Source organism: Molothrus aeneus, chromosome 2 (assembly GCF_037042795.1).
Source record: "Molothrus aeneus isolate 106 chromosome 2, BPBGC_Maene_1.0, whole genome shotgun sequence".
Taxonomy (NCBI): Eukaryota; Metazoa; Chordata; class Aves; order Passeriformes; family Icteridae; genus Molothrus; species Molothrus aeneus.
Window position 1 is genome coordinate 50,498,593 of NC_089647.1, and position 144,179 is coordinate 50,642,771.

The window sequence follows — 144,179 nt, forward strand, 5'->3', positions numbered from 1 at the left end:
TACTTTAATTCATGCCCCTTGAGCTATTACAGACATGCCACTGCATCCCTAAGAAACACACACAGATCATAAATAAGGTTAGATGTTATTTTAAGTAATAAACACTAAGATACAGAAATTTCATTGCAGCCTTCTGTCTTCGTCTGTCTCTTTGTTTTGACTATTTTTAGTTTGCAGTCAGCATTATGCCTGTGAACTCAAGGAACACTTGGACAATAGGTACATAAATAATTATGGAAAGGTCTCCAGAGCCTTAAACATTAGCAGAGAACTCAAGTTAAATACTGGCTGGTACTATTCTGTGGCTTGGAAATACAAACTGTACTTATACACATTGCTATAATTTTATTTCCCATGACCTGGACATTGGTGGTGGTGGAAGGATCTGCACAAAAACTTCGAGAATTGCAAGTTGATTCATTGCTGAACACAATTCTGCAGAACAAACTGGTGCCATCTTCTGTGTTTATCTGCTTATACTTCTCAGCAGTGAACTTTGAGCTGTCACAGAAAACATATTGCACATCCAAAGACATGCCTGAGAGTAAAAAGAAAGGGTTTTACTGTTTTTCCAATTGATATTTAAAATGTGAGTTCAAAAAAATAGCTTGTAAGGATAAAAGCTAAGTGTGTATCAAGGGATATTGCATGGCCAGTGCTTTGGGTTGTGATAAAAAATAGTAACAGTAAAGAAAACTCATGTCAACCACTGAACATTTTCTAGTAACTTGTTTTAATTTTTTTTTTGCATGTGTTTTTCAAAGAGGACTTTAAAATTGTTGCCTTTTGAAAAAAATCTCGTTAGTGAAGTGGTGCAGAAAAGTAAGGTTTTTATGCGAGATATAAATTTTTTTTTTAAATTGAAATCTATATTTATAAAAGTGCTGCCTACGCAGACATCAATGTTGTTAAGAATGTTGCAGAATTACCATGTAGATTTTCTCTATTTGTTTTTACTTTCTTTTCACAGTCTGTGAGAATACTTTGAGTCTTTGGAGAGCTGGGTCAGGACAGTGAGTTATATAGAAGACTTTCACCTCCTGCAGGTCACCCCTGCAAATGCAAGCCTAGGAAGAAATAGTAAATTTAAGACTCCACTGGAATACAAATAAATGTATCCCTGCAACTCTAGAAAGAGAAGCATGAGGACAAGTTAGGCAGAGCACTGGTCTGAATGACAGCTTTGGTGATCAGGGAGGTTCTTTGTTTATGTCTGAGGCACTTAGTTCTCTACACAGTCTCTGCAATTAAGCAGGCCTGTATCAAGTGTGAATCAATCAGCTCTTCTCCTACTAGGAATGACTGAAACATTCTACTCAAACCTCCCATTTCACGTCATACCACTTAGTAAAACCAAGTGGGGTCCCTGGAACACATCAAGAGCCAGAGTAAAATCTTTCTTGATGGAGCAGAGTAATTCAAGGTCTCATTTTGAGAATGCAACCTCAGGTCTTGTATAGGCTTAAAAAAGGAGGAATTTTAATTTACTTTTCCTGCCCTTGGACAGGGTACTAGCCTCCAGGTGACAAGTCAGTCTACAAACTTGTGATAAGTTCACAGCCACCAAAGGGGGCAGCTCTCCTTTTGCTGCTGCACCCTCTGCCTGCTAGACCATGCAGGGAGTCATTTTAGATGACTGAAATGGTAGAAAACTATCTCAGAAGAAATGAAAAAAAAAAGCAGACATGTAGAAGATGGCATCCTGCCATTCTAGTGAGCTGAACTAGCTTCAGGGAGACTCTAAGCAGCCCCAGAATCGGTGTAGAGAGGGAGCAGGAATACTCCTCTTTATGCCTCTGTGCCATTAAACCAGTACATCTGCTTCTGAAATGGAACCCAGGAGAATCTTTCCCTGATTCTGGGATTGCTGTGCAACAATTGAGGTGTGCTGGGCCTGAAGGAACACACAGGAGAGCAGAGCAAAAATCTAAACGCAACTGTGAGTCTAAAACACACTTTTTTAGAGCATGTGCGTGGTGAGTCCTGGTCTCCTGGTACTGCCTGTGTGTCTTGTGATTTCCTAATCTGCAAATAACTGCCTAGGAGATGAGTATGATACCCAGAAGACTTCTGACTGCTACATGAGTGACAGAAGGACAAGCCAACCATCTTTCTCAGCTAAAGTAAATCTTCCATTTCACTCTGGCTTTCAACCTCAGCCCCAGATCATGCGCCTTTTCTATTTCTCCCCATTCTCCTTTCATCCCAGTTGGCTCCTTCTTTTATTCCAGTTCAGCTCTTATCCCCACTGCAAGGGAATGCATCAGGCTGCACCTACAGAAGCAACCATTATAGGTCCCTTCCAACTCAGAATATTCTCTGATTCTGCGAATCCACACTGTAGCAGGTGTCCTGAGGAGCTGGTATTTTATTCTAGTAATGGCAATGAGGAGTCTTGATTGATTCTGCAGAGGTGACAGACATGTATCTGGACAAGGTAAGAGAACAAAGCCTGTGAAGTCAAACTGAATATATTTTTTGAGAATTTATTCCAGCACTTTATAGAAAACTGAGGTAACCCTTAGAGAAGCAAAACTCAAGTCATATTACAGAAAGAATAAGAAAAATCACCAGTGAATTCATATGTGAAAATACAACCATACACCGCTCATTTTTTAAAGCTCTTCAAATTTGTACAATTTTCAGGAAGACAGATTGGCTTAGTCTGTTGGCAATTCACAGCTACTTTGAAAGCACATTACAGTACTGCTACTGTGACATTAGTATGAAAGAGTCAAGACCCTCCCTCTGTCTCTGATCTCATTTGAAGCATGACAACATCAGACGGGCATTACTAATGCACAGGTCCCCAGTGTACACTGGGTCTCACTGTTGCATGCTCTGAGCTTTCCATACCCTTTTCACTACAGATCTGTAGATGTCAAGGACTCCTAGCCTTGAGCATGCACTACTAAGTATGTATGAGCAAAACACATTTATAAAAGACATTCTAAAATTAAATGTGCTTTCTCTTAGACCTTCTACAGTCTGGAAAAGATCTGCAGTTGGATTTCAGGAAAACTATTTCAGTTTCAGACAAAAACATTTGGAATGTCAAGGGACTACTGGAAGTCCTGAGAACAACTTTATGAACATTAGTCTTATAACTCAGTAAAATCCATTAATGTTTCCCATAACATTGATCTACACATGCACCAGTGTGAACCATGAATGATAATTTCAAGTTGCATTCTGTCCTAGCATTTCCAGATGTAACAGAAACAAATGGCTGTGGTCATTCACAACAGAACATTGCACAATGTCAAACAGAGTGCCTCTTTTTATAAGGAGATTCCAGATGGATGATGAGACAAAAGCAGATATATTTATTTGAATGAATTTATAAGAAATGTTAAAGCTACTATTTAATAAAATAAAAAACTGATTACCACATAAGAAAATCTTTTTGGAAATGCTTTCTTTTTTCAAAATGTAGAAATTCTCTGCTGACAATCTTATAAAACACTTACATGCTGCAAAAATGAAACATACAGAGGAACAATGAAGAATTACCTCAGCTTTCACCACCACTTCACTTGATTGAAACTGTTCTTATGTTCCATTAAGCATAATAATATATTTGGAAAATGTAAATAACCTAATTACATTTTTTTGCTTCAAGCTTCCAGGCACCAGTCATATATCGCAGTCGTATAAAAAGAAGATCTCTGCCCATCTGCAGCCAGCTCCAAAAGGGAACTAACTTAGAACCTGTGATTAATGAAGAAGAAAATCAGAATGACATTGTTAGGAAAAAATGAGCACCGGCAAGACTCACATTTAAGCAGTCACAAACCTCTGCATTCTCAGCATATTCAGCTCCACAACCTAGATCTTAACATTAATAAAAAATATACATTTTGAAAGCAAGTGCTTTATAGTATTACGTTATGCCATAGGTGAGACACTCTAGTTTGAAGGCAGCGCAGTAATTCCATGTATGTGACAAGACGTGCACTGCTCTCCATGACAAGGCTTTGTTCAAGTAAATAGGAAGCTGAACACCAATAGCTAAGCAAATTATTTAGCAGCTTTGGAGAAGAAGACCACCAGATCGTCTTACAACAATAATATGAAGTTATCTATCTTGAGGCAAGGCAAGGAACCCACACTACAAAACCAAGCCTTCTACCATCTCTGTTAATATTTGTGTTGGGTGCAATGTACACATGGAACTGCACTGAAAGGAAACATTTCTAGTAAATTTGGCTCAGGACATTCTCTACTTGCACCTTTCATCATTACTAAAGTTCATGGTAATTTCTGTTGTCCAAGGGTTGTGTTGAGGAGATTAAAAAAAAGATAAAAAACATGAAAAGGGCAACAAAATAAAGGAACCGCATTTGATGGGGGGAAGTGAGCCGAAGCAAGCAGTACCACTTAAACTGGTTCTGCACTGAAGAAATATGCATGGAGCTATACTTCCCAGTAACTTAGTGGCAGAGACCTCCCTACAGGTCTGAAACAATATCACATCTTAAGAAGAGATGGCGCTCTAGAGGAAGCCTTAGTAGCTGAGAATTTTGGAAGGCAAGACACAGTGAAATGGAATTGAATCAGTAAGTGGTAATGGTCAGACTACCTGCATAGTATTTTAAAACTGCACTGATTTATTAACACATTGCAGCAAGAAGACATGCCAAAACAGTGTTTTGTCCTAGCATTGTAATTCCTTACTTTTGTCTCCAGTGGGACTGCAGAGTTTCTCTGCCATGTTACCCCTTCACATACACTTTCTGTACCAAGCCATAGCAACAGGCTGGCAAGGACATGAAATTCAGTATGGAAAGAAGGCTGTGTGCTATCAAAGCCAGGTAAATAGGGCAATAACCTTGGATCTGTTATTCTGGATTGACATGTCAGGAATCTTTTAAGAACATGAACTATCTCCCCACCTTCTATCTCAGTCCAGTTGACAGCAACTTCTGCTATAGGTATTTTCAAGCGCTGGGCTATATAAAGAAGTTCCACGTCAAACGCCCTGAAGAAGAACAGAAAATACCAAATATAATCACACATACTCCCAGATGAAAGACAGTGGAAATGTTAATTAAATGACTGTTCAGTTATGCAGTTGATACCAATGCTCTATGGGTCAGATACACATGGATGGGAAATTAATTTTCTTGACTAAACATCTCACAACACAGCCAAAATACAGACAACAATAACGATACTGCACTGTGTCCTGTATTTGAAGGTATAGATCACTCTGTGTTCAGGCTGCTTCTTGCTTTTCCTTCTGTCACAATCACAATTTAAATGTTTTTGAACACCATGAAGACCAAGCAGTCAAATGTACAGTGTCACTCCACATCTCTAGTAGTTTCATGAAAGAGGACATCTACCTGCTGTGGCTTTATGCTGATCTGATGGGTGCTCCTTTTACTTTCTCAGTTAAAGAACTCAAGGCAGCAGCATAGAAGTGAGAAATTATTTATGTTACCATGCACAACCGAATCCAAACAACAGTTTAGTGACCACTTAATGCACAACACAAAAACCCTCTTGAGAGAGATGTGGGTTTTTTTGGCTCAATTTTTTGCAGGTTGTACGGCAAAATGAATAGGGGCAGTGATCGTGCTGTGTCAGGTGCTCCTTCCTATTCACTTTGTCCAGAATGCACCTTAATCCTCTCAGTTCTCTGCACAGAGAATTGTCTGTGTTTCATTCCTGTAAATGCATTCTCAAGTAGGCCTTCTGGCTCTGAAACACCAGACTCTTGATATGCAACAAGTAGTATGGCAGCTTTTAATACTTATTTAGAAATCAGCATATGAAACTGCCAGCAGCTACTACCGACAGGGTTGAACACAAATCACAATTAAGAAGATTCTGATAATTTGCCTTAAATTCTCATTGCTGAATCAAAGACAGTTTTCTTTTGAAGTGAAAGAAAATAATTTGCCACTGGAGGAAATGTATGCAATAAAAAACCCCCAAAATTATTCATTCATGCTTAAAGAGTTGCTTGAATTCATGTCTTTGGTAATTCCATTTAACACTAGAGAAAAGATGGAAAGGGACAAAGTGATCAAGAGCAGGCAGAAGACATACTTTAGCAGGTTGCTTGCCAAGTTCAGATGTTATTTCCTTCTACTTCAAGCCACCTTCTCCTTTTAAGAGGTGCATTTCTGTAAAACTATTAATAAATGCAACGACAGCAGCAGTCCACTCTGAAATGTGCATGTAGGTCTGACACACACAGGTAGGTTCCCCCTGAAGTGCAGACCACAGCAGGCTGCCTTGCTGGTGGAATGACAGGCACACACGCACAGACCTGGACTCATGCTCTCCGTGTACATGACAGGAGAGCCACTGAATCTACACGGGACAGCATTAAAACAAGCAAAGGCAGCACAGACAGATGTTATCTACAGAGGCTACAGCTGTTGTGTACAGGGAATTTAGAGCTGCTTTGCAAATCTGATTTTGATTAGGACACAGGTCTTCTCACTGTCACCAAAAAAGTTAGAATAAATTATTTTTTTACCTCAGTGAACTAAATCTGCTCCAAGCAGCCCTGTCATTTCACTGCTGTCTTTACATGAGGGTTGAATATTATTTTATTAATCACTCCATGGTCTCTTCTACTGAAGAGGTAGTATTTAATTTTTTGCTGACATTTTACATTTGTAAGCCAAAAACCCAATGTATTCACCTTTGAATGTTTATGAATCATGTGCAGTAAGACTAAATCTAATTTTGTAATACTTACTTAAATGACTAAAAATCTTAAGAGACGCAGAATAATTGTCTGATGAATTAGACTGCATGAGCTGCTCTAAAAGTATTACATAAACTATTAGCCTAGTGAACTAATAGTTATTTGCAGTAATTCCTGTGGACAACTGATTACTGGAATGTCAGCACATACATCACAGAACAACAACATTAAATAGTTCTGTGAACTACAGGGCTCAAAGTAAGAGATTAAAAGCACAGGAATTAATCAGGTTGAACACTAATATTGTTACATGTGGTTGCCATTTGGGTAACAGTGAACATATCCTGAAATTAAAAAAAACCACAACCTATTCAAAGCTGAAAGGAGAATTACTTCAGTAGAATACCACTGGGTTATCATTTTTCATCCCTCTTCCCCACCACCTTTCAGTATGCCAGGATGGTTAGTCAGGGAATACAGACTGCAGTGCGCTCAATACACTGACAGCAGTACAGGCACACTGCTGACCACCAGATCCAGATGGTACAGGAGAACCATATAGAACTTGGTGTGTTAAATAGAGCCTACCCTAGAGGAGATCAAAGCCACACCCGTGGATGAGCTGTAAGTGCAATTCATGTGCCATTTGTGAGCAGTTAATCTGTGAGAGAACCGCTCCCAGAAACAGCAAGATATTATTCACACCATGTACTTCATTCTGCTGCCTTTTGGGAGGGGGACACACAGCTCAGAACACCCAAACTTTGCTCCAGCCTGAAAGAATTTAGATTCCAATCTAAGTATCCAGAGTTAGATAGCCAAAAATCTATGGTAGGAATGATTTCCCCATCTATTTCTAATAGTAGCTCCATGACATGCTAATTACCACAAACATATATTGTAAGGTAAAGAAAAAATTCTCCATGTGGTTGTGTTTTGGTTAAGTTACAATTTAAGACAATGCTGGCTAAAATTCATCTGAAAACCAAGTTGGTAGGTGTTTAATTGAATTCAATCTTTTTAAACTGAATCCTTAAGATGCTTGAGATAATAAAATATCTATCCTTAAAAATTATTCTGTATTTTAAAATTGCACTAGGACTCTTTTTTCTTCTGGTCCAGTATTATGTGTTTATTATAATAATACAATAATTATTATAATACTGGTCCAGTATTATGTGTTTCAAAAAACAAAATCAGGCCTTCAGCTATAATGTTCTAACTGGAATTTACGAGTTTTGTACATCCAAGATATGTTTTTCCAAGAAACTCTTAAAGGCAAAGAAAACAGCCAATGGTCAAAGAGGTCTAACCATGAAACAAGATGCCAAGTGGGCTAGACTGCCAGAACTGCCCTAGCTGAACTTGGGCTTTTGAAAGTCCATGTCAGCCAAGAGCAGGACTTTTTAAAAGACAAAACAGACAGAGTTAAAACAGCAAAACTGTTTTTGCACTGACTAGACACTGATAAAAAATTCTACTTGCCATGCACAAAACCAGGAAAAAACCAATTCATTCCACTGCTTGTGGTGGTCTACAATGGCACAAAATTGGGGAAAATATCCCTGCAGCAATATAAATGCTTATTTTTCTGTAACTTTGATACAGCAACTCATATTTAGAGATTAGTGACAAACTGGAGAACCATTTTTTTACCAGTTTATTTCCCAGTTTTAAATGTGACACAGCATGCCTTGTTCAATGCACAAGGCAATTTTTATAGATAAAAGTAATAGCAACAATTGGATCTCTTCATTGATCTGCTGACTTGTACAATGCCATCATAAATTGCCACTTCACAAAAATATGTCCATCAAACCAGGACTAGAACTACATTTTGAATTTCCCCTCCTTTTATCATAAAGGTAGGACTGTAATTGCTATGTCTAGTTCTCCTAAGGATAGACATTTTCTGGCTGGAAGAAAATTTATCTTTTTTTGTTGTTGTCAGAAGAAATCAATGATCAAATTTAGGATAGGAAAACTCAGCCAGCGAGACCATTTAATTTTCCAGTATTTCTCCTGTGCATCAAAATTTAACATGAACAGTTACATTTTTTAGGTCAAGACCGTAGATGCAGAACTAGATCTTCTTTATAGCCTGAAGTGACTAATTCCAACTGTCTCTGTTATGTTTTTATATCTCTTTTAATTTTCTTTTAAGTTTTAAATTAAAAAATCTGCTCCATCCATTTCTGAAAAACAGATTAGCTGTGTAATCAAATTCAGAATCTAAAACACAAAGCATATGCTCTCTGTTCAAAAGGTTGCTTTCATTTCAAACTAATGTCAAAACTTTGCTATTTAGAAAGTAAATTTCAAGAATGTTTCGTTTATATTCATATATACACAGCCAAAGGACAGTTAAACAAAAAAGACAATGAGAACACTCACAAAAAAAAGCCAGTTTAGGATGTAACTATCGAATATATAAACAGTTTGTAGTATCTATTAATTTTCAAATGCCTTCTAAAATTTAGAGTTAGATTAAAAAATATTCTAGGAAATATCTTGGTCTCTCTTTAAGAAGTGTTACATGATCCTTATTGCCATAATAATAAAACTGTATTTTTCCTTGTATGCTTCAGTTTCAAGATTTCTTAAATGTAAGAATCTATAAATCATATTCAGTGCAGCAAGAAGAAAAATTCTGGTCTGTTTTCTAGTGTTTTTAATATTAAAGAGGTGATATTCACCTCAATGTCCACTGGAATGGAAAAAGCATGGTGAAAGCATTAAGAAGTAAGGGTCTAAGCAGGTGGGAATTATTAGATAGCTGATTTTATAGTACTTAATTGTATTAACTTAATGACTGAACATGTTATGCATCAATTTTAGTCTAAGCATTTTTTATAAGCATTTCACCTATCACTGTAGTAGCCCCACAAATCCAAGCCTGACTAAGCTTGAGCAGACAGGACAGACAACTTGGTTTGTGCAGAAGCCTGGTGTTCATTCCCTTCAGCAGCTCACTGCACATTCCAGTGCAGCAGCTGGGGAGCCCTTGGCAGGCTCAAGGACCAGGGTGCTTAACTCAGATGGCTTTTATTCTATTAAATCCAGCATCCTCCTCCATTATTCACTGAATATCTGAGCACTGACCACACAGAACTGAACACCCCTTCAAGTACCTAACAGACCTGCACCCCACTTGTGGGATTTTAAGATTCAATGAGAATCAAATGTCCATTTCCTTGGATGTCAAGTAGCCCCAGTGCAGTGACGTAGAAGCGGAAATAAATCCAGATTTCAGAGCCTGTTACGCAGTACCAAGAGAGTGGCGCCTCTGCTACCCCTTGCTGATGGTTTCAGTATGAACAAGTTGCTTTGTGACCCAGCTGGGGCCACATTGTTCCAAGTCAGCAGAAGTACAATTCCAACTACTATTTCTTACTCTTCTGTCTCCATACTCATGATATGTACAGAACATCTATAGCACAATGTCTAACCGGTTTGTATTTTCCTTTTTACACATGTTATGCAATGGAAAGATACCAGATTTGCTTAAAAAGAAGTTTCCAGCATTGAGCTATTTCAGATTCTTACACAATTACATACAAAGAAATCTAATGCTATGGGATGAATGTTTGATGTCCCTATATAATTTCCATTGCAATTATTCCAACTGTTTGTACAATATTGACATTTCACTTAGGACTATAAGTTCCCTGAATATATGCACTCTCCCCACATACTTATACCTCTTCATCTCCCAGTTTATTTCCCGATCTTTTTAATATTAACTGGGAAAGGGACAATACTTGATTTGTGCACTGACATGCTATCTTCCAGTTACAGATGCTAAATGACTAGCTGTGGAGCAGAAAAGTAACTTTTGAGACCTTACTGTAGGGTTTTTTCTTCAGCAGTGGCAATAATCTGAGTTTCTCTCCTCTAAGAGGGTTTAATTTTCCACACACCTTGCCAAAGCTTTTGGTCTTGAAATCTCTACTGTTCTGTCAGATTTGGTTAAAATGAGCCAATAAATATAAAAAAGAAGGCAGGTAAACACAGAGACTGTTGGTTGAGAGATGAGCATGAAACCAGAAAATACATTGCCAGTCTGCACAGAAGTAAACCAAATTTTAAAAGATCCAAAAAATCTATAGCTGTTTTAGGCAATTTCTGACTTATAATTATCTGAAGAGCTTCTTTCTTGGAAGAACTTGAGTTGTTCTTTTCTTGACACACAAAACAAGCATTCTTCATCACTAACTAGCACATTTCAGATAAATAATAAAACATACAAGGGATTAGTTTATGGATTACTGTAGATAAAAGAGCAAGAATAGAAGGCTCATCTTCTAGTGGCACACACAAGGCTCAATGAACTAAGACATGAAGATCTGCCTGTATGCTCCACACCAACAACATAATTACTATAAAATGTTAGCAATACTCCTTTCTCATTGCTTCTATTCCTGGATAACAGAGTACAGCACAATTATTTTACTCTTTCATTCTTTTGGTGCTAGATAATTGAAGTGGCAGAAGAAAGCTTATTTTTATCTAGAAAACACTTCATATAACCAATAAATCCAATTACAAAAAAATCCTTCATTTTAAAAAAGAATAAAATTTAAGATTGAATTTTTACAGCTGAAACTGATTATCCTCATATACGTCTTTCAGTTTTCTTCTTGACGTGCTTAATTTATAAAATGAAGTTAAATAAGACAATTTTGAGATGTGCACTTCTGGGCCTCGCATATGAGTTTAACCATTTATTACTAGTACTTAGAAAAATCCTGTATGTGAAATTTACAGAGCTTTATAGATCAAGACTGGGTTTGGAGGTAGCAGCACAAATCCTACTTCTGGCTCATCCATAGTCTCCTTTAGTGCAATAAGCAACCCACTCAGGTGGGAAAGTGATTTTCTGACTGTTGACTGCTCAGTCCAATGCAACATTAGCTCTCTGTTCCACACGAGATTCGTGTGCCCAAACACCACCTTTGCAACTGCAAAAGTCTGGAGGGGCAGTATAGCTGTCAGAGCTCAGCCTGAAACTATACACATTGGAATTGACCAGGACTGTAGGATTGCACATAATCCTGTTTGTGTTCAGGAACATTGTTCAGCAGTTCTGTTCCCTGTCAAGCAAACAGAAGCCCATGAGAGATTTTCTTGAATGAAGAAAATAGTTTGAAGAAGTTTGATTACACCTAATTAAACTATCCTTTTTAGCAAGAATTGTGGCATAGAAAATCTACAGAAATTATGGTATTTGTGTGAAAACAGTGCTTCAGTCCCATAATAGCTGTCATGGCTGTATAACTCACATAGGGGAACTGTTGTAGCTAAATTGTAACTAAAGAAGCTCTAAAGTAATTTAAAAAACACACATAATTTTCAGTTTTCTGAAATTAAAGATATCTGTCAATGTTCTTCACATAAAATACTTTAGCAAGAAAGTAAGTAAAGAATAAGCATTTGCTTTCACTTTACAGTCCTCAGCAATTACAAACACCTTATCAGATATTGATTTTACATAAAATACTTTGGTTAAGCATTACTGAATTGTAATGTATAAAAATAACACTGATAGGAGATTTGAATATGATTAATAACTCTTAGCTTTCCTAATCATAATAACAGCTGCTCTCTATTTCTTACTCTGCTTGCATGGCTTATATCTGTAAAAGGAGAGAGGACTCTCAGAAATTGGGAGTGAATTACAGCACCATGAAAAACTGTTTGTTTGAAATTTCTTCTGGAGAAAGAAGAGTTATTGGGATTTTCAGTTGTTTGAGGCCTTTTTCCTCTTTTTTCCCCCTCTCCTCTTTCCTAAACAATTACCTTTTCCTATGACAAGGCAAAACCAAAGTATCCTAGCTAGGGTTACATACATCTTTTGAGAAAAGAGAATGAAATTAAGTAAAGAATAAAATTAAATACCCAACTACTTTGCTACAATGTATCTTAATAAGAACATAGAATTTCTAGCAATTACCAGGATACTTTAACATAACAAGAAATCAAAGCTGCCATGCAGGCAATACTATAACTGGCTAAACTGAGCAGCTGAGATGCATACACAGACATCACATGCTTCATCGTAGCTGCAACACTAAAATTACTTTTTCAAACCAAATAAAAAAACACCACCAACAAAAAAGGAACAATTTACCAGCGTTCTATGTGAAGATTTGAGAAAGTCTGCAAGGCAGCTTGTCTGGTAAGAAGTTTAAATCCGCACTGTGTGTCCCGGATCTCTTTGACACAGAGAAACCACACCAGGAAATGGAACCCATACATGAGGAGAGTTCGAAAGTACGAGCGCTGTGGACAAAAGGCAAGAAGTTAGGTGGTTTTATTTGAGTGATGAGTGAAATGCTTGAAGAGAGCTGTCTTACAGGACAGTAACCCTGTTTCGTGATAGCTTTCAAAGTTTGTAAACTGGTTGTATTTTGCACTGGAATGAAAACAGAACTTACCAATTGTTACAGTACAAACAAAATACTGGCTGAAAGGGGAATATTTTGATCTAGGGAAAGACTTGTCAGTCATGTGTATAGTCTAGGATAGGAGAAATCCAAGATCCCTTTTCCCCTCTCCCCAGTTCAGAGCAGGTTTTCACTCTGGATTATGCCTTATTAAGTAAAGCAGAACCTGCACCTGAATTTCAAATAATTAGTGGAACAGCCGTAGTATCTTCTGCATGATTCTTTGGAAGTATATAATGGACTAAGTGAAAATCAGGTCTAAAGTAAAGGCTGCTGTGCAAGATATTTTATTTTATATTTCCAGCAATGTTACAGTCATCTCTTTTGTTCTTTTGCTTTCACAGATATATTTTATATTCCTGATAAATGTACCCAGCCTATTTATTGGTTACACTTGTGTTCCTGACATAATAATCATACAGATAAGTTTGGCCATGAACTCCAGAGGCTGGAGTCTGGATTTGCAGAGGTCCCTCTTAGTCTTTTATTCAAGACAGTTCCTAAACAACTAGAACTGTGATCTAACAATTGCTTCTGAGCTCACTGCTGTTCTCAAGCTAAATTTAAGTGATTGTGTCTATGACTGCAAGCCATATACCATGTAAAATCGTTAGGAGCCAATGATTCAAGTGTTAAGTATCTCTGGGTGATAAGAGATGCCTTTAAAGCCAACAATTTAGAATCTCACTTGAAAAATAGAGATGATGCTTGGCTTATTATGTAATAGCCTTTGGTTTAAGAAAAACCAAATTCATAGCTTGTGTCTTTTGAAAAGTGTTCCTGCCCCAGGTTAATGGTGGATCTGGTGTGGCTTCTTTGGCTCTTTTGGCTCTGTGACCAAGAACACCAGGCTCCCACCAGGGCCAGAAGGGAAATGCTAGGAGGCTGCATGACTGTCAGACAGTGAAACTGTGCACTTAATTAACAAAGAGGAGGTCTTGGGTTATACTTACCACTCCTAAGACTATTTATGCAAGTCATAGTATAGATTCATTAAAGGACACTAAAAATTCTGGAGGCAGACCAGAATTCTTGATGTATTGAGACTGAACAAAGGGTGAAATTCTGGTTTTAATAAACTCAACACAGCTGCTTATCACAGGTTCATTCTACTGTTTTAGATGCCAGTAAGTCCATAGAGAAATCCCAACATCTAAAAGATTGCTCTGCAACTTTTTTATACCTATTGCACTATACAATAGGTATATAAGACTATAGTCTTGTCCCACTATAGTAAAGGTAGTCTTTCTATTCCAGTCTAGGGACAACTGGGTGATGAAATGAAATGGACTACACATTTCAAGGAAATCAGTACAACCTAACCAATTTGTTATTCCTTTATTACAAATTCAGAAATATGGGGAGAAGCAGGAAGCAAAGGATGGACATGTCCTAACAATTATACTTTTGTATTAAAAGATGGAAGTCTTGTTCCAATTCCTCTCCCTAATGTAGCAAGACCTTCAAGAAAAATGAATACACTGAGAAAAGTCTGTCCACATCCAGTACTTGACCATGCAATGAAACACTTTTTCTGAGCTCCACTTTATCAGCTACATAATCTCCCAATAGTAGTTCCTAGTTTCTGAAAATGATGAAGGTTATTTTCTTGTTGAGTTCTTTTTTTGGTTTTGGTTTCTTTTTCTTTTTGAGGATGAGGATGCTTTGAGGATGCACTGAGGATGTAAATATACACACAGCAATATTTGCAAGAACTCAGGAAGAGTGAACCACTCCAATACTATCTGATAAACCAGAAGAAAAAAGTACAGATCTACAAGAGGCTGAACATTACCAGTGTAACTTCTTTTGAACTTCTGTAACTATTTTAGTAGTTGTGTGTATATTTTAGAATAATTTCAAGTACTAAACATCAGTATAAACAAAGCTTACTCTTGAGAACATTCACCATGAAGAGCATGTCCAATGATGCTAAAAAATGAGCCCAGCAATGTGTCTGTTGCAATACAAGTTCCATGCCTGTGCTTTGTCAATTACTGTCTGCCAAGACATCAGAAAATCAGATACAAGATAAAGCCATGTGCCTCTGCATCACTGTTTATTACACAAGAGTTACACATAGAACAGTACTGTCTGTGTGTTCAAAACTCAAAAATTTTACTATGAGTAATACAGAAGACTTAAAACCACTTTCCCATGAATAGAGGTACTCTTCAAACAGCTGGCTGCTAATTATCCCTAACTCATTTTAAACAGGTTTCAAGATCTGCAGTCCAAGTTCTTGCACTGCAAGGAAATCAATAATAATGAACTCATCAGCTGCCTTCCCTTTGAGCCCTAGTACTGGTTACTGGCTACCAATTCTGTCAGGGTTTAGAAGCTCTGCTTGTGAAATATTCTCAACTATAAGAAACAAATCCATAAATTGGAACACTAACTGAAATAACTTCAAAGTGCTTAAAATCTAGAACACATCCTTTGTATATGATGAAGGACATCCTGCATGTATGACAAGCTTTTCCTTATTTTTAGCTTCCATTCTTTAAAAAAATACTGATTATCTACTTGCAAAACCTGTAGAGCAGAAACAAATAATGGAAATACTTGGTTATTAGTACACAGCAGGAAATGGAAACAAACCTTTGCTATTGAGTCCTTCTCCAGATGAGCTCTAGAACCACAGGAAATAGCCATCCCTTCCTGTACAGGAATATAAATTAAAGAGTTGTTTCTTAAATGAATATTATTTGAATTGGTGGAATCTTGTGTTGAGAACCATAAAATTAAAAAAAAAAAACAAACAACTTCAAAACAGTATACTTATCAGCTTCCTGTAGGTGCATTTCTTCTACTGCTAGGTTTTGAACCTTAATCAGTCTTCTACAATTAAGAGACAATCTAAAGTTTATTACAATTTGCATAAGGTGCATGCAAATTGCCTCAATTTATTCAGGTCTTATTTAGCTTTAAATTGTTTACTTTATGCACATGGCAAATGTTAGCAGCACAGATAAGTATGCAGCATTCCTAGGAACTAAGTGTTACAATGTACATTTTCCTTAAATATTGCATGATGGAAGCAATAACAGAATGAAGCACTTGTTGCACTGATGTATCTTCAAACAAATAAAATGCCAGGATATCAACAAAAATATAATCTCAAATTAAATCAACATGATCAAAACAAAAGGTTTAACACTATTCTCACACTACTTCTCACATAAAATCTCTCAAATCTACTCTATTTGAGGCCAGTGCTGGAGAACCAGCAGCTGCTGCAGCCCTGGTAGGGAAGAGCATCAGGGTCACACGCTGCCCGCTGGGTCCTGCACTTGTGGCCCTTGCACTCACAGGCTGTGACCCCTTGCACAGGTACATCCCCACAGCTCTGTCTGTAAGGCTGCACATCTCTTCTGGCACGCTGGGAAACCAACTACAAGTACCTCACCCATCTGCATTTAAGCAGAAAATAAACCTCAGTTCTTTCAAGTCAAGCTCCCAAAAGAGAATGACTGTGCAGGGAGCTGTTCTTGTTCCACAGGTTCTTGAACTTTTGTTTACAATAAAAGTTCTTCCAAATACTGTCATTAAACTAAGGACCCTGAGAAAAGAAAACCTATATAAAAGAGGGTGGAATTAAGATGCACCCTTAAAGGTATACAGGATGACATCAGATAAAATGAAAAAACAAAACAGTTCACAAAGAAGACTAAGTAGGCATCACATGGTATTTATACAGAACAGAACAACTTCAAACAATTTGCAGGAAGGATAAACAGCACACAGAACATTCTGTACTGCCTTGGAGTAGGCACAATGGATGCAAAGGACGTAAGAACTCAGCGAAAGCTCCTTCTGACAGCCAATTCTTGAGGCTTCTGACCTTATACTTTGGTCTTCAGACTTACACCTAGATCTTCAACTGGATCTCAAAATATTGAAGAGAACTACAAAAGTCTATCTTGTGTATTAAAGTATGCATGTATTGCAGTAAAAGCATGAGAATTTATACTCACAGGCCATGGCCGGAGATTCTTTAGACCTTCTTCTACTTTTTCAATATCTGCAAATTTTGTAGCTCCATCTGCATCAGCCATAAGAATTGTTTTCCCCCGAGAACTAAAGACACCCTGCAATGAAAATAGTCAATACAAATATCAACACCTTTGTGACCAATTATTTGTCATAAGCTAGGTGCAAGACACTCCAAACACCTATGTAGTAACAAGACAGTGCTATCTCACAGATTCCACACAGTAGGTAAATCTTAATCTTCTGCTACTAACAGTAATATATCTATTTATATAGTAATAACATCTAGAGACTTCATACTCTGAGTGTCCACAGTGACAGACAATGCATGAACATGGAAGGCTAACAATCCTTCTCAGGAAAACCTAAATCTAAAGGGCAACAAGTTGCTACAGTCAGCTCTAGAGGGGAGCACCAAGAAGCAGTGATTAGCAGTTGCCACTGCAGTGGATGGCCTTTCTTGGTCACGTGCCCGGTGGAAAGGAGGATGCAGTGCGAGTTTTTCCTAACACCTTTTCGTGAAAATTCAAGAGCTTTTTCTCAAAACTAATTTAAGACTAAGTCTCAAGTCACAGTATCACTGCAAAACACTTGTGATGCACAGGTTTCACAGCTTAATTTGCTATATGATTGGTCAGAAATATTTCATAATTTTTGAAGGGGTCCAGACAGGAAAACAAGTAGCAGCGTGTGTGACAGAAGTACTGTTGCAACCAAGCATGTGTGCATCTGGAAAAGCCTGTCAAGGAAGTAGCTGAACACACATCCACTCTACATTATGAATTATAAAAGGATATCACACAGAAAATTGTTCTCCTTCTCTTGGAATAACTTCAAATTTGTATCTCTTACAAAAGTTCTATATGTTCCAATATTATGTTCTCTCCATTTCCGATAGTTATTCATTTTTCTTAAAAAATAAATTGACATACTAAAGACAGAGCTGAAAATACAGATAAAGACACATCACTGACAATTCATAGATGATACCACCCTTTTTCAGAAAAGAAAGGTGTCATGCATTGTAGGAATACAAAGCACCTTCTAAATGTGTAACAGCTTTTTCATATTTAGAACATGCTCATTTTATGACAATATCTATGTGAAAGCATGAATTGTGCTGTTTTGACTACCGAGTGTGGGTGATAGCAGTGGGCTTCAGTAAACATAAACTGTGCTGGATGAGTTCTTGTTTATCAGCCATGTTAAAAACAGCCATGACCTGGAGAGTGAAGTTTGCCAATTTGACTCTATTTTGTCTACAAAAGCTTAACTTTAATCTGTAACAGTTTGGGGTTATTTTTTTGGTTGGCTTTTATAAATGCAAGTATATTTCTAAGTAGAACTAACATGAATATGAGATTCAAGCAGTTTTTTCCACTTTGAATTCTCGTATTATAAAAAACTCTTTGTTATTGATCTTTCTGGAAAGACAACACTGCTACCAAGATCTAAAACAAACATTTTGAAAAATATTTTTGCTATAATTTATAGAATCTGTACTCAGTTTTCTCCTAATCATTTTGTTAATGCATTGAATTCAAAATGTCAATCAGCACAGCTCTGTCTTCTGCATATTTGGGCACAGGTAGTTCAAACAGAGAAGGAGATGAAAGTATTAATTACCGTCCTGACTGCTCCCCCTTTCCCTCGATTTTTTTCCAAAGATATCACTCGCACTTTGTCACTTCCATATTTCTTGCAGTACTCCTTTGCAACCTGACAGATACACAAAAAGCCAGCATAAAACAAAAACAGGAACCAAGGGAGAAGTGTACATTTGCTCACCCTTCAAAAGAAAATAAATTAATAGCACAGAGCTATAACCACTTCAGTCGGCACAAATACATTGCCAGTGTTCACCGGAGTCTGTTTGGGAAAATAAAAAACAGTTCACAGTCAAAACAAAAAGACTGAAGAAATGAAGTAATGTTCAATAAGAACAGGATATTTCCCTAAGCAATCTCAACCCCCATCCTCCCACCTCTAAAAAACTCAATCCTAATTCAATTTATATCATACTATTACAGACCTTTTCTATTAACACCAATAGTTCATAAAAGAAATACAATTTTCTATGACAGCCACCTATTTCTCGCTTGTCTTGCTGCTATTTGAGGTTTTGAAGAAAAATTCATATTGATCTAAAACCCCATTCACACTGCAAGGATCTGAACATTTTGGTACATGTTCTGGGGAAGAGAAAGCTCAAGTTTTCTTCTAATTTTTTCTAAAGATTGTCTTGAGTCCTTTTAAGTCCAGAGGCCTGCAGCCATTGTATGCTCAGTTGAAAGAGATGGTAGAAAAAATGCACAGCAGTCAAAAATATATACCAGCAATCCTTAAAGCAATATGCATTTTAGTGTCTACCTCAAACATCTTCCAAGCAGTAGAAAAAACCCCCACAAGCTGGCTAGCCTCCTTGTCAGTGACATACATCAAAAGCAGAAGAAAACAGAACTATTTTGAAAATACCACTACTGGCACATGGATTTTTAAATGAACAATCCCACAAAGGGTGGGAAAGAACTGTCACCTGTTCTGTCAATCACAGTATGAATGAGATATTATAAAAGACTTTTTAGCTTCCTCAAATTCATATTCACATCATCACTATGCACACGTAATGTACTTCAAATGAAATTTCTTGAAGTTAGGATTCTTAGAACCTCAGCTGCAGGAAAATGGCTGTCACAGTTGCCAATCAAGAAAACTAGAATTTGCAAAACAATAATATGTGTATTCATGTGTATTTATGTGCACCATCCACGATGCAACAACAGAGTAATTCAGAAATGTGAACTTCAACTGTCAACTGCTTCAAGTACCAAAATACAAATATAAACCACTTGTATATTCCACAAATATATAAAAATCAAAACAAAATTCATGCCTCTGATTGCTTGGGAAGACATTACTTTTTCTTACCTTTGCAGTTTGATCTTTACTACCATCATTAACTACTATCACTTCATAAGTGAATGAAGGATCTTGTTTCTTGAAAATAAAAGCAAAAATAATGCATTTTATTTCAATTTAATAAATTTCATCCAATTTCTTAAGTAGGCAGTAGGTCTTTCAAATGTCATTATACTTTTCTCCCTAGCAGTCATTCAGAGGTGCCAACAGATACTAATATGATGCAGTAAATTTGTTAAGATGGCATAATTACAGAATTTTGCCATATTTGATGCAGGTACCGTTACACTGGCTTGCCATGCTACCATCTAGAACTGAAAAATCGATTTTGCTGTAGAAGATGGAAGCTCAGAAAAACATCACTTTTAAGAAAACCCAAACAAAACAAAATCCACAAACTTTCACAATGAGCTTCTTACCCAGAGAACAAATCCTAATGAAGAACAGATGCTTATGAAACTTGCTGGAACAAACCAGGACTTAGCTTAGAAAGTTAAATGCATGGTTAATCCTTAGCTCTGTCTTGGGCAGATTTCATGCATATCAAGATTGTTTCATCCTACAGCAGCATGTTAAAGTTTTACTTAATTTAAAAATCCTTTCTGGCACTCAATCTAAAAATAACTGATAAGAGACAGAAGCATTATTTCTAAGGGGCCAAGTACTACTGTTTTAATGTACACTAACATAACAAAGTGACTAGATCACTGACTTGTTATGCATAATACGCAGAAAAACAATGAATTTTGAATGTAAAATGAATATACCTGTCTTTTTTCTAGATAATCCAAAGCTTCATCCATCATAAGTGGTACTAGAGAAAAGGTGGAGGAAGTCAGGTTAATAGCTTATAACACCAAAAGCACCTGCACAAGCAAGCTGAAAACAGCCACAAAGCAAGGCTGAGCAAAGCAACTCTTTCATCAACACTACCTTCAGTAACCAAGCTTAGCAGCTGCAACTCTAAGTGCTGCCCTTTCTGAATGCAGAAAGAACACTGAAAAAAATCACACATGTGGTAAAAAGACGGGATAAAAATATTTTTTCTGAGGAATCAACTTTTCATTTTGAAGTATGTAATTCTCTACACAACATTAAAGGAAAAAAAATCATTCTTTATGACTGACCCTGTAAACCAGCACTGACTTTATCTGTTTAAGGAAGCTGTCAGCTTCTGTACTGCCACATCAGCTTAAGAGCTTGATTATTTCTATCACATCTAAATGCCTTCACTCAATATCAGGTACTCCTATCTATGGCCAAGTCAAACACAAACCCATGAGATCATCCCTTTTTCTGCCTGTATGAAGCTGCTATTGTTGTTTAAAGAGTGGAAAGCTCTCAAATAAATTTAAAAAGTATTTTACTACCTCTTGCCTTGCAGCATTTTCAGGGGCAATGAACAGCCATTCTTCTGGGGTTCATTAAAATTAAGAGGATTCTTACAAGTGCCCCATGCTACTTTTAGCAGTGGAAATCAAGTTACACTATGCCTTAATTTTGAAATCCAACGTACTTGGACTGATTTCTAGAAACTGTGTCCAAAATCTGATACATAATCTGGCCTGACAGAATCTACTGCTAACCCAACTGGCTCTGCATTATTATAGTAACAACAGATAGATTTTCTTCTCTTCCTCAAAACTAGAAAAATCTTACACCGGTTTTCCTCATTGTATGAAGGCACAACGACAGAGAGTTCTCTTGTAGCAGGATCATGTAAATTTGGTGCAGATCCTCTCCTGCACTCAGCATCTTCGTGTGGCATTGTTTTGGCAGTCACATGAGCAATTACACAAATCTGTGATGAAGAAGAAATGAAAAAAGTTGTCAAGCATTCTGTTAGAAGTTTACCTAGCTGTTAAATGTGCTACCAGGGGCAACCAAGTATATTTCAGTAACGAGGTGGTTCACTATTGTGAAATTTCACACAGGACCAAAACCCTTTCACCCCATTTGGTTACTCCCACTGTCAGCATCATTGGCTTGCTGCGGTTTTTAACTGCAAAGCTGTTTTTAACTGTTTTTAACTCCAAAGTCGTGGTCCAAGCTCCTTCCCCAAGTAACCTTGAGCACACAAGCAGGTGCCACCTCTGATCCCCCACCAAGCCACCAAAATCAATGGCAAGCCTATCGACCAGCCAGCCATGTGTGCTTGCAAAACTAAGGCTCTGATTGCTTCATGCATGGCTAAAAAAAAAGCGGTAGAACTTGGGTTCTGGAGCACTTTTACTTGGTGACATCACACATAGAATCACTGAGGTTGAAAAAGACCTCTGAGATCACCGATGCCCCAACACCACCGTGTCAATTAGACCACGGCACTGAGTGCCACCTCCAGTCTTCCCTTAAACACCTCCAGGGACGGTGCCTCCGCCACCTCCCTGGGCAGGATGCATACGTGGCACTGCGGACAGGCAGCAGAATTTCGCTTTCCAGGGGGTCGACCTTCTTAATCTCGCAGGGCATTTCAGATAGGCAGAAACGCATCCACTTCCCAAATGGTTAACGCGAAGGCGTTAGCAGGACATTTCCCAACACGTACTGTCAGGCTGAAATGCTCCGTCTTGGTGCCCTTTGCCAGGGACGGCAGCCCACGCCTTGCCGAAACACCTTGCCCGCACAACCCCCCGCACAAGCGCAGCCCTGCCGGCTTCTGCCGCCCAGCCCGGGCCGGCCCTGCCGCCTGCGGGGCGCGACGAGACCGCGGGACCCCCGGGCAGGGCCGGGACCCCGGGCAGCGCCCCTGCCCCGCACCGGGGGGCGGGCACAGGGCGGCCTCGCCCACGGCCCCCGCCACGGAGCCCCCCGGGCCCGCCGTGCGCGGCTCTCACCAGGACGAGGAGGAAGGCGGCGAGGGCCGCCAGCGCCAGCGCGGCTGCGGGCAGGGACGGGAGCGGCGGCAGCGCCATCGCCCGCGGCAGCCGCGGGGCCCCAGCGCGCCGCGACAGCGACGCGGAAGCGGCCGCGCCGCCCGCCGGGTGCCGCTGGGAGCCGCCGGCGCCCCCTGGCGGTCAGGGCCCGGCAGCGCCGCCACCCCTGTGGCCGCCGCTGCCTCCGGTCCGCTCGCGGAGGCTGCCGGGAGGGCGGGCCGCCAGGGGGCGCCACATCCGGGACGGAGACGGCACCGCCATGGCGGCGGCGTTCAAGTAAGTGCTGGGCCCGGGTACCGCGGTCCCGCCGGAGCCGCGCCGCGGGTCCCGCCCGCGCCTCTCAGCGTCCCGGCCGTGCGGGGACCCTTCAGGGCTTTATCCCGTCACCGCTCCGGTCGCACGCGGGGAGCGGGCTCGGCGCGTCTGGGAGGGATGGGGTCGGTGCTGCGGGGCGGTGGAGCCCCCGGCGAGTGTGGGAAAGACTGAGCGAGCAGGATTTGGCCAGCCGGGAAAACGCCCGGTAAAAAGCGGAGGTCAGTGAGGCCGGAGCTGCCTGGTATCAGAATTGCGGAGTATACCGAGGTGGATCCTTAGCGATCAGCGAGTCCAGCTGCTGGCCCTGTGCAGGACACCCCCAGGAGTCACCATGTGCCTGAGGGCGTTATCCAGGCGCTTCTTGGACTCGGAGCAGTTCTGATGCTGTGACCTCTGCCCTGGGGAAGTTCCAGTGCCCAATCACCTCTACGTGACAAACGTTTTTCCTGCTCTCCAACCTAAACCTCCCCTTACACAGCTGATCGAATTATAAGGAAGTTAAAACTGTACGGAATTCAATGACTTCTCGTTTATAACTACTCGTTTTAGAATAGTAAAATGGTTTGGGTCAGAGGGGATTTTCCCAGATCATCCAGTTCCAATCCCTGTGCCACGGGCAGGGACACCTTTTGCTAGACCAGGGCGCTCAGAGCCCCATCCAGCCTGGCCTTGAACAGTTCCAGGCACAGGGCACTCACAGCTTCTCTGGGCAGGCTGTCCCAGCATCCTTGATTCTATTGCGTGGCTTAAAAGCTTCAAAACAAGTTTTAGCAAGTGCTGTTACATGAGCAATAAGATAACAGACCTTGTGTTGGGCTTATAATCCAGTGGTACAGGACCTACGCATGTGGAGCCAACAGGAGCCAATGCATGCTGGCCATTATGTTGGTGATGCCTCTGTGTGTTAATTTACATTTGGAAAACTTGCCTATTCCACTTATCTTTTTTCCACCCCTGCCCCAGAAGCACTATTTTAACAAAACTGTGAATGCTTTGTTTAAATATTGGCAACACCTTTTATAAAAGCTTTTTTTTTTACCTTAATGATCCCTGATACCCAGGTACTGTTACTAGTGTGTGATTAATAATAACATCAATTATTTCTCATCTGAAGCACTGCATGAAGCATATTTTGTAGTTTTACATTTTCTGAAAGATTCTAAGAAAAACTGAATAAATAAAAATTTTTATGCAAATTTCTGTATCTGAATGCAGTCCTTGAACTAACAGATATTTCACACAGTGTAGTAAAATTTTCCTTTTTGCATTCCTTGAAAGATGAAAGCTAGCAGTTTTTGTTCAGTGTATGTGCAGGCAGGTTCATTGTATGGAAGGAGCATTTTGGAACTGTACTTAGGAAAAACGTACAGTTTTTTCCTAACTGTAAAACTGTTACAGTTTTTCTGCAATACAGTTACAGAGCAATGAGGAAATTTTAATCTAAATTTTTTTTTAGATTAGTTTAAAATTTACTCATTGTTCTGTAACTGTATTGCAGAACAGCTTTGTCAGGCATCTTGATTCCCAGATTGTTTTTTTCCCCTGTGTCTTGCCTACTCAGGAGCTTGCATTTGAAATTCTCTTTCTATTTGTTCTAGAACTGTGGAACCATTGGAATATTACAGGAGGTTTTTGGTGAGTGAAAGATAAGATGCCTGTATAACTTCCTTGCAGTGAATTTTTTCTTGCTTGTTTCTGCTCTTCTAATTTTTCTGTATGGAAATCTGAAGCTCTGGAAATGGAAACGGAAAAAAAACCCAAAAAACCATCTGAGCAGGTGAAAAACATTTGTGCTCTTCAGAACATGTTTTTCTTTCCATCTTTCCATGGTGTTGATGCTGATCATCTTGATGGGTAAATGCTTCTGTTGGTCTTGAAAGGAGTTCAGGTTAAATTTGACCAAGATGCAGGTTTTTGCCTCTTACAAAATTATGTCATACCAGGCTTTTAGATGCTGCAAAAATTAGTAAAAGAGACTATTGCTGCTAACCATGCACACTTTAACTGAGGGGGAAGAACACTGACTTTTGTTACCCTAAATTAGTTCAGCTATTACTGAAGTTGTATTGACTTAGAAATGGATCCAGTGTTATTGCAAATTTTGGTTCTTATAATTGAACCAAAAGAGTTTGCTTTTGAAAAGCTTGAAACTGTGGTAACAATTCAGATCTAAAATGATGGAATATTGTTTCAGTTTCTAACACAAGGGTTATGTGTTGTACAGCTTCTGACTGATGGTATTTGAATGCTGTGTTTTCTTTTGGTGCAGGGTTTTTCTTTTGTTTTCTTAAGTTCACTCTAATTTTAAGAGCTCCACTAAGCAATGCAGGCAGGTAAAAACTCTGATTTTAAGTTTACCAGTGCGTGTTCATTCTTGGATGATGTTCTGAATCTAGTCTCCTGTAGTACCTACCCTTGAGACAATCAGTCTCCTGTTATATTATCTAAATAAATTTAAATGAATTTTAAAAATCAGGAGTTTTCTTTTGCAGGCTGATGACCACAAACTACTATCAGTTGATGAAAAGCAGCTAGAGTGTGACTGAGTTTTCCCTAGCATTTTTGAGAAGAGAGTATTATTTTTTATTAAGTTCTGTAGCAAAAATATTACTGTGTTATTTGATAGAGTATATTTTCTAATTTGAAGTTTGTAATTTTTCTTTAGAAAGAGAACTGTCGACCTGATGGAAGAGAGTTAGGTGAATTTCGGACAACCACTGTCAACATAGGCAAGTGCTTATGTGGAATAGTAATAATGGGGGAGGTATTATTAGTATCAGGTTATAGTGGTGACCTTAATGACTCGCTAATTGGTTTTCTTGATTCTTATATTTGGAAACCAGGAAGAGGAAGGATTTTCCTTTACAGTTTCTACAATGGTACAATGGTATCTTTGAGCACTGTTTTCAGTCCTGTTCCTGGGCTAAAGTGCACAGTGTAATTAGTCAGTTCTGCTCCTGTATGTGCAGCACAATTTAGGTGCTCTCACAAGTTTGCAGATGACACTGAACTGGGAGTGGCTGATATGCCAGAGGGGCCTCAGCAGGCTGGAGAACCTCAACCATTCTGTGTGATTGACTGTTTGATACAGAGATTCTGTCCCACTCTGGATTTGAGACTTTGCTTAGGCTGTGTTTAGTATAAAATGATTGAAGGTAAACACTCCATGAAGGTTGGATGTTATTTAGCGCCCTTTGAAGGGAAAATAGATTTTATTGAACAGTACTTTTTCTCTTCAGGTTCAATTACAACTGCAGATGGTTCTGCCCTGGTGAAGTTAGGAAATACCACAGTGATTTGTGGAGTAAAAGCGGTATGGTTGGTTTTTATCTTTATTTATTGTTAGCTGGCTTTGTGCATTTGTGTTTAGAATTGCTCGCCCTTGAAGTTATAAAAATGTGCCAGTCAGATGCAATTAGTTCTTCACCTGACTTACTTCCAGACCTGAAAGTTGATATATAATGTAATTGCATAATCCTACCTGTATAGTCTGAGAACATGTTTTTTTGTGATGCCCATTGTGTGTGGGGAAGGATGTGTACAAAACTAAAGTCATTGTTATTTCTAGATAAAAGCTCTGTAATTGAAAAGTTCCTGAACATGGATCAGTAAGTGCCCTGGGAATGAGCTGGCTGGACTATTGAATGCCTTGTAGCCCCTACTCTACTGCTGGCCTGCCATGACCTACAAGACAAATGACTGTTCATCCCTGTACTGAGTTCTTCCATAGGAAATTTACAGACAAGGACTGATTAAAAATGACTTTTGTAAATCTCATTGTCATAATAACTGGGAAGAAAACAACCATTTGTATATAGAACAGCTGAAAAATATTTTGTATGCAATTCTTCATTTTTCTCTTTTCTATTTCTCCAGGAACTTGCTGCACCTGCAGTGGATTCTGCTAATAAGGGATATATTGGTAAGTGTTTCAGTATCGATCTGAGGTTTTCTATTACTTCAGCTAAAATGTTGTGGAAATTGTAGATTTCTTAAAAGAATTAATTTGGATCAAATTTTATTACAACTCTTCAAATTAATTTCAAAATTGACATCTAGTCATCTAGAATTCCCTTTGCTTTGCTTGTGAGTTTTCTGTATACAGCTACCTTTTCGTTGCTGTTTCCAGGCTGAGCATGGAAGGAAATCTGCATCATTGTGTATATTAAGAGGGAGAAGGTACTCTATAAAAGATAGTGGCATGCATGGTTGTGCAAAGGCATGTTAACTTCTGTTTCAAGGTCCCAGTAGGCAAAAAATGTAACTGTTAAAAACTGTGAAATAAAAACTGTTTATTTCTCAGAGAACTGTAATTCCCAGTGGTACCTCCTCACTCGTGTTTGGAGGTTTTTTTGGAAATAAAATAATTCTGTGGAACTGAGAGACAAAGTCCCCTTTTCTAAGGCATCTCCCAAGTATGTTGTTTTCAGTAAGCTTGACTATGCTTAGGTTTTTTTCATGAATGTTTATGCATGTTTTTGCTTCAAGTCTAAAGCCTCAGGTTTTAATAGTTGATGGAAAGCAGACAGCATACCAGTAAAGTCAGGCAGTGGGATGGAAATGCTGCTGTTTCTTGATCTGCTGAAAAGTGCTTAATACTTGCAGAAGTGTTTGTGTGGGTCATGATAGAGAAGGATTATAAACAGAGAGTGGTAGCTAGGAGTATGGGCTTTTCCATGGAATATATAGTTCCTGAGTACAGAGAGTACTACAAGTTCTTTAATACAAACTCATGCATAACTTTATTTTTCAGGGGAGAATTAGGAAGGCTTGATTGAAAAATTCTTGGTCTTGCCTTTCATTTGAAGTATATAAAATAGTATTAATAGCATCTGTTATTTATTTTTTTATTTTTGATTACCCATTGCCTGCTTTCTTTGGTTTATGACTAATGATTCTTGCCACTTAGTTCCAAATGTGGAGCTGCCGTCCCTCTGTGCAGAGAGGTTTCGCTCTGGACCACCTGGTGAAGAAGCTCAAGCAGCGAGCCAGTTCATCGCAGATGTGATTGAAAAGTAAGAACCATCTTAGTGCTGTTAAAATACAAGCAACTCTGCAAGAGTTTTCTATTGCCTTGCTTACTCTCATTTTATTTTAGTTCACAGATGATAGTGAAAGAAGATCTGTGTATTGCCAATGGCAAGGTAAGTTCTATCTCAGAATGAAGAGGGAGATAGTAACAAGATCACAGGACCTCTACACAAGTACAAATACAGAAGGTATTTGAGGTTATAGGGGGTTTTAGTGTTGTTTTTGCTTTTCATTCCTCATAGCTTATTTTACATCCTAAGTGCAAAAGTCAAATAATAGAAATAAGTATCTGTATTTAGTGTGGCCAGAATTTTCTTACATATTGCCCCATTTACTTAGCTGATGGAATATCTCACATGTGCAAACCTTTTTTGATAGCTTGCGTGGGTCTTATACTGTGATATCATATGTCTGGACTATGATGGAAACCTTCTGGATGCCAGTGTCTTTGCTTTGTTGGCAGCATTAAAAAATGGTAAGTTTTCCTTAGAACAAGAGACATTCTGATAAGTGTTGCTTGGAGAAATGCTTTTTGAACCCTGATAAGTAGGTTCCTAGTTCATAAGACTGTTTGTTTCCTGTCATTTGAATGCAAATACAAGGTGGAAATGATGGTGGGATGCCACAGGTGTGTAACACCTCAAAACCAGGATCTTTTTCATATCCTTATTATTGCTTTCTTAAAAGACTATCTGCTATTCTGCCATGTGTTCTCTGGTGTCAGATACATGAGTCTTTCAGAAGGGGCTATGAATGAGTTTAACATCTACATCAGGGCATTATTACTTCGATAATGTATTTTGTGTAGGCAGGATGAGCTGTTGGAGGCTTTGCTTACACAAGTATTTTGTCACAACAGAATATTCCTTTCCTAGCTTAATGAATCATAGTTTGTAAAAAAATGTGTGGCCTGACTGTTTGCAGGTGTGTGGCTTATAAATGCATGAAGGCAGCAGTTTAAAGGGAAACTTACAGCAAGGCCTCGAATTGCCAGCCTTAGAATTCCCCTAGCTACTTTGCTTTTGTCTCCTTGTCACCAGCAATGTATGGGTTGTCACAGCAAGAGTTAGCTAAAGGTCAGGTTGCACTGTTTCTACAGATGCATAACATTCATGGCATGAGACTATATTCCTAATTTTTATATGTCCGGTAGACTTGGGGAATAAATACTTTTGGTTAAATATTCTAAAGTATTAGAATCTAAAGTACTAGAGTCTAAAGTATTTTAATTGTGTGGCATTTTGGAAGTAGAAAATATTTATGTGTAAGGAAAAAAGCTTCTGTTACCAAGTACAAAAATCAAATACTTCCTTGAACAGGTCATTCTAAGCTAAATACTTTCCTTGAATTCAAGATTTGTTTTTTTTAGAGAGTATGATTAATGTAGGAAAAACTATTCTGATTGATTTTCAGTGGGTTAAGATAACAGCTTAAATATTTAAGTAGTTGTCCACATCTCTAGGCCTGCTAAACCCAGCATGTTTAATATTAGACCATTGTATTTTTTTCATCTCTTCAGTGCAATTGCCATTGGTTACGATAAATGAAGAAAGTGGTTTATCAGAAGTTAATTTAAAACAGAAGAATCCTTTGATTATCAGAAAGCATCCGGTTGCCACATCATTTGCTATATTTGATGAGTAAGTTCCAAACTGTTTTGTACTTTATGGAAACAACAGTGTTTGTAAAACAAAGGAAAGACTGAAGATGCCACTGGTGATGTTTGTGCACTTCTGCCAGGGACGAGAGTGGAGCCTCAGGCAATGCTGCTCCACCAATCTTAAATCCACAGCCTCTCTCATTGAAGGGTTATCTAGTTCTGTGATGTAAGGAGTGCACAGAACAAAGTGTAGTAAAAGATAAGCTTAAAAGTACAGGGATGGGTACTGTTTTAGGTTTTTGAAGTATCTTTAAGATGAAAACGTTACCAGTGCAATTAATGTTTTAGAAGCCTGTGTAATAACTGATAGAAAAGATGGTAGTTTTTGAACAGCTTATGCCAAGGATGTAGTCAACAAAGGAAGTAGGAAGTAACAGTCCAATTAGAACAACAGAACCCCTGGATAACTGTAAACATAATGACCCAAGGTGAAGTGTAACCAGCATTCTTAAGTCATTGTTCATGTAGGAAGAGAATCTGATTATGAGAATTCAAAGTAATCACATCTGATAATTTGACTCCTCATCTGAAATTGTCTACTGGGTCTTCCTTAGGTCAAGAATGTTAAGAATGTATTCTGCTGCTATTTATAAGAAATGCAGTTATTTCAGGTGACATCCATTTGCAAAGTAGAAAGTGACAGGATACTGCTCATTGTGCTATTCAAGATTTAGGTCTGTTTGGAGATCTTGGGGGATTATGGCACATTAATGTGTACCCACAGAAATGATTAGTAGGGACCGTTCATCCAAATAACAAATGGTGTGGGGAGAGCAATAATGTCAATTGTTGACCAAGTGATTATCAAAATGCATCAGAGCAGGTCATTATTGGTACTTCAGAATGCCTCTGTTAATTGCTTTAGTACCATTTCTGCTGGGTCTGAAGTTTGATGTACACTAAGTGAGTAACGTACTAGGCAGACAGCTGTCAGTAGGGTATTATTTACACACAAATCACACATACTTACATATAGACCAAAAAGCTGCCTGGGGAAGAAGGCTTTCCATGAGTGTCTGTTGCTGTTGCATCAAACAAGTTACTGAAGTCTCCTTTTAGCTCCTAAAATTAAGTACTGAGGGGAGGTCTGCCTGTGTTGTGCGGTTTGCGTTGGTTTTATTTTTGTTTTTTAATTCTGGTTAATAGCCCTTTCAATAAAATGCTTTTCATACCCTGGCTTCCAGAGGCATTTTTCTTCTGCATAAAAGGCCTCCTTGAGTAAATGGAAGTGGTAAGTTGCTGGTTCGTGTGGCCATGGCTGAAGAGCACTGCTGCAGGGCTGCTCCTGTACATCAACAAGAGCCATGCAATGAACTGCGCATGTGACAGTATGACAGCCAGAATAACTCAATGAATCTGGTTTTGAACTATTCCCAGTCGGAGTGATGTTAGAGTTCACTGACAACAAATTGAGAACCACTTTGGTGAACTTAGCAGTGCAAATCAGTTTTGCTTTAAGGTGTCTAGTAGAAATTAGTGCAGCCTACACCTAAAACCAATGCTAGTCTTCAGTGTAACTACAATATAACAACTGCAGTCTTTCATATTCCATACTGCAAGTGGCAATTCAGCGGCATTTTCCTGGAGGACCTCGCTGTCACAAATTTATGAAACCGCTTATATGCCTATTTTCCACAGTCACAAACACATGATTATGTGGACTCTCCCACATTTTTTGGCTTTTTTCTCTTTTTTTTTTTTAATTGGTGTATTTTGGTAAGAAAACAGATAAGCTTGAGCACTAAATCCATCTACAAATATGTTGTAAGACTACAGTAAGAATTTTGCAATAACATTATTGGAGCAATGTATACCAACATATCTGCATGCATTTCTTTCACAAGCACGTTACTCATTGTTGATCCAACTGCTGAAGAAGAAGATTTAGCAACTGGAACAGTAACCATTGTAACTGATGAAGAAGGCAGACTGTGTTCCGTCCATAAACCAGGTACTTCTAAATTTACTACAAAGAAGCTTATGGGAGATGATGATGTTAGGTCAAGAAAAGATTCTGTACCTCCTTGGCTTTGTGAGATGCAGCTGCTTTATGGTAATAGTGTCTGCCTGAATAGTCATTAAATTCCCGTAGCTCTTGAAAGGAGTTTTAAGATGGTGGGTGGCATGACTAAAGTTCAAGAAGCAGTAACAGGAGAGGACTAATTCTGGGCATGTCTCCTGTTACAGCTCTTGTTTGTTTCCATTATCTCTGCCTGAAGCTAGGGCTGGGAAAGCTGTATGCTCCCCAGTGAAAGGTGGTGGTAATGACAATTGCTGTATTAATACTTGCATTTGGAAATCACAGTTAGATACACGTAACTGAAGTATAAGTAGAAAATCAAATTATTCCCTTCAATGTTTAGGTGGAAGTCCTCTTACAGGAGCCAAGCTTCAGGACTGTATCACCAGAGCAATTACAAGACACAAAGAAGTAAAGAAGCTCATAGACAAAGTAATAAAAAGTATAACACCCAAGTGAATAAAAAGAGAGCTCTTTTCAAAAATGGATTTGTAAAAATTGTATTTGTTACAGTGTTCACAAACCTTTTATACTAAATAAACAAATACCAATACTACATTTACAAAGTTCATTTTTTCTAAAATGTTTTTCACCCTCATTCTATGTACAATGTTGTTGACTGGTAAAAAATACAAGATAAAACATTCTGTTAAAAAATTAAGTGACTAGAGGAAACCAGATCCTAGCTGCTTTATAGATGAAATTTCTAAGTTCTGTACGGTTGGCTTCCAAAATCAGTTCATTTCTTTTAGTGTAATGTCAAAATTTCATTTTCCCACCAGTAATATAAAACACTAATTTTATTTTAAGCCTTTTCCTTAACAATCTGAAAAAAAAATCCCCTTCCAATCAGTTTTTTTGTGGGGGGAGGCAAGTCTCATGATTTTGGAGGGGCTGATGTGCCTCTTTTCCTTTTACTTTTTGAGTGGCTGCCTGAATGTTGATGATGCAGGTGAGCTGCTTGTGCTGCTGCCGCTGCCATAGCCATTTGATGCTGCAAGAATCGCAACTGCTGCCATGGAGGAGAAGGGAGAAAAAGCTTGTTAGTGTTGACTATAAAGCTTTCACATCAGGAAGAATGAAGAGGGGGAGAGAAAGAAAAATAAGGAAGCACCAGGTTGACAAAAGGAACACACCATGAACTGGGGCAGGGATACAGTCAAGCAGCACCAGTGGCACAGAAGCCTGCTGAGGGCACAAGCTAACATTTTACATGTGAATGTGCACAGCTTTGTTTCTTTGCCCTTTATCTTCATTGCAGTAACTGTAGTAACTCAGCAACTTCACTGAGTGTTTGGGTTACACAGTACCTTTTTAATGTGATAGCTTCTCAGTGTATGTATGCATTGTATGAATTTTCTGTATATATTACAAACATGAGACTGTGTGCTAAAAAAATGCTAAAATGTTTTCATGAAGCATCTGAATGGTAAAGGAGCTTTGCAGAGCTCTTGCTTTCATGTACTGGCTGTAGCAGTCCTACATTTGAACTTCCAGGTGCTTACATCCATGCCATTTTGAAATCTATTGGCACCTGGTATAGTATTTAGATATGTGCCACAAGCACCCCTTGAATGTCTGCAAATCAGGAAGGTGGAAGGCTTCAATGAATAAAAATAAATTCAGTGCTCCAAGCTGAGAGAACCACAGATTTCAGGTCTTGCACGATAGTCTGCCAAATACATGTTGGTTTTGTTGTTGTTTTTTTTTTTTATTTTCAATTTGCAAGACCATAACTGCATTAGTTAAAAAGAGCCCAAGAGGGCAATATTTTTGATTTTGGAGCCAAGAATTGTATTTTTAATTTAATTTTTTTTGAACACAGTCAGAGTGAAGTTGCTGGATTACTTGTATCTGTTGCTGCTGCTGCTGCAAGGCTTGTTGTTGCTGCTGTTGCAAGGCAGAAGAGAGCTGGAGTCTCTGCTGAGGAAGGCTTTGCCCAGGTCTGTTCACGGCAGAGCCAAGCTGAGACAACACTGAGAAAGGAGAAGGGGAAAGCAGGCAGGTCAAAGAGGTCAGGTTGAGTTGGTCAGGGGAGGAAGACATAGGAATACAGTGTAACAGGAAAGGGGGATCAATAGAATTAGTTTCAGAGTCAAATTTGGAACAGTGCAGAATAAAGTATACATGATATACATACTCTGTTAGTTAGAACATAATTAGATTATGAAGTGCTTGTGGAGACACAAAGGTTTCTCACACTGGATGTTAAGCACAGAGTTAAAGAAACATTCCTTAATGAAGTCTGGCATGAAGTTCCCTGCATTTTCATTTTGTCTCAAGTGTAACTTGTTTTCATGTGATACTATCAATTGATGGCACTTAACTGCCAAACAAAGCAGAGAAGTGCATGCTTTAGAAGTCGAGTATTTCTCATAGAATTCATGTCCTGATAATAAACAGTAAATCATTCTGATCTAACGTAAGACTTCCTTAAGACCAAACTTCATTTCAGTGTGAATTTATCAACATAAACACTTTGCTATAAAAGGAGGCTCAGCAAGCACATACCTGTGGCTTGAGGTTGCATAAAATTCCCTACTCCAGTCAGGTTAATTACAGCAGCTTGTTGGGCAGATAATGCCTGATCTTGATTGGATGGACCTTGGTCAGACCCCTAGCAAAAATGAAAAGCTTGATCCTTATTACCAAACTTTCGTATCAATGAATAAGCAAATAAAGCCAGCGTGAAGGCAAACTTCTGAAGTGCCATTTAAAAACATTTAATGCTACGTCATCCAGTGTGTGCCAGATACAGGCTATAGTGTAGTCACTAACAGTTGAACAAAGAGATACTGAATACCCCAGAACAGCTTTGTTTTGGCAGAAATGGTAGTGCTCCTGTTACCCAGCAGAAGTCCATGTAGTTGTCAATTTCTCTGCAGTCTAGCAGAGACTACACTTCGTGGTTGTAATCTTATGACAACTTCCTGTCCCACTCACAGCCCCAAAGTCTTCAGGGGACCCTGAGATACCCATGTGCAAAGGTCCTAATCAATCAAAGTGTGCAAAGGCTGTCACATTCCCATGTTCATATTGTGCTACACACCTTCATTTCATAAAAATACAGACCCTGCTTTTAAAATCATATTTTCAGAATGCAGTAGTTTTCACAGTAATCACTTTAAAGGAATTAGTGTAGTCTGACTTAGTGTCTCCTGAAGTCAAAGGGTGCTGAATTATGACCTCTTTTAGAACTTAAATTATGCACTGATTTGTAACATAGGGAAGTAAAGCATTATATGCACAATTTGAGAAAAACTGCACAGCTTATGAGTCGGAAAAAAGCTGGTTCAGTCCGGGAGTTCTAGTGCTTCTTTAGCGTTATATTATAATGCTACTAAGAGCTAGGAAAACCAGACCAAAGGATTGCATGTTGAGACATCATCACCTCCATGATGACTAAGAGTCACAGAACCACCATGTGGGGAAAATCCCTAAGTATGAGAGAGAACGCATATTTATATTATATTGGTAGCACAGACAATTTTTGTTGCTTTTGAGCCTAAGTTTTTTCACTAAGACTTTGAGCACATACATTCCTGTCCTTATCAAAGCTAAGGAATCTAGTGTTCATAATATCTCATTTTAGCCAACAACCCCCTCCTCTATAATGCAAGGTATGAGAGAAGTTCCTTAGGGCAGTTTAACCAATGCAGAGACTGATTTTCTCCAGAACTTTCTGCCACAAGAACTATGCTTATCAGCCTTTTTATAAATGCCCTTGATGTTCAATATCTAGAAAATAAAACTCAACAGCAGAAGGTCACATTATATTTTTTTTAGTAGTTCAACTACTGACATTCAGAGATTCAGATGCTGTGAACAAATTGCAAAGTTTCCCATTAAACCCTCCCACAATCCAGAACAAGGCCTGTGGCACAGGAGGCTATATACCATAAAAAAAAAAAAAACAGAGGCATCTTATTTATGAACAGTCTACAGTATCACAAGTGAAATTATGACAAACTTGAGCATCCAGTAGAGAGTATTTGGTAAGCAGAACACTTGTGTGTATGAGAACACAAAAGCAGAGCAGCTAGTTTTCTCACACTGCTGCATCAATGTTGGTTAGGATTTTTAAGTACTAACCTGGTGCTTGCACTTTAGGATTTTTAAGGTGCAACTGACTACTCAAAATTCGTCATTTGAAGATGGATTGGTGTCTATCGCCTTTAATTACAGGCAGCAGCAGAGCAAATCTCTTAAGATTACAGCTTTAAAGACAACTTGTATTTCATTAGGTGCAAAGAAAATTCTGCTGAACTACAGCAGAGAGTTTGTAAGCCAACTCACAGCAGTGTCAGTAACAAGTTTTTGTTTCTCTGTAATAATCCTGACTGCATTTTTTCTCTGTTCATCTGATATATCTGTTAGTTATGATAAACAAAGCACTAAGCTGGTTTTACACTACTCATACAGTGGGGCTGGCTCTCTTCATGACAGTTAGACAATGCTCAGTGGTTGTTACAGCTTTTCTACACAGGATATAAATAAAGAGTTATAACCCAGCTCCAGCCATAGCAACAGAGCCACTGCACTCTTTGCTGTTTGAGAAAAGTTTAGGAGCAAGAGTTTCCTCCCCCTCTGCTTCAGATCTATGGGGTAATAGCTCATTTACTTGTGGAAATGGGGAGAAAAGGAGAAACTCTTTCATCGACACACTCCAGACTGAGGGCTGTTAGCCCACACCAATTCTCCCTGCTGCTGAGGACTACAGGTTGTAGGCTGCTGAGATTGCTGCTGTGGAGAAAACTGAGACAGCTGCTGCTGAAGTGGGTTAAAAATAAGTGAACCACCTGGAAGCTGTTGAAGACTAAAAACAAAAGGCATAATTCAATCAAACTGCTGAGTTTCCTACTGTTCTAGGATGAAGACTGTATTGATAGTGGTGTACTTCCCAGAGGCTGGATTTTTGTTTGGTAATGCCTTTAAAGTCAATCAATTTACAATTGTTGCTGTTTCTGAAAAAAGCTCATGCTCTGAAAACAAACTTGCATGATCTGACAGAAAGGTATTTCCAAAGGAAAATATATTTAAATTATTTTAATTAAAATGGCAGATAGTGTACTGATACTGGAAAGATAAATGCCAGTCTTCAACAGCACTGTATATAATTTCCACTTTCAGAATATTCCACTGAATTTTAATAGATAGTGAAACGGCCTTGATTCCTCTCCCTTACCCCAGCTTTAATTGCAGTTATTTCAGCTGAATTGTTCTTGGTTTATATGAGTGGCAGAGCTAGCTTGAAAGAATGTCCTTCAACCTGGAATCACTCAAATACAAGCATTTAATTGTATAGAAGAGCTCTATTCTGGCATAACTGCCTCCTGTGCACTGCCTCCTGTGCACAGTCCTCCTTTTCCACCCTTCTGGAGTGTACAGGAGTGGGAAGAGGAAGTAGCAAAGCTGGTAGTAATTTTTTGAAGCATGGTGCAATCTATGTGGAACACTGAAGCTGTAATTCTGAACCTGCATCTGGCAGCTGACTTCAAGGTCCAGGAACTCTGCCCAGTTCCACAAACAACCCCTGCTCTGCTTTTAAATGCAACTCTGACATAATAAACATCTGCTCATATTTGTATTTGTATGTATGCTTAGTGCAAATAAAGCATTTACAGACCTTCTAAACTCCCTATCTTACATGAACTTCCATTTCTCAAAACTCTTTAAACCTATTACTGCACCTACCTGTGCATGCTGAGCTTGGCCTTTAGGCATTCTGTGTGTAACTGTGTAACCTCCGAGTGATTCTACTACACTGTTTTGTACAGTATAATTGTAACTTTAGTCTGTGATCTGCAATGAAACCTTAGGCAAATGCTGAAAGATTGTATTTTAGGGTTAATCTTTTAAATTCAAATGTCAGCATCTTTATATTGTTACTGAGAATTATTTGCTTTTTTCTGAGCTAGGAATGTAACTTCCACCTTGTATGTCTATGGAGATCTCTTTTCTCTTATTCTAAGCCTTTTAAATAAGCAATTAAGATTTGCAGTAAATGGTCTGACCAACTGGCTCCAAAGATCTGTGTGGGGCAGTGCAGTAAGCAGCACTAAGCAGGTCTCTACAGAAAGATAAGAAATTATCATTATTATTGTGTCCAAGTATATCAATTACCTGTAGAAGATTTAAGGGCCGAAGATTTGATGTATTTTTCAAACCAAATGGGCTGCCTGTTAAAGAAAACATCTTTTTATTAGTAGTGAGTCTTTACTCAGTTCTGTTTGTGTTTTGCAGTACACCTTTCCACTGGGACTATTTTTAAATATCTGGAAGTTGGAAAACTGGCAAGTGTAAATTGAATGTAAACTTAATACTAAGTTTATACTAGTACAAGTATAATAAAAGTGTAATACTGGCAAGTGTAAATTAAGTGTAAACTTAATACAATGCTGCATTTTCCGTAATGCAGCTCATGGTCATTCAGACTCAAAGTGCGCAAGAACTGATTAAATGGAAAGAAATCTGTATCTCTACATTAACATTATACCCTGTGACCTATAACCTGTTCATGCATTTACACAAAGGTGATTGTGGAGAACACCACAGCAGTTATTTTTCAGTGATCCTTCTGCCTTTTAAAAGCTTTACTGTTTTTACAGTAAATCCAAAGAAGTCCAAGGGCTCAATGAAGTAATACACTCTTACCAATCTTTAACAGAAAACAATCCCACCCCAGATCTGAGCAACACTCCAGTAAGACAGCAGCTATCAAACAGAAGCCCTGGAGGTCTTGCACAATTCACTACTTGCATCTGTTGTGTGGGTGACAGCACAGCATGTACAAATCTGTGACACCTAACTGGTAGAAGTTGATAGTGCTTGAAAGGACAGAAGTAGACTAAAAGCGATCCTCATGAACTGAAGAAATGGTCCAAAACTCAGTAACACTGATTTAAAAAAAGACAAATGACCAAGTACAAAATTGTAACTACCTTTGTGTCTATACAGCAAGAAAGGACACGAGAAGTTACAGGAGGTCACAAACATATTCAAATCATCCATATCACAAACTACAGAGCACACAAAAGAAAAGAACCTCTTCACACAGTTTACATTTATAAAATTCACTGTCACAAGATGCTGTAGAGATTCTGAAAATATACATGGGTTCAAAAACCAATTAGATAAATCCACAGACTAGAAATCTAGCACAGGATATTAAGCACAAAGATCCATGTGGATATTCTTCAGCTGAGAAAGTCTCAAAGCTGTAGATTGCCAGAAGAGGTACAGTTGTAGACAAGGGATGTTTAATTTCACACTTTTGCCTCATCTCAAACATTCTCTTCAGTATCCTCTAATGGCAACTGTCAGAGACAGAATATAAACTGGATGGATTTTTGGCCTAAACCAGTAAAAGCCATTCTTATGTTAAGGTAATGCTGTTGCAAAAAATACAGATAAAAAATAGGCAGACCTCATTTGGGGAAATGTTAACAGGAATGTTGTGAAAGAGATGAGATGCATTTATTCTGCTGTGCTCCACAGTGGTAAATCAGCCAAGCTCAGGCTTGTGTCCCGTTTTGGTTATCACATTTTAAGAAGGATGTAAGCAAATTGGACAGTCTAGAAAAGAGTGACAGGATTATGAAAGGTTTGAAAAATACGACCTATCAGAAAAAGACAAATGTGGGACATGACAGCACGTTTGATACTCAGAAGGTAAAGAGAAAGAGTGAACAACTATTTTTCACATCTGAAGGATATAGGAGGAAAAAAAAATTGCAGTTCAGGAGATGCACTGTAATTAGAAGGAAACATTTTGCATGGATAATGAGCCACTCCAGACAGCTACTGAGGAAGACTGGAATCTTCTTCAGTGAAGATATTTAAATACAGTTTATATAAACATTGGTTCAGTATGGTTTAGACAGATTTAACTCTTAGCATATGGGATGGATATCTTGAAGTCTTCTACTGTTCTCATTCTATAACCATACATTAGACTTTTTTTTTATTATATGTTCAGAAAAAATAAACTGATAATTTAAATTGTGCTTTTAAGATTTATATAGTTGCATTTGGAGACAATAAGGAACTACTTAATTGTTGTATAAGAATAAAATAGTACCAGGGATAGAATAAAATGCCCCACACATTTAGAAAGTGAGGCCTCTTTCTAATTTCAATCATGCCTTTTTTCTGGCAGTTATATTTATCAAAATTTTATTTAAATTTGGAGTTTCTCTCGAACTTCTTACTGAGTGCACCAAACAATCCAGGTTTTGACTGTGTATCCCCAGCCTAGCTCACCAAAAACCAGCTTCAGACAATCTCCAACACAGCCTACACCTTGAATACAAAAACATGTATGTTGTTCCTGAGCTCCAGCCATCAAATGCACAACCTCTTCACACAAAGGCCACTTCAGTCCACTTTTCTCACAAAATGTTTTCACACTGTCCCTGTCTGAAGGGTGGCTTTTCAGTCACACTGACCTGCTTGGGAGGCAGATTGCATTGCAGCGGGCAGCGCACTTGGTACCAGACCTCCTGGGGGTAAAATGCCACTCAGATTTATACCTGCAGGGGCTATGGCACCAGTGTTGCACCCCAACATAGGGTTTGAACCACTCATCAGTGACTGTGCTCCACTGTGGAAGAGGAAAGACAACACATCAAACCCAAGTGGCACAAGTAAGTCTGAATAACTAAATGGTTGCTCTCTGTTTCATGGCAAGTAAATCAGTAGCTTCCTGTAAATTATGGGACTATGGATAAAGCATCAATGCAGCTTAAAAAAGAAATTTGCCTAGAGCATAACATATTTCATATTATGAGCACATACTGGGTTTTTTCTTCTTTGATATCAACTGTTAAAAATAAACCTCAAGTGGTCCTTTCATTCTAGAAATACTAAAAGGTCAACAGTCTTCAAAATGGCTGTACTATCGTAAAAGGAACAGGTTTGCTTTTTCTTTTTTCCCTATAAAAAAAAGTTCAATTTATCAACAGTGACCAGCTGCTCAACACCTTAGCTGGGTAATTTGAATGTCTGATACCTGCATTGAAGCACACTATGTATCTTACACTGACCATTGTAATTGCAGAATTTTCCTTAGTCTAAAAAACAGTTCATGTTACACCATACCATCTTCTCTTGACAGCATTTATTATTTTCTTTAAACCACAAAATGAGTTTTAAGGATCAAAGAGTATTTCACCTCAATGCTTTTTCAAATTGATAGAAACAAATCTGTTCCCATTTCTTATTTAGATTGGTCTGTATATGATATTCTACTTCCCCTCTGATTAATAAAAAGTTTTCAAACTTACAGAGCAAAACCTCAGAAATCACTTAAATTGAGATAAAGCTTTCAGAAATGAACCTATACGACTCCACAAAGATGAAAGCAATAAAGGCCTTTCTTAATAGATCTTTTCAATAATCTAATAGCAGATGACTTCTATCTGAGAAATACAAATAGTTTCTAGTGGCTCTTCACTTTGTAATTACAAAGTGAGTGATCTTTTTTGTACTGCAGATCCTGAAAAATATTTACCCTAATGGATGGTGGACAGACCTGGACCACAGCCCCTCCCACCAACCAACCAACCAACCCCCATGGTAAATTAGGAAACCATCATAACAAAAGACTTACCACACAGAGCCCACTACATTGATGAAGTTAAGTCCTGCGGGGTTTGCCATGACCTGGGTGGAGGTTGTTCCTGTAGTAATGGATGTTACCATGGTGGAAAGAGGAATGGTCATTACAGGCAGTGCCTGGCTCAGAGACATTTGCTGCTGAGCAAACGGGGTTAACAAAGTGGGCTGAGGGGTGAAGCCTGAATCTTGGGGAGTAGGGGTGGCAGAAAGGGTAATAGGAGTTGAGCTCTGAGCATCAGAAGGGTGTGGGGTCGATGAAGGGGTGTTGGTTGGAGTAGGAGTAGATGGTTTAGGAGTTCCAGACCCTGCTCATTGAGAAAAATAAAAAGTGCTAGTTTGTTATAAAAGGCCAGTCCTTTTTGTATAAGGTTAATGGAATCTTACTTAGCATTGACAATTTCTTCTGGTTTTTAGATTGCAAGAGTTAATTTCTACATGACAAGTGTTGCAGCACACACTCATTGTTAAGGATGCAGTATAATCACAAAGAAAATCCATTCTCCATGCTTCATTCCTTGTGGCATACACCAATTTCTATTTTCCTTTAAGGCTTCCATAATCTATCACACATCAAGGGATTAATTCTATTCAGGAATACTTAAAATAATTTCTTAGTTACCATTTTAACCTAATTAATGTTTGTCCTAAACTGTTAAACAAATAGTATCCATGTACTGCCTGCACAATAGACTGTGTTAAAAACTTATAATGGAAAACAAGAGTCAGCAAGATCATGTACAATTTCAATGATCATGGGGCTGATCTAAATTTCATCAGATAGTCAAACTGCAATTTTCCAAGCATTGATCAAACAAAAAGCAACTATCTAATATTTAAGAACCATAGAAGAGGATAATACTGCATCTTTAAAAGCTACTGTGTAATTCTCTCTACTTAAATGTAACACATACAGCTGTATTTGTTGTGGATGCAGTAGGCAAAGTCTATCAATAGAAAAATGAAACAAAACCCCCAAAAAGCATGAGCTGTTTGTTTTTTTTTTCTTTTTTTTTTAGCTTTTATGTCCTGCAGAAAAAAAGGAAATAAATATGAATGGTGACCAGAGCCTTAAAGTAACTGTGTGCAGCAGATTTACACAATTCATAACACTAACATAAATCCAGACTCAATATTTTGGAAGAAAACTTAAGTTTTCTTTTTTATCTAGTGCAAAACAAGAAGGCACAAAAGTTACACTTTTTAAGCTACCCAGATTTTAAATTATTTAATGCAAAAAGCATATTATAATACCATGCAGGATACTGGAATGTGCAGTATACAATTATTCATAAAAAAATTGAGAAGCTGCAGCTGTGGTTCCCTCTTTGTACAGATCTGTTCACGATATGGCTCAAGACACATACATGTTTTAGAAAACATTTATGATCTACAGCTAAGATTACAATGATCCTGTCAGTGTTAATGAAAATATGTTAACTAGGATGTCCCTTCTGATTGAAATTTGCATTTTTACACCTGAGAATATGGTGCTATCATCAGCAGCATCACCACCACACTTGCAATCAGCAATGATTTGTAAAACAGTGTAGGAGTGTTTTTAAAAAATCATCTTATCGTTTATTGTATCATCACCTCGGGACTGATCAGATTATATACATACACAGATACACAACTGCACCAGCTCCTATAACATTTAAAAAACCAGATGCTTAAATAATGTAAAGGCAAATTGATCTAACATACTGTTTTTACACTGGAGGAAAAAAATCTACACTTTGGAATTTCTCTCATCACATCATCTACCAGCCTTTCATATATGAGGAGATCATGCTAATTGCAGAAAATGTATTAAAACGTATACACAGAGGGTGCATACATATATATACAGAAAACGAACACAGTTACAATAAACATAAAATACATACAGTGAACAAGAGACCTGCCTAAAGCTGCACAACTTATACAATTTAGGGTACACTGTACACTTAAGTTTCATCATTCCACAGGTTAAGAAGTTTATCTCAGGAAGCATTTATGCAAAAGCCTAAGATTTAATGGAGAATTTAGGTCGTGACTCACTTTGTGAAGAGCTCGCAGGAGACATGGCAGCTGGAGAGAGCATGCTAACTTGATTAAGATCCATAGATTGTTTCCGAGAAAGACCAGGAGGCTTAGAAGGAGGAGGTGGAGTTGGGGATTTTAGATGGCCACTTGACTGTTGTGAACTAAAAATATTACCTGAAAAAGCATAATTAAAATACATTACTATTCTATGAGTACATGTTAACTTGAATATTAGTATAGACTTTTGTGAGCAACATAATCAGAAATTTAAAAAAACAAACAAAAAGCCCCATGCTCTTCTCACAGATAAAATTCTGGTATTTTTAAATTAAATCTTAACTAAAGGGATATCCTTTCATTTTACAACAGGCAGGTCATGTTAAAATTAGATGTTTGAGTCAAAAAATAATTACCTGAAGAGCTACTTCCTGAACTTGAAGGTAATTTGATAGGAGGAGGTCGGTGTTTTACACCTTTCCCCAGTACTGAAGACTGAACAGAGCCTGATACACTTTCTGGCTGCTGGGAGGAAAGAGAAATTAACACTACCACAGCAATGACAAAAGTTTTCACATAGCTGACAGAAAAGACAATTCAACTGATTTGTATGAAGCCTTCTCGAACTATGACAATATTCCTTTCAGCCATTTCAGATGCTTATGCATTTATTTAAAAAAAATAACCTATGATGAACTCTCGTTAGATAAAGTCTTTACCATCAAGAAGCAGCATGAAAGTGCTAGTAAAAATTTAAAATGAGCGAAGAAATAAGTAATATAATTAAAGAGTTTCACCTTTCTCCATAATTCCAGAATTTTTTGTACTTTTCACAAACACAAAAGTGATGAATATACTTGAAATAATAAAACATTTAGGTTTTACTTGAAAAATGACATCATTTAATTAATTCATTCTCTATATACCTGCCATTTTCAACCAAGACAGACTTAAAGATCAGGATCAGAATTCTTTATTCTGGGAGCAGGATTTCAAATAAATTTAGGAAAATCTTGAATGCAGAGAAATCAAGACGCATTTCCCCACTGGCTTCAGTGGGACCAGAACTTCATACTCTTAGAGGGAAGATACAGCCTTTTTGTTTGCTCTTGTATCCTAATCATCAGGTTGTCTGAACATGTATCTGCTTCACCTATTTGAGTCTGTAGTTCTCAGTCACTCACAACAGACCCTAAAGCCATAATTCCAATAGCTGACACTGTCTAAAGACTCAACAGTGAAACACATTCAGTTATATTCTATGTGGTTTTACCTTATAGCAGATATCCATAAATTACAGTACTGTTTAACAAACATACAGTTTGCAAACTGCTGAAACTAGGAAATGAGGCTGGCAATTTAGTGAATGGAATATGTCAATACTGGAGCCTCAATTAAATGTGCATGAGCTAAGAAATCAGAGCATTGTGCAGAATCACCCTTTTTGGTGAGCTTAACTTCCACTGATTCTCAGTGATAAGAGATGGCCCCTCTAGATATTTCTAATTGCTTGCTTATGAAAAAGAATCTTTTGAGGAAAATTTTGAGGACTACCTTTCTGTTCTTGTATTAAAATCTGCTTTCTTGATTTTGAAATCAGGTTACAATGCCCCATTGCAATGGTAACTCGATCATTAAATATAGTAACCTGATTAACTCTAGTCCAGCTTTTGGTAGGGGCTTGGACAGGCAGACAAATTGACTTTGGCAAGCATCCTTCCACCCATTTATTATATGATTTTAATATATATATACACACATGCATGTACATGTCTGTATGTGTGCACACGTACACAAAAACATCCATATTCCTGTCTGCAACTGCTGGCCTTGGAATGCTGCTGGTCTGCCTGACACCAGGAACTACCTCCTTCAGAAAAATATTGTTGAAGTTTTAAAGTAGATATTTAGGGGAAAGATGTCAAGGAAACACCCCAGGGGATACAAATCTCATTTACTAGCTGGAGTATAACCTACAGCTCACTGCTGAAGTACTGACTCTGACCAAACAAAGCCAGAAGCAGCAAATAAAATGCAAGGCAATGCCAACAGGCAGGAAAATTTGGGAATGCAAGAGTTTATAGTGGAAATGTAGAAATGTGTGTGCATGTAAACATACACACTTTAAAGTTGTTGGGGTTTGTGTTTTGGAGGTTTTTTTGGTGTTTTCTTCTATGTATGAGCTTTTTTTTTGCCTTTGGCTTTTTGTTTCTTTTGTTTGTATTGGTTTTTGTTTGGGTGTTTTTTTAAGTTTTCCTCTTCAAATTGAAGAGAAAATAATTTGAATTTCTAAAGGTAAAAGAAGTTCAGCTACTCCATCTGCTTCTGTTTTTACTGACCTGCAAAACAAGACACACAGCTGCATTTTATTACGCTGCTCTATGAAAGTTTCACCTGAACAGGGGAAAATGCTAAAACAAAACTTTGGAGCTAACTACATGATACAGAGCCAACCCCCCACCCCTTAAAACAGCTAAAAGGCAACATTTGAACATTGAAAACATAAATGTTTTCCACTAACTTTCCCAATATATTCACATTGAATGATCATGACCATAATGCATTTTAAAAGTCATTCAGGATAACATTTTTAGGTTATTTTACTGTTAAATATGGATAGCAAAATTTATTCTAATAATTCAATAATTAAGCGCAAATAAAAGAAATTTGTAGCTTGATAAACTCACTTCCATTTCCTTTCCTGGAGAAAGATGACTGACTGATCCACTTGAATTATGAAACATTTTCACAGTACATTTAGCTTCATTTTGCACTAACTCCTGGTACTGGTTCACCACCCTGAAACAAACAATAAGGAAATAAAAAGATTAACAAGTTTGAACTTCCAAAGTAGATACTTATAGATAAACACATAATTGTATATGTTATAGTCATGCATTTTATATATTGTGTAAGCATATCTCTATATGCTTACACAATATATAAAATACAATACATATATAACACATATAACACAATATATATAACAGAGAGATGTACATATATAAAACATACTTATACCTCTTTGTATCTTTCTACATTATATTCCTGGGCTCTTAGATTTATTAAATTTTAACTTTTAATCTCTTTTTTTTCCTTAAACAAAATACAGTGTGAGAAGCACTCTACTGAAGGAATACAGAACACAACAGAACAGTTCCATTCCCAAAAGCAACTGCAGATCTTTGGGATCTAAGCCAACAGGGATCCCATTCCCCCTTTTTTACAGAGGTCCAGAATGTTTTATAAAAGTGTCTCTTCTGGTTATGCTATCTGTGAAACAGTCAACTCTCCTTCAGCTTGAGGTCTATGTCAGATGAGGAGTCTAAATGCAAGGGCTGAACAATCACTCCACTGTGAGCATTATGACAGACATTTGATAAAGCATCAGGGAAACAAGTTTAAAATATTGTTTTATCAAATTGAATCAGATACTACATCTCTGCTCATCTAACACAACCAAGCTGAGGGAATACTGTTTCACAAACATGATTGGAATATACAAAATGACCTTGAAATATAAAGCTGAAGTACTGTGGTCACTTACACTCTGGCAGACTGGACCTCAGCGAAAACCAGCTGGAATATTTCCATTACCTCACACCTAAATGTGATGAAATACTCTTTATTTTGATGTAGCCCTGCTTCTGTCATATGCTGTTACCTGACCAATGCAGACATAAGCAAGGGCCCTGACACACACAATGGAGGAAAGGGGGCAGTGCACTTTTTGTAGCAATTAGATTTTAGACTGACTTATTTAAAAATTGGTGGAATCAGGGTAGTAAAATGCTATGTACTCAAAAAGGTGGTCCTGCACTCCTCTACTGTTTCTTCTTGTCCTTGTCCCTGAAACCCTGATGCTTATTCTGATGAAAGGACTTGTGCAACCCAGTGACAAACATGATCAGGAAATCAATCCCAGTTAAAACTGGGCTCTTGTAATATTGTTGTTTTACTTTTCAGCCAGCCAATCTCCCCAGTTCAGCTTACAGAACAAACAGCAAAAGTATCAGCACAAAGGAGGCAGGAGAGAATATAAGCAAAGAGTTTCTTGACCAAAATTACCTATTTAAAAAAAGAACATTATTATTGATTTTTGATCAAATCAAAGACACATTTCCCTGCCAGGCACGTAAGGGTGTGTGAAGATAAGAGCTATGGCATGTACATAGCCAGCAGTATCCCATGGAGGCACAAAACCACAACTGGCTCTGACAGAGGCTGCTTTTTAAAGGTTCTGTGCTTATATGCACAGGCAATCTAATGCGATGTACTCTGACAAACACTTAAAAACCACTTATTTTGCTGCCTCAGTTATCCCTGAATTAGCTACTCCTACTCATTCTACAACTAAAATATACTGAAAAACTGGTTTATTGCTTCTCTAGGAAAGCTGAATCAAGACATGCACAATACACAAAATGAAAGTGTATAAATCTTAAATCCTAGATTACACTTCATTACTAAAATGACCAGTTTAAATGAACCATTTCCATGACTTCTAATTTACCATGCCAAATGTTAGGATGAAATTACTGCTAAGTGGTCTCAGAGTTCAGGTGTACTCACATATTTGATGTCCTCTATTCTTCCTTGCTTGTTAAATACAGAAGCTACACACTATTCTATTTCTTGATATGATGACTAATTCCTCTTATTTTTTTTCATTTGTTCTGCATCTGTTTCCGTAACCATAGCACTGGCAGTCATAACTGCCAAAAAGGAACAAAATTTATTATTTGTCATCAAGCCATTACATTAATTTACCTTTCAGCATCAGTCTTCGAACCAATAAGGAACCTAAAATGTAAAGTATATTTTCAGTCATGAATTGGACTAAAAGAACATATTTTTATAATCACAAGGCTTCAAACAAATGGCAGTGCTGTGTTTTTTTCATACCTGCTTGAAATACAAATGATAATGTATCCATTCAATGGACTAAGTATCACTCAGTATTTGAAATACACACTTGACTTCCTAACTATATGTAAAATACACACACATGATCTAATATGGTCTCCTTTAACAGCAAATTACCTACAAAGGAAAAGGCAGAATATAGAAGTTTTGGATTTTATAATTAAAAAAAAAAAAAGTGAGTAACTGCTACAGAATTATTTATGTAAAAAGTACATGTAAGGAAAAGATATGTATAAACCAACACCATACCAGTACACTCAGACTGAAATAGAAGCGTGTTGAGGGGAGGTCAAAAACAGTCCTGTGCATAATATTTTAACAAACATTTAGTTTCCATTGTTTGATTTCACTTATGCCAATTCCAATTCCCCATGATTTTCCAGACCTCCTAAATAGGTATCTCTCTTTTGCATAACACTTATGGCTTGAAAATTTATTACTATGTTTCTTGAACTTTACAGAAGTTTCTCTTTCTCCAGCTCAAAAAAAAAAAAAAAAAAAAATTTATTTTACTGAACAACAAAAATGTTTACTTCACCTTTCATTTCATATGACAATTTGCCAAGGATGGGTTATTCAAGTTTTGATGAACTTTCATTGTTAGTGTCTTAGCAATGATTTCCAAAACCCTCCAGGCATTTAATTCCTCTAAATTAATTTAATTCCCAGCCTTATTACACAACTCTAAGCTAGCACTGTTGTTCCAAAAAGATCAGCACTAGGTATGTGAGCTGATTTTGGCAAGGGTAGAGTTAATTTTCTCCACGATAGCTGACACAGGGCTGTTTTGGATTTGTGCTAAAAACAGTGTGGTAATACAAGGGTGTTTTAGCTATTCCTAAGCAGTACTGACAAAGGTCTCTCACAAGCAAAAGGGCTAGGGGTGTTCAAGAAGTGGGGAAGTAACACTGCAAGGACACCTGACCCCAAGTGACCAAAGGAAAGGATATTTCATACATACCATATGGCAAATAAAGCCAGGGCAAAAAGGAAGAGAGGGGTAGGGGAAGCATTTAAAGAGAAGGCATTTGTCTTTCCCAGTAAGCATCAGGTATGATGGGGCCCTGCCCTCCTGGAGACAGGCAAACACCCGCCTGCCCATGGGAAGTGGTGAACGAATTCCTTTTTTTGCTTTACTTGCATGTGTGGTTTTCCTTGACACATTAAACTGTTCTTATCTCAAGCCACATGGTTCCTCACTTTTACCCTTGCTATTTTTTCCCCCATTCCACCAGGGAGGTCAGGGGAGGAGAGAGTGAGTGCTTGCATGTTGCTTAGTTGCCAGCTGGGGTTAAACCACAACAGTATGGAAACAAACAGTGAATAGCTCAAGTCTAGGGATAAAGTACTCTTAAAACTCAGGATGTTTTAAGATTTTCATAAAAAATAAGAGAATGATTACATACTAGAAGATAAAAATAACTTTCATTAGCAGAACTAAAAGGTTTGCGGAGTCTCACTGCTCCTTGCCTTAGTGAAATTTATAGGCTCTACTCTGCTGCATGGGTTCCTCCACACAAATAATCTGGTATATGCAACAAAAACAGCCAAGAGCAGAGAATCTTTGTAGAACCCCAGCCAAAACCAGCACATTTCAAACAATTCAAAATTATGAAGCTTCTCAGAAGCTCATGTTTTTCTTCATTTATTTAGTTCAACTGGATCTAAGAGTAAACAGAATATAGTCACATCTTTCACTTTCATGGCATCAGGCAAATTTTGAGAACAATCAAGATTCTGAGTATCATCAAAAAGGAGTGCAACAACATCTCATAGTGTCTCCACAATTTTCATGGCTGGATTTGCTGGTGGTCTTATTTCTCCCTCAATGTATCTTTAATGTAAAAGAATGTATTAATTTAAAATAAAAGTACATTTGAAATATGATGGTGGCTTGTACACCTTTTGGTTTGGGTTGTTTTTTTGGTTAAAAAATCTTAAGTCAGACTTCTAGCTCTAGAGTATTTTTGTGACTGAAAATGACAAGTAATGCTTGTTTTCCTCCACCTACTTATCACAGCATAGTTTAAAAAAAAGAACATGTAACTTACTGTGATGGAGTTAATAGGTTGTCATTTTCCTCATCACCTTTGAGTGTCTGAATTTTACCATAGTACAAGGGATTGCCAAGAGACTGAAAAATGGTCAGTTTTGTTTTTTGAACCTGATTACCAACTTCACATTCAAACACATAATCATCCTTCATTTCCTAAAAAGACAGAATGACCTAGTAAGTCTTGAACAAGCCTTAGCTGAAACAGCAAGTAAAGCAGACCACCTCCATATACAATACAGAGTAAGAAACATTCTATAAGTAACTTTAAATAACACTCTATAGGAAAGGGTGCATTATCTAAAATCAAAGTGATTCCAGAAGTTACATTAACAGGATGAGAGGAAAAGGATTTATATCTCTTAAAAATACAAAGTTATTGCAAACCCCAAACGATCATGTTAGACATAGAAATGTAGACTGGGTAAACATATATAGAAACAGTTTTATATGAATTATGACAATGCAAAAATGTTGAGAATAAAATGCTGGAGCTGAACATTAAATTCTATGGGGAAGTATTACTTTTTTCCAACAGGCAACTACAAAGATATCATGATACATGCTGTTAATAAAGCTAGTACCTTGCCTCTGAAATGATAAAAAAAAATCAATTATGTGATTTAATCACATAACTAATCAGTGAATTAAATATTATTAATGTGAATTAATCAGTGATTATATTAAATTACTACTTCTGATCAAGTCACATTGTTTGTGCCAAAAATCTTAAGGTTCAACTTAAACATTGCAGAAGGAGTTTTTTTGTAAGAGGCATTTAATATTACTCTCTCTCAAAATGTAACATTTTGATTTCAATAAAGCTCTTTTTATTCCGCCTTTGAATGTCTGAGTAAAGAAAGCAATTTGTTGTGCAGAGTTCTGTGTAAATAATGATAATTTCTTTAGTACAAGCTGCTTATCCGTGTATTTCTGGAAAATATGAGGAAATCAGACTGATCATATGCTTGCTTTACTGTATAAAATTACAAGTATCTCTGGTAATCTTCCCATGTCTCTGTAACACATGGAAGATTAATTAAATTGGGGGAGGGAAGATTATTCCACATTACATTGATTTTGTTGAAATAAGAGGCATTTTAACTAGAGACAGTAAAGTTTCGCCAAAGGTCTAAATAACTCACGTGTGCTGGCCAGACAGTTGGTTGTGAGTCATCAGACTTGATAGACTTTTCCACTTTGGCATATTTTTCCACCTTAAACAAACAGAGAGATCAGAAAAGAAAGAATCTCCTATGTTACCTCCTATGTTTCTTCAAGGAAATTTAATTGAAGAACCCTCAGAACTATATATTTATAGAGTTATAGTACATTTCCTATGTTAAACTCAACAGAAGAGTGAAACAGTTTCAGACTACAGATTGAAATCATTGCCTGCAATGTGGAACCGTTAAGTAATTTCACCATAACAGTAATTCCTAAAGCCTCTGATTAAGTCAGTTACAACACAGTTGAAGTGAAAAGAGAGGTTTGTTTCGCAGAAACTTACACTGCCATTCCACTGTCATTTGCACTCTTGGCAGCCCTATAATGTCCACAGCTACAGTCTTGTCTAGTCTACAGTCTCTTAAAAAATCTCAGCATAGTAGAGAAAACTTGTGGAAAGAGACCTGGACATCCTGGTTGGTGGCAAGTAAAATATGAGTCAGCAGTGCCCTGATCATATCTCCCTGGCAGCCAGGAGGTCCAGGCATGTCCTGGGGTGCATCAGTCACAGCATCACCATCTGGGCAAGGGAGGGGATTGTCCCACTCTGCTCTGGGCTGGGGTGGCCTCACCTCAAGTGCAGGGGGCAGTTTTGGGTGCCACAGTATAAGAAGGATATAAAGCTACTAGAGAGAACTCAAAGGAAAGCCACAAGGATGGTGAAAGCCCTTGAGGGAAAGCTGCATGAGGAGTGGCTGAGTTCACTTCAGCAGGGAGGAGACCGAGGAGAGAGCTCATTGCAGTTATAACTCCCTTGTGAGGGGAAGAGGAGGGGCAGGCACTGATCTAAACTCTCAGTGGCCAGTGACAGGACCCCAGGGAGGTACGTGAAGTTGTGTCAGGGGAGGTTTAGGTTGGATATTAGGAAAAAGTTCTTCACCCAGAGGGTGGCTGGGCACTGGAACAGGCTCCCCAGGGTAGTGGTCACATCACCAACCTGACAGAGTTCAAGAAGCATTTGGATAAGACACATGATATGATTTTGGGGCTTGTCCTGTCCTGCAGGACTAGGAGTTGGACCTGATGATCCTTGTAGGTCCCTTCCAACTCAGGATTTTCTATGAGTCCCTTCTGTACACTAATAGTATGTGTTCTGGTAGTGCCAGAAACTAAGAATATGAATGCCCCCAAGAGAAAAATGCACACAGAGTGAAAAAAACAACTCTCAATTAGAATTCTCTGCATAAAATCTAAAACTTTTCAAAATATTAATCTCCCATAGTATAACATATCAAAAGGCAAGAATTTCTGCCAAGATGAAAAGTGACTCATATTTAAACAATCTACAAACCTCATTTGCTTTTTGGGTTTTCATACTATCAGAGAACCTCAAATAGACATGTGCTCATTGAGTCCACAGAAGAACAATGCTAACAATTTGTTTGTACTGATTACTTCATCCAAACTATTCTGATATAACTGCAATATATTACAGTGTGGCTTAACTTGTGTTTATATCTTATGGAACAGAAAAGTAACTGTAAATTTTAAAGTCACTCCCATTTTTTAAAGGTCATTCTTTGATACTGGTTGCTTCTTGGACACTTCTTCATATAATACAATCTAATAATTGCTAATTATACATAACTGGTGGTCTTACATCCACTTCAGAAGGAGCAGTCAAGTAGCAAGGGTTCTGTTTCCACATATCTACGCACTGGAAAATGAAAAACAGGATTAATATATTAAATCCTTTAATTAAATAGTTAGAAGTACATTACATTACTTTTCAGAACACTTACATTTCCAGCTTTTGAAATTTTGAGGTCATACTGCTGGGTTGCTTTCCTCTCCTTCCTTTTCTGTAAGTAGTCAAGTAGTCTGAGCTGAGGTGGAGTTGAGTAGTGAGCTACTTCTTGCTGTCTGTTCAGAGAGGACCTTGAGTACCTTTTGAAGCACCTATGGCAAAATGACACCTAAGCTTGTAAAACCATCAACATTAACTTCTCCACTGCCCTTGTACAAAACCAAAAATATGCAGGGAACTGCTACTTACATGAAGACTAATAAGTTTGTAAATACCAATTTAAAATTGCTTTTGGATTGCGATTGGATTAAACTGTACAACTTTAAATTATGATTTCATATTTATAAAAGATACCAGTATTCTGTTCATCTGTTTCAGCACTAAGAATGTGCTTATTTTTTAAATGCCTAATTTAAGTATATCATCAAAATGAGTAATTAAGAAGCTGCCAAGCCTAAAATATTTATGTATTATCATAATTTCAGTTCCATCAAATGATCCTTGTCCTACTTATGTAACTATAAAGTTATAATGACAGTAGCTACCCTCTAGTCTTTGTTTCATGGCAAATTCATAGACTCAGTAATGCTGTTCTGGACATACATTTAATCCCTTTTCCTATTTTTCTAGTGGAATATTTGTTGACCACCAAGCTTTAATTTCAAGGACAGCTTGATCAAATTCATGATTTATATTTTTTTCAGAAATTACCGCTGATTTGGTACTAGCATAGTATTTCAATGCAAATTAATTTTCAAAATATTTCAGTAATTGTGACAGAACATTAATGCATTTCCTATTTACAGAGTGAATGCAACTCTTGTGATAGAACAAACATGTCGAGCAAAGGTTTCAAGCTTCTGTGGAAATAAAAAAGGGCCCAACCATGCACAAAAGTGAAATAATTTCAGTATTTTGTATCACATTATTTTCAATTTTTCCAATATTCTTATACAATTACACTTCTGTTTAACCTGAATGTCAAACACACAAATAATTCTTTTCATTTACTCATTCAGGATGAAACTTATGTGTAGCTTTTGACAAATTAGAGACCATTATACAACATATCTGTTTATATATTTTACATTACTGAGCTGCCATCTGACTCTGTGTACACAAAACCTATGCAAAGAAAACCCCAAATCCAAACTGCAATAAAACTGATTATGTTAACATGTTTACACTTTCCTTTGATATAAAAAAATGAGCCCACTACAGTATCTACTAGCAACCAAAATAAAATACAGTATTGAACACTTAAAAATGTGATATAATTTCTTGACTGTTTCTCACATATTCCTATTTAAGTAGGTATTACATAGGAGGAGCTAAATTTTTACATAAAGCATTACTTCTATTTTTCTTTGAAAACATATTTCGTACTGAAAACTACCGTTTCATGGGGCGAGTGTTCATCTTCTGCTTGTTGTACAGGAGTCTGTTTGTAGTACAGGTCACTGCTATTGAAGGATCAAGACACAAAGGCTCTGCTGTAGCCAAAATAAGTTGGCTCTCAAGTAGGAGTTTGTCTTCCTGTAATATATACAGCTATTAATAAATATAAAAATAGGAAAACTTTTACAATTGTCAAGTTCCTATAAACCTATGCATGTAGACATTACCTTAGAAAAACCTGAAAAAATTATTAAACAAATAAAAAATTATAATAAATTTTTGTTTTGTTGTGTATTTATGACATCACTGTAAAGTTTTTAAATGACCTCTAACCTACCTGTGTCCATTTGTGGTTGTCACTTGTTATAGAATGCACATCACAAATTAAAGTCTGAGGAAAAAGACAAAATGGTAGTTATGAATAACAGGATTTGATAATGTATGTTCAGTTAACTGGGCATATCCAGTCTACGAACTACCATAATACTGAGAAATTACTTAAGGCTCCTCTTTACCTGCATTGTAGGTCGCAAAAGAATGTGCTTGCTTTGGTAGGTTGGAGATTTCATGTTACCAGACTGCCTGTAGTCCCGTATTTCTGCTATGACACACCCACAATGGAAAATATTAACCTGGTTGAAAGAAAAACACCAGCTTTTGAACAACATTTACCAATCTTCCCCTGCCTCTATAAAGAAGTTTGCTATATAACATATAAAATTCAGTGAAACTAGGAATAAAACACATGACTTAGTTTTTCAGACCAGCAGTCCTTTCTATGTACACAGACATGTTTGTCCTAGACACACCTAAAATACAAGTTTCAAATGCAGTGTTTTCATATGCCAGCAATGCAGTTGTAAGAAATTGCCATGCCAAACATTCCATAATGACAAAGAACAAAGGAAATTTTGCTAGAGTTGAAGATGTTTCACAGCTGTAATCATAGCAATCTCTCTTATCTCCTTCTCCTCAGTAGTAAGTACTGTTTTTTTCCTATATATCAACAAAATATTTATTTGGGGCATTAAATACTACAGTTTTATATCCACAAGTGTCTTGTGCTTACAATCATCTATGTGAAGCACTCAAAAAAATCAAGGTCTATCTGGGTGCAATACACAAGTTCTTTTTGAAAACAAAAACTCCAAACCTGAGATTTTTCTAAAAGATCAACCAAAATAGGTGGTAGTTCCTCTGCATCCAAATATTCAAGCAGCTCTCCTTCTTCATAAGGCAGACGAATGGTCTCAGAGTCTGAATTTAAAGAAAACATATTACCTTTGTGTTTCAAAAAACACATTAAGAAATCTAAAACTTGCCACAGGAAAAATCAGGGTTGGCAGAAACCCATCCACACATACCAATTTTTTTGGATACTATTATTTTTTACATCCATTTCTGTACTTAGAGTTTTAGTTTGCTCTTACTGTGCTAGCTTTTGCTCCCAGTTGACATATTGTATGCTCTTATCACCCATGGCAGTACAAATGGCATGAAATGCCACCAAAGTGGAACACAAATGCCTCTAGGCAGATCTAGACACGGGAAGCAGTGAAAGAAGCAATTTGACAAGAGGAATCTGAAGTGAATGAAACTTGCATATACAGCTGCAGAAACTAAGGGGAAATAAGAGACTGGAAGGTTATCAAAAAGACTCCTATCTACAGATTTTGTCTGTAGATAAACAGCTCAGAGCTTTATGTAAATTTTTCGCTCAAGTACTACAGTTGGTTATTCTCCCACCTCCCAGTGCAATTATGTTGCAATTATGTAACAGATAAATGTAAACAAAAACACATTCTAAAAAAATTATACAGCATTCTGAGTATTTTTTAAAATCCAAGAGAAAAATATTACCTGAACCATTTTTTCCCCTGAGCATCAGCGAATAACCCTCATTTCCTGGATAGAGGTTTACTACCAGACATGACAACGTCTCCTGCATAACCAGCTTCTCAAGTAAGTTCACATTTCGTCTCAGCTTCTGCTTTAAAAGTAAACATTGCTCATGAACATAATACTATGAAATAATTAGCAGAAATAAAACCAAAAGCAATTGTTTTTATTAGACTGTTACTTAGATTAATGACAAATTACACATCTAAACAAGCTCAGTTAAATTTAATTTTACCGTATTCAGCAGAGTAAACATATTATGTATTATCATGCATGCTTATAGACAAAGATTTTTGTAAAAAATCCCACTCATTTAAACCACAAACCCTATAACTGGAAGTCCACAGACAACAGAGTTAAATGCTAAAATGTTGTAGATCTACAGTGCACCATTATTTGTATCATTCTACAAATATCATAAATCCACTACAACTTATTTGATAACAACAAAATATTTAGTACTTTCAGATATTCCTAACAGAAGAAGGCATTTCTCTCCAGGATTAAACTAACAAGCATTTGGAAGCTTTCTTAATTGCATTTTCTTGCCCTTATTTGCTGAAATCTGATCCAGCAGCCCCAGATACTATTCCCTTTTTTAACTGTAAAACTATCTTTTCGATGTGTAACAGATTTTTATAATTGCTTGGTGTCTTTCAGAGACCACATAAACATCCTACAAATTGAAACATTTGAAATCCCCTTAGAACTTAAGACAATGAATTCTGAACCTCAGATAATTTTACAGCCTCTGGCTGGAGACCATATTTCATCTCTGAATACCAGCTCTGGGTACAACCATCAACTGGGAGTTAACCCGAGTGCTCATTTGTCTTCTCATTAATTTTACTTACTTGAAAGCAGCAATACAGCAGGTTCCACAGCTTTATCTTCTTTTTCAATTTGACATTCAGAGTTTAGCAAAGTAATTTGTACCTTTTACACCTTATATTTAGAACTGATAAGCCAGTTTGAGTCTCTTTGCTAGCCTAATGAAAATTTTTCACAAAACTTCTTAGCTTACCAACAATTGGAGAAATAAATCAGAATTCACAACAAAATTACAGGGTCTGAAAAATGTTCCACATTTTTCCATGGCAGTCATGCTAAGCAATTGATTGTGAAACAACCACGCACATGGCATTGACCATGGCCCTGAACTTGAACACAAGTGCCCTTCGATGACACAGCATTAAGACAGAATGAACAGCTCACTAAACCAGTCTAGGCCTTACTATTCACATTATATAGTCTTATCTTTAAGTGACTACTACAGTAAGAAGGCTTTATACTTGATTTAACCAAGAAATTAAGTGGAATTAAAACCAAAGTAGTTTCTCAACCTGCCTGTTTAGACAGAAATGAAAAGCTTTTCAGCAATTTCCACTTACCTTTATCTCAGGCTCTTTTTCACATTCTTCAATATATAAATCATAAAGTTTTTGAAATACAGATTTTCTGAAATTAAAAAGACTCAACATGTAACCAAAATTAAATTAAAGAAATGCTATTAAGAAACTAAACACTGAAACGCTTGGTACCTTCCACTGGATAAATATTTTCTTTTGGGAGGTCTCTGACGGGCACTTTCAATAATATACTAAAAGAGAAAAGTAAACAAGAAACCAGCATACATTACAAAGAAATTTAATTCTAGTTACCACACAACTAGAGATCACTACCAGACAGTGTTCCATGTATACAGAAAGTAATTAACAGTTATGGTACATGACTGTTCCAAAAGTGCACTAAACACAATCTGGTTTATGTTACAGTCATCAACAAGAACACAACTCAATTTAGCTGTCAAAGACAGCATTTCATGCCCATGGCATCAGTTCCATGCAAGGTCTTGATCCTACACTCACATCTTTTCATTACAGTAGTAACTAACACTACAACACTACTGTACTTAGCTACCACTACTGAAATTCATGTGGTTAACCCACTAAGGTACAACCAAGTTTATGCATACGGGCTTAACAACATTTACAAATCAAATACTTCTCAACATAATAATTTCAGGAAGCTCTCCCTTTGCCTTTTGCATTTACATTATTTTTCTCTATAGACCTGTGCATTATAAATAACATTCATGTACATTAAACATTTGAATTAAAAAAGAATAAGAGAGATAGCATCCTCCAGTAAATGTAATTCATATTCTAACAAGGTTTTTCCAAATCTCTATTGTTCGAAGTATTTCAATTAACAGCTTTGTTCAGAATTTATGTTCTCTCACAGGAACATGTATTTCCCGTAACAGGGTAACTGTTCTATCAGATGACAGCACTAAAGAACACGAACATGAAGGCACTTGCCTCTTCATTCTCACTAGGCTATCCTTAAAAAACACAAACAGGACTTTACCACATATTTCTGCCTGCTCATTTCACAGCACACAGATTTGCTGGTTTAGAAGGGGAAAGCTCAAGTCTTGCACAGTCTATCACCATTGCACTTGATGTTCTCAGTACAATGGGTAAGAGACAAATACATTACAGCAATTTCAGTGAGAATTCTGCAAACTCAGTGTTACATGTATAGATGATTACACACGTATATATTTACATAACGTGGTTTTCTACCACTCTTCAGGAGAAATAAAAAAATAGCTGTTGTATTTTTATAACTCTAAGACCAATAAATTATGTACAAACAAGTAATTTAGCTGCTTCTTACCTCAGCACGATCCAATGCCAGTTCTAAAGCTTGTTGCTGCAAGAATGACAAAAGGTTTTTTAGAAATTATATGACTTTTTTTAACATCCTCATACATTAAAAACACCCCAACAACCCTACTACAACTGATATGAATTTATAATTAGAAGAAAGGCTCAAAAATTCTTTGGCACATACTAAACTTAGCTAAAACCTCACGTAACTGTATCACAAGGCTTGGCTAAATTATGATGCCTTAGAACAATGAAAAGCAATTAGAATTAAAAGCAGGAATGGAAATTTACACCTAATAAAAGCAGTAACAAATACTACCCAAAACAAATAGAGATGACAACTAGAAAACCTGATCTCCTTTGTTAAGCTGGGCACTAACTCAACAGAAAGGATAGGCCAAAATATCCCTGAACAGATATCCAGGAAGAAAACATTTATCTTTTAAATACCAGTGCCCAAGTATCGGCGCAGTTATTTTTCACAAAGTGGAAACAAAGATCTTGTGCTCAGAACTTTACTTCTGCACGTAATACAATTTAAGAAGTACTCCTTACGATATACTGTTAGGTGGCTAGGAAACAAAACCAGCTTTCACTACAGACTTTCTCCAAGGTAGGCTAAAAGTCTGCTCAACCCCATGAAACACAACAAAATCTGCAAAAGCTTTTCAATATCCCATAGCATGGTATACTCAATACCATTTATTTTAATGAATTTAGCTCTTTTGGAATGTTTTTTTTTCCTTCAGTATACCTGCAGCTGATAAACTTTTATATCAAAAAGAGCCCAAAACTTCATAGATCAGAATAATGAGTTCTTGGACTAAAATTTGACAAGTATTTCAAACCAGAATAAACAAGCACCAGTGTCAAAAAACAACTCTAAGAAAGTCTTCCTTGTTTTCCAATGTTCCTTCTCTGGCACTCACTTAAGCCCTGACATCCTTTGTACAGGAATAATTTGCTGCTGCTAAATGAACCAGACAATGAAAGTGACTTGGGGCAGGGAGGAAAAAAGAGGACACTATTAAGAACCAAAGCCTTGTAGGAGAATGCCAGGAGCTTGATTCATCTCCAGGTAAGTGCAGAAAAGCAATGCATTCACTTCAGTGGCAGCTGGATAATGTCCTTAGCAATGTACTCCGGACAAACTCTAATATTAGGTGAAGCTTAGGAACATTTGTAACAGGTAACTCTTGCCAAACATGCATTTGTCCTATTCCCTCAGTTTAAACCATCCCTATCAGCTGCTCCTAAAAGCAAACACCTCTACTTGAGCCTCAAGGAACAGAAGACACACGAGCCATGTCCAATGCAAGGTAGCACCAGTGATTACATAGATAATACTTTATTAGAATAGAATCCAGTGAAGAAAACCATACTACACAACAACAAAAGAACAACAAAGAAATATACAACAAAAACACTCATATAATATACCTAAAACAAAATTTCTTACCTGTTCATGAAAATCCCCCCACCTACTTACCATGCTACTGTGTGGTAGAGCCTGCCATGACAGAACATTATGATTTTCAAGTGTCTAGGTGTTGTTATGAAAATGTCAAATACTGATCTTTCTACATAAGAGAATATATCTAGTAGATACTTCAACAATACCTATGTCTAGGTATGATTTCAAATATTCAATTCACTGACTGTTTAACATTAGGTAAAAATCCATGTCAATATTAGCATCTGTGAATAAAAGACTACTATGTAGAAGTAGGATTTCTATACAGCAAATTTCCTGCCACCACTCCTGACTGAAAACACCACTAGCTTGATGTGGCAATTCCTATGCTGCACTGGCCAGTGAGTAATTGTTTAGAAGTATCCAAAAGCTATGAAGACACTCCTAAAAAGGGAAATATCAGAATTCAGCAGTAACAAGTAAAACAATTTTTAAAAGAAAATGTCAAATATTAGTGGCATTCTCCTCATCAGCCAGACAGTTAGCAGACTAGAGCAAAAAGATCTGAAAATATATGATCGAAATCCTAACTTACCATTGTAGTTGAAGCCATGTGGTCAAATGGCAAAAGAAGTACTTAAGGAGTTTCGTGTAGCAGGCAAAGAATCATATTTGATGGTCAGACTTGGGGTACTAAAACCAAAAAATTAAAGGAGAAAAAAAATACCACTGAGAAACAAAATAGGTATTTCATTTAAATACAACACTTCTGGTGGTTAATTCTATTTTAATTTCATTAGCAGAGTTTCCTCCAAGAGTAGGAACAAGTGCTCCACCTGCTGCTAGTGCAGAGGCTCTCACTCCAATGACTAGTACTACTACTTTTCACAATCATTTTGCATTAGTTTTATTCAACAGTAAAGCAACAAGCACGTAAATGTACGTACACTTTTCTCTATAGCAGCAGTCTACCTGGGCTATCCCAAATGTCACAACCTCAGATGCACAGGAGGCTAAAACACTTAATGAAAAGCAGAGTGTTTAGCATACCGCATCAGCTCTTTTGTTTTGCTTTTGAGAAGGTGTTATTAGCCAACATCGTAACCAACATAGCCAACACCTCCACTAGCGGTATTCGGTTTAAAACTGACTCACAACGAGCTGTCAATCAAGAAATAAAAAAAATTTGCTGCCACCGCCGGGGTGAAGAGCGAGCGGCGCTGCCTCCGACGGCAGCAGCCGGCCGGGAAGGGCCGGGCCGGCGCAAGCCAAGGGCGCGGGCCGGGCCCCGCTTCCCTTCCCGCCCGGACCGGCCCCATCCCGCCGCCCCCTCCCCGGCTGTGGGTGCCCCGTGCCCGCCGGTACCTGGTGGCCTCTCCCGCGGAGCCCCCGGCACAGCGGCCCCGCCGCCCGCCCGCGCATCCGCCGCCGCCGCGGCGCCCCGGCCGCTTCCGCCCCGCCGCTTCCGAGCCGCGGCCGGAAGGGGCGGGCGGGTCGCCGTGGAGACCGCGAGGGGCGGGCGAGGGCGGGGAGCGGCCGCCGGGGCGGCGATGGAGATGGGCGTGTGGGTTGGTGAGGGTGACGGATGGGCGCCGAGGAATTCAAAGGGTTTAATGGTAGTAAAGAGCCTGGACTGCGCTGCGACTCACAGCTTTAGTGCCCTTGTGAAGATCAGGATGGGATCCTCTGTGTCTCAGGAATGCTGTAAGGATATTTGGTGTGTCCATCTCTTGGCCCTGCACAGGACTGTCCCCAAGAGTCACACCGTGTGCGTGAGAGCAGTGTCCAAACACTTCTCAAGCTTGGTGCTTCAGTGACTTCCCTGGGGAGCCCATGAGCATCCATACTCGAGCTCTGCCAGGCACATCTACACCACACATTGTACGTATGTCCCTGAGCACAGCACTTTTATGACTTGGAGCACGTTTTCCCCAGACCTTTCTAGCACTTCTGGCTGAGCCGTAATTTATTTGTTCACAGCAATGTGCAAACGTGCTGCGCTGTGATCCTGCAGCCAGTCCTATAGGAAAAACCATACCTGACACCACCCTTCAGTGCCTTTGTTAACCTTGTGGTGCTGACATGTCCTAGCTAGGGATGACTTGAAAACTGAAGAAAATGTAGACACTGGGAGCCCTAGGTAGCTCTGGATAGAGTGAAGTGCTTCTTGTAGGACTACCCAGGTACTCTGTCTTGGTGCTGACACTGTTTTTCTTTCAGAACTGGATTCTTAGGAGCCCTTCTGTGTCTCACAGCATAACCAAAACATTGGGAATCAATTACTGGCTGTGTCTAGAGTATCTCAGAGCTTCTCACTGCATAGAGTAAAAACATCTGATGAGATCACTGCTCTTCAGCTGTGGGAATAAATAAGTTGGACACCTATTTTCAGCAACAGGAAGGCTAGTTTCTTGATTTTTTAGGAGCCCAAGTTGTTCCTGAACACCAGAGAAAAGATGACTGGAATCCTGTCCTGGAGCAGGAACAGGTGGCAGTTCTTCCTTGACTCATCTAGGCACTAAATAGATGTACAGTCCAACAGTTCAGCAGCTGCATTTCATCCAATTTTGAATGTCTTTTGAGGATGCAGTTGTGCCATCCTTTCACCTATTTTTTTTCTAAATTTATGTACTGTATGCCTGGGAGTACCAGAGTTCTGTTGCCATACTCATAGATCTGTCCCAGTACAAAATTGCCAAGCTGTTTTTCATTTTCCTGTGGTCTTTCAAAATTAACTGGATTACAGGCCTATGAATCTGAGTTATGCTGAGGCTGAGACAGTGATTCAAGTAGTGTCCCTCTTATTTGAGTATAAACATTAAAAAGAAATGACAGCATGCTCTAAGTAGAAAGTCCTTCATTCAAGTCAGACAGACTGTATGCATGTGGATGAAACTTGGGGCAAACAGCCATGAACTCCTGAATTCTAAATCAGTTATGTCACTGGCTTTCTATGTGGGCAGTTATAAATCCCTGTGGTAACATTTCCTACCCTGGTTATGTACATCTGTATTCAGGACTTAAATTATTTGCAGACATGAAGAAACCCCACAGCTTCCATTTACTTTTAAAGTCAGATACACTTTGTCAGGCATAACCATCCATTCTTTTGTAGGCAGATATTTCTAATGTGACTGTTTAAATAGAATTTTAGAGGTCTGGCAAGTATAGCACAAAGCTTGAGAGATCTGTGTTCTACAGCTGGGGACATTACCCCTGTCCTAATCAGCCTCCTGCTGGTCAAACAAGTCACTCCCTTGGGACTTCTTGGCTGCCTTGAAGAGTTCCTCTGACTTTGGGAGCAGTAACACATAGAGACACCTAGAATTATCTGTCTCCATCTCAAACTGAGCCGTTCTGCAAGTTCATACCTCAGCTCTGAGATGCTTTGTAGAGACACCTTAAAAACAGCCTTGATTTTCTGAATTTTCTGACTTACACTTTGTGACATAGGCATGTTTAATTCCATTCTTTCCTGATTGCTCCCCACTTGACAGTTTGAACTTGACAGTTCCTATTAGCGGTGTTCAGTAGGAGATAAAGTGGGTAAAGGCTTGCTTGCATTTCTTTACACAGAAATGTGGCTATCAGAGAATTAATTCAGGGGCTAACAATCTTTTCAGGATAGCAAATAAAGCAAGGAGATTTAATAGAGGTGGTAAGTCTGAAATGTTGTGAGCCACAGGGAGCAAGCCAGAGGCTGAGGTTACTAGGACTGATTTTTGGATGCAGTTTTTTCTGTTTTCTTGAGAAAGGCAGGGAGAAGGAAGTAAAAACTGAGGACATGGACAGTAGACTGGCTTCCTGATGGTCTGGAGGCAGGCAAGGCAACATTAGCTTGGGCCTGAGGAGGTTATGCAATCCAGGCTGTACTTTATTTAGGAAGGCTGCGCTGGCTGGTCCTTTTCTTGACATGGGCTTACATAGAAACCCTTATGAGAATGCCAAAGCATGCTTATAGTAATTAATGTCTCATGATGCTAGCTCAATCTGGTATTTGGATTTGGGATAGGTGTCATATTCTTTCCAAGAGCCAAGGAACCTGTGGTTGGAGGAGTTTGGCACTGAAGGCATTTCAAGGAGAACTTAGGGCAATACAGATACAGCCAAAAAATTTTAGTCTATGATGCCAAACGTACCTAGCTTACTAGCGCATAAAGGGAGGCTTATAAAGAAACCATTATATTTAGAGTATTTCTGGGAAGAGACTTTTGTCCAGTACCAGTTGATCCAACATGACCAATCAAAGCAGTGAACTAAACAGTGAGGTTGCCATGGCAAACCATAGTGGAACAATAAAACGAGGCCCTCTAATTAAGGCAATGATGTCTGAGTGCAAGAATTGCAGTGTAGCAAAGTTAAGGGCAGCCTCAGGATCTCTAGACATTTTTGTGAAATTATTCTTATTTGGCAAAGTTTAATATATGTGTTTGGATTATGAACAAAATTAATGTAGATATTGAATTAATAAATCTGTAATAAGCATAGAAGTAGGATGTTTTCTTCTCCTTAAAAGATTAAAAATCACATCTTTTATTGAGCATCTTCTGTGATGAATAAGCAAAGAAATGTACTATTTCTACATAATTAATTTTTGGATGGGCTGCTCTGACTGAGTAGTCCAAACTTCATAAGTAACAGATTTGTTGGCCTTCTCTTGCAGAACTCAGAATCTGGATAACATATCTGCATATTTGCATTTTAAGCTTTTACAGATGATGTGAAAGTGCAGTGAGTTTGTCACTCTTTGGAAGAGGTATCTTTGGTGGTTATTATTATTATTATTTTATTATTATTATTTTCCATAGTGTCACCCTTGTTATGTTCTGTCTGTCTACTGTCTAGTTTGGCCTGATTCCCATTTGCTTAGTTCACAGCAAACCAGAACAACATTATATTCATTAATGCAGGTATATAATGTGACATAAAGAGAATCGGGTTTCATGAGTGCTTTCACAAAACTTCTGTGCTGGAGACTGTAGGGCACATAGGAAGGAGTATGGCAGAGTATCTGTGGCTATCCTGTTAAGGCTGTCCATGCATCATTTATCCTGTGCCAGGAATTTGAAAGAAGCAGACCACATTCCCATCACTTTGTGTCTTTCTTTGGCCTTCTAGATGAAGGCAGCTGAATGTAATTGTTTTTATGTTTTAATGTTGTGTCTTGCATATTTTCTGCAGTCTTCATGTGGAAGCCTCCCATATTTAATTGGAAAATCAGTAATCTTGTCAGAGCTCTGGATTTAATTTTCACAGTGAGATAAAAATAACAGGAAACCTAAGATCCTCAGTCTTTGGGTAACTGGAGTGTATCATGCAAGTGTTAAATTTTTATTGAATGTAATAGAGGTTCATAAACCTTTGCAGCAATGAGGTCTTAATCTAATTCTTAGATCACAGAAAAATAGGAATGTACTTATCCCTAACCTGTCTTACTTGTTTTTCTGAATCCAGTCATAGGTATCTTTTGGTCTGAAGGTAAGCTAGCAAAAAAAAAAGGTAAGTCAAGCAAACTTTGCAGATAACTACGAGTTACAGAATACAGAGTTCCCAATGGGAAGGAGCAGTCATCTGCTGAGAATCAAAACACCTCATCAATCAGATGGATGTTGGCATAAGGCAAACACAGTACTGCTGTTAGCCTGCAATTAATTTTCATCTGTTTAATAAAACAGCTATTCCTTGGCTGATTGCATGCCTTTGCTTTCTACATTTTCCAGGTTTAAATTATATTGTTTATGAAACCAACTTAGCATGTTATCCTGCCTGCAATATTGTTTCACTGAACCCACTAGAGGTCAGGGCTGTACTGCTAAGGTAAGTGGTTAAAAATCAGCTAGGGAGAAATCTTTTAAGAGGTTGCCAGAAGTGAGAGTTATGTGAGAGACTTCTAAATTATGTAAATTTAGAATATGTTACATAAAACAGCTTATATTAAATAATCCATTGTATTTACTACTGGTGAAGTAGGTTAGTTTGGCAGATCCACAGTTATTATAAAATTATAGAGCAGTGAGAAAAATATCTAATCTGTTTTTTAATTATTATATCTCTAAATTTCTATTAAATTGCTATTGCAGTTTTAGTTCCAGCTTTGTGATTGCATCTTATACACTTATACACTGGTTATCTAAGTATCTACTTGAAGAAGAGCAGAGACAGGTATAAGGAATTTTTCTTAGTTCTGTAGAACAAGGGTTAATTCAAGTTGCATAACTTTCTCAGCAACATTTTAAAGGAAGGGGTTGCAATGCTAATGGTTGGTAATCCAAAGCAGGGGCAAGGTCTTCAACATCACATTTCACACATAGTTCTGGGACTTCTGTACTTTATTTGCTGGTGATAGGAACTGATTTCATCTTGTTAGGAGTAACTAAAATGCAGCACATGATCAGTACTTAGTTCATCCTGCTCTTTTGTAGTGTTCCTTTTGTAAAATCCGTGCATGCTAAAGCAGGGAGAGCCACAAGGCTCATGGAAAACCTACACAAAGGCTTAACACTCTTACTACATCAGTATATGACAAAGCCAAGGGAAGGCAGATGAGGAGCTTCATACTGCTTCTGGTTTAGGAAAGAAAACATTCTTTTTTCTCCTGTATTGACTGTATGCCTCACAAGGCCAGGTCCACCTTGTGACAAGAACAGGCAGCCTGAAGAGATGAGAAATTAGTATTCATCCAGACTGGCAGTGATGCTCATTTCTTTGTCATTGTTTGTTATGAGGTCAGCATCTAAAATATCTGAGACATCTCTCTCCAGTCACCAGTGTATGTTTAAACACACATCACTCATTTCTCATTTTGATGTCCATGTGCACTATGGATGTATGCCTGCAAGTGGGGGTGAGAAGAGCAGCACCAGCTCCTTGCTGTGCCTCTGGCATTGCAGGAGGGATGTGTGCCTGCCTGTGGAGAAGGTGTGCTCCAAGCCAGTGCTGGGGGTGCTCCAGGGAAGGGCTGTGGCTGCAATAGAGCCACATACAGTGGGATTGTGCTCCTGGCTTTGCTGGCATTCTGCCAGCCCAGTAGCCATGTTGCCTGACCAGTAGTCAACAAATCCCAGATCAGGTTGACATGTGGCATCTGCCATGTGTGGCTCTGGAGTAGTGAAGCTGCAAAACCACAGATGGAACGGACTGTGGGAGAGCCAGAAGACTGAACATTAAACTGAGAGCAAGATGTTTGAAAGGTCTGATAGTGGTTTTTTTTTATCATTTTTCAGAGGGTGAGACCTCCCTCCTTCCCTAAATTTTTGAAGAAGTCAATAATTTAAAATTTCACACATTCAGTTGTGTTTTTATCCAGAATAACTAAGATTCTTTCCATGATAATTGGCTTAATTATTCTTTTGAGATCTCATACTTACAGAATTTGATTGAATTTGAACAATGGAAGTTGTTATGTTTCTGAGCAGGTCTGATATCTGTATTTGCAGGAGAATGCCATGTGATGGGACGTTTGTTAATACTCCCTAGCAAAGAAAATACTTTTGGCTGTGTGCTGGGATTTGTTTTCAACTTGTCTTAGTGAACCAAAATTAGGAAAACCAATGTGGATTCTTCTAAATTTTTCACAATATTGTAAGATGGTGCAGAACAAACTTACCTATCTCTGTCAGCAGGAAGGGTGATATATGTTGTGATTATTTGTTACTGTAAAATTAATTGAATTTTTGCTGTAGCACATTGACAGTCCAGGATAATTAAATCTGGGTTTTTTTGCCAGGCCTGGCTGAGCCACCCCATGCTGCAGTATGAACAAACTGTGGTGTTGAAGCCCCAGTTGTTTAAGCCTTTTGACTCTCACATTTTCCTTTTCCCGTGATACTGTCTTTCAGGACACTGAGTTTAAGAAGAGTTACTTGCATCTCTGCCCTACTACTTATGCCAAAAATAATAATCAAGCATTGCTGCTAAGTACTAGTCACGTGTAGATGGTGTAGTTGGTAGCCCCAGCAATCTCATACACCTTCCTGCATGTCGAAAGCTTTCTGAAACTAATTTGGTTACCCGGTATTTGGCAAAAGTTGGGGCAATGAAGTGAAGAGTAACAAATGCCAATCATTTTCTCCACTGAGATGGGCTGGTGGCTTATGATGGTCTCAGGGTGGATATCCAGGGCCAGTTCTCCACAGAGAACTCCAAAGGTGGCCCTCTGTATGGGGAAATTCTTCATCCATTGTTAGTCATCCTACTTATAGCATAGTAGTAGTCTTGTCAGTGGGTTTTAGTTTTTGAGGCCTTTCCTCTCTTAAGAGGTAATGCATAGCAGACTTGGACCCTCCTTATTGCAGTTGGCCTTGGCAAGGAGTTGTGGGCCTCGATAGCACTTTTCTTTGTTCCTTTGCTGAGTCCCAAGACAAGGCGTAGGTTATGTGTGTCGTGGATCCTTTGCTGATGAATAATTTTGTCTCCAACTAAGAAGGCAAGCCTGAGAAAGCATGCAAAGCTGTCTGATATGAATAAAAGTAATAAAAAAAAAATCAAAGCAGTTGGAGCTTTGGGAGTATGAGCATCCAGAGGGAGCATGTACACAGAAGGTTCAGCAACTGCCCACGTGAGAGCATCTGTGGGTCTGAAGTTATTCAGTGCGTGTGTCCTATCGGACATGCAGGGGGGTGTGTGGGCCACTTCAAACCTCTGGGAAATGGATCCTGTGCACTAGTCTCTGCCATCTAACTGGCATCTGGCCCAAGATCACTGTTTTGGAAGGTGGTGAGTTTACCAGCTTGCATGAACACCATGCTATGTCAGCTTGCCGAAGGGGCAGAGCAAGTAAGTGCTTTGGCATGCTCATTTTTGTAGTGGAAACATACTGTAATTTTGTTAGGCAGAGCTAAGTACCTATGGATGTTTCATGAGTGCCAACATGCTGATTGGGAACTCGGTGCAGTACATATACACTGCACTGTTGAAATTGTTGTAAACAGCAGTGTTGTTAATCATAACATTTCTCAGCTTTCCTTTGAAGGTAAAGCCATAGTAACAAAATTAAGTCAACATCAGTTCTTGCTCTCAAAAGATGATCAAAGATTAGATTCACATTTATCAATCCTTTCTCTGGGGTTTTTCCTCACTGTCTTTCTTGTTCTTTCTCCCTATCTAGTTTGAAGAACTGTCGCTTTAGGACATGAAATAAAACGACGTGGACACCAGAATCTCCAAGGTAAAAAGGAGGGTAGTTTAATTTCTAACTTCAACATTTATAGATTTCTAAAAGTGACAGTGGATTGGAGGATGACAGTGTCACCTCTCCAATGACACTGGACAAACTAACAGTCCATCAAATTTCTCCTCCTCCATAAAAGAATGCAAAACAATTAATTATTTACATAAAGTCTGTGAGAAAGTTCATTACAAGAATGTAAACATCAGAAGGCTTAGAAGAACTTTAAAAAACAGAGTGACAAAGAACCATTTCTTAATAATGAAAATTGGCCCAGTTTGAATGGAGCTAACGAAAACAGCTCCCATTTTCTCCATTCTTCCCTCATGCTGTCTTATGCTAGAAACATACATTTTTCTGAATATCCTAGAGCTGTGGGGATGGGATTCCCTGGTACAGCAGGAACAGTATCTTTAATCCCCCAAGAAAATAGTGGACTTAAATGGCCATCATACAAATCTTTGCTAATCACTCTAATCATTGTGCAGTGATGGAAAGAGGGACACTTCAGTCTCCCTTATGGAGAGATTGGTACACTTCATGTACTCTGAATATGCCTCAAGAATTGAACTCTTAAGATGACAGGCCTGGGCCTGGAGGAACATTTTACTTGCTTTATTATGCATGAAATAGGTGAAATGAAATTGAGTTTTCAGAGCTATCAGGAGCACATTTCTTCTGACAAGTCCCAGCTGCAGCATTCTAGGTGTCAGGTGAGCTCTGGTATCAGAAAATTAGCAAGCTGCAGAGCAGCTTCTCTACAGACTGAGAAGATACCAAATGGTGATTGTGCTGAGCTATACTTCCAGTTAATGCCTGAAATGGCAGTTGGAACTCCTCTGAGGTGAGACTTTTGAAAGAAGTCTGGATGAAGCTATTTGATACTGGTTTTAACTGTAGTAAAATTAATAACTGATAAATGCAATAGCTGACAGCAGAGTCCTTCATTTTTTTACCTCAAGCTCAGAAAGAATGTTATTGTGTTGCATTTATCTTTGTGTGTCTGAAAATTTTAAGTTTTTTAATATGCCTCTGTTTTAAGTCAATTTTAAATAGTGTTCAGTGTAAATGATAGTCTTTCTTATGAGTAAGTAGTTCTGAAAAAAAGTCAGATTAAATATTGCTCAACTGACAAGCATGGAAAAAAATCACATGGTGAGAAGGCCAAGTATCCTTATGATGTAACTTTGTCTTATATATCAAGTCATAATTTTGTTTGAGAATATGTTTGTTTCCAGCTGTTGGCAGCCTCTGCTTTTCATCTTTATGACCTTCAAGTGTGTCTGTTAAAGAGAAAATCAACTCAAAGCCATTTTCTTTTAGTTGCTTTCCAGACAGAATCACTGTATCTCCTTTTTGTTTAGAGAATCCAGAAAGCTGTTGTATTAGAATTTGCTTTCTTTTTGTTTTGGCTTTTAATTTGCTTTCTGTCATGTATTATTATGTGTTTATATATGCTGTACATGACAAATAAATCCAAAACTTTGAACTGATGCTGAAATCTAAAGTCTTTAGGCTTTTCTTACATGAGCCCAGCCAGTTTATTCCATATGTTACTGAAAAACTGGTTTGTAAATTCTGTTTATGTGTTAAAAATAAATGTCTTATAAAAACTAACAGCTATTCCTCATGATTTTAAGTAATTTTTATCTATGGATTTCATTTCAGTCTTGGAAGAAGGTGTAGGAAGGTAGGCCTACTGAAGGGACTGACCAGCCTAAACCTGTGCCTTTCAAAGAAGCATAGTACATTTCACTAACCCAGGTCCCTCCACAATCTGAGGTCTTTTTTATTTTGTCTTTGTTTTGTTTTGCTGAAGGTGTTAACACTATGCCCAGGACAAACTGCTGCCTCGGAAATAGCACACTTTTTGACTTTGCAGGTCACACATATTTGCATATTCTCAAGTCAATGGTACTTTTAGTTATTGTCTAAACTCTTGATGTGCCAAGGGCTATTTTTTGGTGGTACTGTTTTTTTGTATTAATAATACCACATTTGGTATGGGAAATAAAATGTGTCATGGCTTCTGGTGTGTGAACGCAAGTAAAGGGCGTGTCTTACTTTGGACTTGTAATTCTACAGCTGTGGAAAAGTGGACTTATACTTGAGGGCATCCTATCTGTTTCTATTTGTTTCTGTACATTTGTAATCACTAAAGAACTCCAGACAGGCTATGCTATTTCTGGTTTAAATTCTGATACATGTATATGGAGGTATCGTTCGAGTATGTGTATCTTCAAGAACCTAAGATTGGAGTTATGCCCAGACTACAGTCACCTAAGCGTCTGCATCTCAAAGGAAGTTTGCACATTCATGTGAGGTGCCTCAGATGCCAATATAATAAAGAGATCAGTATGAGGAACAGAAACGGATTCAGTTGCATTAATTCAGCTCCACACTCTTAAAAGATTATTCAGCTGATCACCTGTAAGTGTCTCTTTTAAGATAAACTGCATCAGTTGATTATATTGGTGGGCAGATGATTTTGTTTCCTATGCATGTGAATTTAATGCCCTTTTTAGTGGTAGGGGTACATTCCTGGAATTCAGCTGCTCCACATTTTTCCCCGTGAGTCCTGTGACATAGCTGTCAGCTCTATCCAGGGGCTCTGGATTGTCCATGATGCTGGAAATCTCTAATGTCACCGAATTCCACTCTAGCTCTGGTGACATGAAAATTTTATCTTCAAAGTCTGACTCTGATTCAAGCCTTTGTTCTTTACTGTTCTGCCAATCATGTCTCTGTTAATCTACCTTAGATTTTTGTTTCATGCCTGAGTGTTGGACACTGGTTCTGCATTTATATTATAAACTTTATATAAGTAATATATGATCCTGGTTATAAGTTCACAGTATTACTCAGACAGTTAAAAAATATTGATACATTTTTTAATTAGAAATTTGAATAAAAATTGTACAACTCTGTGTTGTCTTTATGAAAGGCCTTCTGGAAAGTATAATGTAATTTTTCAAGTGTTGCTGCATTTCAGTTATTTTGGAAGTAATTCTTAATTGTAATTTTGGGATTCCTCAGAATTAATTAAGTGGTGTAATTGTTATTTTCTTTCATGACGAGCTTTACCACAAATTTAACTATTTGGTTATAAATACTGGATGTTCTTCCTCTTGACTTCATAACCTTGTCTTTTAAGCAGCTCAAGCATTATTCTGATGTAGACAGCATCTCTCCAGTTCTGCAGATGCTATGAACAGGCTTAATTAAAAAAACCTTACTTTTCTATTCTGAATGGCAAGACAAAAAATCAGATTTTGAAGTTGATCCAGCTGTAAGCTGGAGAAGTCTCTGGCATTGCCTTTTGCTATTTCTGTCTGAAACTGTCTTCTACAATAACTACCTTGTATATAATTTCAGACAGCTATCTCTTTCAAATGCACCATTTACCCTGCCATATATCAAAAAGTAGATAACATTTCATGACAAGAAATTAGTAAGAATTCATAGTAAGGAGTGAATAAAAATGCCTCAAGTGGAGTTTTTCCTGGTATTAGTGTTGCCTTCCTGAACTTCAGAGAATTACAGAGTGGTCTTTCACTAGGATTATTCACTAGCTGTGAGAGTTTACATGCTGCACGCCCCTCACCTTCCAGTGCTTTCCTGTCCTGCTGCGCCATAAGGTGCCCAGCAAGCTTTTCTATCACTCTCTCTATCAAAAGGACAAGGGAAGAAAATGCAGTGAAAAGCTTATAAGTGGGCTAAGGAGAGAAGGATCACATTTCAATTGCCATCATGGGCAAAACAGACTCAACTTGGCAAAATTAATTTAATTTAGTTTATTATTAGTATTGAGAAATAAGAATTAGTCTTAAAATACCTTCCTCCCACCCCTCCCTTCTTCCTGGGCTCTGCTTCACTATCAACTTCTCCATCTCCTCCTACCTTCATCAGCAAAGAGGGATGGGGAATGGGGAATCAGTTCATCATGTTGTCTCTGCCACTCCTTATTCTCTGGTCTCTTCCCGTGTTCCAGTGTGGGATCCTTAAACATAGGCTACAGTTCTTCATGACCTTCTCTAATGAGAGTCCTTCTCGTGGGCTGTGATTCTTCACAACCTTGCTCCTCCCTTCCACAGGGTAGAAGAGTCCCTTAGGAATGAACTGCTTCAGTGTGGGTTCCTCAAGGGCTCCCAAATCCCACCAGAAAACTTGCATCAGTGTGGTCTCTCCTCCTGCAGCTCCTGCCAGGAGCTGTGTGGGATATCCATGGGCTGCAGCTTTGTTTGGGGGACATCCATCTGCTCCAGCATGGGGCCTATCACAGGCTGCAGGGGGATACCTGATCCTCTGTGATCCTCAAGGCTTCAGCAGAACAACCTGGCTCATCGTGGTCTGCATCACAGGCGGCACAGGAATCTTTGCTCTGGTGCCTCCCTCTGCTTCTCCAAGGTCCTTGGTGTCTGCAGACTTGTTTCTCTCATATTTTCTAACTCCTCTCTCCCAGATGCTGCGGTTCAGCATTTTTCACCCTTTTAAAAATATGTTATCACAGATGTGGAGACCCTGGAGGGGCTTCTCCTAAGTTACACCCCATTGGCTCCTTCCTCTGTTCCTATGCCTGAACATAGGTGCTCCTGAGGCTCTCCCTCCCTTTTCCCTGATTGGGCCTCACCTTGATACCGCTTGGAGACCAAGGTCAGCTGGGAGGCCCCTGGGGGAGAGAGCGGGACCTTGGGGGGGAGTGTGTGTCAGAGAGGAGAACATCTCATCACGTGGGCTGAATTAAACATCTATGGATATTATGCAAAAGCCTTTTTGCTTCTTTACCCTGGACTTTACTAGCAGCAATTCAAACTGCAACAAAAGAGACATTACTTGTGTGTCTGATGGGCTCAGCTTTGGCCAATGGTGCATTCATCATGAAGCTGGGTGGAAACTAGCCCAGTCCATTGTGGGGGCAGCTTCTTACAGAAGACAGAAGTCTTCTCTCCAGATATCAGCAAGCCAGCATCACTCAGGCACCAGGTTTCTCTTGTGTAACCATAAATTACATAATTAAATTGACTAGTAAGCTTCACCACTTAATTATATTGCTTCAGAGTTTTTCTAATATCCAAAGAAAAAAAGCTGAAAATGTATCCAGTGAGACACAGTTGTTTCATATTTCCTGTTATGATTTTAGAAAAAATCCCACTCTTCAATCAGTCCCACTTTGAGAAAAAGAGCAACCTCTGTAAAGTTACCCAAGCACTCCAATGGAAACCTCAAAATTGCATGCAAGGATGTGAGATGTGTCAGTAAAAAACAGATTATGTCATTCCCTCATTATATGTCTGATTTGTCACTGATAGATTTTCCTTTTCTGCAGCCACCCCATGCCCCCAGCATGGTGCAAATAACATGTGGCTTGCATAGATATTGTAGATATTCTTTGAACAGATAAATGTTAAAACCACGCAGCTTGGAGTATAGTCTAGCTAAGGTTTCCAGCTGGAGTCTTCTTGCAAACCCAGCAAGAGTTGGACTAAATGGTTTGGGTCTTTTTTTCACAACTACTCTTTCCTTGTTTCTTTTCCTCTTAGAATGTATTAGAATAACATTTAAGATTTGTTCTATATTTTTTATTTTTTTCTCTCTTATTTTAAGTTTATTCCTCTTCATTGAAAAAAAAAAAGATAAAACAGCAAAAAAGAAAAGGAAGAAAAATATGTCCACATATGGGAGAAGCTTCTGAACTTTACTTACTCATTTGTATTTAGTGATATAAAGGGGAAAAGGCATTTCCAGAAATTAATTTTCATACTTTCTGAGTATGTTTTGGTTGAGAGGTTGAGTAAGAGAATGACTTTATACAATCTCTCATTATACAAATAGAGAAAAAGGGGTATTTCTGGTAAGTTAAAGGGGTAAAAGATGTTCTGCATAACTCAGTAATGGTGGTCTCTGGATTGGAAATTGTGGAAAATGAAGAAAATATATTAAAAGAATATCTCTCCATACTTATATTTTTCTTCTCTTTTCCTTTAATCAAGTGTTAGAGGGCACTGTTCAATCACATGGACCTCTTTTTGTAGCTGGAAAGGCAGTTCTTATGTTCTTAAGTTCTAATATTGTCCTTATTTTTTGAGAATTTTACCTGCTAACACACTTTTCAAATCCACAAGATTGCCATACAAATGAAGGGTTGTTCTTCATTTTAGATTTTCTGTTTTGAGAGCTAGATGTTTCAGAGCCCGTTGTTTGACATCTCTCTCCTGGGGAGATGCACAGCAGTCAATAAACTCTGTGTCTCTGACTCAGATTCTGTCTATGTCCTACGTGTTTCCTGCTGAGTCACTGTATGACTTTCTCACTAACTTTTAGTGTTCTCGTTTTTGAGTGGGAAATTATTTTGGCTGAAGGCCATACTTTTCTGTATTTCTATGTATTATTTACAACAAAGAAACTTGATGAGAAAACCTGGGGAAAACAGCCATGGGGTGATCATAATAAAGCATTTTTTTAATGAAACAGGTCATTAATTTAAAAAATAAGAGAAAACTGTAAACTAGTCCTCTTTCCATCGACTAGCCACATCTTTTTGTAGCAGCTGGAAGTAAGCAACCAAGGAAATCGATCTGCAAATTTTCATTTGGACAGAGGGGATCTCCATGCTTGCCACACTGATTTACAGAGAAGAAATGGAGCTGTTTGTTCTGTACTTGTAAGTCTACTGCTCCCATATCAACAAGACTACCTCAAAAATCTGAAAACCTGAAGAGTGAAGCAGGTGTAGTTGAGATGAAGAACTTTATATAAAAACTATGGATTATGCTTAGAAAAAAAAAGTTTTTCTTGGTGGCTTTCCTCTTCCACTTTCTTCACAGTTGCACATCTAAAATGATCTGCTGCCAAAACTCAGCTAAATTAAATGGAGAAATTAAATCAGTCTGGATAAAATTGTAAGAGCAGTTTTAAACTTATATAAGTTATAAATTTATAAGAACATCTTAATGTTAATGTGGATGACAGCATATATTTGCACCTTTAGAATAATAGTTAGAGGCTAATAATTAATAAAAATTAAATAGGTTTAAAACTGGGGCCTAATTTTCTATTGGTCTCCTGTGGCAAGAGAAATATTACAGACTTACAGAACAATGCATCATTCCCTCTTCCTGTCCCTTCCAGGCTTTCCACTTCATTACCTGTGTTCTTCTATTTTTTTTCAGGTTTTTTTTTTCGTTCAAGGAAAAGTTTTAGCAAATGAAAAGGTTTTGTACTCCTAGTGAAGCATTTAAAAATTGTGGCTTACTCTGCTACTGAAAATCCTGTCCTACAGTCTTCCTGCAGGCCTTTTTCTGTATGCACTACTTCAGATTATCTGGGTAACTCTGAACTGTCCAAGTCTCTCAGGTCCCAACACTTAAATTATCATTACTACTTTGGCTTTGAGGCAGAATAAAACAGAGAGGTAGGGAAGCTGTCTGCATGGAGGTGATGTAGCAATGATTGCTTTGTCATTAGGTAAGCTGGAGACACCAAACTCCATAATTGATAACAAAGATTGAGAATACCACCAAATATTGTAACAAATTGGTGATTTCAGTATGCAGAAAGTTACTGCATAGCTTCTGCAGCTTTCTTCACTCATATGAATGCAAATGTTTATATCTCTGGCAGATGAGGGTTAACATTTCTGGTAGGATTGTTTTAAACTCACTTTTTGCCTGGTCTTTGAACAAGAATGAACTTTGGATAGAAAGTTTTCAGAACTTGGAGGTGCTTAGTTTTCTGTGTCCCCTGGATTAGACTGTGTATGTGTAACAGATTTGCACATGTGCCTTTGGCACTTCTCAAGGACTTCTGGACAGGCAACAGTCAGTAGATGATTGCTTGGAGCAGTAGGATGGCAGGGTATTGCTGTGTAACACTTCAGGCAAAGCCTGAGAAGTAGCCTGAATAGCCACAGTCTGTTTCTCCTTTGAGTCATAGCCCCAGAGGTTCCAACATCAGCTATGTTGCTTTAATCCAGTCTGTGAATCTAGGCAGCTGTTTCTTGTGATTGTTTCCTAGTACTTCTTTTATAGTATTTTATTTTTTGTGCCACAGTGATTCAGTTGTGGGAGAAGCTTAGCAAGATTCATTGGCACCCTCATCTCTTTTCTATGTTTACTAGAATGAAGTAATTGACATATGGGAGCATTTATGGGATTGTGTCAGACAAACTAGACTGAAAGCAACAGACAGATGTCCAGTGAGTTAAATATGCAAATCTTGAATATAAATGATGAATTAGATTAATGAACAGATGAAAAATGACCATATTAAAAATGACTGGAGTCTGATCTCATTCCTTCTGGGATAATTTTGTGTATCACATTATTATCACAGAGAAAGCATGTTTCACTTTTAGTGTTATTCGGGATAACTGGCACATTCTTTGTTATTATCATGCTATGTTTGAATGTGTTTTTCTGTGCCTAAATGGAACTTCTCAGTAGGTACTTTGTGATTATTTGTCATTCACACTCACTTTTATCACATAGCACTAGATAGTAACAGGAGTATTGATTCATACTCTCAGTAAGTTTAAAATTCTAACAATTGATGTAAAGGTGTCTGATCAAAGTAACAAAAATAAAATTCTACCTTATTTTTCTTGCATGTATTTTCATCACTGAGAACTGTGTGCAGACACGCAAGACTTGATTTTGAACCACTGGAAATTGTAGGATTTTGCTGGGACACAGCTGAACTGATCAGATTTAATATGAAATGCGTTTAATTACAAGAGAAGAGATTAATTTCTTTCTAGCACACAGTCTAGTATAAGCTATTTTTTTAAAGCTAGTGGAGAAAAGTAGACTGAGGTCATGGCCAGAGGCCCACTCTAAGTCAGTGTGCCTCTGGCTCCATTCATGCCATTGCTCCTTCTGTGCCTCTTTTAGCAGCTGCTGGAATAAGCAGAATCAGGTTGCAGTGTACTGTCTGTTTCCCTGGAGGGATGCAGGAGCATGGGGAATGTGGAAACCTCCCTTTTGGTGACAGTTCAGGTTTCTGTTGCATAAAAATGCCCATTTAGCGCAGTTAACAATGCCTGTAATGAGCTGTACTGCTTGCAGCAGGAGCCCAGACAAACAAGTTACTTAGTTACTTAGATAAACAGAATTAAGGAAGATAAACCCTGGTGTTAGTCTATTAAACATTTACAGTCAACAAAAAATGAAGTGTTTACATGACAGGCTGTGTGAGGGTGTGGTGCAATAAGCCTCTTCTGCATTTCATTCTTTACAGCTACTTTAAAAAATGTGAAATAAGAAAAGAAAGAAAAGATGAAATAAGTTAAAGATGAGCATGCAGTTGTAAATATTGATATAACTGCTTATTGTCACAGAAGCACAAAATAATTGATTGGAAGTGACATCTGGAAATTTTCTGGGCCAATATCCTTTCTTAAGCAGGGCCAGTTGATCAGGACTGTGCCTAGCTGGGTTTTGAGTATCTCCAAGGATGGGGGCTTCACAAGCTCCCTGGGCCAGGTGTGCCAGTGCTTGGTCATCCTCACAGCAAGAAAAGATGTTTCCTGATGTTCAGATGACATCTCTGTGTTTGAGTTTGTGCCCATTTTCTGATGTCCTTTCACTGGGCGCCACTGAAGGGGCCAGCTCTGTCCTCTTTAAACATTCCCTTCAGGTGTTTATAGACATGAATAAGATCTGCCTGAGCCTTCTTTTCTGAAGTCTGAACAGTCCCAGCTTTCTCAACCTCTCTTCATAGGAGAGATGCCTGTGTCATCTTTTTGGCCATTTATTGCCCTCTCTACTGCATGTCCATGTCTTTGTTGCATTCACAAGCCCCACATGGACACCACTGTCCAGGGGCAGCCTCACCAGTGTCAGAGAGGCAGGATCACCACTTTTGACCTGCTGGCAATGCTGTGCCTAATGCAATGCAAGTTAACCTTGGTTTCTTTGTAACATGGGCATACTGTTGGCTTGTGTTCAACTTGGTCTTCACCAGAACCTCCAGGATGTTTTCTGTCAAGCTGCTTTTCACTTGTTATATGTGGGTGCTTTTCACATATACCTCTGCCTGATGTTGTTCATCCCCACATGTAGGACTTTGCACTTCATCTTGTTGAACAAAGAAATTACTAAAATGATTTAGAAAGAAAAAAAAATCTCTTAAAATGTTGTAACCACAGGGAGGTTCCTTCTTGAGGTACAGGGCTTTTTTTACCCAGTCAGGTTTTCTCCTACTGGTCTTGTTTAGTTTGTCTGTGGGGTTTTTGTACAGTTTTTTGAGGAAAATGCAATAACGCATTGAGTTGAAGAATGTAGTTAAAAGTATTTTGTCGTCAGCCCTGAGATGTCACTCTTAAAATCTGGGTTCAGAATATTGTTTCCAACCATTGTGGGTCTGCAAGAAAACCACTTTCCCTCACATTCTCATCAGTATATTCTGCCTCAAGCCTCAACTTGTGAAAAAAAGGAGAAAATAAGGTTAATGCCTTCCCCCTCATTTCACCCCTCTCATGTGAGGGCAGCTGAACTTGCTATTTATCAACTAATGAGGTAGCAAATTGCAGTGTCATGATTTAAAGAAAAGTGTCAATGCTTTCATCTCCTTACATTCCACAATCTTTACTGGAGCAGTTTGGAGGCGATTTGTAAGTGGTTTAGTGTATTTATTTCCTTCCACTGAAGACAAGGTAGACTTCTGGGGTTGAAGTTTCATCAACAGTCCTCTTTTGTTTTGTCTCCATTCAGGAATCAGAGCATTTTAATCCTAAATTAGCTCTTCAGAGGAACTTTGACTCAGTACATTTTAGTGTGTCATTTGCCATAAGAGTCCCTCCATGTCACCTGAGACTTCCAGTCACTATGACAACACAAATCATAACAAACTGGTGAACATCTGAAAGAGATTATGAAAAGGCAATATGTAGCCGGGTAGTTTTTTAAAGAAATTTCATTAACCTATTTTCAGAACAAGCAGAAGTGCAGGGCTTGGGAGTGTCCCTGCTCTGTGAAGCTGAGTCATATGTGAGTACTTTCACTGTCAAAATGTGAGCTGGGTTTATGACCCAATGGTGGGATGTCTTCCAATTGCTCAACTTTCACTTGTGGATGAGGTGGAAGGATGTGGCTTTGGAATATGGCCTATTGTAGACAATGTCACCTGGTTTTGGCCATTCCCAGAGGACCCATTGGGAGGTGCTGATCTACCTTTGAGGGAAAAGTGGTGCTAAAGAGGCAGAGAATACAGCTGCATATATGTTGGGACCCAGGACATTCCTCTGGCTGCCCTGGGTGATTCGAGACCCTGGCAAGGGGCTCAGAGACCTTCGCATGGAGTCAAAAACACCTGTGCCTTTGATTTTAGTCCATGGAAAAAATTGCCAACTTTGTGTGAAGATTTACAAGCCACAAGAGTTTGAGTAGAATGATAGTTAATTTGTCACAGGGTAAAAAAGTAGAATTTTGGGGTTTTTAGAATGGGGGTTCAAGAGGCAAGATGGAGGAATCTGGGCGTGTCCTGTCCGTCTTCTCCTTCTTCCTGTCCTCCATCTTCTGCTTTGATGGTGACACTTCTGGATTGGTTTAGAGTAGAGACAGACTGTCTAACATAGGTGATAAGTATTGGAAAATTATTGTAAATAAAGTACATATAGTTTGTATAAATATAAAAAGAATGTAATAGATAAGAGAAAACAAACAACCTTGAAAAGCAGAACCAACAAATCTTGACTTCTTCTTCAGCTGCGGGGCTGGGAAAAAAAAGCCTTTCTAATACCTGAGAGGTCATCTCAACCACAGAAACCCAAGAAATATTATGTGTATTGAGCATTGGGAGCTACTTTCCAGCTGTAGGCATCGATAGAAATAGGTACTTTGATTTACACACTTCCTTTTCCAGCTTGCTTTCATCATGGGAGCAAAGGTTGTGTACATGCTGTGATCTGCTTTTTTCTGACAGTCTGCTGGTATGTGCTTCTGTTTGAAGTGTTTATGTTTATTTTCTCAGCAGAGAAGAAAATATTAGTTTTGTATAAATTTAACAGATATTTTTAGCAAGTAATTAGTCTCCGAGTATTTCCAGGTTAAATATGCTGTAACTAAGAAACACTTGTGGCTCACGGAGATAATACTTTGACTTTATTATTGCAGACAAGTGAAGTATGCTACAAAATATTTATCTTTGGGAACAGTGAGGTCTGATGACTTGCTAGGCATTTACAAATTAATGTGAGTCATCCTTACGATGTGTTTTTTTCCGTGCATGGGGAAATATAATCAATGCCTCTCATTTGAATTGTTCTTTTTTACAGCTAAAAAACTGCTTATTTGTGGTGGTGAGATATCAGTCTGACTAAATGACTAATTCAGGCAATAAAGAAGGTCTTGTGGGGAAGGTGGGAGTGAACTACTTACATGAGAATTGGTCATTGTTTGTTAGATGTCAGAATCAATCCAGATTCCAATTCCTATGAACAGAAGCCCACATTTTCCAGTAAAACATGAAGCTCTGACTAAGAAGTTTGATTCCTAATTGTGAAGTTATTGTCTCTCTCCTTTGGTATTACAGAAACTTCTTTGGGGCCTACCCAGACGATCACAGTGAATCGAGAAGTAGTTAACCTTTTACTAAGGCATCTGGACTACCACTGATTAAGACATGTAAAATGCCATTAAGGTAGTCTATTAGAAAGCCTTAGAAAATACCCAGAGAGAATCTGCAATAGTAAATTTCATATTCCTTTAAAATCCTTTACTAACTCATTTAGTTAAGTTTTTGACAATATTTTATTGTGTGGAGCAAATGAAATGAGGGAAAGCTAGAACCTGTTTTGTGCTAGAATTTGAGTGAGTCTTTAAGTGGGTGGCCAAATTTCACCTTCCTTGGAAATGAAGGTATGTATGTGAGTCTCAGTGAATGGGTTTAAATACCTTGTCTTGAGGTCTAAGATAGTCAGAAGCAGAAGATTTGATTTCCTGTCCCACATGTCAGGCATAGGCGTCACTATGAACTTTGATTTATGTGCTTCCTTTTCCAGTTTGCTTTCATTTTGTGAGCAAAGGCTGTAAATACACTGATCTGCTTTTTCTGACAGTCTAGCAGTATGTGCTTCTGTTTGAAGGATTTATGTTTATTTTCTCAACAGAGAAGAAAATAATGGTTTCATATAAATTTAAAGGAATTTGTAGCAAGTAATTTGTCTCTCTTATTTCTACTATCTTCTGTGTATTCTATGTAACATTTTAGCTTTATTATAAAAAACTTACTTCTCTATTTTTTTTTTTGCATATCTATGTGCATACTGTGTATGGGTGCTCATATGATGAAGAGCTTGTATTGCTGTATTCACCTTATATCACTAGGACAGCTACTTCCAGCTCAGCATACTCTATCTCATTTGCACACAAAATTCCTTCTGGATATTTTTTTCTAGTTTATCTACTCTGGAGTTATGAGAGTTATAAGTTAAATTCTGTTAATGACAAGTTTTCCAGCAGAAGATCTCCACCCCTAAATTTAGGAAATATTTCTTTTATTTCAAATATCCAGGAGCTGTACATACTTCACTAAGTCTAACTGGAAATGTATAGTCTGTAGCTTCTTAAATTATACCTGGTTCAGAATTAAGGCAAGATTTCATGGAGAGAGATTTCAGTTTCCACAAGCATCAAGAATTTGTAAAGGGAGAAGCAGGGTAAAAAGCAAACAAGTAATAAAAGTCAAATAAAAATGCTAAAGATATTTGCACACTTGACGTGTCTACAGCTACTGGCTTAGAAGGATCATGAGTTGTGCCAGGGACAAATATAAAACAAGTTCATTGCTTGCACATGAATCTTTAAAGGCCATGTGTTAAGTTAATGGGCTACGGATAACTTATCACATTTTATGTCTAGACATCCAAGCTAATGTGAATAGGAATACTTTCATGTGTTTTTTCCCTCTGGTGGTATTCCCCCCACAACTGTCCTCTTTTTCTGCTTCAGTGCTGATAAGAATAATAATGGAAACTTTTGTCAAAAAAGACAGGCAGACAGACACACACTCCCCCACACCCCCTCTTACCTTTTCATGATAATGTGGAATATGGAGCTTTGGCCCTTGCAATGACGTGTTTCAATTTGAATGTGGTCATTTCTTCCTTACCTAGAATAGGTGATGCACTGTTCACCTCGAGAGCTATCCTTGAGGGGCTTAGAATATTTAGGTCTTCTTTTGCATCTGCTGTAGTACACATGGATTTTATATGGGTTACCAGATAAGAAAGACAATTCTCCTGGTCATACAGTAGATTTTTACACTTTTGTAGAGCTATTCACTTAGACAAAGTTTTAAATCAGGAGGAAGATTCTTGAATTAATGGTGATTTGGCTACTCTTGCAAGTGGTTTTCCATTAACTTTGTATAAAAACTCCTTTGAAAGCTCTTCAATTAGCAAGGTTCCCCTACTGAAAGATTAAAGAATGACAAGACTGGCAATTGCCTAAAAAACACTATGGAAACATATCTAATTTATGTAAGTTCTAGCCATCTGACAACCTTTATAACATCCTTTGTTCTTCTGTAAATTTATAGAGTATCTGCCTAAATATCATTTACATGTCTGTGTAATATTTGCTTATATTTTACCCCTTCATCCATTGGGCTCACAGAATTGATTCCATCTTATTGTCATTAAAATTGGGATAAATTTTCCTAATAATGAGCAATGTATAGTTACCCATGCTTATCTGTCAGGTCACTTAGAAGCTTTCAACAGTACTGATGAGGAGATGTCTTGCCTTAAGGAGAAGTGATATCCAGGTCACCTTACTGAAACAATTCCTTGTGGACTGTATCTTCTGAGTAGTGAAAGAGGTTTGTTGTCCAGCATAGTTCTTTCGACATTTTCAGGCCTGTCGGGGTGCAGTGGATGCTGGGCTGCTCTGCAAGGAACACAGAGCCTGTAGGGACCCTTGGACAGGAGCCCTGTCCCATGGTACCCAAACAAGAGGAGCAGGTCTAGGGAGTTATTAGGACAGTAAATGACTCTCATTTCTAGACCAGGTTGTGGTGACTTGGTCTGAAGCCACGCTGGGAAGGCAAGGCAGCAGGTGGTCACAGCCACAGGCATCCCTGAGGCCTGCTCAGACAAGGACTGTGGGCCAGGATTCAGGCCAAAAGCAGATCCCAAGCTGGGAAGATGTCCCCAGCGAGGCATCTCTTGGGTGTTTCTCACACATCTCTTTCCCAGCAGCTTCGCCCAAGGTTCAGATACACTGTGCCAGAATTGGTCATGAGCACCAAAAGCCAAACTGTTGGCAGTGGGAAGAGGCTGCAGAACCTGCTAATACACTCAGCAGGTTGAAGCTGAGGAGAAATAAGTCTAATTGGGGTAATTTGATAACAATCTGCAAAAGACTGTTAAAGAGAAGGTGAACAAAAGACAATTCTTAAAAACTTGAAACAATTCATTTCAATCATGAGCTCTTTTTTTTTCTTTTAAAGAGATAGTTGCTGATAAACTGAAGATAAAATAAACAAAAGGAAGTATCTTCTCCATAATGATTTGCTATATCATGAAAAATATAGCAGAAGTCTATAGACTTCTAGAAGCGGCAGCAGAAGTCTAATTCAGAAGTAGGCAAAAATACTTCATCTTCTTTGTGGAATATAGATCCCCAGATGACAAGTAAACTTCATACTCAGGATGTGACTTTTGGTTCAGGGACACCCTAAACCATTGGCTGTGAGTAGTTTGGAAGATCCATCCGCCAGGGAAAAAATGTCTCTGCATCAGGCATACTTGTTACATAATTATGCTGATATAGTTAATCATGCCTTCATAATATTAGCATTCATTATGATAATATGACTTAGCTGGACATGGATCCTTTAACTCTCAGGATGCTAGAAATAGTGCAGTTTGCTATTTCATATCTTCTCAGTTTTACAGGTGCTAACATCAAATTGTTCTTCAAACAAACTATGGGTTCCTATGGTACTTTTCATTAGTTTCAAAAGCTCATCAAAATATTTAGTGTCGCAGGCCAAGGGTATCTAAAAGCCATCCTGAATCTCCTGGTTGATGGTTTTCATCTCTGCACAATGCAATACTCATGAAGTTTTTCCTGGCAATGTTGGAGGATTTCGAAAGAAGTCACTGGGAAACTAAGGATCATTACAAGTGTCAGCATATTTTTTTTTTCTTTCAATCTGGCTTTTTCTAAGAAAAAATATATGTGACTCTGTATTTTAATACAGTATGGAAATAACTCCTTCAGAAAACTCAAATCTAATAAACCCTGAACAACAGAAGAACAAAGCTGTCCTATTTCTGTCTCTTTTGCTCTCCTGCTCCTGGAAAACTGGTGGGGAAAATCCACAGCATTTCATAGTCTTCTGTCCCCTTTTCTTCCCAAATTAAAGTAGCTCAGATTGTACTGTAATAATCACAGAGGAGAAACAATATAAAATAGGACAAATGTCCCAGTTTATGCCCAAACTAGTCACATTCCACCATGTTCAATCAGTGAAACAAACTAATTTTTTCCTTTCCTTCCATGCAAGAATATGCAGAGAAATTTGTAAGTCCACTGTAGACTGGAAATGCAAATAGGGTATTAACTTATGCCTTTTAATTTTTATATATAGTAACCCCTAAGATGTTGTTACATTTTTACTATGTTTTTTATGAGTATAGATCTCAAGATTTTGTATTGGGAAACTTATACAGCAACCCTCCATTTTACTCTTCCAGTCCTCTTTGTAGAAATAGGGGTTTTAATATTAGCTGGCCAGACAGTCAAGGAAGATGACTTGATGTGATGTCAAATGACCCTATACTAAAGATATAAGTAAATAGTCCACTGCTGGTATATGAAAAGAAAAGCAGCAAACCACATAATTTCATCTTCTTCTGAGGATAAATTTTCCTTAGATTTGACTCCTTCTAGCACAAAACACCTGACATCTTTTGGAGGGAGAACTGGAGCCTTTAGAAACTCCTGAATTAGCTGCAGAATTCTCAAATTCTACCAACCCTCGTAATTTCTAGCCATGTGACATGAACCTGAATTTATGCAGCCACGCACAGTTGTTTGCATTTGTGGTAGGAAAAAAAATACTTCTATACATTCAGTGTGCACTCAGTGTGCTTGGCCCTATATGCATGAACCCTGTGATTCTCTTTTACAATAACTATCCCAGAGGAGTCACGGTAAATTGCCAGCTGGAGCTCATTTTATCACCTCATGGATAGTTTGTAATGGGAAGACTTCCTGATGAGGAATACTGTGGAAGTGTTTCTCCCCTTTCTCCATTTCCGTCTTTCAAATGAAGTCCTGTGATCCTTGACGGTGTCTTTTGTCACTTTCTTATGAATCTAAATTCAGATATGAGTCCACCACATGTGTAATATGTCTTTTGTCCCAATTTGAGTTTTCTCCAGCTCTCAAATTGCTGTGTTGGCAACTCAGTCTCCTAATACCTGTGTGCCACCATAGTGTCTCTCCTGCTCCTTCTATGTTAGAAAGGTGGAATAAGTCTTAGGAGTACATGGAAAATGTTTACTTGTCTCTAGGTTCAACCTAAGCTCGTAGCCATAGTGTCAGACTTGGTTTGGGGAAGCAAATATGAACCCATTTCCTATATGGGGATATGAGATGTGGACATTCACATCACATCTCTTCACCACTGGGTGGGTTAATGAAATAATGTTAAGGATTTGGGCCTTCAAATGCTTAATTAGGAATCTGCTGATGCTGGTGAACCCATTTTGATTTGAGTCCAATACCAAACATTCTTGCTATGAGGTATCGGATTTGGGGTTAACCCTATGCTCTATATTGATACTTAGATCAAATTCCATTCATACTACTTACTCCTTGGCTTTCATTTTCACATCTTTAAGTAGTCAATAAAATTTTTATTGTTGAGTGTCAATGAGATACACTTTTGAAATATAGGTTTTAACTGGGGAATTTTGCTGTCTACTTCTCTGTATGTATTTTAGGTAGAAAGAACTTCTAATTAAAATTGTCATTAATCAGGAAAAAGAAATGATGTATTATATAAGCTTTTGAAATCCTGCTTTATGTTGAAAAGATCTGAGACAAAATAATTAAAATAAACAACACCTTGCTCTAAATATCTGCAGTTTAACCTCAGGTGGGGGTTCAGACTTTTAACATTTTGGTTAAAATGTATAGATATTTTGCTAAGGCATTACGTACTCCCACGGCATAAATAATCAGCAGCAAGGACTGACTGAAGACCTCATGCTCTGAGAGTATAAAAGAAGATCAGATGCCTGGATCAGGCAGGCTAAACTGTCTGTAACCTCACAGCACACAGATGTGTGTGTCAGATGCCAGAATGGCCTAATTAGTAAAATTTGAATGAAGTGATCTAGCGCAGGTAATTGACAGCTAAGGCAATTTTTAATCTCTTTGTGTCAGAAGAGTAGCAGAATGACCGTGAGGTTAATTTTTGAAGTTAGCTCCATCAATGCACACAACTCTGAAAAATGATAAGCCTGTGTTGCTGCAAAATTGGAATTTTACTCATTGTAGATACTGTGCTTTATTTATGTCTCACCATGTTTAAGCTGGTCAATGATGCTCAGTCAGTTTGGGCATGAGTAAATGTGATACTAGATGCTTTGCTCTTTTTGCATGTGGAGCTGAATATAAAGAACTGGTGAGCCTTAACTTTGCTTTTTTACAGAGATATTAATAGGTAATTATGGACTTACTAAATGAAAGTAAAAAGAAGTGTGTGTATTACACATTACATGCACATTAGTTGTGGTAAAGTGCAGAAAAAAAGGTGGAGCTAAGAAAAAGTTTTGGGAGACAATAGGCTAGAGGTGATAAACTACTTCTGCACTTGCTGTCTGTTTTGCAAATACTTTATCTAGCCTTTAAAAAAAACTAAGATGGTATGTCTCTTCCTTCAGTTATATAACTCTGAGGAACTTAGTTGGGGTTTCTGGAAATGTATTGGAGACCTTAATGTAGGCTCTCTGGGCTCCAGCTGCTTTTCTTTAGGCACATGGGTCATCCACAGCTTATTGTGACACCTGCCAGCTCTGTGTCTTCAATGCTGTAAGAAATTGCAAAATGACTTCAGGTACCAGTGTCCAGACAACTGAATCAGCTTGTCTGGGTTTTTCCCTGCATCTCAGAAATAGGATTTTTTCAACCTGGATCTTGGCCACATCATCTGTCCTCAAAGTCCTGCCTTCTCAGTCCTGCATCTTCAGCAGCTGGTGGAGGCTGCATGGAGCCTGTCCAGGGTAGGCGTGTGGATTTCCTGTGCAAGAAAAAACAGGTCATGTGGGAGGATGAGGTGTGTAGGCAGGGAACACACCCACTATGATGAGAAGCTGGGATATGGACATCTGGGCCTGAGAACTGGGATGTGTACCTATCTGAGGGGACTGGATATGGTCTAGACTATGTCTAGACATGATCTAACAAAAAGTACTAGATTTTTGGCTACAGGGAGCTTGAAAAGTTCCCAGGTTGAGCAGGAGGGATGCTGAATCCCTCATCCAGCTGCTTCAGGACAAATTAATAATGGAAAATTCTCAAGTATGGTAGTTTTCACAGCTCTGCTGGTAATCTGGCAGTCTTACCACTGCTAGAGGTAGGTAGCTTTGAACTGGATTTGTGGACATGAAGTGAACTCTTGTTATTTGTCATATTTAATTGCTGAATTTGTTAAGAAAACTATAGCTCTAAAATATTGTAGGAAAAAAATTATTTGTACACTTAGCAAAATAACATATTCATACATATTCAAGAAAATTTCTATTCAGAAAGACATTTTTCAAAATAAAAATAATGTATTCTTTCTCATTCCTCCTCACACTTCCCAACCCACCAATTCCTGTTTATGTTCAAGTTTCAGATGATGTAATTCAACCTCTTTGTGAAGAGAAGTTGGGCTGAAAAAGAGAAAACTTTTTTTTCAATTCAAAAAATCTTTTTTAGATCCCGGGACTCCTACAGACAGTATCAGGCTCTTCATTCAGTTATACAAATATAAATCACAGGACTGCAGAAGAATGTATTGATAGACATAACTATTCTTCAGGAAACCAGGGGAAAAGTTCCAGAGTTTACTGGAATACTGGAAGATTGTCATGTCCTTAAATATTAGAAATCTTATCTTTGTCATGAAGTATTGTACTCAGTGACATCCTTGGTGACTCTTCAGTGAGCAGCATTGGTAAATAGGTCTGGATGTGCTGTGAGAAAACCACTTTAAGTTAAATCTGCTGTGAATCTCTTCTCTGAAAGTGCATGCATCTTCAATCAAACATTCAAACACAACATCTCTTGTTGATAGGAAGAGATTTATAACTCTGTATCAACAAAATAGTTGATGGCTTCCAAGAAAACAATGTTACCATGAGATTTGCTCACCAACCTAAAGAAAAGGGGGAAAACCTGATCCAGAGTTCAGGAAGGTTTTCCATATTTACTATGTCCCAGCTGAGTGTCCTTGTTGGCAGCCTCTAATCACAATTCCCCGTAGCTGCTCTCCTTCTGGTCTGATGACTCTTGCATGCCTGATCCCACAGCACATAAATCATCTCTCCTGACTGACCTGCTATCCTGAATCCCAGGATTGCTGTCTTGTGGAAGATGTGGATTTGAACCGCTTCTGACTCAAGGAGGCCTCTTCATTGAAAGTGCTCTTGCACCTTTGTGGAAGATGTGGCCCGGAAGTCCCTAGCCCCTCAGGGGAAAGCTGAGGGGTAGCTGATCCAAAATGGATCTAGGTATCAGTTTCTCTGACTATAGAACAAAGGAACAGGATCTCCCTTCAGAGGTTTTCAGACACGGTTGCTTCTCTCCCTGATGCTCCAGCATAACTCGGGGCTAATTTTAGGAGGTCTACTTATATCCCTCAGGCAACTACTGAATGTAAGGAAGCTGGATGCACAAGATGGGCAATGAAGATGTACATTGTGAATTACATGTAAGATTAATATAGGCCTTAATAGAAACTCTTTTCAAATAGTTGTCTTTAGTGGGATACATGCAGGCCAGAATGAATAAATTTGCCCAATTTTCCCTCTTTCATTTGAACTGAGAAACTCCTAATATTTCGGCTTCACTTCTCTCTTTGCAATGGCACATTGAACCCATTTTACAGCCTGATACCTACTGCAGAAACATTAGGGTAATCTATCTTTCTTTTTTTCTGTTTCCTTTTATTTTATTTGGCTATCATTTTGTATAGGCTCTTTTCAAATCATGGTAGATTTTGCAAGACCGGATTTAATTGGTCGTGGTACCAAAGGAAATATTTAATAATTTTTGATCACAAAACCGCTTCCTTTGCTGTAGTAGCTAAACTTAATTAGGTTTATTGACAGCAAGATCACTTGCAGAAGCACTGTTTCCCTTTGAAATTTATCATGTTCAAACCCTCTAGATAATGTCAGCTATTTGAAGACATCAAAAGTGTGATAATGACTGATAGATCTGTTGTACTATCTTTATCAGTGACTTGTGATTACAGTTCAATTTGTGAATGAATTGACGGTGAAACTCTTCATCCTTCCAATCCACTGTGGGCTGTTCAATATAATGAAGCCAAGTATTCATTTTTCCATTTAAAAAACATCCACAAATATTTTTTCAGCTTCACATGTATATGTTTCACATGTAATGATAGAACAAGGGGTAACGGTTTAAACTGAATGAGGGTATGCTTTGATTAGATATTAAAAAGAAGTCATCTGCTATGGGAATGATGGCCTAAAGAAGTGGTGGATGCCCCATCCTTGGAAGAGTTCAAGACCAGCTTGGATGGGGCTTTGAGCAATCTGGCCTGTGGAAGGTGTCCCTGCTCCATCCAGCCTGGCCTAATGTAGCTTCTCTCAGGGGAATTTTTAATTATACTTTCCCTTCTTCCATAAACTTTTGTCTGTTCCAAGAGTGAATTTTCCCTCTGAGGCAGACTGTGATGCAAAATCCCTGACCACCTCATCCAGGCAGCAAGCAAAGAAGCTGCCAAGGGCCTCAGCTGTCAGCCCATAATTAGCATTTGTTTAACCTACATGTTATTTACACACTTGTTATGGACAGCTTCTCCAGGAAAGCAGTCTTTTGACCTTCTCAGCTGGGACTGGAAGCAGGGAGTTCAGTGTCAGGGCTGATGCAGGGTGGGAGCTCCCTGCAGAGGTGTGGCCTGCCTTGTGCAGACTTTCTGCAGCAAAATGAGGGAAAGGGCTGCTTTTTTGCTGTGCTTCACAACTATTCACAGACTTTGGAAAGGTTGTACATTAAATATATTAGAAAATCCAAGCTCTGAAGTATTAAGTGATTCTTGGAAATCACCGAAATACTTTGTTTCTGTTTTTTTTCAGGTTTTGTGGGTTTTTTTGGTCAAGGAGGCAAGGGTTTTTGGCAGACTGAATTTTTCCTTATGGAACCTCACCTATTCTCATAGCATCTAATCCAAGAACTACAAAAAGCAATTGGAAAATGCTACTAGACTTTTGTCAGGCTTCTGACTGGGCCCTTTACCTTAAGCTGGGAGTGTCTATACACAACATCAATAACAGGGTCTGGTACTGGTAGCATATGCAGAAGGGGTCACAGAAATTAAATCTAACCCCTGTTCTGGGTCTGAAAATCTTGTGCTACACAACTTTGGGCAGGAGATAAAGCAAAGGACCCCCTGCACAACAGGTAGCAATAGTAGCACTTTCCTACCCAACATGGTGCTCTGAGGATACGCAGATGCACAAGTCTGTCTGTGAGCAGGGCTGTAAGCATCACTGTCAACACTGAAAGACTGAGGTAGAGGGACCAGAGCTCCATAACCCCATCCATGGACACAGGGAGATCAGCCCTGATGCATTAAATTTGTGGCACGCAAACTTCAAAATCAGATTTCTCGCTCTCAAATTTTCCCAAAAGTAGTTGGTTTAAGTAAACTTACATTTTTTCCATTATATCTAGTTTCACTAATTACATGTGGTAAAGATTTATTCTAGAGGCAGGTTTGCAAGACTGTCTGTAGTATAGTAAATATAATAATCTGCCTGCTTTGTTACTATGTAACAATTAAGTAAAAGCTGTAAGATATTGTTCTTATTTATGATCAAGTCTCTCTTCCCTGTACAGGTTTGGAGGCTTTGTTTTGTTGATTTAATTTTTAAATGGTATAATATGGCAATTCTTGCTCTTGCTATTTACATTCTGAAATCGCTGTTATGATAAAAAATCTCAAACTAACAAACCCAACCCAATCACCCAAGTGTTTTACCCTTATGCATTGGGTTGTCAAGACTGAATGTGTTTCTCTCCCTTGACTGCATTCCTTTGAAAAGGACAAGTCAGCACAAGGTGGTGCTAAATAGCACACCATTAATCTTTTTCTAATATACAGCCCTGAAGGGAGCTTTGGGGAAAGGCAGTTAAAGGATCTTTTTTTAACAGCTTGATAAAAGATTTTTCTTTTTTTATTAGTTAATTTATTTACTTGTCTGTCATGACTGGGAGACTTTTCCCAGTAAGCCTGCTCACTTTGGCTATCAAGGATGACAGCCAAAACCTCTGAGAGGTATGGGCCCCCAGTCTTTGGATAAATGAAGTAATGCCATTTTAAGCTTTCCTTACAGGAAAGTGTAGCCATTATATCCTTATTTTTAAGTGGATGGTGGTATTTTTCACCTCTGTTCCACAGATCTTCTAGTTTTGTGAGTAGTTTCTGAGAAAATCTGTACATTGTGTGCGGAGGGCTTAAGTTACAGGGTTCTGTATTTCATTTAGACAAATTGCTAAGGAGAGATTGAAAATACAAAATGGGTGGAGAAAACTGGAATGCCTGAGCAGATTCAGGACTGGCAGCTCCAGGGAGGATGGGTGCCCCTTCACCCAAGAGCTGCTCTGTTCTGTGTGCTGCTGCTCTGCCAGAAGAGAGGAAGGATGCAGAGTTTGACAGGCTGCTGATCTTTTTGCTTTGTCTGCAAGCAGAAGCACTAACTAGATATTTTGTTTTCTTGGCACCAAATAACCTCTTCTGAGAAAATGCTCCTGAGATGCAAACTGAAAGGGATGGACATCATTAAATACTCTATATTTTAGGGGAAGGAAAAATGAAAAAATGTCTCTAAAAACCCCCAAAACAAAATTGTGTTTTTACAAGTAAACACAAATCAGATCAGCTGGACTAAATTAGGCAGTCATGCACTTGTTGATGCTGTGTTTCTCAAAGAATCTTGACTCCACAGATATTTGGCAGCACTTTGACATTGTATCTGCACCTCAGAGACTTCCTTTCATGTCTTTTGCCCTTTAAAACATCTGTTATAGGTAGGAAAGGTCTCTAGGAAAGCCTGGAACATTATTTCTTTTGCAAAACAACATAAGTTTCAGAGGCGTCCTATTTCTTTCCCATCATTTAAATCCCATTGTGAGAGAAAGCTTCCTAAGAAACGAGGGGAGCAGTTATTAGGCTTCCTAAAGAGGTGGTCAATACCCCAAGCCTGTCAGTGTTTAAGAGGAATTTGGAGAATGCCCCTAATTCTGACTTGTGGTAAGGCAGTTTCAGAGGTTGATTGCTGTAGGTCCCTCCCAACTGAAATATTCCATTCCATTCCATTCCATTCCATTCCATTCCATTCCATTCCATTCCATTCCGTTCCGTTCCGTTCCGTTCCATTCCATTCCATTCCATTCCATTCCATATAATGAATAGCTAACTTTCTCTCCTAATTTGGACAGGAGTTGAGCTAATGAGTCAGAGAAGGTTGGCTCTATTCTCTCTTGTATGGACATATAGTAGTTAATATACACTAATATAATAATATTACCAGAACTGAGGTTTGAAATCCAGGCTGAGTAGCTCCCTAGTTCTTATAAACTAATTTTCCACCAGTGGCACCAGATCTCTAAAACACATTTGTAACTGTAGTAACACATTTTCTGTTGGAAACAAAGTGCAGATCATGACTTGTTCTTCCTGCATGCCATTGACACTCCATTTCATTAAGAGACATTAATTTTATCGAGAATTAATTCTTTATCTATTGACTCTTTACCAATTTGAAAATACTGTTCTATGTTAGCATTCTAAATCATGTTATATAACTATTCATAGGCATTTTCATCAGAAGATGAGTCTGGACAACTCATCAGGATCTGAAACATCCAAATTTATGGTGAGGTTCTTTAGGTGATTGTGGTATGAGCTGTTGGAACAAAATTTGGCAGGCAGCAAGAGATTAGACATGTTTATATTGTGGGAACATTGAATTAGTTTTGGATAAGTACCTGGACTTCAGAATATAGTTCAGCGACTGTCTGGAGTAAGCAAGACATTCCTTCTTCAGATAGGTTATCCCACAAGTTTTTACTGGATAAATGGATCAGAAGTCTGCTCTGATATGGCAATCCCTGCTTTGTATGTTTTAAGCATCAAGTGCAGAAAAGATCTGGAAACACAAAGTGGCATTTTCAAGGGTGAGATCTGATACTCCTCATCTGCGTTTTTAGTTTCAGCCAGGAGTCTGAGTGGCTGAAACTCAGACACTATTAGACAATATAGTGGAGTCTGGGCAAGTGGTGGTGGTGGCATTTTTTGTTTGTTCATTTTGTTGTTGTTGTTTGGTCTTCTGGTGTTTTTTTTTTCCCTTGTGAAGAAGATGAATTAATATAGCAATAATCTTCCTTTTTCTTATGATCTGTCCATTTTTTCAAATGTGAGTCTGTAGCTTTGCAAATCCTGGACTGGTGACTTTTTATTTGTCCTCCATCCCCTTCCTCAATTTATTTATCTCCCATTTTGACCATTAGCAGTAAATTGCTTTCTTGTTCACCTAAGTCTCAGGTAGGCAAAGAGATCTACTTTGAGTCCATTCAGCACCAAATAATTAACTTGGTACATTTCCATTCAGGTAAGGCAAGAGGGAACCAGTGAGGAACCAGCTCAGTTTCTTGGTTAGAGGGCATGTTTCTAGGAGCTATTTCATAAGGCAGCAATTGGCACTGAAAGCAAGTAAAAAAGACTAAATAAATCAAACCCCAGAAAACTAACAGTTTTATAGATAATGATTCTCCAACTATCAGGAGAGGCTCAACAGAGAAAAAGCAAATGGTGAAGTAGAAATCAAATTGATTTCTACTAATCTCATTGCTCCTATTGATACTATTGCACTGCTACTTGTTTGTGCCAGTGGGAGAGAGAAATTTCTGTTGCTGAGCACCACAGCAGGGTGAAGAGCTTCAGAAGGGCTCTGTATAAATTGAGAATGAGTTTACTCTGTTCCCTAACCTGGTCCTTCAAACTGACTAGCGAGAGATTTTGCTTGATGTTGTAACTGTTCTCATATAGCACAGCTGAGTGATTGGTCTCTTTCGTCTGTTTATGTCTTGTAATTATAGGTCTGCATACAAAGGTGTGAGCCTTTGGCATCTACATTGCCCCAAGTGATTAAAGTGCTGAAAGAGGAGACATTTTCCTCATTTTGTAATAACACTGCCTTCAATGAATGCTATAAATCACTTGGTCCTTATGCTGATTTTCCTTTGGCCTTCTGGTGTTGTCCCTCCTGCAGTCTGGAATGATTGCTGCTATGAAGCACAGTTTGTTTCTGGGAAAATCATGCTGGCATTTGTAGCTTGAGCTCCTTTGGGGGATACGGCCTATTCAAGTACAGAGAGACCTAGTGCTTCACTTGCTGGAAAACTGTCAGTACTCTCTGGAGTGTCAGTAACTTAAGTTACAAGTGACTGCATCTTTCAGGCTTCCAGCATCTTATTCCACTAGGATATAAGAATTTGACATTTTGATTTTTTGTTTAATGAAAGCATTCTCTTACCTGTAGCTCAGCTGTTCTGATACTTAAAAAAGAAAAGAAAATATATATTTTGGAAACCAGAGATCTTGACAATATGGGAACATTGTTTTCAATCCATCCAACAGTGTGACGCCAAGCAATTAGAGAGAAGAGTAGCATTGGCCTTCACACTGTGTTACAGTGAGCAAAACATGACCAAATCTTAAACATAAATTGTGCCCCTAATCTTTGATTCAGATCCCAATCTGAACAATTTCCACTATTAGAGGTGCTTACAGTTAGGTCTTGGGTTTAGTCTAGGGTCAAGAGATGGATTGTTTGCACGTGTGGTTTACAAATGGGCTTGGGTTTGGGTCCATTTCCTCAAGATGGACATGGCCCTTTGCAAAAGATTGTTCTGGCATACTGCTGCTCTGCAGTGTGCTTTGGTGTCCATCAGATCTCGAGAAGCTCTTCTGGGTGGCTGCACAGTTCAGTTCTGTCTCAGCAGGGCTGCAGACACTGCTCTGCTGAGTGCTCCCCTCTGAGATCTTAGAGGAGAAATGGGCTGAGCTCTTGCAGACTGAACTCATAGCAGCTGGTGCAACTCTGTGCTGTGGACCCCACACTGGAGTCTCCAGGGTCAGCTGACAGCAAGAGAAACCCTTGGAAGCACGAGGTCTTCAGGAGCCACGGGGATGGGTGTGGTGCAATGAGTAACGGTATGTAATGCATGTGCAAGGGGCCTCTGGAAAGTACCTGAGAACACCAGAGATAACAGCAGGAACTCTGTATTTATCTCTGAGCTGGAAAGAGTCACTCATTCAGTTCACTATCCAGTCCTAGCAGAGCCAACATCTGAGAAAGATATGTGCAAGGTCAGACAGATAGCTAACCTGCCTTTCAGAAAGTTCTTCCTCCTCCTGGCTGTTTCATTAGTTTGTGAGCTAAGGTAAGAATAATATATATCTTTAACCTTTTCAAAAAGAGCTTTGGATGTTCTTATTATCTGTAGGAATGTCTAATTCTACTTTTATTGCTGGCCAATGCTTGAATGCATTACACAGCAATGACTCACACTGTGTAATGGTATGTCATGTAAAAGGCACCTCTGTAAAACGTATTTCTTTTCTGTTTCACTACTCGTGGCTTTTCTTCTTATGTTTATGGAAGACTTGTTTGCATGAGGCTTCTTTCAAAACTTATCTCTCAGAAAGAGATCAGTTTCACATGAAGGTGCAGATTCTCATTCTACAGCCATGCAGTTAGAAGCACTAGCCTTACATGAGAAATGGCACACAGTCTACAAAAGCATGCATTATGGATTTCTGTTACAGCTGCAGGAAGAAGGAAAAAAAATACAGGGAGTTGCAACAAGTTCCTTTAAATAATGCATGGTCTCTTGATTTGGGAATATCTTTGATTTTTTTTTCATTTTCACTGAGTTTTTAGGCTAAGAGAAAGGTTTTCTTTTTTAAATCTTTAATGTTGACAAATCTGTAGCAGGCTTTGAACCAGCCAGAGTTTTTGAAAGTAGCTGGGAAGCTGACACTCCTTTTCAGTAACTATTCGGCATTGCTCATGTGCTCAGGTATTCCATGTTAACTGCTCCGTCCTCTTGGGCTCCATGGTGGTGGTGTGTGTGTTAACCAAAAAAACTCATAAGAAGTGTCACGAGAAAAGTGTGTTAACCAGGAAAACTCACAAGAACAGCTGAGCAAGACAATGATTTCTATTTTTCATCAGAGGAGTGGCTTTTCTCAGGTTTTTTTTTTTTTCCATGCAAAATATTTCTCTCATTCTTTGAGGAAGAGTGCATTCTCCAAATTCCTCAGAAATCCCTTCAAATGACTCTGCTTCTGTCTGGTAGCAGTCATCTTCACAGGCCCTTCAGCTTTGTTGGTTGGCAAAGAGGCTGGTACACATAAAGGAAACTACTCAGGTTTCCTGAACTCAACAGAAAGTTTCTTCATTTACAAGATTCTGGACATAAGTAGTCTTCTCTGATGGACTTTTCAGAATGGAAGAAGATCCATTAATAAGTTTTTCAGGAGTTTGTAAAAATGTTATATTAAGACTAATATAGTTTGCAGCAGGGTACATCTGAAAGTGAAAATGTCCCTGAGGTAAGGTCAAAAAAGTGTAACACAATAAATGGAAGTAACGGGTTATATTGACAGATACAGCTCCTAGCAGATTAAATACTATGGAAACTTTGAACTATTTTGAACTTCTCTCATTAATTTATTATAGAATTAATTTACTTCAGTGAAACTCACATTATTTAGACCAGCTGGGGATGGGGTCTACTATATGCTGTTGGGGAGAACCAGGAATGCATTTGAGGATGTTTGGCAAAAGTTTTCAAGTTATTCTTGTTGCAAGTGTGAGCAAATGTCAGTGCCTGAAGAAAGTCAGCAAGTTACCTTCATCCATGGCACTTATTTATTTAATGTGTATTTAATAACTATGTATTTAATGCATGATGTTCACCACATTAAAACCCAAAAAGCAATGTGAAGGATTTATGTTGAACTTAAAAGCAAACCAGAGGCTTTTCTACTTCCAGTGCCTTTGAATAAATTTTACATGTTTTCTGTCAGTACAAGTTCAACTGACTGAAGGATACGATTATGCTGGAACACTGAGAACTGAGGGAAAAAAAGGGACACCAATACTATCAAAAATTAGTAGGTTTCCCTAGCAGTTGAATGAGTGTGAATTTAGTTTACTGAGTTTAAGCTAAAGGCTGGGTGGGTTTTCTGCTGATAGGGTTTGAAGGGTAGATTGGCAATATGGTGCATTTCTTCCTCATGCTCTACTAATGGAAACCATTATGAGTTCATATGAAACCATAATTGAAACCACATCATTTCAAATCACTGTAATACTTAAATTTTGTCTTCATGAAATATATAATCTATTATTTCTTCTCTCAGTATTACTATATAGGAATATTAATACTTGCTCCAATACTATGAAAATACAGACAGGTCCCTGTATGTAGTGGGATATTTCTTTTCTATTCTCCAACAGCCTTCTCTTTCCATGCCTCAGGAGACCTAACTCTGCAATTTTCTTTCTGTACATTTTCATCTCTTCCAGTGAGCATTGATTCCTGCCACAATATCCTCCCAAATTAATTCCCATCACATTATCCGCCCAAATTCTTACCCTTAATAGTATCTTCTTCACTGCTGAATGCCACTACTGCACCTCAGCTATTCAGCAAGCTGCCATACCAGGTGGATAGAAGAAGGAGTTGTTAGGAAAGGGATGGGTTTGTGCTACAAGCTGAATATAGGACTGCTGCAGTTGGTTGATTTAGACAGAGAAAGGAACATTCTTTCTGTGTATCACACAAAACCCTCATTTTTTAGTGTGCCATGACAAACTCAATATAAAAACCAAGAAGTCATAAAAATGGCTTGAATGGGTCTCAAGGACGCAGCAGCCAAAGGCATTTAAAAAGGAAATTATTTGTAGACAATTGAATTTAAGGTGTGAATGAGTGAGTTGCCAGTTATGAGGTTTATGTAAAGAGAAACTAAATGGCTTTACTTGTACATCCTTGCTTCTTTTCTTGTTTAAAATAATAATGCTAATACTTCTGGTAGCAGTGAAATAATTTAACTCCATTATATGAAATGTAATGTGGTTTATGATTTATTCTTCTGGCTGCCTTCTGTGGACAGCTTTGCCTAAATTCTGTAGAGCTGAAAGCAGTGGACAGTGGCATGAAGCCACGGAAAATTAGTTAATGTAGCAAAACAGAAATGCAGGAGTTATTGTAAGTACTGAAAATCTTGGAGACAAAGGAAAGTAGCTGAAGAGAAAAGCTGAAATAGCCAGTATAATAACTTGATAAGCCTAATGTGAAATAATGTGTGGATTGGCCTGACCAACAGCAGGAAGGGGAGCTCTCTAACTTTGGCCACACACCCAACTGTGATTTGTGCCACATGATTGTGTGTATATCAATGGGTTTCTGGAAGAGCTGATAAGTTGAAACTGATTGTGTGAGTTCCCCTGGCACAGATCACCTGATCAGCCATGAAAATGCCAGGGAAAGACCTCCTCCATTTTCTCTAGTCCCACATTTTTTTTAGGTATTTCAAAATTAATTGATAACAGAGGGCTCTCATCTTTATCATCTTTCCCTGCTGTTTCCTGGAATGTTCCTCCCTCTTTTAGATTTTGGCTCTTGTCCAAACTACTACCATCTCTTTTCACTGACCACAGGAAGAAGCACAGTTCCGCCACCTTTATCCCCTGGAATTATTCAAAAATGGGCTGCCTCTGAAAACATCTGGCTGTGTTTTAGCATGCTGTTTATCAAACTTGCATACTATTAGGCAAATACAGGATTATGAGTAAGCCATACCAAAAATGACAAAATAATCATGCTCATAGACCAAAAAAAAGAAACAAGTAAAAATATATTTCATTGGAAACTCATAATTTTTCCTTGAAGGGTTATTATGTAGAAGTATGTTTGGCTTTATATGTATGTCCTTGTGTTCAATATAGGTTTGATTTAGGGGAAGAAGAGAGGGAGAATGGACAGAACAGGCCCTCTTTCACTTCTGCTGCTCTGATGATCTCAGTTTCAGTGATTGAGTAATTCCTAATTTGTGCAGACCGCAGATGTAGGCTCTGGGGTTCTCTGGTTTATCAGTTTCCAAGAACTGGCTTAAGAAATTTTTTTTGAAAGTTCAAAGAGGAATGTTTTGAATCTCTGGGATATATTGTATTCTAAAGGAAATAATTTCCATGTCCTTTGAGGTTTGGTGCTCAGTTCTGCTTCACTCTGGATGAGTTACAGTGTAGGAAGGAAAAAGGAAGGTGTTGGTATTTAATCCTACTCCTATGCAAAAAAAGTTGTTTAGAAGGGATCAAAGTTCTTTTCATGCTTTAATAAGGCTAGCTAAAACATAATCCTCCCTTGTTTTTGACTCTGTCTATGATTATGGATGCATTATGGCCATTCATACTGCAAATGCAGCTGTCATTGAAAGTTCTGATGTGAACCCAGTGTGAGCTCATAGGTGTTTACATTCAGAGCAGTACAGGGTCTATCTTGCTTCTTGGTTATGACAGCTGGTTTCAATTTTTGAAGTGTGTTCACTGTTTCCAATGAACAGTACATTGCTTTAACTAGGTACATCATGTCTTCAGATAGCTGAGGACCTGCCAGACTATGAGATACATTAATTGCTCAGACCTTCTATCATGAGTAGTCATTTTTCATTAGTTGCCCTGAAATTTGGTGAAAATAGATGAAGATATAGCCATAGGTGAATTTTGGTTTTTTTTGAGGAGACTTGACTTTGCTTTTAATTGACTTTTCCTTTTTACATTGCAGAATTTATTAAATGAAGGCAGATTATAAAATATTTGGTAGTGAAAGGTCTATCCAGTCTGCACTTCAAGGGTTTTTTTTTTTTGGTTTGGTTTGTTTGGTTTAGTTTCTTTCTCCGTCATGTATACTCACAACCATTATGTTGAAGAATATTCCTGCTGTCCACTGAACCATGTCAGACTTGTAATTAAAGTGTGCTCTCTGCAGCTTCCTTAGGCTGAAATCAGACCTAGATCTAGATACAGCTTCTCTGTAGCATCCTTCCAGTTAGAGCACAAACAGCACACGTCATTGCTGGACACCGAGCAGAGGAGAACAGAGCACAGTTCACACCCACACTCATCTCTTGGATGACCTTGCAGCTCTCAGTGGGGAATATATCCAAGTTTCTTATCACCACAGGGAGAGCTGGAGGGAGAACAGGAAGAGAAGCATCTGTTTCTCCCCTCTTAGAGCACTGGCTCTAGGGTTAGGGGCACAGCTAGAGAGCTTGAGAGCTTATTAGCACTTCCAAATGTTTCATTTCCAAGTCTTACAGCTAACGGCACATCCTTTGCTGCTTATGGAAAAAGACAGGCTTGAATAAATGCCCTGTAATAATCTGGGAAATAGGAAGAGAGGAAAGAAGTACCTAGAGAAATCTTGTTATCCCAATTAATGTGTCCTTAGACTGACTACTGGCTTTAATATTGCCCTAGTAATGTTTGAGATGAAAATTTATTACTTCCTATCATTTACTGATTATACTATAATTTACTGATCACATCCAAGACCCAGTTAGCATAGGCCTTCTTACCTGGGGAAGTAGTAGCTCTGTCTTTGCTGTTTCCTTGAAATCTAGGTAGAAGATGGAAAGTGCAAATATCACCACATGTAGTGGTTAATTTAGCCTCCAATTTTATAACAATTTTATAATTACAGAACACTGAGGAGAACTATTTTAACCTCTTCTAAATCATTAAGTGTGCAGCTCTCTGGCACAGGGCATGTCCTATCTTGGCTCTTTATTGTGAGCTTTCAACAGCTTTTATATTCAAATTAGTTTTCTTTACAAGTTTTAGGGTCCTTTCAAGTTCCCTTTTCAGTCAAGCACTCAGGCAGAATGACACTGTTCCTATTCCTTTATAAGAATCTCAAGACAACACAAACTTTATTTTAAATCTGAAGCGTTCCTCACACTGCCCTGTTTTTCACTACTTCACTGTGTTCAAATACTATAGAGATGTGTCAATTGACATTTTTTCTAATAAAAAGCAGCCTAACCTTTCTTAAAAGAATTCTGCCAAGTGTCTTGTACAATATACTGCCTTTAATTCACAATCAGATGACAAAAAATGTATTTTAGTGATAATTTATTAGATGTATGAGTTTCCACTTTATACTTTTGTTTGCTGAGAATATGTATTCTTTTGATGCATTTATTTCGCAGTGCAGTCACATCACTCTCATATCTTATACGCCACTTCAGATCCTCATCTGAGCAATGCTGCTCTCAAGCAATGGTTTCCAATCCACAGAATGTGGGCAATGAGCCCAACATTACTCATGGTACATTTGTTCCTATAGATTTTAATTTCTTTAACATGACGTGAGATCAGAGTGGCACGTGTCCTATGAAAGCAGCACAGACACTCTCAGTCACACTTTTATATATCTTTCATAGTTTACAGATACTTTCCTATCTACTCTGGAATATTGATTATATTTTCCAGGGAAACTTTTTGACTTCTCAGATACAGTCTAAAGAAAGAGTATACATTTAAAGGGTATTCTGCACAGAAAGATCACTGTACTTTTGTGGGTACCTCCTATCTCCTGTTTGATTTCTTAGACATGAAAAAATTCCCTATAATGAAAAAAAATATAAAGTATTAAAACATTTATTGCTTCAGTTGAAAACATTTTGAAAAAAAAAGTCTTCATATACATACATATATATATGGTCTATATACTATCTGTTAGAGTTTATAAATTTATTTCCTACAGTGATCACGGGTGAATACAAGCCCTATGGTGTCATCTGCTTGGCTGCGATTTCTGGAAAAATAATCTTATTTAACTCTTCTTTTAGTGCTTGCTTTTCCTCTTGTCATTACCTGGTACTATTCTATGCTGTATCTATATCTATATAATCCATATCTATATCTATATCTGTCTATATCATCTATATCTATACCTATATCTCTCTATATCTATCCATGTATCAGTGACTTTTTTTTAGACTAAAAAACAAAGATTTTCCACTTTTTTCTTGTGTTTCTGCTATCATCTTTTTCCGTGTTACTTCTATCATGATGGCATTGTCAAGTTCTTGCAAGCAGTGTAATCAGTTGTTATTATTCCTTCTCTTTTCATAGAGTCTGGTTTCTGCTATTTGTCACAGCATGCAGGGCTTTTTTTTACTTTGTTGTTTTTTCTCTGAACTCTAATTCTGAGCTCCATGTATTTTTCCGTCTCAAGTCTCTTTCCTTTTAGCATGCTGGGTTTTTTGTCATGTACTCATAAACTAGTCACCTTCCATGGAGGAGATTGAGAGGGGACCTCATCAATGTCCATAAGTATCTGAAGGGAAGATATCAAGAGAACGGAGCCAGGCTCTTCTTGGTGGTGCCAAGCAACAGGACAAGAGGCAACAAGCAGAAATTGATTCACAGGAAATTTCACCTGAACATGAGGAAGAACTTCTATACTGTGTATGTGACCATGCACTGGAACAGATTGTCCAGAGAGAGTGTGGAGTCTCCCTCACTGGATATATTCAAGAACGGTCTGGACACAATCCTGTGACATGTGTTCTAGGATGGCCCTGCTTGAGCAGGGAGGTTGGACCAGATGCCCCACTGTGGTCTCTTCCAACCTGATCCATTCTGTGATCCTGTGATTCTGTGGTTCTATGTCTTCCTTAGGTAAGCATCTCCAATTTGCTGCCTGGTTGTCTGCCTTGCTGCCTGGTAGAGACTTTCCTTTACCAGTTATTATTTGCAGATGGCAAGTGTCCAGACTGGGCAGTGAGACGCGTTCAGTATTAATTTTTGTGAGAGAATTATTTTTTTAGTTTTACCTCTAGAGCCATAGGCCATTTCTAAATCCCAGGGAGCCTGGTAGAGGCTGGATAAAGTCAGGTCTGCCTTCTGACTGTCTCTCTGACCCCATGACACAGCAACATCCAAGTGCCACAGCAGTGCAGGACTGGCTTTAGCTGGGCCACCTTACAGGTACAGTTTCCCAAGATACACAGGAAAACAGCAAACACAACATGTTTCTGGTTGTGTGACCAGAAACAGATTTTTTCCATAGTCCAATTTAGGCTTTTTGACTGTTTCAAGTATTTACTAGCAAGAGAGTATGTGAATTCTTTCTGGAACTGACTGATGAAGCTTGACTCTTCGTTCCTCCTGACCTCCTTTTGACTTTTTCAGCAATGATGAATGAGTCAGGGTCTGAAGGTGGTGATCCAGGCGCAGCCTTTTCTTGTGTTGCTGCCGGAGGATGTTTTCAAAAGGAGAACCAAACACACCATCCTTTAGGAGTTTCCTTTTTGCCTTCCTTTTCATCCCTTTAATAATGTTCAAATATTACAACACAAAAGAATGCCATATGTCAGAGCTTGTCTTGTTGCTTGCCAGCATTCAGGCAACAGATTATGATAAATTATAGGGAAATAAGCCTCTTTCTTCGAAAACTAGAATAGATCTGCCCTGTGCCATTGTGTCCTGGTGTTGTGTGTAAACTGTCTGTTACACACCTCTGGAAGTGTTCAGAAAATTAATGCTCTAAAATAGCTCAACCCAGAAAAAAAATTGTGACTATCCTGTTGGCTACAAAGTGGGTCTAAAAAGTCCTCAAAGCTTTCCCTCAGCTGATGGAAATAAGGGGTTACCAAAAACAGAGAGAGAAAAAAAAGTTTCTTTGGGTCATGTGATCATCATCAAAAGGGAAAGGAGACAGAGACTCCAAAGAAAGCCTTTCAGGTTTTGTAATCATCTTCCTGACCCTTCAACTAGAGGGACTTAACAGCTGCTGGGATAGATGGCTATAAAACCAGGAAGAAATTAGTGAAAAACATTTTTTTAAATTGTCCTATTTTATTCCCAGGATGAATTTCTGATGTTGTGGAGCGCTCTGTACAACCTCCAGTAGCACTTGAAAGTATGTCAAAGCCAATAAAGCTTTATGGTTTCAGCTAAACCCCAGATTTTTGAATGAAAAACTGAGAATTCAGGGATTATTTCCATCTGCACCTGCTAAATCTTTTGGCATGATGCTGAGGCGGGCAGAAAGAGGCAGCATTTTCTTGAGCTGCCACAACCTAAACCTGTTCAGCTGAGCTTCTTGAGCCCTTATGCTTCTCTCTCTTCTCTGCATTCATAGTTCATGAGGTAGTTACATCTGAACTTCACCCTACTTCTCCTTGTTCCTCCTCTTCCACAGGACAGTGGGACAGAGCCAGAAGTGATGCTGAAATGACAAAATATGGAAGTTTTTCATACATGGATGAGGAGAAATGGACAAGGAAAAAAATCTTCTTCCTTAAGTTTTGAAGATAAGACTCTTTCAAGATGTGGCCATGGGAAAAGTCAAGGCAGTCCAAGGGAATGTGAATTTGTGGGTGTTAAGAAAAGATTGTATGATGCATTCTGCCTAACTTGAGTTCCAAGCTTGTGCTCACTTTTTAGCACATAGCAAAGCAGTCATAAGTGCTTACACTGAGTATTTATTGATGTACAGAAGTGGATAATGTTGAAAACCTCCATAGTATACTTCCTTTCTTTCTTAGCTTTAATAAAAAAACCTATTTAAAATCATATTTTATAGAGCTTGAGTGACTTTCTTACCAAGATAATAGTGGACCAGCTGGTGTAAGAACAGTGCCCCTTAGGATCAAAAAAATGACAGGTGCTTAAAACAATGGACTGTGTCTGAGGAATAAAGATTAATCCAAATTTTGTCTTCCCTTTCATTGAAAACATTTTTTTTCTGATTCAGACAGAGCACTGCAACACAGAGTCTTAATCTATTATAATCAGCAAGATTAAAAATGTTTGATCAGTAGACTCACTTTTGCTATAAAATTCAGATAAGGTAGATCAACTCCTGATATAGAAAGAAGCCCAGGCTGAGCACTGTTTGCCTGGCTCATTTCTGTGCCTCCTTAGTTGCATGAAAACACAGCTATAAATCACAGTTTCTCTCCCACTGGCATCCTCTGCTCACAAAGGGCACTCAGGAGTTTGCTGTTAATACTGACTTCCAGAGCATTTATACTTAAATAACAAAATTACTGGGAGAGTTAGGGGAGGAAATTCAGCAGCTTGTTTCCACAGCTGTGATTCAAAACCTCAAAGACATTCATACCCAGTGAATGAAGCTGCTGCAGACCAGCACTCTTTTTGTATCCTGTCTGCTTTCTATCACCTCATTAGGTTTTTTGGTTTTTTACTCAGAAGTCAGCCGTGTCTCTCTCCCATTTGTACACCTATGGAGGGAACCTCTTGGTGAATTTTCCCAACAGTATGAGATTTCATCTTGTGTTATGCAAGTTGTATAACTCTTTTGAAAGTCTCAGTTTTACTCTGCTTATTTTATTTCTCATATTTCCTCTTTGTCAGGCCTATTCCTCTGTGGGCAGCTACTGGATACTTCTCTTCATAAAACTGATCCTATGGAATAGGTGGGGTGCTTTTTCTGTTTTAAAGTATCTGCAACTGGTATATTGCTGCCCTGTATGGCTGTGTTATGTTGTATTTCAACAAGCTAGGGAAATGGGCCTGAAAAGATGTGCTTTTATCTGTAAACGGTACTTAGGGATCCATTTGTCTTAAGCACATGACTATTCCCACCAAAACTGTCTGTGTGTGTAAGTGCTTTATTGGGTCCTAGTAGCAATAGTGCAATTTTTTTGATATAAGGGCAAATGAGTACTAATGAAAAATTGTGCTGAATTCATAATATTTACCATACCCTAAATGCTGGAAATAAGTTTCTCATTTTTGGAAATGTACTTCCAGGGAGATGTTAGGTAAATTATTTATATTTTTGGAACCTGGAAGTCAGTTTTAAGTATTGATGACTAGTGGGAGTGAAACCTTTGATAGTTCTTCCAGTGCTGTGAGTAATCTCCATTCCACAGATTAAGAAAGATTTCCTTAGAAATTTTAGTTGCTCGGAAGATGTTTTCTTTTGACCTATTATTATTAGTTCTGTAGAAACAGCATTTTTTGTCTGTTAATTTGGAAAGTTTTATGACAGAGAGCATTAAGCAGCAGATATCTGCTTACTGCTCCTTGCCTTGTGGTTGTGTGCATAAACCCACAAGTAAAGAGAATGCATTTGCCATGGCACGATGAGTAAAGGCAGCAGTTGTGACAGAATGTATTTTAATATTTAGGAATGTCAGCAATAGTGAAGAGGATCAATTTTGAGACACCTCTTACTTATCTTGAGGCATGTGAATCCCTACCATTTTAAGTAGGGATTTCTGAGAGTGGTGTTTATGCCTTCTTGTTTTCAGCTATGAAATGTAGAAAGCAAGTGATGTCTCAGCATGCTGTGGGAAAGCAGGCTGGAGGTGCTTGGGGCAGGATTATCCTCCTGACTAAGCCCAGCAGATATTTCAAGGTCAAGTTGTGCAACCACAGGATGCTGAAGGGAAGGTTCATGGTGCCAGGGGTCAGCCAGGAAAGCCCTGTTGGAGCAGAATGCTTTCTGTTCCTGGATTCTGTGCTGGGATGAGGAGGGAAGATAAGATGCCAGGACCTCACTGACTGCCAGTCAGGTCATGGCAGTGACAAGGCAGGCTTCTGGGTTCCAGTGTGAAACAGTGTTCAGGAGCACTGGTGAGGAATTACACCTTCGGTATATGGTTCTGTTGAGTCATAGCTACAGAAAAATCCATAAAAGGTTCGCTGAGGTTGCGTGCATGGAGGACATGAAGAATACCCTGACTACAGTTTCCACCCTTTAGAAATGCGCCCAAATTTCAGGCTGCAGAGCTGCCTCCTGTAGAAGGGAAGACAGTGCCACCAGCACTCCCATAAGTCTGCTGCTACTGTGTGCATGCGGTAGCTCACCTGCACATGTCAGGTATAACCCACTTGTCCTGTAAATCACCAACTGCTGGATGCCCTGGAGGGGCACAGCATACACACAGCATGAATATGGTCAGGTACTCGAATCCCTCTTCCTATCCTGTGTGGAGATCCCTGGGAAAAGGGATATTATTATTATTGTTACCATTATTATAATTATATTAATAATATAAAATAGTATTTTACTCTTTATAATATAAAATTATATTGTATATAATAATAGTAATATAAAATCATTGCTTCATTGAGGGAGGCAATTTCTCATGACAAGTGTTGATTTGAAATTATATGACGGGGTTTATTTGTTGGTGATATTTCTGAGGATGAAAAGGATTATTTCTTATTGTGGGTTTTGATAACTCTCTATTGTCAAGTGGTGTCAGGGCCAATGTAAGACAAACAAGTGATTTTTTTCATTTGGGAAGGATTTCTATTTCTTTACAGGATTAGTCTTTTTCCACTTCCTAATGGTTATATTGTAGATGTTGTGAGTGGAACGTAAATTTATTTCCCCACATCTTCACCAAGAAACAAAATAGGAAAATACGGGGAAAAAACCCTCAAGTGTGTTGCTTGGTGTTTTCATGGTTTTGTTTATCCTGTTGGCTTAAACTCTATTAATTTTGTTGTTTTCAGGGGGTTCTTGGTTTCAGGGGGTTCAAGGTGATAAATCATGAGAAAGCAGAAGTAGTATCTTTTGGCTCACAGACAGGCTGATTCATGGTTGTGGTATGGAGTAGGTCAGGTCTTTCCCAACAAAACATAAACTGCCCATTACTGGAAATCTTAAATTTAAAAAAGATCTTGGATACCTCAGGTGTGGCCCTGTATTGTAGCTGTCTAATGACTGGTATGCAACAAATACAACCCTTTCAAAAGTTTTTTTACATGGGACTGGGATCTTAAAATCTGGGATGTATAGCATTCATACAATAGCAAGAATAAGAAGTGCTAATTACTTGTTCTGATGGTGAGATTACTCTTATTCCTGTGAGGGTTTCCTTTCCCCAGATGTGTCAGTTCTATTTATTGCTGGAGCTGGGGAGGTTGGATGCGTGTCTTATTGGTGTGAGTGCTTTCCTTCTGCCACTCCTGCTGACCTTCCTCAGTTTGGATACCCGACACTTCTGGGTTCCTCTCACAGTACTGAGGTGATGCTGAAGACAATTTCATGATGAAGGAGTATAGTCCAAGGAGGAGCTTGGACACAGATGTTTTTAAGCTGTCTAGTACAGTTTAGAGTAGAGAACGTGAGGGATAAGTGATAATCCATGAGTGCTGGAAGAAACATCTCTAACCACATTCTGTAAGGTATAGAGAAAGGAACAAGATGTCCTCAGCATGACCTTGTTTTACAAATCTCTGGAGGATGGATCGTGGCTATTCCAGAGAGATCAAAAAAAGTACATGGTGCTTTTTCCAAGAACTACTAGACCCTGGGGCCAAAGGCTGAAGCACATAACTTTTCTTGTAACATTCTTTTTCATGCTGTAAGGAAATCATGTGGTCCTCCGGTCCAATATTACTACTAGCCACATGACTGGGTGGATGAAATCAGTATCTATGTTACCATCTTACTGTATATCCTTATTGGCACTATTTGTTGGGTTTTTTTTCTTTACAACAGCTTTAGAAAAATTTCAATTTTCATTGTTTGAGAAAACAAGCTCACTTTTAGCTTCTACTTACTATTTCACTATTCATCTTTTGGCTCTGAAAGTCTGAAATTTCTTAATATTATTGGGTATTTTCCCTCCAAAATAAATTGACTGAGTCTACTGGTTGAATACATAGACTGGCATTGGATTGAGCAGCTTGGAAATAAAGTATAGAGGAGACCTATGAAGAGTCCTGCATGGTCAAAAAGCTCACATAGCTGTGTATGTGGCCAGCAGGAGCTGTTGCCAGCTTTGCTGGCTGATGTGATAACATAGAGGTAACTGGGCTGAAGATGTGCAAATTGTTGCTGTGAATAAAGGTGAAATCTGGAAAGAAACCATCAAGTTGTTTTTAGAGTATTGCCCATGTCTCCAATACTCTTCTTTTGCTCTCCACTGTACTAAGACTAAATACTGTCAGATAATAAACTCAAGGGTCTCCTTCACAGTCCACAGGACTCATGCAAGGGCTTAACAAAAGGCTTTGACAAAAGAATGAATGTCCTATGCCTCTGCTGAATACCAGCCAACACTGAGAATGCTTAAACTTCCTAGCAAACTTGATGTTCATCAGAGACCTGTTTATCTGGTCCCTGTGGCTTTGGGATCAGTGTCTGTGCCTGATGGACTTCAGCTTGGCTTCTAATCCAAGCCCAGTCCTGCCTTGTGCCTTCTCTGCTGAGGCTCAGTGACAAACCTGACCCATCAGACATGGCCTGTACATGGCTTGGTCTGTGCAAGGTGTTGTGTTCATGGGGTTGCCTGATGTGTCTGACATGCTCATGGCCTGCCAGGGCCATGTCACTTTGTCATGTCTCCGTGCTCTTCCCAGTGCTTGAGCATCACCAGATCAATGGCTCACAAAGTGTAGCCTCACCTGGTCTCATCTTCAGGGCCTTCAAACCTGTGTTTTCCACTTTCCATAGCTGTACTGAAACCAGAAATCTCTGGGGTCTCCTTGGTGAGCAGAGGTAAACAGCAGTGCATAGATTTGTGGCATCTTGGTTGGAGCACTGAACTAGGAAGGAGGTTAACTTTTCGACATCTAGGCCTACACATTTTAATTGCTTCATGTGAAATGCACTTTAGAGGCAGGGAAGAAGGGAGCGCAGCTCAGGAGTCTCTTTTTTCCTCTGACCAGTGAAGTAGCAGTCAACTAAATCTAGCTCCATTTTTTATTCCTATAACTGTACAAAAAATAAAGTATTTTCTTTGTAAAATTTCCCAGATTACCTGTCAGTGTTAGTCCAAATGAGTTTTGAAAGAAATTGTATATTTTATTTCGGGTATTTTTTACCTAATTTGGACATAAAAATAGTCAATATAATTATTTAAGGGTACTGAGAAATGTTATCTATAACTAGACAAAATTCAGCTCTTAGCCACTTTGTGGCAGAGGAAATAACCCAAATAGTTGGACTACACTGGCTATTACTGGCTTCTTATAGGAGAAAGCTTTTCCTGGGTTCACTAACAGTATTTCACTTGCAAACATTCATCTGTAATAAATTCCTTGTGGTGAGACACAAGCTCAGTCCCTGTGATATTTCAGGTACTCTACACCATGCAGCAGAGAAAGGCACAGAGAAGCTTTAGTTCACATTGCTGGGGATTTCTCCCTGTCTAGTGGCAGGTCTGCTGGGCCAGCACAGTGTTGCAGCCAAGATGAAAAATGTTTGTGAAAGCCCTCGTTAGCTCATGTGCCAGTGCTGCTGTGCTGCTCTGAGATCTGGGAGATTATCTTCATTAAGTGCTAGTAGTGTTTCATAGATATTTCTACTCTTTCACTGCTAGTTTCAGCATCAGCATGTTGTCTTGTGAAGTATGAAGACACTGAGACAGGAGACACTCCAAAGGGAGTACAGACCACAGGGCTGCCTAGGGGAGCTGGGCAGCAAGGCAACAGAGGTCACTCCCCTCTGCTACCTGCCTGGGTAATACCACAGGCTGATCCATTAATGGGAAAAGAACATCTAGATTAAAGCATAACAGCAAGCTAATTCTTGCAAGCCATTCCTGTGTTAAGATGTAGAATCTGGTATAGTGAGTGATTTAATTTAACAATGTTCCATTTTCCTGTGCCTAACATATACAACACTTGGCACACTGCTTGACAGTTCTATGTTAGAAAATACCATCCATGTCTGTTTCCTCACTAGACTCCTTGTGTTCTGCCTGAAGACTGTAGAGTTTGCATCCAGAAGGCATTTCTTGATGGCTAGACACAGAGACTCCAAAATTCAGTAAATATTTGGGTCAGATTCTGATCTTTGTTCTGCTGATGTGAACTTGGAATAACTCTCTGGATTTCAGTGATCCAGACTTGCACTTTCAGTGACAGAAATTTTCTTGGGCTGGATTTCTGGCTGAGACAAATGGGTGTGCCTTTCTTGGACATGAGGAGCTACAGAGCTTCATATAGATGTAGTAATGAATTTACTGAATATGCTGCTTTTACATTAGTATGTATTAAAACCATGAAGTGGTGTGTTTGGTTTTTTGTAATTTGATTTGAAAGTCACAGCTGTGGAGTAGATTTCCATTGTAGTTACAGCCACTGAGCAGCTTTTAATTCACTGTCTGTAATGCGGCTGGCTGAGTAGCCAAGAAAACACAAAGCTCCAGATGGAATGAAAGATCCACTTGAGAGAAGAGGAAAGGAACCTGCTCTGAGATCTACATTTCTTCAAGCAATGTCAGATATTCCTGAGTTACAGGCCTTGTGCTGCTGTCCCAGACTGCACTGAAAGACTGTTGAAATTTTATTTCTTTGCCCCTGGCATCCCCTGTTCTTTTGAACAAGCAGTGGTTTCCTAGTGTACATATACATTTTTGCATAACATGAAAACATCCCAGTCTGTACTTTCAGTTATTGAAGGTATTTCTGTTATCTTTACACATACAAAAGTGTTTTACATCCTTCTCTACATGTAAGACATATTAGCCCAAGGAAAGAGAGTTGTGCGCTGGGAGGGCTTTTTTTCCTGTCTTTGACATTAGGCAAGTCAATCAGAGCTTGATTTTCTCAGAGCTTGATTTTCAAACAGATACTTTATACTTCTTGTGGTTACTAAGATCAACAGGTACAAGTAGTTCCTTGATATCCATCAAGTATTCTCCACCATTTTGATGTGAAAGGAGAGCTTTCCTGGCTAACAGTGGTCATGAAGGAGTGAATAATTTGCATCAGTTAACACCTGCTGCCAAAGGATATGCAATAGGATTAACAGAGAAGAAACAACTCTGGGTTTCTAAATTATTCTATTTTTGAGATATTTTTCATAATTGCAAATAATTTCAAAACATTTATAAATGCTCTCTCTGACTTTGGACTAAGGACTTCACAGTACATTCGAGAAGCAAATGTCAGTATGAGAAATGGTGTCCTAAGTCTGAGGACATGAAAGTTTATCCTCAAATCATTAGCAGCGTAGTCATTGATCATTTAAACCATCCATCAGGGTTTTTTTATCCTCCAGGATATAAAAGAACACTACTCCACCAAGGCACACAGAAATTCTATGGCAATTGTAGACCTACCAGCCTTCATTATGACAGCTTACTCTGGTCATATCAGGCATCATATCTGGGTAGTTTAGTGGGGTTCACTGCACTCAGACAAAACTACATGAAAAAATGGCATTATTGGGTGAGGAATTCTCTGATGGGTTGGGCTCAAACAGTTATATTAAAGGGGTTCACAGTCACAGAATCACAGGAGGAACAAGATGGGAAAAGACCTTTAACATCACCCAGTCCAACCTATGACCTAACACCTCCTCATCAACTAAACTGTGCCACTGAGTGCCACATTCAGTCCTTTTTTAAACATGTCCAGGGACGGTGACTCCACCGCCTCCCTGGGCAGACAATTCCATTGCTCAGTCACTCTTTGAAGAATTTTTTCTAACATTTAACCTAAACTCTCCATAGCACAGCTTCAGACTGCATCCTCTCATTCAGTCAGTTGTTGCCTGGACGAAGAGACTTTCATCCAGCCCTTTGCAGCCCTTTGCTACTTGATGTGCATACACCTCATTCAATCCAGTAAGGAGGCATAGCTCAGTGATCACTGATCATTACTTTTCTCCCAGAATCCTAGTTATTAATATTCTCCCTATTCATAGTAACAATACATAATTTTTCTTTTTTTTTTGTGTATGTGTGTGTGTGTGTGTGTGTGTGTGTGTGATATCAGAAGAAGAAAACCCCAGCTCTCAATAATTGTTGAGATATTTAGTGACCTTCTTCTCAACAACTCAAATCTTGTAACAAACAGAAAAATTTTAAGCAATGTGGTTTATCATATACCTTAGAAACGATTGATTTCACTGATGGTTCTTGTTCTCCCTGATGTAAGAATCATTTTTTTTCAGTAATTTTTCAATGGGACTTAGTATATAGAAATCATACTATTGATTTTTTTTCCCCCAGGGGAAGTATTTCCCTTTGTCATAACTTTCAGTGTCTCAATTTAAAGGTAGACTTTATAGTCATGCATTCAAAAGTGGTCTCTGTGAAGCATTTGAAAAGTTTGTAACAGTGGAAAGGCAGTTGATACCTACCTAAGTGAAATAATGATAAAATTAAGGAAGGAAAGAGAATTTTGCAGTACATTTGCTATTCAATTGCTGTTGAAGTGGGGATCAACTTGTCAGCTTCATGGGGAGGTATGAGAGTTTTCATCTGCTTTACGGCAGCAGTGACTTCTTGCAGGCTGTTATGATTTATTTATTGGAATCTTCTTGTTTTGGAACAAGAATTTTAGGAATCACCTCAGTTAGAAAAAAATCTGATGAAAGAAGTAAAAAATTTTTGGGCAATGGTCTTTTCAGGAGCAAAGGGAGGAGAGGCTCAATGCAAGGCGAAATATTTTGCTTTTATTTTGCTGTTTTTCACCGTCCAAACCCACCAATTTTTTTTTAAAAGCTGCATGTGAAAGACTGATTTTTGTGTCGCTTATACACTGCATGAAATTTTTTCTGAGGTCATACTCATAATGGCTGGAGTAAACTCACTCATAATTGACCTACATGAATTTTAAAAAAATGCAGTGTTTCTGAGCAGTCCAGCAGTATTTTGCTCTGCAGCTACATCGTGCTAAAGTCAGGGGTTCAATTGGCAGAGTTCAGTTGCAGGGACTGATATTTCCATCTCGTCTTCACCACATTAATTTTTTTCACTATGAGTAGCAGTGCATAGAAGCCAAACTAAGAAATGAGGATCAGGGGATTAAAAGGAAAACTGACATTAAGAATAGAGAAATAATTTTCAAATTCTTTAGATTGATTAATCCTGGTTGCCTACAATTCAGTCTCAACTGACCATTTAAATAGACCTCAAGGATTTACTAACCCTTTTTCAAGTTATTCTGGTTTCTGTCCAGCTTCAATCTCAGAGAACAAGGAAAGAATAACAATGTCTTCCTTGTCTCAAAGAGGCAGCATACCAGTAATTATTTTCTTCCTTATCTTTCTATGCAAAGTTCATCCTGTATATGCTGAAAGTTTAATGACTGAATGGGAACTTTGCCTCACTTTTGGGTTATAGAATCACAGAGTAATTTGAAGGGACCTTTGAAAGTCACCCAGTGTAAGCCCTGGCAATGAACAAGGACAACTTCAACTAGGTCAGGCAGCTCAGACTTCCATCCAACCCAGCCTTGAACACTTCCTGTGCCTGGCACAACTGAGGTTTTAGTTACTTGAAAGGGCCAACTTAACTTTTTTGGGTGCAGCACTAAACCTAGGTGTCATTGCTACTGCACTTCAGCCCAGAATGAATGAGGAATAAGGGAAGCTGACAGTTGTAACCAAAAAGGAATTTCTTTAGGTTAGCTTGTGACTGAAGTACATTGACTAATAAATAAACCTTGAGTCTTAAGTCTTGCAAGGCATGCTGATACCACACATTAATTTGTTTTTCTCATGATATTGAAAAAAGTAGATATACATTTATGTCTGAAGATATATAAAGATACAAATCTGTTACAAAGATACAAAGTTCTCATGAAAATAAAAATCTGATTTTTTAAATTTTGAAGCATAAGCAGGTCCTAGTATTTTGGATCACCAGATGCAAAGTTGTTTTTTCAAACTGTCTCTAATGAGTAAGAATAATACAGTAGGTGTTGATACCTATCTACCAGCTGAGGCACAAAGTGGCTCAGAATCAATTGCTGCAAGGATAAAAGTTGGCCAAAGAACTACTGCTCGGTGTAAAATGTATAGTCATCATCACAGCAAATGTTTATAATCTTCACTAAAAAAGGAAAGAGAATTATAAATCATCTTGCAGGTGAAACTTAGCTACATATGGAAAAACTCAGTGAACTCAAGCAGACAGCTCAGTCAGAGAATGTATCAATGAGCAGACATCTGAAATGATTGAAATGGTGAAGCGGAAGAAAATCAAGCTGATTTTCCATCAATCAAGCTGAGAAGAGGTATCTCAGAGAGATATCCAGAGGTTGGGGTTTTTAAAAATATTTATTTTTAAAAATACTTTGGAAATATCTACTTAAGAAGCCAGGCCAATTAAGTATTACTGAACTGAGATTTCACTGGAAAAATGAAATGGAATCAGTGCCTCAGAGTCCTTGCCAAGTGAAGAATGGAAATTGTGGAGTATAGGTTTGACAAAGAGCAGAGGCACTGGAGGAGACCAAAGGCTTGTGTCTGGAAGCTTTGCACAATGACATCTGACATCTGAGGCTTAAACTGCAGCAGGGTGTGCCAGCTGCTGCTGGAAGCTGGGAACAAGAACTACTGAGACACCTCATGTCTGGCACGCTCTAACGCTGCTGGAGAGGAGGTTTGCACATGAACTGTTAGGAGGGGTGACCAGGCTGCTGGACATGCAGTTGTAACAGGTCAATAGCTTGGTTCATCAGTGGGGGTAAATGCAGACACAAGCAAAGCAAAAGGATGAGCTGTGAACAATGTGATGGGTTGTGTCCTGTCTCTGAGGACAGCAACATCAAAGTATACCAGGTAAAGATTAGAAAAGAGTATAAGTGGAAATTTGTCTCTGACATCTGCAATCTCCCTGCATCTTCACCATAACTCCTGGAAAGATAGTGGCAACATGACAGCCACTGACTCTGACAACACTGAAGGACAGGTACAAATCAGGTACAAAATCTGATGTAATGCAGTCTGCATTGGCTTTCAGAGGGACCACTCTAGTAAAGCACCCCCAGAGCCATACTAGGACATTGTCTGGGAGACCGCTAGGTGGAACACACCAAGACTGAACCATGGAGCAAGATAAAATGACAGCAGAGTGGAGTGGCTGAGCTGGCTTCCCAGCCTCTTATCATTTAGCAGGGCAGGTATGTATGCTTCCTGCTGGCTTCCCCATCTGAGCAGCCTCTAACTCCCAGAGATGGCATGTAGAAAAGGTACAGCAGAGAGAGGTGAAGTGTACCTTCAAATTTTCAAATGTTTTTTTGCTTGAATTCCAGAAAGCCCATAATGGGATTTCCCATTTGCAAAATCCTTCAGGGAAAATTGTTGATTTACAGTGGTACACCTGGCTGCTGCCTGCCAAGGGACTGCCTGCACAGGAGTGCAGCAGTCTGCCAGGGAAAAGCAAGCAAGACATACCTGACAGGTCTTGCTGAAATGGGACTGTTTCTATCAGATCATGATAAACAAGCAAACTCCAATAAAAAATGTCTTGGAAACCTCCCAATGGGAAACACCCATTAGTGACATCACATCAAACCATCCAGACCCCATTCAATTATCAGCAATAAGTTCAGTTTGCTGAAGCATAGAGAACATGAAGTTGTTAAAGGATATTTATGAGATACAGTCTATGGAAAATGCTTTGCAAAGCAAGGGTGTGTGATTGTATAAGGCTCCAGTTCTCATAAAATGTTTCTTTTTGCCAAAAAAAGTCGATGGATGTATGTTTTCATGTAATCCTCTCATTTGCCTGAAGAATAGAGCTGCTTACTGCTAATTAAATCAGTTAGGAGTTTTGTGGGAGCTCACTGGTACAGGTTGTGGGGTCAAGATTCCATGAGCATTAGTCATGATCAGTCTCTTTGATAAGGTGCAGTTATGCTATGCTGTCTTCTGGATATTGAACAAGCTAGGGAAATACCAATGCCTCTTTGTGAGAGAAATACTTCTTGTTGCACTACTGGTGATAGGTATAGCAAAATAACTAATAAAAAAGAGGTGACTGTATTAATGATTGTGAGACTTTTCTCAGCTGCTTACAGAATATTCTTTCTGCCTCTTCATTCTGCTTGGGGGAGTCTATAACAACACCCACCAGGATATTTGCCTCGTTGGCCTTCCCTGGAATCTTACCCATAAACATTCCACCCTTTAGTCCTGGTCATTAAGTTCCAGACAATCAAGATATTCCCTAAGCTACAGGACTACCACACCACCCATCCTTCCTTGCCTATTCCTTCTGAAGAGTTTATTGCCATCCATTGCAGTGCTCCAGTTGTTCAAGTCATCCCACAATGGCAGCTATGTCCTAATTTTCCTGCTGCACAATGGCTCCCAGCTTCTCCTGTTTGTTGCCCATCCTGCATGCACTGGTGCAGTGTACTTCAGTTTGGTTATTGACCCTACCACATTTTTGAACAGGGAAGCCCAAATTCCTGTGCGACCATTCTCAGGTGCTTCTGTGGTTTCTATCACATTGAAAGCCCTTGTGTCTTTGCTGCCAGAAGGATCTCCATCCTCTACCTCCACAGACTGAAGGACCTGGCTACACACCATCCCTTAAATATCAGTATGCTGCCCACAGGCTTATTTCTAGCAAGGCTTGTCTCACCCTTTTTGTCCTGTCAAATCTAGTTTAAAGTCATTTCAATGAGCTCCTTATTCCCTTCCCACTGCCAGAATCTTCTTTTCTGAATTCTCCTGAGAATGTCAGCTCTCAATTTTTATCCTCCACTAGCACTTAAGTATTTAAAGTCATCTAAACTAGCTAAACAACACAACTCCCACAGCCTCCATCCTGTCTTTATTTCTGAATAATCCAGGAATTGTGGAGAGTTAGAACCTGAAAGGAACACCTTAGAGAAGAAATCTGTAAATCTGCAAAAAGCCAGAAAATTCCCATAATCAAAGCCTAATAGTAAGTGAGTCCAAAGACCCCAAATCTCATAGGAACTACAACATTGAAAAAGTAGGAATAAAGAGTATACAGGCATACTGCAGAATTTTCTAATAATCATACTCATTACTGAAAATGGAAAGGAAAGCCCTAGAAGCTTATACTGAGTGTTTCAAAGCAAAGGGGAAACATATAATGAACAGTTAAAGTCTGTTAGTATCATAATAGTATCATAATCTGAGAACACAACCACTGCTGGCGGCTAGGCTGTAACAGGATGCCAGCACAAGCCCTGATCCGTCTGTGATGAACGATTTGGAGCTGTCTTGCAGCCACGAGTCATCGTGCTAGGAGCTGTACAAACATGGCTGACCCAGCATGTGGTGGGTGAGCAGGTCCTGGAGGGAGGGAAGGAGAGGAGCACTCGGTTCTGCACGCAAGCAGGCAGCACAGGTGGTGCAGAGGGAGCAGGAACCACCTTAATCCTGCCTGGGGTGAGTCCTGGTGTGACTGAAAGGTGTCCCAAAGCACTGATAGTGTGTGCCTGGATCTATCCCTGAAAAATGCATTGTTTGTCTTCTCATCACACCCTGGTGAACTTCATACATACAATATTCAGGACCTAAAGAGCTCTGTTGACTAAAGTTTGCATGGTTATATTATTGTGATTGTTATAAGGGAAGAAACATCCATTGCATTCTCTATTTTTTTCCAGAGAAGGACTGGCCTATCAGACAAGAGATAATGCAAAGACTATGGGGGTACTGTGATATTTATTACTAATAGTTTTTCAGTTTTCTGTGTAATACCGTTTGTTTTTTTTTTTTTTTTTTTTTTGCTTGAGGAGTGGTCAGAGCTCATTTTCTTCATGTTTTTAAGAAAAAAATACTCGCCATAATCAAATCACTAAATGTGAGGTCATTTAGCTTAGTACATGGTATGAAGATGGCTGTATATTGTGATTTCCTTGCAAGAGATTGAAATATTTTTTCTTAGTTATGTATTATGTAGGAGATAAAAAAGCCTCTTCCCTCCCTTAGCACTTAGTGAGAGTCTCTGCATTATCTTTGGTTTTCTTCTTCATCTCTGTCCTATCCCAAGCATATGCGCATCCCAGTCCTCCACACTCTCTTGAGGATTTTCCATCTTCTTTTTCCACATCTGTCTCTCCTTCAGCTCCTACCAGAAACCAACCATTATGTCCATCACCTCTTTTTCCCATTGCTTATCCTGGCATCACCAGGAAAGCTTAACAGTGCTGACTGTGGTTTCTAATATCCCTAAGGTGTGCTTCACACTGGGATGCATGCACACACACAATGCTCTGTCTGATAGAGGTGCATTCTCTGTCTCTGCTTGCAATGGTGGAGATGGGCTCTCACAGCTTTAGGACAGTGGAACAGCAAGCCCAATTTTTACAAAGCTCTTAGGAAATGAAGGAGTACAATGACATTAGCTAACGCTGGTCTCAATCCAGAAGAAATAAAACTATATGCTGAAATAAGATAACAAGAACTTCTTACTGTTCAGAGGCCATAGTCAGCACATAGTTGCATTGCTCCACATGTTTTTGTTTAACACCAGTGTGTCACTGGAAACATGGAGAAAGCTGCATGACCTTGTTTCTGAAAGGACTGATGCGTGACTAGATTGAACTGAGAAATTTTAAAAAATGCAACAGAACAACCCTTTATGCTGCTCAAACACAGTTTGTGTCTGCCTCTGTCTTCACCTGTATCTTTGCAGCAATTGTCCTATAGGAAGGAACATCATTAGGAAAATTGTTACTGCTCAAAACCAGTTTGGTTTTACTCAGTGAGCAGGGACAGCTTGTGAATCACTTTCAGCTTCTGCCTGCTAAATTTCCAGGTGTCATGAGCTGGTGTTCAATGTTTCTTCCTAGCATTCCACTTTCTTCTGGGATCCCCAGGCATAAGCAACTAGATAATTTTTAACTCAAGACAGTTCTGACTGGCCAATGCCAATCACCCAAATTCCCCATTAGTTCTTGGCATATAGTGATGAAAGGTACCTTACTTCTTTCCTGTTAAAGTTTGGATTTTTTGTCATTTTTTTGCAATATCATCTTTTCAGACATCCTTTATTGTGTGTCCTGCTTCTTCTAGTCAAATGTAAATTCATCTTTGCATTACAAATGTCTTCACTAAATGATCTAGTGAAAAAAGTCAGCAGTGCTATGTTGGGCTTTTAGAGTTTTCTCACCACACTTCTTTGTCTGAAAAAATTTGTCACTATGTGCACAACACTTTCAATCAAAAGACAGCATAGATCAGATGTTTAATCTCATGTAACTTTGAGTCTACTATGCATGTTCTTGTAACTGGCCATTTTTTAGTATTGAATGACCTTTTTTGGTAATTGTACAAAGACAATTTTACTAAAAGCCAAGTTAATCTGAGTTGGGAGGAGAGGGTTAAAACCATAAGATTTGGTGAGAGGGAAGTAGTTTCACTCAAACTGACCTTTTCATCTGGGTATGCTAAGAATATCAGTTTGGAACAACTTTTATTATGCCTACTGTTGTTCATCCTCTGACTGTTTTGAATAGTATTCCTGTGCAGGGATAATACACTCCCACAGACATGCTTGAGCCTTCTGCCAGAGAGAGATAATAAAATACAGTCTTGTGATAAACTGTGTGTGCATAAAGGCTTTTGAAATATTGGGACAGGCAACAGGCTCTCTGTTTTTGCTAGGATGAGCTTAGCCTAAGGGAGCCTGTCTCTCTGTGTGTCTCTGCTACCCCATGTTGTTAGCAAGATAATGAAATAAATCTACTCTCTGCATTTCAGCTGTGGATTGGTGGCCACCCTGGCTACCTGGTATATGTTGATTCACACAATCTGTCATCTAAAGAGCCTTTTCATATCTCATATTCACAGAATTTACTTTGTAGATGCAGACCTCTGAAAAACTTCTATCTTATTCATCCATTCTCCTTTACTTTTATCCCAAGCAGCTATTAAAAAAAGACAGTAAGCTGTCTAGATATTATCTTAAAGTTTTTCATTAATTCCTCTAAGTTTCCTTCTTTTATTTGACCTCTGTCCTCCTGTGGTGCACTGAACACTGTGAGTTTCTCTGCCTGCCACTGCTGACTGGGGGTGAAAGATCTTGGATCTGTAGTTTGTCTGTCTGGATTTCATTTAGTGTTCATGTTGCTGTTTGAGCTCCTTCCAGGCATGCACTGTGTTTTCCTGGGCCATCAGGGTTCAGGAAGTTGGACTTAATGGCCTCTGTAGAAGCCATCTGAAATGCATGGGGCCTTTTGGCACCATGTGCCTTCTACTTCTGGAACCCCTTAAAATTTTCTTAAAAAGCATAAGTACTTTCAAAGCAAAGCTGTCATTAGGACATGAAACTACATGCAGGAACGTGGTAACACAATGTCCTGCTGTTCACTCCTGGTAACTGGAGAGAGCTGTTGTGGTTATTGATTTCACTGTGGTTCCTCACAGAAAATATGGACTCAGGGTTCAAAAGTGCACAGGCCCTGAGGTGTCACAGTGGGCACAGCTCAGCTTGGGCATTAAAGATGAGGTAAACCTGCTGGTTAGCTTAATTTCTGCATCTTGAAGCTGTGGTCTCAAAGTCTCAGGATGTGGCCTTCATGCTTGTCACAATGATGGAAATAGTAGCCATGATAAATCATGACAGTGAGTTTGAACTTTGAAGCTATCTTAATGGAAACAGGACATGTTCAATAGTGGCAACATCATATATCCTAGGCAACGTCTCCAGCCTTTCTGTGTCTGGCCTTATTTCCTTCTATATGCAAGAGAATGTCATTTTGGATGCACATAACTCCTTACACCTCTTGCTTCTTTCTTCTCTTTAGCTTAATAATAATAATAATAAAAAAAAAGTATAAAATTACTATGATCCAAAGTACTGGTTCCTGAGAACATGGAAAATATGAACTTAAAAGTGTGGGGTTTTTTTGATAAATTAAATGTGAGAGAAGAGATGATGAAAATAGTGGTTGTTCACAAATGTTAAGAGTAGCAATATGAATGCCATGGTTGAGAGCCAGGAGAAAAACAAATGAAAAAGAAACTCTAAAGTTAAATATTTGCCACTTCCATAGTAGAGGGCTGAGGAGAAGCAGTTGTGAGGAGCAGTTCATCAGCTTGTGGAGTCTGGTTTGCATTAGTAAGCACCAGGTCACTCCAGTCCACTATGTTGCCTTCACATATTGCACAACTGGATATTTATTTTGTGTGGAGTCAATCACAGTTCTGGCGAAAGGGAATCAAACATCCTTCCATGCTAATGCCCCAGTTCATGTAGATGTATCTAAATAATTTTTGGTACCATCATATGAGATACATAAATATGTCCCTTGGGAAAATATATTCACTGACTTGACTAGCTGTATCTGCTTTGATCTGCTCAGCACAACATTGACCCAAAAGAGGCTTCTCTTGTGTGTTAGTTCCACCTTAGGAAGAGTTTTCACTACAATGAGGATGGGTGGCTTTTGGGCCTGGTGACCTCTGACACAAGGCAGCACTGAATGGCAGACAACTCAAAAAGACCTGTAAGCACATCCTAGTCCAATCTGATCCCTAGGCAAGCTGCAATTCCACAACAAGTTATAGCAAGTCATTCTCATCTGCACTCTGTATTGATGTTCTTAGTAGAGGGACATTCCCTGAACTTCTTGCAAAGTCCTGTATTAGATAGTCAGATAGCTTGCAGGAAGAGGTGTCCCAGAAAAATGTTAGGTGTTTTGTTAAAAAGGGAAAAAAAAAAAAGGCGAATTCTTTCTTTTTGCAATAGCATTTTAAAAAATATAGAAAAAATGATTGCAATGGGTAGAAAGCATAGAACTGTGATAAGAATAATATCAGAAATATGGAAGAGAAATGAGGATTCTCAATTATGTGTGATTTGTGTTATGTTTTGCATAACATGATTTAGCTGAGGATAGCTCAAAGGGTCTCAATGTAGCAACACTTTTAAACTCTGGAATATTTTCACTGATTCTAGACATGCTGGGTCAAACAGAAGCTTTTTGTCCTGCCCTGGGTTTCATAGAGATACAGGTGTTTGCTGCCATTCCAGAAACTGACAGATTCGATCAATTTAGGCAAAATAAGTTACTGTGTCCAAATGCTGAACTTCCAAAGGACCTGGAAGAAGGAACTGTCTGGTTCTTCAGTTTTGGAATTACTACAATTGTAAAAGATTTTTTTTTGGACCATGGAAAATTTAAAATATCTCTTTAAGGAAGAAACGAAATTGCAGAAGACTTTATTTTTTCCTTAAAAGCAAAAGCAACATTTATCTAACCTTGAATTCTTCCCTCACTTCTTCCTCTACATTTTGTAGGTCTACTTTCAGAATACTTCAGATGAAAAAGCTTGGTTGCTTCTCAGCACACTATAGATATTGATCATCCACACCAATTTTATTATAACTTATCTTTTTTTCTTAAGAATATCTCTTGACTGGAGTGATAGAGGAAGTACTGTTTTTCTTAAGCTGAAGTGATAAAGAACATCACCCCCCTCTTTTTAATAATTGTGCCCGATTTTTTCCTCTATATCGGCAGGTTCATCCTCCAGGTAATATTCAAACAGAAGTAGGAATATAGAACTTAAAAACTGGATTGCTTAGAACTTTGAGCCAACAAACCCAAGGTTTTTCATTATCTTTTTCCTCTCCAAGAGAATTTCTCAACTTAGGGACCTGAAATGACAAAGAAAATTGGTTGGGTTTAGATATATCCAAAATACTAAATCAGAAGTATATGCAAAGTACATTATTGTGATTCATGGTGCCTATATTTATGATAGTTATTTTAATTTTTAACTTTAATTTTAATTATCCATAGTTATTTTAAAAGTCTCCACTATCCCAGTAATCAGGGTTATACTAGTGTCGTTAAGCAAAATGATTATTTGGACCCAAGTCAATAGCCTCCCTCCTTTTGCTGCTCCTGCCTGAATGTGTTACAAGTGTTTGAGCCCTGAGTTTGGTTGCTAGGTAATTGGATCTGTGTGTTTTAGAAGTAGCCCGAGGGGACAAGGTGCAGTGGTGGAGCAGCCCTGTGAAAGTGATGCCAGACTGGAGTGCTCTGAGTGCTGTCATTCCCATGTTCATCTGTCATGAAACAGAGTCTCTGGGTTTGGTCACTTACCTTTGCTCTTAGAAGAATCTGGTTAGGATGGGTTGCCTGAGCAAACCACTGGACTCCAGCCAGCAGGACAAAAATGGCTTTACCACATCCTCTCTGATTCGTAGGCTTTGTTCCTTGGAATAAAGAAGTAATCTGTAATTAAAAAAAAAAAAATTAAAATAAAGTCACATCTGTGACTGAGGAGGGCTGTCCTGGTTCAGTGTGAGTGCTGTAGTCATGTGGAGGAAGATGGAAATACCAGAGCAAGATTGCTGTCTGTCTTTCTCTCCGTGGTGCCATAGGCCTCCTGCTCTACACTTGTGAATTTACATCCCTAATTTTGGGATTTAGTATAGATTTAGCAATGTTGAGGAGAAACTAGTAGCCCTGTGTAGGTCCTGGTGCAGACACAAGTGCACAGGAGGAAATCAGGGGATAAACCTCAAGCAGAGGGTGAAGCTATACTTCCCTGAAGAGTTCACAATCTTTGCACAAGACATAAGAAAAGATTGGTCTAGAGGGAAATACACAAAAAATGAGCCATGGAGGACAGAAGATGAGGACAGAGTTTAGTTGGACAGCCACACTATTCCCTCCTTGCTGTGCCCTGTGTAGGAGTGTGTCTCACCCACCCCACACACCTCACTCCAGGTCAATGCCACCACAGCTTTGGAATAAGACTTGTGCATATTGTAGAATGGATATTTCTGTGTTGCTAGTCGAGAGCCGCACAGCTGGAAATATAATTCTAATATAAAAATCTATCTATAAATCTAATATATTTCTCTTTGTGTTTTACTCACAGTCACTAACTGGAAGAGCCTCCAGTCTTGTAAGGAAATTTGGGATGGAGGTCACTGCAGGTGCTCTAAGCAGCTCTTGACAGTGCATGGGGCAGCTTGCCAACACCAGCAAGCTTGGACCTCCTCCCCAGCCCAGGAGCACCTTCTGGCTGTGAGCCCTGCCCAGGCATCTGTGGGGTGGGGACGGGAGTTGAGGGGTGTCTCCCAGAGCACATCTGCACAGAGCTGCCAGCAGTGGCAGCCTGGAGGAAAGTGTCACTCAGCATGTTGGAGATGTGCCCCTGTCTCATGAAGGAGATTTCATCTTGAGGGCTTCACAAAGCATGTGGTGCAAGGCCTGCATCCCAACTGCTGCCAGCATTCACCTTCCCTCCCTGTGTTCCTAGTGCAGCCTTTCAGAGCATTAAGACACTAATTTCTAAGGCTTGATTCAGTCAGGAACTGTCGTGGTGTTTCCCTGCTCTCAGCCTGTAACTTTTCTCCTCAGCCCTCCAGATTCTTCTCCTGGCTCTCCTCTACTGCTCTCACCCATGGAAGAACAAAACATTTTTTCCTTAAAAGTAACTGGGGAAAATTCTGCTACTAAGTCATGGTGAATACATTCTTTCCCACATAAACATTTTGTCCTGTTCTTCACTTACATTTTCTCTCTTTTGACTAGATCATGACAATTCTAAGACACTGCAAACTCCCATGGAGGAGCAGATGTAGCCATTGGGCACTTTGTATTCAAAAAGGGGTGGCAAAAAGCAGAGATATGGTGACCTCAGGAGGACTGAAGCTATTTGCACAGCATGGAGCATAATAAGGCCGGACCTAATAAGTTACGTCATCCCAAAATATTATGTGTTGAGACATCACCAATGTCTCTCCCTCTGTGATATGCCTTGACTGAAAACCAGATAATCTGTCTGCTGACACCAGAGAAGAGTTTTTAATTCTTTCTCTCAGCAGCATCTAGGACACTTTTGATGCTGTTGTAACATAAAATTTAAGTTAGATCTCATACTATGTTATCATAACATGTTAGACCCAGGCTGTTTTCTGTATTTCTTTACCAGTTTAGGTGAAAAAAACTTGTTAAGAAACTGATACCCTTATTTCTGTATATTTATTATACTATCATCAGTATTTACCACTATCAGTTCTAGGACAAAATGCTGTAATTCCTATGATTTTATCCGTGGAGCAAAAGGCCCAGATTTAATAGAGGTCTTCAGGGAGTGATTGTTCTCCTACCTAGGAAAGGAAGAGTACACTTTAGTGAGAAGGAATGCAATAATTAGGTCTCAGGTCTAGTTTATTTAAGAACAAGATGGGGGGTTTATGGACTGTTTATGTGGTCATGGCTTTCCTGAGGCAATATTTAGGTGCAGTGAATAACAGAGGTAATTACAGCGGTAATTCATATCCCATTTAAAACCAGCTAATGATATTTCTGTGGAATAAAGAATTCTTACTCTTTTAATGCAATGAAAATTGTTAAATGTCATGCAGAATTATATTAATAATTTTTTCTTGGGAATAAAATTGCAAGATTTACCACCCATTCCATATTCAGTCAAAATATCTCTGTTTGCATCTCTCTCTGAATCAGCAGGCTCTTTCCTTTCCAGCTTCCATCAATGTATTTTCTGGGCACACTTTATGTGTTTCTTGTGCTTGTGAGTCTCTGCAGCCCCCTGAACCAACACAAAAATCATAATGGTTCATCTGTGTCTCCTCTTCACATGGGTCTTCTGGGGATTCAATGTAACCTCCTGACTTGTGATAAACACACACGAAAGACAGGCTTTGCACAAGGCTTAAAAATGCTCTTGAATGTGTTGTAGAATCCCTGATAATAAAGAAATAAATACATTCAAGTTGAAACATGTAACCTACTTGGCTTCCTCTTGTGATTTAACTGCAGCTGGCAACTAAGTGCCACACAGTCACTCTTTCTTGGCCTTGCTAAGCTTCATGGTTATAGTGGGTGTCATGCAGATGTCTGCCCATCTTTTCCCCTCCCCTGCCTTCTTAAGACATTGAACATCAACATTAAACTTCTTACATGGTGTTGGAGACAATTTTGCGACTCTACATGGGTGTCTAGGACAAATGTGCCCTGTACCTCTTTGATCAGATGTCCCGCTTGCTTGGCATTTTAGGGGATTCAAAGGATCTTTCCAGGCCTATTATCCCTGACAAATACCTCTCTTTTTTGCTGTCTAGGACAGTTTTCAGTTTATAGAAAGTGTCAGCAGCCATTTCCAGCCAGTTGTCTTTAGCACACTAATTCAAAACAAATGCCATTTTCCTTAGGTAGAGAGATACTGAAAATACAGAATCTCAGAGTCTGTGCTGTGCTTGCTCCCTTTCCAAACATCCTGTCAGGCTGGGGTCAGCTTCTTTCGTCTCCTTGAGTGTACAGCTTAGTTCTGTTCCAGAGAGGAGTTAATTTCTGATCCTTCTTCTTGGGTAGACAACTAATTTCCTTCCCCTTTTTCAGTCTGGTTACATCCCATTATAACACTGAGAGATTAAACAGTTCTCTGCAGTGCAAGGCTTATAGACTGCCCTCCACTCCTTTCTGATGGCATGTTGGATGTCTTAGTGCGTGATAGACATCTAAACTGTCCACAAAACAGAAACATTTGAAGCCCTGTTACCAAGATTACTTGTCAAAATATATCAGCTGAATATTTTAATATATTTTTTGAACAAGTCCTGGAAGACTGCCTATAGTAGATGTACTTTGTATAAAGCATCACATTATTAAAATGAGAAAAACAAGATAAGCATCAGAGGGCTGTGGAAGTATATTGACTTTAATCCTTCTTGATGTGTTCAAAGGATTGGTGCTGTCACACAATACGTACTGCAGAGTAAGTGAAATCTTGCTTGTCCTTCGCACATCACAACTCTAGCCCTCTCTTTCTTTCCTGGGTTGTAACAAGAGGCTCATTCAAAGGGGTGATATTATGGTCCCCCTCTGATTAAAGAGGAAATGCTGGTTTTCTTCCATGGCATTGGTTTTTACCTTCATGGTCTTGTACAGACACCGCAGGCCATGTCCAGTGTCTGCTTCTCCAGAAATTAAGGTTCAATAGTTTTTGAAAACCATTAAGTATTTTCCAGCTTCACACATTGTTTACCTGTAAATCCAGTTCTCATAGGACATCTGTAGACATAGGAGCCTAAGTTGTTTGTGGTTTTAAAAAGTCTTGACATAAGTCTTTTTGGCATACTCTCCTTTTGGCATATCCCATGTGGAGAAGAAAAATATACACAGCTTTCCCTCATTACCACAAGTTATTTATAAGCACCCTCATCTATTGCTTTATGTAGTCCCCTGTGGATAAGCATTTTTTTGTTTATTCCAGTAGTCAGCATAAAATTTACAGAAATTATTATTTTCTGTTTTTCCTTATAGCAATAAACAACCACAATCTCAGCACTTTTCCCCCCTCCACTTATTTATGAAACTTTAGTTTTATTTTGGAAATATTTATCCTACAAGTCATTTAGTAATAAGTCATCTCATTCCACAATCATTTAGAAGGGTTGTTTTCAGAAAATCAACAAAGCTCATCTGGTGAGTGCCCATGTAAGGATGTGAGGCTGGCCCAAATGAAAAACCTTCCAGATCAAATGACCTCTTACAATGTTTACAGCCTGGCATGAGCTCTGCAGCACCAGCCTTTTCCAACAGGCTCTTACCTCTGCAGATAAGTGAGCCATGTCAGGTGGCTCAGCTTTCAGGTTTAAAAATGAAATAAACATTTTTTTCTCTAAGACTGTGGATGAGAAGTAGAAAGAAGGTGAAAGAGGAAAGCATTATTTTCTGGCACCAGAAAACACAGATTGATACTTGGCTCTGTGTGTTCAGATGATTTTTAGGTACCTCCTCACATGTAGCACAAAGCCATTGGTCAGATACAGCAAGAAATAAACTGAATTAAAAACAAACAAAACATGAAGTTATTTTGGCTCTGTAGTCACATAGACCAGAAATGAAAGAAAAATAATCTTAGACTGTTGAATGGAAACTTTCTATATGTTTTTGATTACCTTGTGTTAACAGCTCTCCAGATTATCCTGTTTCCTTTGCCAATTCACACTGAATTTGCAGAAAGAATTTATGAGGTACTGTCTCATCTCTAGGCTGGGAGTTTCATCCATTTTCATTAGGCACACTGCATTTTGACAGGTACATTGTCTCTTGGAGAAACCCACTCTTTCCAAACATAATGCCTCTGGTGACAAGTTCAGCTCGCACCATTTTTAGATGAAGCTGTAAATCAACATTATATTATTCATTGTTTCACTGTAAGATAAAAATGCAGTGAATTTTAATTTTATTTTCTTCACCCATTCTTTTGTGTCCTTTTACATCATTTTTTGTGTTGTCCTGACACACTCTTGTATTAGGTGATTCTAATTGTGACCATCTTCCCCCTAGCCTGTGCAGCTTTTTTGTCAGGTGTCCTTGCTTGTCTGTGTTATGACTCCCTCCTCTACCATGCTGCCCAGAGACACGTGTCTCCTACTTCTAGATGTTGCTGTTATGCTGGTGGCTTTCATTTCTAACCTGGAATATGAACCTAGCACTCCTTTTCGGGGTGAAGTTCACATTTTCCCCCAGAGAGAGATAAATTAAAAAATCACCAAGAAATCACGAATTTGGAAAAGCTGCGGAAGGATTGTTTTCATTTGTGGAACAGTGTGACAAGGAGCTATAGTTTGTTGCTGAACAGACTGGGGTACTTTTTGTGTTTTGTCTTGTTTGCATAGTGGTCCTGTGACTGTAGCTCCTTAGCCACCACTACAGACTGCTTATGTTGTTATTATGAACACCTTAGGGTGATCTGAGTTTTGGTGAAGAGATCTGGGATAGCAACTCAGGAAATCAGAGGCAGTTTGAACTTGTTGGTGACATTTCAAGCATTGCACTTAAAGCAAATACTTTAGTTTAATTTTTGTGTTTGTAGTGAAGCAAAGTTACGGTATTTGAAACCTCCAGGGGCAGGACCTTGGTATGCTTAACACCAGATTTCCCTGGAGCTCTTCAACACCACCTGCATCTCCACCAAGTTTAGTATTTAGGCTCATTCTTGGAAGACTGCTCCATCATGCCTATACAATTAGGTTTTCAAGCCAGGAAGATGTCAGAGAGGATTGATATGAGCTGTGTTCCCAGATGTGTTTCGTACTGTGGTGGGTATGAGCACACTCTGAAAGACTCTCAACTCAGGGTAAAGGTCCCCAGCTTATAAACAGCTTCTCTTCATCAGTTCTAAATCATCAGTTCTAAATTCGAAGAGATTTAAACTGTTCTGCTTTAATGCCCGTTAAAGTTACTTTCCTCCTAACATGTTAATACATATTAATTTATGTTCAGCTTGGACTCTTTGGTTATCACTGATGTCTTCCAGTTATTAATTCTTCTCCCGTAACCTCTTTCCATCTCAGCTCAGAATTTCACAGTTGGAACATCTTGCATGTTTGTGCATGGATAAAGCAATTCTCATGTACTTCATGGGTAAGCCATGAATTCTAGTAACCAAGTTTTTCTGAAAGATTGCAATTCGAACAGGAAATATTTCCACTTGATTTGAATTTTCTTTAGAGTTGACATAATCCAAGGGAAAGTAAAATTGATTTAGCAAGATTTTTAATGCTTGTGGAGCTTAAAATGTTTTAACACAATTTCTGGTTGACTGACTCATGTCAATAGAAATTCCAAGTGTGTTTAGAATACATAAAACTTGTATGCATCCCAAATAAAGCGTAAAATTATATGGCTTAGATCCAGCTGGTTTTATATATAATGCAATATAAAAAAATAAAAAAGCTTGAAAGCTCTAAGGGAGCTTTAAAAAACAAAACAAAACAAAAAAATACTTATTCTGCCTTAGAAATTAATAGTTTCTTTGACCATCCTTAGAAAGATATATAGAATCCCTTTAATGTTTAGATATCCAGAAAAGTTACCTGTAAAGTCACCAAAGAAGATTTGAGGTATCTAGGTTTAATTTGCTGTATGACAGATGCTGTTTCTTTCACAGCAGTTTCCTGTCGAAACTATACTGTCTTAGAAAGTGCCCTTCTAGTATCTGGTTGTGTCATATAAAAACTAGAGGAAAGGAAAGCAGAAGGAATAAGAAAACGAGAGACAGTGAAATCAGTTTAAATGTATTATTAGAAAAATGAAGATAAATAAAGTACATAAATACTGTAGTATTTAAAGTATAAATAAATGGAGAATAATAAAGTACAACTGAACTATTTAAATAAAATCAGAATTTTGCATTTACACACAGGAGCATGAAGATCTAAGTTGAATGACAAATTATTGCTTCACATCTAAGTGTTTCTGTAAAAAGAGAGTTAATCTGACAATTGGTGTGAAAAGTGAAGCTTTTCTTGAAACAGTGTCAATGAAAGGCAAAAACAAGTTGGGAAGCCCATCTCAGGGAAAATCCCACTGACACAAAATCCAAACTATGGGGAGAGCAGCACAGCCACTGACAAAAACCAGAAAGTGCCCTATGAAATTCAGAAGTCCAAAGAGATTTTAGTCAATTTGGATTTTATTTGAAGCTGATGTATGAACTATGAGAAATCAAGTAGCTGAGGTGACAGCAGAAGTTCCAATTAATTGGTTCTACACTATATTTAATCAAAATGGGTTATCGAAAGGTTTGGGATAAAATAATAAATACAGAGAAATTCAGACCTGTGAAAGGTTGGGGATACTGAAATTTGACTCTTCTGTGTCTCTTGTAGAGACCTTTATTTCAGTGTGTTCCAGGGCTTGAGCTCTCTGTACCAGGTATGTATCAAAGGCCAACCTGCTGCAAATACCTTTGACTAGTTTTACCACCAAAAGCTGGAAGGAGCAAACAGTGGAAATGTAAAGCGCATCTGGGCAGTATTTGTGTCTGGCTCTCAGGCCATGATCCATAAAGATCTCCTGTATATATTTTCAGAGTTGGACTATTTGGCCTCAAAGTCCTAGACTGTGAACCCTTGAGCTTTTTGATGTATGGCCATAAAGAGACAGGACAACATTCTCCAACAGGAGAACATTAAACCTGATTTCACACCTTATGTGAAGGAAGGAGTTTTGCTGAGGATAAATTTAGGTTTGTCTTATTCTGGTGTAGTCTAAATGCTTGAAATAGGAGATTAGTACTTTTGGATACTTGGATGAAAACCTAAGTACTCATAAAAGCCTGTGAATAAGAACTGGAGGCCAAAGTTTTGGCCTTTTTTTTCTTTTCACCCACATAGTTGAGAGCATGATCTGTGGAAATACTCTGGAAGAGTGAAATTTTCCAACAGGACAAAAGAAACAGAATCTGCCCCAGTGAGCAGATTTGCTCAGGAACACAAGGTATTACTCAGGTCCCCAGTGAATATAAACTTGACATGGAAAGAAAAACTCTTGAGATTGTTTAAATGGCACTACCATGTAACAGAAAGTTATCATTTATCCTAAGTTACTGAAAAGGAAAAACATGATGAGAATAGCTAAGAATGCATGATCTGAGATTTACACCAGACTGTAGTGCTGGCAAAGACTTTCTGAGTCATGAAGTCCATGTTCTAATTACTGCAAAATGCTCCAGCAGTTTATATAATGTAATTAAATTATAAGCTCCAATGCAAAACCATTTCATTTTTTTTCCCCAAGCCTACTCATTATGAATGGCTGTTTCAAAACCTGCTGGAATGAGTCAAAGCCTTTTATTTTGCAAGCTGAATTTATCAACAGCCTTCTCATATCCATTTGTTCCTTGGTCAATGTTATCTTCCAGCCTAAATATGCCCCTCTTGAGCCATGCTAACTCTCACAGTTAAACTTCACTGATAATAACAGATAATTCTTCCTACCTTTATTCTGGTTGGATAAAAGTGCCTTTCCTGCTGTGAGGTAGGCTCTCCCTTATCTCATAAATCTTATGGCCTTTCTCTTTATGGGCTGTTAATTAAAAATCTACATGCCTTTAGTGGCTAATAATGATTTCAATTTTTTTAATAATTTAAATTTTTTTTAAATGCATACTTTTATACTGTGCAGTCTTTTATTTTATCTCATTTCATCAGTTTTTCACACAGTTTTTCTTTTTTCTCTGTTGGAGTGGAGCTTTTTTCTTAATGGAGTCAGACATATAGGCTACCTGAAAGGGGTAAATGGACATCAGGAGCAGCTGCTATTATGAGACAGTTGTTGTTTCAGCCAGCTGTAAAAACGTTGTGGAACTGCTTTATGTACCAGCAAAGTACACGTGTAACCTACTTAGGAATGGAGAAATGTTTGCTGACTTAATTTCTGAGGCAGAGCATAAGGGACAAAGTGAGAAACGGTGCAAATAATAACCACACATGAGTGACACCTAGGAAAGTTTGCTAAGGGGATTTTAGCTTTCAAATGTCAGGTGAAAGATGTTTGCAGCTGTGAAGTAATACCTATTTCAGATCCATGCAACATGGGAATAACGGGGGCTTCACTTTGCTTTAATTCTGTTGCAAAGAAACAACTCTGTAACAAAGACCCTTGACTCAAATTTCAGTTTTTCTTATTGAAAATTACTTGGTAGACCTTGAAACTTGGCTAACCACATAACATAATTTGGTGGTTTTGCCTTTGCCCGCTTCTAGAAAAGGTGATAACTGAAGGGATATGGAAACAAAACAGAAAAGATAAAACTTGGAAGCTGGATTCAGCTGAACTCTTTGCAGTATGTTTGCACTGCCCAGCTCAGGGCTCTGAGGACAGCCATCTCTGAAGGTGGTGGCTCATGGCATTGTAGGGGTCAGTAGATCCAGCTGGGAACAGCAGTGCCATCAAAAGGGAAACCTTTACTTCGGTGTTGAGTACAAGAGTGGTACTTACTCGGCAGTGAGATCTGAGTGAGCTTTCTGTTGCCAGAGGGAGTGCTAGAGGACAGGTTCTGTCTATCTGCACTCACCCCCAGATCTGCTGCTTCACACTGCCAGAATGGCACAAGAGCTTGGCCTCTGGAAAGAGATGACACATTGTTGGATTTTTTCTAATCCATGTGTTTAAGGATCTTAGTGTTACATGTGATACAACTTCAGCTGCAATTCTTTTGGTCTTTCTGTGCACTGATAGCCCTGAAAGGATTTTATCCTCTCATTTGAAATCCAGAAAGTGGAATTTAATGATAAGCTGTGTAAGCAAAAAGAGTGAGCCTGAGACAGAAACAAAAAGAAGTGGATCATGCTGTCAAACTTCTCATTGTGAAAGGGAAAATGATAAAAGATTAATTAACACAAAATAAATTAGATCACATTATATTGAAGGTAATATTCTGGGGTTAAAAGACTGTAGTTGTTTAAAGACAAGTGCTTTTATTATGATGGTGAAGTGCCAATGCTGGGCTTTGGCAGTTTTACATCTCTGTTCAACTTGCCTTTATTTTTGATTCCCCATGAACCAGTAAATACATTGTGGGCTTTCTTTATTGTGAACAAAGTTCTGGATTCAAGTAAAAGATATCTGATAACTATTCCAAATTATTCCAAATCATATCACAGAATCATGGTGCTGAAGAGATCCAGAGAAGCAGCGTTAGGAAAAGTTGCTAGAGGCAAATTTGATCCTTGCCTTTCTGAAGCTGGCAGAAAACCCTGTTGACGTCTGTGAAGACAGAATTTTTCTTTAACAATCAAAATATAATTCCACTCAAAAAACTCCCTTCAAAAACAGGTTCTTAAAATGTTCCATGCCATTTTCCCCCTCTGTGTATTTGCATACCTTCTGCCAATCTTCTACATTTGCTCTACAGTAAAGCATGAGGTCAAATGAAGGCTTTTGGGAGGCCCAAAAGACAAAGGGGAGTTAGTCAGAAAAGTTTTGATCACATTGAAATGGAAGTCAGGAATCTTTCCATCAACGGCCCTCAGTGAGATAAAACTGTCTCCACACTGGTAGGAAAAATTTCTTAAACAGCAAGAGTTAATTGCATACATGATTAATCACCAGCCCTACTCCACTAGGGTCTTTACTGAGGTTTGGGAAAATCAGAGTAAAGAAACCTGGTTTCACTGTTTACTTCATTCTGTTACTGTATCAAGATGCTACAATTTGGTATTTTGGGCCTCAGATCCTCTTAGAAATTAAGCAATTCTTGGAAGAGGTTATTTTCCACCTTAGGTATATTTTTAATGAAATTATTATGGAACCTGAAATTAATTTAAAAAAATTCATAATTTTTATTCAATGAGGTTAAAAGTGTGCTTTTCAAAAGGAATACAGACAGAATTTGGCTTAAAGTGTAGCTTATAACATTCCTCAGGTATTATTTCATCTAACACTTGGAAACTAATAAAAGATCTTTTAACTGAAGAGCTGGGGTTTTTTTCCCCTAAAAATTAGCAAGAGATCTGAGAAAAAGGGCACTTCCAAACACACTGATTTAACTGCTGGAGAGTCTCTTTATTGGCTCATTGCTGCCAGGAACAAGATGCTATTGTATTGACTTGGAATCAAGGCAGGAGAACGCAACAAAGACAGACAAAACATTGTGTCACACTTTGTTTGCAAAGGTTTTAGAAATTTAAGAAGGCAATTCTTCTCTCCTGATTTTTACATAACCTCTTGTTCACCTGGTTTGAATTTATTTGGTTAATGAATTTAAAGTAAGTTTGCCTGTTTGAAAAAATTCTTTATTAACATATAGACTTAGAAATGGAATTTAAAGTAACTTCTGGACTAGTTGTGTAAAGTTTCAGTTGTAAAGCTGAAAGTAGTATCTACAAATATCTGATGTTTTTATGGCAGTAAGAAGTACCTGACTATTTTCAAAATTTGGCCTTACTTAAAAAAATTATGACTCCAAATCTCTCAATTTCCACATAATAATAGACATAATGATGGATACCTCCCTACTGAAGTGGGTCAACCCCCCTAAGATACTCCTACTGTGTAACATCTAGGTGGTCTGCTCTTGAAAGTCCCCATGCACTGCAGCCCCAAATGCCCTGATTGTGTCAAAGGCACTTTTGTGTACACCAGACACAGCAGAAGATTTCTTAGCACACAATCTCTTTCCTCCTTTAGTTTAAAACCATTCTCCCATGTCCTATCACTATCTGCCTGTGTAAGAAGTCACTCTCCTTCTTTTTTTATACCTACCCCTCTAAGTACAGGAAGATCAGCAAGGCATAAAAGCAATTTTAATAATGAGAAAAATGGTTTAAAAAATGTGGTCTTCTGAACAGGGAGTTCACCTAAGTAATATTTTTTCCTAAAATATAATCATATGAATGAAAGCATATTTTCTGTTAATTTCTCAATATTTTTCCTAAACTCTTGGTCAGCCAAAGGAAGACATTTTCCCACACTCATTATACTTTTGTAAATAAGTTCTAAGATATAGTAACAAAACTGAAAAGATTTTTAAAACTTAAGAGAAATATTGAAAACGGCAAATTTGAAATGCTTTATTTTGAAATTGTAAAAATATATAGTTAAGAAAATTTTATTTTTAATAGCTACACAAAAAGCTCTCAAGCTGCTGAACTGGTATCTTTTTTTCTGAAAAATATGTGTTTGAAAAAATTAGCCTTATTTCTGACACCTCAGCTGACATACTTCTGGAGCAACAATACAGGATCATGAACTGGTGGGAGTTGTAGCCTGTTTCTATTTTCATTAACTGACATAAAAAAACCAGTATAATCCAATGAAGAAATAGGTCTTCTGAAGAAGTTCCATGGGAAGGTGCTCATCACTCAGTAATTTTAGCCATATATAAATACAATTTATTTCAAACTAATTGTTAAAAAAAAAAATAAAGCAGTTGCACTTTTGGTGTTATACCTATATAACAAGGCAGCCTTACTCCATTGGCACGGAAATGTGTTTATTCCTAAACACAACAAATGGTCCTCGTGTCAAGCCCTTGGTGATTCAGTGGTGGCAGATACTACCAACAGCAGGGCTTGCTAACTCTAGAACATAATTCCCCACAGCGTAATAGGTTTTTTTAAGACTCTCCAACAGCTTTCTTTTAACTTCTTATAACTTGAAGTCAGTTTTGAAGATGCTGCAGATTTCTAAAATTTTGTACTTCCAGCTGTGCATGGGCAGCTGTTTTCTTTTTTTCCCTCCAAAATGCAGCGAGAGCAGCGACATGCAGTCACCTGCTCTTGATGTCTGGAGTCACAGCTGACAATTAGACAGGCTCTGGTGCTGGGCAAAACAGCTTCAGCTTAGTTTCAACATTTTGAAGAGATTGGGAGATGAAGTAATGACAGGGAAAGAATTAAAGATCTGCCAAAATACTTGAAACAGCTGACTTTTTAAAACTGCCTCAGGCAAAGTTTCACTTCAGATGATGTAGTAGGAAGCACAGTGGAAGTGCTCTCATAATCAAAGTGTGCAACATTTTCATCGAGGAACAATTCTCAGCATTAAAATCAATGTATGCAGTCCATATCTGATCCAAGTTTCTTAAATTATCTGCTGCTAGACTGAAAAAAACACGAGATCTATGCTTGTATTTGAAATAAAATCTAACAGTTATACTAACCAGAAACAAGTCTTTAATATGTAATGCTTCTTAGCTTGCTATTTTTCACTGAGAAACAGCACAGTTAATGGAACTATCTAGAGATTTTAAATTTCCCTGTACCTTCCGGCAAAATCTTTTACAAGTTGCCTTGAAGTACATAAGAATTTTAAGTTAACTTTACTGCTTACAGTATGAAACTAAGGAGAACATTCACAGTGAAACAAATAAGTCCTCCCTGTTTTTACACTTAAAGAAAATATTTAGGCTAATATATTGTTTTCATGAACAGTATTTGTTTCATAAAACCTAAGTCAAGTGATGGATCCACACAGCAAAATGCAGAACCTTGTAGAAATGCTCTCACGGCTCATGGACACATGTGGAACATTGCAGAAATATCTGGTGAATAAAGAGGTCTTGGCAAGTGCCCCTGTCAAACTGAGGCAGCCTAAATGTGGTTTTCCAAGGGTCCTTAAAACCTTCAGGAGTTCTGATACAACATGATTTGACTAGCCACACACACAGCTGTTTGCTGATTATAGTGAATCTCTGCAAAGCAGCTGCATTTCTGCAGCATTATCCACCTCCAGCATCCTGACCTTCCATGTGCTGACCCAGCAGCCTCTCATTCTGATCTTGCCGTAGCTGGGACAGTTTCTAAGACGTGTTAGAGGGGTGGAGATGCTGGTGTTATCTGAGTGCCCTTCACCTGGCCACAAGTCCTTTGTTATGCAAAGCGTTGGCACTTTTCAGCCTCTTTTCTGGGGCTCCCCCAGCCCAGAGCTCAGGCTGCAGCTCATACTGAGATAACTGCTCTGAATGTGCTTCTCAACATAGATTAGCAAGGTTAATACAGAGATTGAGGTACAAGTGAGGGTAGATCAGTTATATAGACTATGGATTATAAAGGCATAAGCTGTGGGATTCACATTCTCTGAAAAAGTCCCTTCACCCAGGATTTTTCTCCTTAGAAGCCTCAGAGAAAGGGAAAACAATTCTTATCTAATTTACTTCTCCTCTGTTTTGTTCATATGGAATGTGTTTGGAGATTATTTACTCACAGGTGATTTTTTCATTGAATTCTGGTGTGAGTTGTTTTGACTCTTTGGCCAATCAGGGATAGTGTGTCAAGACTCTGGAAAGAGTCACGAGTTTTCATTATTAGCCTTTTAGCATTGAGTAAATATCCTTTCTGTATTCTTCAGTTTAGTATAGTATTCTTAAATATAATATAGTATCATAAAGTAATAAATGAGTCTTCTGAGAACATGGAGTCAGATTCATCATTCCTACCTTTGTCAGGGCATTTCCCAGCAAATACAATAATAAGTAATTAGATAGGTAAAAAGAAAATAAACTTTTCTTACCAAAATCACTTGAGGACAGTAGTGAACAAGACAATAGACATAAGTATGTTTATGACTCATATTTGTGATTTCAATGGAGAAATAATGATAAACTAAAGGTGCAGGATAATGTCACATTTTGAATTCTGGGAATGAAAAACTTGAAATCTCTTTAAGAAATAGGTTCAGGAACTGTGTGGAATTTGTATTCATGTGAACGAAAAGAAGTTGTGAAAAAGATGTTATAACTTTGTGGGATGTTATAAATGATCAAATCGTGAGCCAAACTTACAAGAAAATTTAGCCAAGATTTATTAATTTGTCTGCGAGACCAAAGTTGGGTCATCGAAACCACCACAGCCAAAGAGTCAGCGTCGAGCCTGGGATCGGTGCTGGGTGAACACACGGATCTGACTTCCGAATGTCAGTCTCCCCCAGTTCATGAATGCTGCCTCGCACAGCGAGTTCTTATACAGTTTATTTTGCCCAAGGCAGGGATGACCAAATGTTCTTTGTGTCTCTTCACATGCATCGCCGTGGCTTTACATGTGCAGAGGTAGACAAAGGTCCAGTCCAGGTGTCTCGATGTTGTCAGTCGACTCCGGGGAAGTCAGCATTCACATGTATCAGGGTGGCACCGTGGGTTATCTCTCGACAGATGTAATCCGCAAGGTGATAATCACTTTCAGGTGGGCCCCACGACCCGGGGAAGCCAGCGATTATTGGCCTGGAAGCCTCTAGTCTTACGTTAAAACCTCGATGTTTATCTTAACATCCATCCGGGAACTAGATGTATATGAATAAGACACTGCTCCCGGCCAGGATGGTCAAAAGACATAGTTTGGATTTTACAATATTTTATACATTAATAGCATGAATTATCTCTACCATATACTACATGTTGTGAGGATCAACCACAGAGAAGGATATAAATAGTAGAACTAAAGTATAGTAGAAGTGCAAATCCTAAATGATCAAAGAAAAGTTTGTCCTGGATGTCAGAATACGTGGGTAAAAAGTGTGAAATTCTGAAAAGGGAGGATGAGATGAACCTTGTGAGATGAACCTCTCTCATTGTGAGACAGAAACTGGTGATTCCTGGAAATTTGGTATTTGTGTTCCTACAGGGAAAAACAACTGTAAGAAGCAAGGCAGAGGTATGACTCTCATTTTGTTGTTTAATATGGCAACCATCCATGCTAAAGAAAGATGATTTCAAATTGGATGAACTGGGAAGATGTTGCAGGAGATTGATTGGCATGAAGTTAGGACCCACAGGTGGATATCTGACAATTTTCTGTCCAGATGTAATCTCTCTGGCATGCCACAGAGGCAGCTGCAGAGGGCTATCCAACTGCACTTGCTGTTGCCTTGAGCCTTGGGGTCTGTGTGTGCTTGGTCTGCTGGCAGTCCAACAGTGGTACACAGCCTCCAGGACTATCTGGAGGCTGCCCTGCCTGAAGCAACACATGCAAGCTCACTGCTCACACACAGCAGGTCCCTATCTCTGCGACCTCCACTTGGGTTTTAAAAGGAAAAATATGCCATGTCCCAGGGTGATGTGGCTTCACTGGGTGTATCTAATCTTTTAAAAAAATGTTTTCCTTTAAGCATATCAAATCCAAACAGTCAGGAGGAAATTACAGTATGAACAGACAAATTAAGTTCTTCTTAAACATTTCGTTGCAGATTACAATTCCATAAAAAATGTTAACAGATGTCATTTGAGATAATTTTCTGGTAATGACAAACAGAATGAGTATTTGGAGCACCTTTCTTTGCTTTGTACAGCAGTCTTTACATCCAGGATTATTAAATTGAGATAAATAAATGAGTCTCGTTAGAGGAATAAGAATTAGAGCTTTAATTAGCTCTGCTTAAAAAGATTTATTTTTTTTTAATATAAGCTTATCATACCATACAGTTATTTCACTTGATAAAGCACACCAAGGAAAACCACAAAGACAACTGGAATAATCACTGCTGGACAGCCAGAAGCCAAGTGCAAAGAAAAACTGTGATTTCATTTGGCTCTTGCTTTCCCCTTCTGTGCCTCTCTTTTTCTCTCAAAATCAAGAAATCATCAAAGTCTTTGTTCTGGTTCCACTGCTGCTGAACTCTGGAGCTGGGGTTTCATGTGGAGGCTTTGAATTTGTTCTCAGCATTTATTCCAATAACAGGGAGATGTGTAAAATCTGCTTTCAAAAGGTTGGGTCACATGAACATGCATTTGACCAGGCAAAGACAGTGGAACACAGTATGCAGACAGGGACTGTTGCACTTACATCTCCACTTATAAGGCCTCATGAAACCTCCAGTTTCATTGCATACATTAAGATAACATTATATACATTATACATTTACAAAAATGTATATACATTAGCACATTTTTCAATGAAACCAAAGAAGTTAAATAGTTTATGAACTAGTAAACATTTTATTTGAGCCTTTCAGTGAGCATACAGGCTCCTTTTCTTCTTGGACCAATCAGAAGTATACTCAACATATATTCTCTTATGTAGATATATTTAAAGCATGACTTTACAATGGGTGAGGGATTTGTAATAGTAAAATTTATATTATCCTTCTAATTAACTTAATGCTAGTAATTTCCTATGAAATGTGTTTCAGATGGCTTCACCTTTTTGGTTCTCATATATTTTTACCTCAGGAGTAGCTCTAAAAATATTCTTTTAGACACTTCTGCTAAACAGCGTGTCTGGAAGGACAGATTCACCTATTTGCCTTCCTGAATCAGACTTTCCTGAAACAAACTTTCCTGCAGACAAGCCAGAAGAAACTGTAGAATACAATAAAAAACCAAAAATGAGAAATGCAGAGACAGTGGATTTCACTTAAAATGTCTCTTGCAGTCCTGTCAGGCTGTGTTACAGCATCTGGAAAGGGAAAACAAGAATAGTGTGTAACAGATTTACCATCCCAAGGGCCCCATGATTTCAACCATACCTACTGCTTTGGGGAACTCTTTGCATTATTATCTAATACTGTATCATTCTTTACAGTAGTTGAGCGCTATAAAGACATTTAAGATGCTGTGCTGCTGCGTCCTCTCACCCCGCTGCTAACTTAGTGCACCCTGACTTTCATCCCTGAGTGGGAAAATAATATACAGCTACCAATCCAAATAAGCCACTGGGTATAGACATGGTGTGATGTGAACTTACTGGGAAAGAAAGAGATCCAGGATGATTTTCTTTCTTACCATCCTCATAGGCTGGTGAGGCACAAGAATCTGAGATGTGGTGACAGCTATGCATCCTTCCCCATCCTTATTCAGCTCAGCATCCCTCTTTGTATCCATTGTGGGCCTGGCATTAACATCTC

The 144,179-nt window shown here is 38.6% G+C and overlaps 3 protein-coding genes across 12 annotated transcripts; 1 reads left to right on the forward strand and 2 right to left on the reverse strand.

Annotated features, from left to right (window-relative positions):
* Positions 1-2,470: 2,470 nt before the first annotated feature.
* On the reverse strand, positions 2,471-22,961 carry ALG5 (ALG5 dolichyl-phosphate beta-glucosyltransferase). Its single transcript, XM_066571081.1, has 10 exons — positions 22,860-22,961; positions 21,685-21,826; positions 20,793-20,839; positions 20,035-20,103; positions 18,733-18,825; positions 17,091-17,204; positions 15,715-15,774; positions 12,798-12,949; positions 4,896-4,981; positions 2,471-3,711 (listed from the first exon to the last, which is right to left on the reverse strand). Exons 1-10 carry the CDS (start codon positions 22,935-22,937, stop codon positions 3,599-3,601), a joined length of 954 nt encoding a protein of 317 aa, XP_066427178.1. The 5' UTR covers positions 22,938-22,961; the 3' UTR covers positions 2,471-3,598.
* Positions 22,962-23,141: 180 nt separating this feature from the next.
* Positions 23,142-32,480, forward strand: EXOSC8 (exosome component 8). The gene is made up of 11 exons (XM_066544926.1): positions 23,142-23,174; positions 24,812-24,848; positions 25,879-25,942; positions 26,453-26,526; positions 27,090-27,135; positions 28,123-28,228; positions 28,312-28,357; positions 28,623-28,719; positions 29,764-29,884; positions 31,749-31,855; positions 32,268-32,480. Exons 1-11 carry the CDS (start codon positions 23,158-23,160, stop codon positions 32,381-32,383), a joined length of 831 nt encoding a protein of 276 aa, XP_066401023.1. The 5' UTR covers positions 23,142-23,157; the 3' UTR covers positions 32,384-32,480.
* Positions 32,409-62,371, reverse strand: SUPT20H (SPT20 homolog, SAGA complex component). Of its 10 annotated transcripts, none has more exons than XM_066544921.1 (24): positions 62,269-62,371; positions 61,499-61,596; positions 59,497-59,532; positions 58,356-58,414; positions 58,206-58,272; positions 56,776-56,902; positions 56,069-56,172; positions 55,431-55,547; positions 55,253-55,306; positions 54,914-55,053; positions 53,513-53,669; positions 53,371-53,427; positions 51,689-51,760; positions 50,542-50,699; positions 48,335-48,367; positions 46,252-46,363; positions 43,981-44,086; positions 43,583-43,741; positions 41,535-41,847; positions 40,372-40,526; positions 38,048-38,103; positions 34,436-34,541; positions 33,773-33,900; positions 32,409-32,936 (listed from the first exon to the last, which is right to left on the reverse strand). In XM_066544921.1, the coding sequence occupies exons 2-24, from the start codon at positions 61,514-61,516 to the stop codon at positions 32,802-32,804; spliced, it is 2,469 nt and encodes an 822-aa protein (XP_066401018.1). In that variant the 5' UTR covers positions 61,517-61,596; positions 62,269-62,371; the 3' UTR covers positions 32,409-32,801. The 10 variants fall into 10 exon arrangements, 9 of the variants coding, with proteins under 9 accessions (XP_066401018.1, XP_066401016.1, XP_066401015.1 ...); XM_066544919.1 differs by having other exon boundaries at positions 43,981-44,089; XM_066544918.1 differs by having other exon boundaries at positions 56,776-56,905.
* Between the last annotated feature and the right edge of the window lie 81,808 nt (positions 62,372-144,179).

Excerpts from the sequence above, each read along its gene's own strand:
- ALG5 (XM_066571081.1), bottom strand. The coding sequence starts at position 22,937 with ATGGCGCTGCCGCCGCTCCCGTCCCTGCCCGCAGCCGCGCTGGCGCTG. Across the intron at positions 21,827-22,859 it reads CCGCCTTCCTCCTCGTCCTG|ATTTGTGTAATTGCTCATGT; the intron begins GTGAGAGCCGCG and ends TCTTCATCACAG. Across the intron at positions 4,982-12,797 it reads AATCTTCACATAGAACGCTG|GGCGTTTGACGTGGAACTTC; the intron begins GTAAATTGTTCC and ends GTTCTTCTTCAG.
- EXOSC8 (XM_066544926.1), top strand. Across the intron at positions 24,849-25,878 it reads AATATTACAGGAGGTTTTTG|AAAGAGAACTGTCGACCTGA; the intron begins GTGAGTGAAAGA and ends ATTTTTCTTTAG. Across the intron at positions 28,229-28,311 it reads ATCGCAGATGTGATTGAAAA|TTCACAGATGATAGTGAAAG; the intron begins GTAAGAACCATC and ends ATTTTATTTTAG.
- SUPT20H (XM_066544917.1), bottom strand. Across the intron at positions 53,428-53,512 it reads AAATTTCAAAAGCTGGAAAT|TGCGTAGATATGTGGAAACA; the intron begins GTAAGTGTTCTG and ends TTCATTTTCCAG. Across the intron at positions 34,542-38,047 it reads GGCCCTTAAATCTTCTACAG|GGGTCTGACCAAGGTCCATC; the intron begins GTAATTGATATA and ends CATTTTTGCTAG.